Below are 144,179 nucleotides of genomic sequence, written 5' to 3' on the forward strand. Positions count from 1 at the left end.
CCCCAAATCATGCTCTCTGAGATTCCCTTAGCTTAATAAAGTTGTTACAAAATAATTTTTTAAATTTTTAAAAATTTTTATTAGCATTTTCCATGACTATAAAAAAATATCCCATGGTAATTCCCTCCCTCCACTCCCCACACTTTCCCCAAAAGAATTTTTTTAAATGCATGGAACTGACTGATTAGAGGTTGACAGCAGGAAACATCAAGTATCTCAACATTTAGAAAGCTGAGGCAGGAAGATTTTCAGGAGATCAAGGCCAGCCTAGAGTACATAGTAAGTTCAAGGCCAGCCTCTACTCCATAGTAAGACCCTGTTTCAAAAACAAAACAAAATAATAAAAAGACAGACCAAGTAATAAAATATCAACAGGATGTAGTATATTTAGATATCAAAATTGTGTTCAACATTATTTGCATGAGACATTCAGTGAAGGGAAGCCATGTTAGCAAGAGCAATCAAAGGAACATCTACAGGTTTCATTATTACAAAGATGAACACTGGTCTGGAAGTAAAACCCAAGTTTGAGTCCAATCCAAACTCGTCCCCAGTTTCCTGACTGGCCAAGTTAAATAAAAACCACAATCCCTTAACTCTGAGAAGCCTAAATGTTTTCAAATACGAATGGTCACATTTGTTCTTGCATGTTTGGGTATGGGTGTAAGGACAGGAGAAGGGGAAGATGCAGAGGCAGTAATATGGGACCCTACAGGAGTTAAGAAACGGGCACATCCAAAACACTTGGTTTTAGGCTTAAGCCCTGGCTCACTTTTAATTAATTCAACTATTTTTAAATTTTTTTTTAAGTATTTGAGAGGAGGCAGAGAGAAAGAGAGGGAGAAGAAGGACAGAGGGAGGGAGGGAGAGAGAGAGAGAGAATAGCCATGCCAGGCCCCATTGCCACTGCAAATGAACTCAAGACGCATGTGTCACCTTATGCATCTAGTTTTATGTGGGTACTGGGAAACTGAACCTAGGTCCTTAGGCTTTACAGGCAAATGCCATAACCACTGAGTCATTTCCCCAGCCCTGACTCTGCTTTTTAAGCCTCTCTTTTCTTACTCAAATATGAAAAGGAATCACTAGATCTCTTATGAGCCTGTAGTGTATTAATCTGGTCATGAATATAGAATACTTAGTGTTCAGTAAATGTCAGCTTATTTATGCACTAATGAGGCACAGAAATTGTGAATCATACTTAGCAATCTAAAATTCTGATTCCTAGAACCTGCAGAGCGCAGTGAATATGAGAAAAGCAAGCACTGTATTACACCAGTATTTTGAGAGCTTGTTTGGGGGTTCTAGCAGGGGAGCGCAGCTGCTCGTATGCCCCTGACTGAAGACCGGTCCTCCTCTATTCGGGGAAGGTCGTCCTCTTCGACCGAGCGCAGCTTCAGGAGGGATGTACGTGGAGTGGTGAGGGGGAAGGGGACACCCGCCTGGCCAGCCAGATCAGCCAAATCAACCCTGGTGATCAATGGGGTGACAGATGTCACAGCCAGATCACCCTCACTTCCTACTCCAATATTTTGAATTTGGGTAACCTGGAATCTGTTCCATTCATTTCATGAATATTTATCAAGTCCCCACTATGCACTAGGGACTGTGCCAAACAACTGGTCTATTCTTTTCTGAAATCCTCATAGCTTTATGAGGTATTTCTACTACCTTGATTTTACAGAGAAGGGAACTGAGGCACAGAGAAATTAAAAAATGAATGATACAAGAAAGTTCAAGGAACTCTAAACAGGTAGGTAGGCAGGCAGACATGGTACCAATGCCTACTTGTATACATAAAAAAAGATACTGGCTGACAGGGTGTCTGAGTCATCAGAGTTCCAGACCTGAGCTAATGATAGAAAGTGAGATAGAAGGCTGGAGAGATGGCTTAGTGGTTAAGTGCTTGCCTGTGAAGCCTACGGACCCCGGTTCAAGGCTCGGTTCCCCAGGACCCACGTTAGCCAGATGCACAAGGGGGCGCATGCATCTGGAGTTCGTTTGCAGTGGCTGGAAGCCCTGGCGCGTCCATTCTCTCTCTATCTGTCTCTCTCTCTGTCACTCTCAAATAAATAAATAAAAATGAACAAAAAACATAAAAAAAAAAGAAAGTGAGATAGAAATGAGTTAGATGTGATGGCACATGTCTGCAGTCCCAGTTACTCGGTTGACTGAAGCAAAAAGATCATGTGAGACCAGGCAGTTTGAGGTCACTCTGGGTAACATAGCAGACTCCAGTACCCAAAACAAAACAAAACCAACCCACTGCCTGCAATAAACAGCCACTTACTAAATCATCCTAGGAGAGAGATAAAAACAAGTCAGTGAAGGAAATACAGTGATATGATTCAAACCAAATATATGGTGAGCATCTCTTCACCAATTCTGCATATTCATACCCAAATGACCAAATTATAGAGAATAAAGAGATATCTAGAGTCAGGGATGGTGGTACATGATGGTGGTCCCAGCACTTGGAGGCTGATGCAGGAGGATTTCTTGAGCCAAGGAGCTCAAGACCAGCCTGAGCAACACAGTGAGAGCCTGTCTCAAAAAAAAAAAAAAAAAAAAAAAAAAAAAAAAAAGGCCTGGATATCCATGACCTCACAGTGCCCAACACTACCTACACAAGACCATCATAAGAGGAGGAAAAGATGATGACATCAAAATAAAAGAGAGGCTGATTGAGATGGGGAGGGGATATGATGGAGAGTGGAGTTTCAAAGGGGAAAGTGGGGGGAGGGAGGGCATTACCATGGGATATTATTTATAATCATGGAAGTTGTTAATAAAAATTTGAAAAAAAAAAAAAAGGTCTGATGGATCCTGCTGGTATTAGTTTGAACACTGTTGTCCTATTTAAGTAGATCAGTGGTTGGCAGCCTTGGCTCAATGTCTTAACTTGCTTCTCATAGTTTCAGTGTTGTCTAGAGTTCCTGTTTCAACTACTCTTTCATGTAAGTTAAAATATTTTCCTCATATGAATGTCCTCTATGTTTTCCCTACGACATCATAGCATGTGTTTTCTTCAGCCTTTCTTCTCGCATACATTCATTCTGCTTCAAGACTCTTCTGTGAGAAGGCACTATCTCAGGTGGGATACAAAAGTTAGGTTTCTCGTGGTCAGTGCTGTGTTCACATAGTTCTCAGGCTACATGATTACACAACCACAAAGTGATATGCCATGAAAAAGACAGAATGGAGATGGAGTCCAGAGACGAGAGAGGGGAGGCTTCACAGAACTGGTGATGTGTCAGCTAGGTCTGGAGGTTATGTCCAGTTATTTGAGGTGTATATATATAATTTTCAAAAGTTACTGATCCTAAGGACTAAAGCAGACCTTGAGAAATTGATTAAAATCAGTTATCATAATGTGCGTATTGTACAAAAGGCATGTCTGCTTATATCTGCCTGCCTGCATCCTCCTTCCTTTCTTCCTTCTTTTGCAGTATTGGGGGGTGAACCCAGGGTGTTGTGCTCTTCACGAAGTTACTTTCTTATGTGTGAAAGACGGTTTCCAGATTGCTTAGGAATTAAGAGTTCTCTTGTGCATTGTTCTACTCCGAGTGGTTTTGTTCTATCAGCTCATCTTTAACTATGCAGGAAAATCAAAAATTTTCACCTGTGCCCACTGACTGTTGAATCACCCAGGAGAATGTGAACTTTTCTCTAGTCACATGGAGATCCCAGATTCGTAGGACTTGACAGTTTCAAACCAGATTTCTTCTACTGCTTTCTGGCCCATGTCAAACATTTGCTGCAAGTGCTTCCAGCCAGTTTTCCCAGTGATCATGAGATACTCTTTGTTCTCTGGGTGTAGTTGGCAAGAGTATGCGGCCATGACAAGTGACTGACTGAAGCGACTGCACACGAGTAAAAACAAAGAGTCCCTCTCCACAGCTGTCAGTGGGATTATACTTTCAAAGCCGGCAAGGACGTGACCTCCTACTTGTATAGGGTTCTTGCTCTCAATCATCATGTACATGATGGTGATCGCCGCTTCAAACACATAGTAGCCATAGCTCATGTCACCAAAGTCTAAGATCCCAGACACTTGATAGTCCGCATCTCCGAAGGCTGACTTGCTGGGCTCTACTAAAATGTTATGGTCGTTAAGATCGCCATGGTTGATACCTGAAATCAGAACAACCATGTAAGAAGTTGTTGAATATCCCAGGTCATTTTCTTCCCATTTCTCTTTCTGTTTTTAAATTTTTATTTATTTATTTGCAAGAAGAGAGAGAGACAGAGAGAGAGAGACAGAGAGAGAAGAGAGACAGACACAGAGAGAGAATGGGCATGCCATGGCCTCCAGCCACTGCAAATGAACTCCAGACGCATGCAACCCCTTGTGCATCTGGCTTACATGGGTCCTGGGGAATCAAATCTGGATCCTTTGGCTTCGCAGGCAAATGCCTTAATCACTAAGCCATCTTCTCCAGCCCCCATTTCTCTTTCTTAAGCAAGGCCATCCAAATCATTACGTGAGTAAGCAGAGATCAAGAGCCTATTTTCAGGCTGCAGAGATGGCTCAGCGGTGAAGGTGCTTGCCTGCGAAACCTAACGACCTGGGTTCAGTTCCCCAGTGCCCACAGAAAGCCAGATGCACAAGGTGATGCATGTGTCTGGTGTTTGTACGCAGTGGCTGCAGGCTCTGGTATGCCCATTCTCTCCATCTCTCTCTTTCTCTCTCTGCTTGCAAATAAATAAAAAGAATTCTCTAGCCGGGCGTGGTGACGCACGCCTTTAATCCCAGCACTTGGGAGGCAGAGGTAGGAGGATTTCTGTGAGTTCGAGGCCACCCTGAGACTCCATAGTGAATTCCAGGTCAGCCTGAGCTAGAGTGACACCCTACCTCAAAAAAAAAAAAAAAAAGAAAAAAAAAAGAAAAAAAAGAAAAAAGAATTCTCTTTAAAAAAAAAAAAAAGCCTGTTTTTGTAAATGTTCTCTGTAAAGGACATAGACAGTCAGCTTTGGCTTGACTTTGTTTTGCTTCTCATCAGTGCAAAGCCAGAAGACAAGATTGTTTAAAAAATGTCTCTGTGTGTGTGTGTTATTTGCAAGCAGAGGGGTAGGAGAGAGAGAGAGAGAATGGGCATACCAAGGCCCCTAGCCACTGCAAACAAACTCCAGATATAGCACTTTGTGTATCTGGTTTTTTTTTTCCCAATTTTTTTTATTAACGGCTTCCAAGATTATAAAAAATATCCCACTGTAATGCCCTCCCTCCCCCTATTTTCCCCTTTGAAGCTGCATTCTCTATCATATCCCCCCCTCTCAATCAGTCTCTCTTTTATTTTGATGTCATGATATTTTCCTCCTATTATGATGATCTTGGGTAGGTAGTGTCAGGCATTGTGAGGTCATGGATATCCAGGCCATTTTGTGTCTGGGGGAGCACAATATAGGAAGTCCTACCCTTCCTTTGGCTCTTACATTCTTTCCGCCACCTCTTCCGCAATGGACCCTGAGCCTTGGAAAGTGTGATAGAAATATTGCAGTGCTGAGTGCTCCTGTTACTTCTTTCCTGCTCTGTATCTGGTTTTATGTAAGTACTGGGGAATTGAACCTGGGTGGTTAGGATTTGCAAGCAAGTACCTTAACCACTGAGAAATCTCTCCAGTCCCAGTACAAGAAATTGTGGCCACTGTAAATATCTGACCCTGGCAGCCAGAAGAGTAAAGTGAAAAGGGGAAATGCACAAAACCAGAAGTATTTAAGAAGAACAAAATAATAGTCACATGATTATAACAAGCAAATGTGTCATATGTGCCTTTATTTTCATCTATGAGCTAAAAATAAAATCTGATGACTGGGCTGGACAGATGGCTCAGTGGTTAAAGGTATTTGTTAGGAAAGCCTGACAGCCTGGGTTCTGTTCCCCAATATCCATGTAAAGCCAGATGCCCAGTGGTGCATGTGTTGGGGGTTCATCTGCAGTAGCCTTGGTGCACCCATGCTTTCACACACAAACAAATAAATAAAATATTTTTAAGCTGGGTGTGGTGGTACATGCCTTTAACCCCAGCACTCATAAGCAGAGGTAAGAGGACCACCATGAGTTTGAGGCCACCTTGAGACTACATAGTGAATTCCAGGTCAGCCTAGGATAAAGCTAGACTATACCTTGAAAAACCAATGCCCACCAAAAAAACGGAAATAAAATGGGAACTGAGAGGCTGAGGAAATGGCTCAGAGGTTAAAGGCACTTGCTCACAAAGCCTGTTGGTCTGGGATTCAATTCCTTAGTCATCCACATAAAGCTGGACAGGCCAATTGTTTGCAGCAGCAAGAAAACACACACACACACTCACACACACACAGGCTGCTCTACATAGAGAAGTTCTGCCTCAATAATTTTTCTTCCTTTATAAAACTAATTATTGGGCTGGAGAGATGGCTTAGCGGTTAAGCGCTTGCCTGTGAAGCCTAAGGACCCCGGTTCGAGGCTCGGTTCCCCAGGTCCCACGTTAGCCAGATGCACAAGGGGGCGCGCGCTTCTGGAGTTCGTTTGCAGTGGCTGGAAGCCCTGGCATGCCCATTCTCTCTCTCTATCTCTGCCTCTTTCTGTCTCTGTCTGTCGCTCTAAAATAAATAAAATAACAACCAAACATTAAAAAAAAACCAACTAATTATTACAGATAATATAATTGTATAAATATAGGCATCTTGAGAAAATTAAACCACAAACAAAGAAAAATTTACAAATAATTACCTTGCAGGTAATTACCCAGTGCCAGAGTTAGATTACTCCCCACAGTGAGCTGTTACTCAGGGAGGCCCCCAAAATAATGCAAGCCATTGCCAAAGCACTTGGTTACCCAGCAGCTCTAATTGGAAAGACCCTATAGCTGAAGACACTCCAGGCTCCAGTCCCAGGACACTGAGAAATAATGCTGGAATTGAGATGGAGGCCAGCTCCCTGCTGGCTACTTATAGTGCTAGAAAGTACTATATGAACTTCAGGAACATAAAGGTCACCAACAGTGTAAACAAGCAGTAGAATCTGCAAGCTACAATGCCAACCAGCTAGGGACAGATGTACAGACCAGTGCAATAGTGGCACATGGGATACGGGGGCAATCAACTACTCTCTGATTGGATATGAGACCCACTCAGTGGGAAGAAATTCACACCTGGTACTGAGAACCAAGTCAGAAACCAATGGCTTGGTAGGTCATAGACATTAGAGGGAAGCTTCTACTGTTCTCTGGCTAACAGGAGAGGTCATACACATCAAAACATACTGGGTAAACCTTTAGAGGGAATAATCAGAGCACAGTTAAGAGGCATCAGCAATAACCCGGATGAAATATGGTGGTGGCATGGTCAGGTGGCAGAGGGAAAGGTGGGGAAGAGTGGTTGAAAGTAGGATCTGATGTATAGCCAGCATGGGTAGAGTTTCATTGGATGTAGATGTGTGGTAGTTTGAATGTAAAATGTCTCCATGTATTTTGAATACTTGGTCCCCAACTGGTGGCAGTGTGGGAAAGTTGCTGGGCTTCTGGGAGGGTGAGCCTTATTGAAGAAGGTGTGTCACTGAGGGTGGACCATGAGACTTTTTTTTTTTGAGGTAGGGTCTCACTGTAGCTCAGGATGACCTGGAATTCACTATGTAGTCTCAGGGTGACCTCAACCTCACAACAATCCTCCTACCTCTGCCTCCCCAGTGCTGGGATTAAAGGTGTGCTGGTGACCTCGGGATGTTATTAGTTGGTCCATGGGTTGTTCGCTCAGACTACGTCCTTCCTTGTGTATGCTGTGACACCCTGGCTACCTGCCCGGCCATGTGTGCCATGGTGGAATTTCCCCTGTAAGCCAAAATAAACTGTTCCTGCCCTAAGTTGCTTCTGGTCAAGTGTTTTGTCCCAGCAGTGAGAAAGTAACTAGTACAGGGTACGAGAGAAAAAGGAAATTAAAGCTGATGACCCCTAAGTATTTTGCTAGGCCAATTAGGTAAGTGGTGGATGCCATTCTAGTTAGATGAAAACTATAAGAAAAACAAGTTTCAGGAGAAAAAAAAACTAACTCAGATCTTACACTACACCCTTACATGCGTTCACACAATAACCCAACAGAAACAAATGCATCCTGCTGACGACAGGCCTCATATTATAAATGTCTTTCAGTTCCTCACCCACTGATCGGCACTTAGGGCCAAGAGTGAGAAGGTTGCTGACTTCTAGATATGTCTGTAAGAAACTCATGGACAAGGGTGCAATAGTGGCATGTCTGTCATGGGGAAAACCAATTGTCCTTTAATTTGACTGGAGGCCTGCTCCATGGGAGGGAATACATCCCTGATACTGAAAACCTACAACAGGGGTGGTCATGAGCCCTAGGGGTGTAACATCTGCTGCTGTCTGTTAAATGTATATACTATGCTCACCAAACTGCCCAGTAAGCACTTCTCTTAATGTTCACACCCATATATTAATGCTACTCTCACATTTTCGTTAAAGAACTTTCTCTTTTCAGATCACAATGACCTTGGGATGACTCAGAAGGCATCATGGTGCTGAGAAAGGGTGATGCACGCCTTTAATCCCAGTACTCAGGAGGCAGAAGTAGGAGGGTTGCCATGAGTTTGAGGCCACCCTGAGACTACATAGTTAATTCCAGATCAACCTGTACCATAGTGAAACCCTACCTCAAAAAAAAAAAAAGAAAAAGGTGACAGAGGAGTGCTCAGCACTGCAACATCTCTATCACAACTTCCAAGGGTCAGGGTCCATTGTGGAAGAGGTGGCGGAAAGAATGTAAGAGCCAAAGGAAGGGTAGGACTCCTTACAACGTGCTCCCCACAGACACAAAATGGCCTGGATATCCATGACCTCACAGTGCCTGACACTACCTACACAAGACCATCATAATAGGAGGAAAAGATGATGACATCAAAATGAAAGAGACTGATTGAGACGGGGAGGCGATATGACGGAGAATGGAGTTTCAAAGTGGAAAGAGGGGGGAAGGAGGGAATTACCATGGGATATTGTTTGCAATCATAGCAGTTGTTAATTATAAAAAATATAAAAAGAAACTCATGGCCAAATCCACGGGAGATCTTTACTAAAGCATTCACAAAGCACCATTTATTTATTTAAAAATAAAAGGGCTGGGCGTGGTGGTGCATGCCTTTAATCCCAGCACTCGGGAGGCAGAGGGAGGAGGATCACAGTGAATTCGAGACCACCCTGCAACTACATAGTGAGTTCCAGGTCAGCCTTGATTAAAGTGAGACCCTACCTCGAAAAACCAAAAAAATAAAATAAAAATAAAAATAAAAGGGCCCAGGTTCAATTCCCCAGGACCCATGTAAGCCAGATGCACAAGACACACGCGTCTGGAATTTGTTTGAGGCAGCTGAAGGTCTTGGTATACCTGTTCTCTCCCTTTCTCTCTGCCTCTTTATCTCTCACAGACAAACAAACAAATAAAAATTTAAAAACAGGGGCTGGAGATATGGCTCAGCAGTTAAGGCACTTGTTTGCAAAGCCTAATACTGGCCTGCCTGGGTTTGATATCCCAGTACCCATGTAAAGTCAGATGTACAAAGTAGTGCATGTATTTGGAGTTTGTTTTCAATGGCAAGAGGCTTCTCTCTCTCCCTTTGAAAATAGATAAATAAAGTTATTTTTTAAAAAAACTTAAGCTAGGTATGGTGGTACATGCTTTTAATCCCACCATTTGGGATGCAGAGGTAGGAGGATCAATGTGTGTTTGAGGCCTGCCTGGAACTACATAGTGAACTCCAGGTCAGCCTGAGCTACAGCCAGATCCTTCCTTGAAAAAAACAAAACAAAACAACAACAAAAAAAAAAAACTTAAAATACATGCAAATAAATTATGGCATATTTGAGTTGAGCATGGAGCTGTATACCTTTAATCCCAGCACTCTGGAGGCAGAGGTAAAAGGATTGCTGTGGGTTTGAGGCCAGGCTAGGACTACAGAGTAAGTTCCAGGTCAGCCTGGGCTGTGAGACCCTACCCTGAAAAGCAAACAAACAAAAAAAATAAAAAAAAAATATTCTCTCTCTCTCTCTCTCTCTCTGTCTGGAATTCACTATATAGTTTCAGGCTGACCTTGAACTCACAGCAACCCTCCTACCTCTGCCTCCCTAGTTCTGGGATTAAAGGTGTGCACCACCAAAAAATATTATTCTTTGGGCTGGTGAGATGGCTTAGAAGTTAAGGTACTTGCCTGCAAAGTCTAAGGACCCATGTTTGATTCCCCAGTACCCATGTAAGTCAGATGCACAAGGTGGCGTATGTGTCTGGAGTTCGTTTGCAGTGGCTATAGGCCCTGTTGCACCCATTCTCTCTCTCTGTTTTTATTTTTCTCCCTCTCTGAAATAAATAAATAAGATACTTAAAAATACTTTATTCACTTCTTTATGAGAGAGAAAGAGACAGATAGAAAGAGAGAATGGGCACGTCAGGGCCCCTAGCCACTGCATAAGAACCCCAGATGCATGTGCCCCTTGTGCTTATATGGGCTTATATGGCTTATATGGGTCATGGGGAATTGAACCCAGATCCTTGGGCTTCACAGGCAGATGCTGTAATTGCTAAGCCATTTCCCCAGTCCCCATAAAATACTTTAAAAAATTATTCTTGGGCTGGAGAGATTGCTTAGTGGTTAAGGAACTTGCCCGTGAAGCCTAAGGACCTAGATTTGATTCCCCAGATCCCATGTAAGCTAGATGCACATGGTGGCACATGAACTTGGAGTTTGTTTGCAGTGACTAGAGGCGCTGGTATGCCCATTCTCTCTCTCTCTCTCGATCTCTCTCACTCTCTCTCTCAAATAAATAAATAGGGCTGGAGAGATGGCTTAGTGGTTAAGCACTTGCCTGTAAAGCCTAAGGACCCCAGTTCGAGGCTCAATTCCCCAGGACCCACATAAGCCAGATGCACAAGGGGGCGCATGCATCTGGAGTTCTTTTGCAGTGGCTGGAGGCCCTGGTGTGCCCATTCTCTTTATCTCTGCCTCTTTCTCTGTCTGTCGCTCTCAAATGAATAAATAAAAATAAACAAAAATTTAAAAAAATAAATAAATATATAAAAATTATTCTTGCTGGACATGGTGGCACATGTTTTTAATCCCAGCACTTGGGGAGCAGAGATAGGGGATCGCCATGAGTTCAAGGCCAGCCTGAGACTACATAGTGAATTCCAGGTCAGCCTGGGCTACAGTGAAACCCTACCTCAAAAAAAAAAATTCTTTAAAAAAGTAGTAGAGTCTCACTGGGTATGACAGCGCATGTCTCTAATCCCAGCACTCGGGAGGCAGAGGTAGGAGGATCACCGTGAGTTCCAGGCCACCCTGAGACTCCATAGTGAATTCCAGGTCAGCCTGAGCTATAGTGAGACCCTACCTCAGGAAAAAAAAAAAAAAAAAAAAGTAATAGGGTTGCTAAGAGGATGACTCAGTTGGTAAAGGCTTGCATGCAAACATGAAGATCTGAATTTGAATCCCTAGCGCTCATGTAAATGTTGAGCACCTATAATCTCAGAGCTGGGAAGGCACTGAGATAGAAGGATCCCTGGGACTCACTGGCCAGCTAGTCTAGATGGACCGGTGAGCACTGGGGTCAACGAAAGACATTGGATGTTGACCTTTGGCACACATACAAAAGTAATAGGAAGGCTGGAGAGATGGCTTAGTGGTTAAGCGCTTGCCTGTGAAACCTAAGGACCCCGGTTCGAGGCTCGATTCTCCAGGACCCATGTTAGCCAGATGCACAAGGGGGTGCACGTGTCTGGAGTTCGTTTGCAGTGGCTGGAGGCCCTGGCGCGCCCATTCTCTCTCTATCTGCCTCTTTCTCTGTCTGTCACTCTAAAATAAGTAAATAAAAACAAAAACAAACACAAAGTAACAGGAACAAATATGGTAAAGCATTGATCTGGCTAAGTTGTACCGCTGTGCTTTCTTGATGGCATGAACTTTGCAAACATACATATTGAGAAAAATACTTGCTTTGATTGGGGGGGGTACTCACATTCTCTAAAATGACTTAATTTGGTCATTATTTCTTCCTTGAACAGCTGAATGACCTGTTCAACAATTTCTCGGTTCCGATTCTGGCCCAAGGCATCCACGTATTTCTCCAGGAGAGGAATGTTTTTCAGATTCCAGATGAAGTTCTCCCGATGAAGACAACTTAATTTTGGGTGACAGAATTTCTAAATGAAAAGTTAAGACACAGGCTGGGGGATGTAAGTCCCGTTAGTAGAGTATTGCCTAGCACAGTGCCCTGGACTTGATTCCTAGTACCACGAAAAACTGGTCACATAGTACATTCACTATATTTCCAGCACTCAGGATCAGGAGATGGAGGCAGGAAGATCAGAGGTTCAAGGTTATCCTTGGCTCCCAAGGGGTTCAAGGTTAGCCTAACCCTACCAGACTGTGTCTTCCCATCCCTACCTCATAATATAAAGAAAGACATGCCTCCACAGTTCCAGCAACCACTAGACCTCCAGGAGAGATCTGTTTCCTCTACAGAGGGGCCTAAGAGATAACTGGCATTTCCATGGTCACTGACCTGCCCCATTTATGGTAAGTCACAGAATAAACTGGATGTGGTGGTACATGCCTCTGTCAGAATTCAGGAGGCCAAAGCAAGAGGATCCTAAGTTTAAAGACAGCAGTTGTCTCAAAAATAATAATAATAATAATAAATGGACAAAAGTTGTAAAGAAGGGATTCAGTGGAAGGGGAATTTCGGAGGGACAAATAGAAGGATGATGGGAAAGAATTATGACCTTGGAATATTATCTATAGTCACAGAGGTTGCCAATAAAATGTTTTTTTTTTTTTTAAATGTAAGAGTCAAAGGAAGGGTAGGACTCCTTACAACGTGCTCCCTCCAGACATAAAATGACCTGGATATCCATGACCTCACAGTGCCTGACACTACCTACACAAGACCATCATAAGAGGAGGAAAAGATCATGACATCAAAATAAAAGAGAGACTGATTGAAATGGGGAGGGGATATGATGGAGAATGGAATTTCAAAGGGGAAAAGGGAGGGAGGGAGGGTATTACCATGGGATATTTTTTATAATCATGGAAAATGTTTTTAAAAATTGATAAAAATAAAATAAAATAAGGTTAAAATAAAAAAATAAATAAAAACACATTGACTAAAAAAAACAAACAAAAAAATCTACCAAATAGTAAGTCCTATTCATGCAGGAATTTATAGGTTTTTGTTTGTTTGTTTGTTTTCGTTTTTCAAGGTAAGGTCTCCCGCTACTCCAGGCTGACCTAGAATTCACTATTGAGTCTCAAGGTGGCCTTGAACTCATGGTATCCTCTTACCTCTGCCTCCCAAGTGCTGCAATTAAAGGCATATGCCACCATGCCTGGCATGAATTTATGTTTTTTTTTATTTATTTATTTGAGAGAGAGAGAAACGTATAGGCATGCCAGGGCCTCCAGCCACTCACTGTAAATGGACTCCAGATGCACGTGCCACTTTGTGCATCTGGCCTTACGTGGTACTATAGAATCGAACCCAGGTCATTAGGATTTATAAGAAAGTGCCTTAAGAGTTGAGCCATCTTTCTACCCCTGTCTCTATTTTAAAAAGAGAATGGAGTTTCAAAGGGGAAAGTGGGAGGATGGAGGGTATTACCATAAGACTTTTTTTTTCATTTATTTTTATTTATTTGATATATATAGAGAAAGAAGCAGATAGATAGAGGGAGAGAGAGGGAAAGAATGGGCATTCCAGGGCCTTTGGCCACTGCAAACGAAATCCAGATGCATGTGCCACCTTGTGCATCTGGCTAACATGGGTCCTGGGGCATGGGACATTTTTTATAATCATGGAAGTTGTTAATAAAAATTTTTTTTTAATTGAAAAGAAAAAAATATTTTAGGGTTGGGGAAATGGCTTAGTGGTTAAGATGCCTGCCTACAAAGCCTAAGGACCCTGGTTTGATTCCCTAGGACCCACATAAGCCAGGTGCACAAGGGGGCACACACATCTGGAGTTCATTTGCAGTGGCTAGAGGCCCTGGTGAGCCCATTCTGTCTTTCTTTCTGCCTCTTCCTCTCTCTCTCTCTCTCTCTCAAATAAATAAATAAATAAATAAAATATTTTTTAAAAAAATATTTTGGGGCTGGATAGATGGCTTAGTGGTTAAGACGCTTGTCTGCAAAGCCAAAGGACCCAGGTTTGATTCCCCAGCACCACATAAAGACAGATGCACAAGGTGGCACATGTATCTGGAGTCCATTTGCAGTGGCTAGAGGCTCTTGCCCACACATTCTTTCTCTCTCTCTCTCTCTGTCTTTCTCTCTCTCAAATAAATAAATAAATGAAAATAAAGTATTTTAAAAAATCTGTGTGTGGACTTTCTGATTACTCAATTTAAACTTTCAACACCCTCTTGAACATTTCATAACCCTTTTCTGTAGAAATTCTATTCATGCGAAGTATCACTAATATCTTCTTTAAAATTTGCCTCTCCAACCGTGTCCATACCTTGGGCCCCATTGCAATGTCTGGGGCATCTGGAAAAAAGATGCTATTCCTACTCTGGATATAAGATACTTTAGGGTTAGTTCTGAAAAAATAACTTTTAAGGGCTAGAAAAATGGCTTAGTGGTTAAGGCGCTTATCTGTGAAGCCTAAGGACCCAGGCTGGATTCTCCAGGACCCACATAAAGCCAGATGCATGAGGGGCGCATGTATCGGGAGTTTGTTTGCAGTGGCTGGAGGCCCTGGTGTGCACATTCTCTCTCTGCCTCTTTCTCTCTCCCCCTCTCATAAATAAATAAATAAAAGGGTTGGAGAGATGATTTAGTGGTTTAAGGCTCTTGCCTGCAAAGCCAAAAGACCCAGGTTCCATTCCTCAGGACCCACGTAAACCAGATGCCCAAGGTGAGGCATGCATCTGGAGTTTGTTTTCAGTGACAGGATGCCCTGGCATGCCTATTCTCTCACTCACTCTCGCTCTCCCTCTTTCTCTCTCAAATAAATAAATAAATAAATAAAAATAAAGAAAAAATACCTTTAAACATGACATTGGTTCTGTAGAACAAAACCTCAACATAGAGCCAGAGGATGGGAAGGAGTACTGTGGAATACTGTCTGCTGGCCATGGCTACTGTATTCAGTACCTCACAGCAACTGTCATTACCTGCATAAGACCTCATCAACATTCCACTATGGGTGGTAGAGGAGGGCAAAAAAAGACATCAAGGTGAAAAGAAGAGCTTTAGGGGAAGAAGATAGAGAACAAGAGAAGGTGATGGGGAGAGAATTATGATAGGGAATCATTATATACATATATATATGTATATGTGTGTGCATATATATATATCAATTATAAATAAAAATTTAAAAGTAGGGCTGGAGAGATGGCTTAGTGGTTAAGGTGCTTGCCTGCAAAGCCAAAGGACCCAGGTTCAATTCCCCAGGACTCAAGTAAAGCCAGTGGCACAAAGTGGCCGTATGTCTGGAGTTCATTTTCAATGGCTAGAGACCCTGGTATATCTTTTCTCTCCCTCACTCTCCTAAATAAATAATATATATTTTAAATCTTTTTTTTTTTTTTTTTTTTGGTTTTTCGAGGTAGGGTCTCACTCTGGTCCAGGCTGACCTGGAATTAACTCTGTCGTCTCAGGGTGGCCTTGAACTCATAGCGATCCTCCTACCTCTGCCTCCCGAGTGCTGGGATTAAAGGCATGCGCCACCACGCCCGGCTTTATTTTAAATCTTAAAAAAAATAATAATAATAAGATAAGCAAAGCAGGGTGTGGTGGAGTACACCTTAAATCCCAGCACTTATAAAGTACAGGTAGGAGGATTGTTGAGTTTGAGGCTAATCTGGGCTGGAGTGAAACCCTACCTCCAAAAAAACAAAAACAAGCAAGCAAACAAAAAGCAAATAAGCCACCCCTCACAAACAAAGTAGGACCCCAAGTCTTACCTCTAGTGTTTTGTCCAACATGGCAGCCATCCTTCCAATTTCATATAAGAGCCGAGTGCTGACAGGAATCTCAGCTATAGGTCTCCCCGGAAGGTAAGTCAGCAGCCGCACCAAGTGGCTTTTGGTTTCAGATCCACTATCTAGATTGAAGAAATGAGAGCCGGGCGTGGTGGCGCACGCCTTTAATCCCAGCACTCAGGAGGCAGAGGTAGGAGGATTGCCATGAGTTCAAGGTCACCCTGAGATGACAGAGTTAATTACAGGTCAGCCTGGACCAGAGTGAGACCCTACCTCGAAAAACCAAAAAAAAAAAAAAAAAAAAAAAAAAAAGAAATGATACACACTGTTAAGTACTCTCGAAGAACAAATAGAATCAATTTTTTTTTTTTGGAATCATTATTGAAAAGAAATTTCAGGGCTGGAGAGATGGCTCAGCACTAAGGCACTTGCCTACAAAGCCTAAGGACTCAGGTTCTATTCCCCAGTACCCAAGTAAAGCCACATGCAATTTGGAGTTCATTTACAGTGGCTGGAGGCTCTGCCTTGTCCATCCTCTCTGTTTGTCTCTCCTCTTGCAAATACATATATATTTTTTGATGCAGGGTCTTGTTCTAGCCTAACTGACTTAGAATTAGCTTCAGGCTGGCCATGAACTCACAGAAATCGTCCTACCTCACCCTCCCAAAAGCTGGGATTAAAGGCAGGCGCTACTGCACATGGATAATTAAAATGGTTTTTAAAAAAAGAAATTTCAGCTGGGTGTGGTGCCCCATGCCTTTAATTCCAGCACTCAGGAGGCAGAGGTAGGAGGATCAACTGCAGTGAGTTCAAGGCTACCCTGAGACTACAGAGTGAATTCCAGGTCAGCCTGGGCTAGAGTGAGACCCTACCTCAAAAAAAAAAAAAAAAAAAAAAGAAACAAATTTCAGAGTAAGAGAAAAAGAATCCATGAACCTAAAACCTCAGTATTGTACGAGGCAAGGCTGAGTGGCCAACAGGTAGAAAGACAAACCATTTAAACACCACCAAACAGCTCCAAGTGTACTGGCCCTAGCTCTTAACAGAAATGATCCATGATGGTAAATGGATGCCTGAAACCCACATTCTTTTGTAAGTTTGCAATAAGAAAAGGAAAGCATAAAGAAATGACTGCTTTCAAGTCACAAGATACCTCACGGGCAAATCGGGGTACAGGCTATATATGCATGCCATGTGTAGTCCTCAGGAGGCATACTGGGTCTCTGCTGTTTGGAACAATGTGAATTAATTAGGAATGGATGGCACTGGGCGTGGTGGCACACGCCTTTAATCCCAGCACTCTGGAGGCAGAGGTAGGAGGATCTCTGTGAGTTCGAGGCCACCTGAGACTACATAGTGAATTCCAGGTCAGCCTGGCTAGAGCAAGACCCTACCTCGAAAAGCCAAACAATAAAAATTTTAAAAAGGAGAGAGAAAGAATGGACGAACATGTAAGAGAGAAAAGGATAGCAGAGATCTCTAATCTTAAAACATCCTAAAAAGCCTCTTCTTGCTGAAGTAGGTACATCTGAGCATATGGAATTGGAGGAGGAAGGGAACAAGATCCATAGATTAGCAGCTACAGCCTTGGGAATTCACTGGTATGCCCAAGGTCACATATGTAGTAATGACAAATCTGGGCTCTAAAATTTCTGATTTCTAGAGGTTATTTTTACATATATTAGATATGTAGTATGTGTGTATACTTATATGCACATAGGAGCATACACACATACATAAACATGTATGTGGAGGCCACATGTCATGTGCTCCACCTTACTTATTGAGGCAAGGTCGCTCGCTGAACCCAGAATTCTACACGTGAGCTAGTATAGCTAGCTAGCTTTCCCTGGGGACTCACCTGCCTCCGACCGCAGGCGCACCACCATGCCTAACATTTATGTGGGTGCTGGGGATCTAAATTCAGGTCCTCTTGCTTTCAGACAAGCACTTTCCTCATTGAGCCCTCTCCAGCCCCTATTTTACTTTTTAGTATATGTGTGGTGTGCGCATGGTTACATTCAGATGCGTGGGTGCCCTGTGCGCATGTGTGAGGCCAGAGAGGCATTATTTCCCTAAGGCCAGAGTCTCTCACTGAATCCAGAGTTCCCTCTTTTCTCAATTAGACTAGCAAACTAGTTGACCAATAAGTCCCATCAATTCTCCTGTCTCTGCCTCCCTCATTACTGGCGTTACAGGCATGCATGGCCATGCTGAGCTTTTTATGAGAGTGCTGGGACTCGAACTTAGGTCCTCACACTTACCTTCTGAACTATCTCCCCAATCCCAGTTTCATATTCTTTTTTTTAATTAATTAATTAATTTATTTATTTATTTGAGAGCGACACAGAGAGAAAGACAGATAGAGGGGAGAGAGAGAGAATGGGCGCGCCAGGGCTTCCAGCCTCTGCAAACGAACTCCAGACGCGTGCGCCCCCTTGTGCATCTGGCTAATGTGGGACCTGGGGAACCGAGCCTCGAACCGGGGTCCTTAGGCTTCATAGGCAAGCGCTTAACCGCTAAGCCATCTCTTCCAGCCCCCAGTTTCATATTCTTTCACAATACTATAGCACCAGAATAAACAGCTAGTCTAGTGAATAAAAACATTTAACTGCAGCTGGGGATGTAACTTAGTGGTAGAGCGCTTGCCTAGCATGTGCAAAGTTTTGGGGTTTGATCCCTAGTAATATACAACTTTTTCATAAAAACAAATTATGCCGGGTGTCATGGCACATGCCTTTAATCTCAGCACTTGGGAGGCAGAGATAGGAAGAAACGCTGTGAGTTCAAAGTCACCCTGAGACTATATAGTAAATTCCAGGTTAGCCTGGGCTAGAGCGAGATCCTACCTTGAAGAAAAAACAACAACAACAAAAACCAAAATATGAAGCCAGATGTGGTGGTGCACACCTTGCCTTTAATCCCAGCACTTGGGAGGCAGAGGTAGAAAGCTTGCTATGAGTTTAAGGCCACCCTGAGACTACATAGTGAATTCCAGGTCACCCTGGGATAGAGCAAGACCCTACCTTCAAAAACCAACCCCCCCACACACAAAAAAATATGTTTCCTTGATTTCCACATGTCCCATAGTTACTGTCCTTTGAAATCTTTCTAAACTTTGCACTAGCTTCCAGGTGGAGATAGTCCCAAATGCCCTTCTACTATACTGAATCTCTAGCTTCTCATAATGAATGAAAAAGTAATCGTATCTCCACTTGGAATTATGAACTTGTTCTTGACTGTGTTTCTACCTATCATCCTAAGACAGACACAGATCAAGAAAGAACCTTGTAGGAAAACATTAAAGTTTGAATTGAGTGTGTAGGCTCCCTATCACTACATTTTCTTTTTCCACAGCACTCAATGTGTAAAGGTCAGTTATCCTTCATCAAACCTGTATTAAATAATTCCATCCACTTACAGAAGAGGATGGTATAGAACAGGTAGAGGCTGGCCATTGCTACACATACGATCCTATGAGTCAATAAAGACTCTTGTCCCATATTTTTGTTTTTTGGTAAATGATAATTTTTTTTTAAATTATTTTTATTTATTTATTTGAGAGCGACAGACAGAAAGAAGCAGAGAGAGAGAGAGAGAGAGAGAGAGAGAGAGAATGGGCACGCCAGGGCCACCAGCCACTGCAAACGAACTCCATATGCGTGCGCCCCCTTGTGCATCTGGCTAACGTGGGTCCTGGGGAATCAAGCCTCGAACCGGGGTCCTTAGGCTTCACAGGCAAGCACTTAACCACTAAGCCAGCTCTCCAGCCCTGATAAAAATTTTTGAGGTAAAACAGTAGTTCTATTAACTGGAAGGCTATATCCACCATATTTTTCAGGACAAATAGTTTTTACTGTGGGGCAAATAGGTTAAAATTATACTATATGGTATTTGCATTTAGGTTCTAAAGAAAAGACTATAGAGAAATCTATGCAATATATAATTTGTCCAGATTAGTTTTCATTTGAGGAAAGGAAAAGAGTTTTGAAGTATCTCAGAGCAGTTTGCTCATTAATTGAAAGTCCTCCAGTAAAAGAACTATTGGGAAACAGTGGTGTATGGTGGTGGAAAACAAAAGCTCCCTCAGTTTTTGGAGGGAAAACTTTAAAAATACTTAAATGGCTAAGTTTATTTGGTGCAGTTCAGAATTAAACTTGTCAATTTTAACATTAATATTACATCTGAAAGAAACTTATGTGATGTTCTGGTAAAAGAAAAAAAAAAGAAAGCACCTTGGTACCACCCACTCAAATTACTCCTCCTACCAATCAACTCTACAGGAGAATATGATGTAGCCAAAATGCAGTAATGCAATGGACAAGGGACAGACAGACTGGCCATCTCTTACCAATGGACATCAGCGAGGTCATGTTGTCTCCTTTAGTGCGGCACACAAAGGCTGTTGGGAATCCAGCTTCTTTCAGAAACATCATGATATCATTCTGCATTTCAATTAGGTCCGGGTCTTTGCTAGACTCTGTGTTGCTGATCTTGAGGACGTATTCATTGGGGCTGTCTGTAGTATCCTCAGTTCTCAAAATGTGAACGTGAAAGTTCTGGTCATCGTAGCTGGGAAGTGCCCGGATCATAGAAACCTTGAACCCAAACAATGATTCTACCACAGCGGAGGCTTGGGCCTCAGTAAAAGTGGGTTTGGCAAGAGCCTGTGATTGCTGGTCACCTCCACTCGCCATTGTGTCTAGGGGAAAAAACAGCCACCACAAAGGGGGCCATATTAAAATGAGGATATTTATGCAAATGATTTTTAAAAAATTTTTATTAACATTTTCCATGATTATAAAATATATCCCATGGTAATTCCCTCCCTCCCCACCCCCACACTTTCCCATTTGAAATTCCATTCTTCATCATATTACCTCCCCATTACAATCATTGTAATTACATATATACAATATCAACCTATTAAGTATCCTCCTCCCTTCCTTTCTCTACCCTTTATGTCTCCTTTTTACCTTACTGGCCTCTGCTACTAAGTATTTTCATTCTCACGCAGAAGCCCAATCATCTGTAGCTAGGATCCACATATGAGGAAGAACATGTGGTGCTTGGCTTTCTGGGCCTGGGTTACCTCACTTAGTATAATCCTTTCCAGGTCCATCCATTTCTCTGCAAATTTCATAACTTCATTTTTCTTTACCGCTGAGAAGAACTCCATTGTATAAATGTGCCACATCTTCATTATCCACTCATCTGTTGAGGGACAACTAGGCTGGTTCCATTTCCCAGCTATTATAAGTTGAGCAGCAATAAACATGGTTGAGCACATACTTCTAAGGAAATGAGATGATTCCTTAGGATATATGCCTAGGAGTACTATAGCTGGGTCATATGGTAGATTAATCTTTAGCTGTTTTAGGAACCTCCACACTGTTTTCCACAATGGCTGGACCAGATTGCATTCCCACCAGCAGTGTAGAAGGGTTCCTTTTTTTACACATCCCCGCCAACATTTATGATCATGCAAATGATTTTTTGAGACAGATGTTTTACTATATTGATTTGAGTGAGATCAAAAATATCAATGCTAGGGCTGGAGAGATGGCTTAGCTGTTAAGCGCTTGCCTGTGAAGCCTAAGGACCCCGGTTCAAGGCTTGATTCCTCAGGACCCACGTTAGCCAGATGCACGAGGGGGCGCATGCGTCTGGAGTTCGTTTGCAGTGGCTGGAAGCCCTGGCGCTCCCATTCCCTCTCGCTTCCTCTCTCTCCCTCTCTCTTGCTCTCACTCTCAAATAAATAAATAAAGATAAAACAAAAAAAAATTTATAAAAAAAATATCAATGCTAGCCAGGAGGCATGGTGGCACACGCCTTTAATCCCAACACTTGGGAGGCAGAGGTAGGATTGTCCTGAGTTTGAGGCCACCCTGAGACTACATAGAGAATTCCAGATGAGCCTGGGCTAGAGTGAGACCCTACCTTGAAAAACAAGACAAGACAAAACAAAACAAAAAATAAGTTAATGCTCTGGCTGGGTATTATGGCACAGGCCTGTAATTTCAGCACTGGAGAAGCAAAGGTAGGAGGAATGTTGTGAGCTCTAGGACAGCCTGGTGAACATAAGATAAGAGTTCCAGGCCTGCCAGGGTTACACAGCAGGACCTTGTCAAACACACACACAAAAACAACAACAACAAAAACAACAAAAACAAATGGGCTGGAGAGATGGCTTAGCGGTTAAGGTGCTTGCATGTGATGCATGAAGACCCATGTTTGACTCTACAGATCCCATGTTAGCCAGATGCACAAAGGTGAGGCAAGCGCAAGGTCGCACATGCCCACTAGGTGGCGCAAGCATATGGAATTCGACTGTAATGGCTGAGGCCCTGGCGTGACAATTCTTTCTGTCTCTCTAAAAAAATAAAAATGATAAAGTTTAGGGCAGGAGAGATGGCGCAGTGGTTAAAGGTGCTTGCATTTAAAGCCTGAGAGTTGGGGTTTGAGTCCCCAGTCTTCACATAAAGCCAGGTGCCCGAAGTGCAACATGCATCTGGAGTATGTTTGCAGGAGCAGAAGGCCCTGACCTGACCACACTTTTTCTCTCTCTCAAATAAATAAATAATTTTTAAAAGTTAAGAAAGATAAATTAAAAAAATAATCTTTCCTAGTCAGTTTTGCCAAATTTTAAGGATTATCACACCTACCTTATCATATGTAAATCTTTTTTATTTTTTTTATTTATTTTGGATTTTCAAGGTAAGGTCTCACTCTAGTTCATGCTGACCTGGAATTCACTATGCAATGTCAGGGTGGCCTCGAACTCACGGCGGTCCTCCTACCTCTGCCTCCCAAGTGCTGGGATTAAAGGCGTGCGCCACCACGCCCGGCTTATCATATGTAATTCAAATACAAAAACCATGTGGTCTGATGTGTAAAGTACCGTGTAAGATCCTGGGGGAGATGAGGTTAGAAGGGTTCTGTAACATGTGAATAGTTTTCACGATCATAAATATTCTAAGCAAAAACAACTAAAAATAAAGAAATAGGGCTGGAGAGATGCCTTAGTGGTTGAGGCACTTGCCTTCAAAGCCAAAGGACCCAGGTTGCTTCTCCCGGACTCACGCAAGCCAGATGCACAAGGTGGCGCATGGGTCTGGAGTTCATTTTCAGAGGCTGGAGGACCTGCTACACCCATGCCCCTCCGCTTTCTCTCTCTGCCTCTTTCTTTTCCTCTGTCTCAAATAAATAATTAAAAAAATTAAATACATTTATTTAGCCAGGCGTGGTGGTGCATGCCTTTAATCCCAGCACTTAGGAGGAAGAGGGTAGTGGAGTTCAAGGCCAACGTGAGATTACATAGTAAATTCCAGGACAGCCTGGGCTAGTGTGAGACCTTACCTTGAAAAACAAAACAAAACAAAAGTTCCTAACAATTAATGACAGAGCACTAAGTAATGAACTGACAGTGGGAGCTGGAGAGATGGTTTAGAGGTTAAGCACTTGCCTGTGAAGCCTAAGGACCCCTGTTCGAGGCTCGATTCCCCAGGACCCACATTAGCCAGATGCACAAGGGGGTGCACGTGTCTGAAGTTCATTTGCAGTGGCTGGAAGCCCTGGCACACCCATCCTCTCTCTCTTTCTATCTGCCTCTTTCTCTCTCTCTCTATCACTCTCAAATAAATAAATAAAAATGAACAAAAAGAAAGAAAAAAAAAGTAATGAGCTGACAGAATGTGGAAGAACAGCGCTGATTTACTTAGTGCTGGCAATATGCAGTATGTACTAGTTAAATCCAAGCTTAGATACATTGTCAGGCTAGAGTGATGGCTCCATGGTTAAAACATTTGCCTGCGAAGCCTAACAAATTCAGGTTTTTGTCTAACTCAGATCCTGACTAGGTTTTTGTCAAAATGTAGTTTAAAATTTAGTAAGAGCTGGGCATGGTGGTGCACGCCTTAATCCCAGGAGGCAGAGGTAGGAGGATCACCCTGAGTTCGAGGCCCCTCTGAGACTACATAGTGAATTCCAGGTCAGCCTGGGCTAGAGTGAGACCCTACCTCCAAAAACCAAAAGAAAAAAGAAACTTAGTAAAGGTGGGTGTAGTGGCTCATATCTCCGCTTTTGGGAGGCAGAGATCCCATATGGTCCACATAGTGAGACCCTGTCTCAAAAGCCCCCCCATCCCCCGCCCCCCCGCCAGGACTGGAGAAATTACTTAGAGAAGCCTAAGGGCCAGGTTCAATTCCCCAGTACCTATGTAAGCCAGATACACAAGGGGGCGCATGCATCTGGAATATGCCTCCCTCTCTCTCAAATAAAGAAAAAAAAAATTTAAAAGAAGCCCCTCCAACTTTTGTGCGCACACATACTCTCTTCCTCCTTTCTTTTTAATTTTTATTTCTTTGAGAGAGAGACAGAGAATGCGTGGGCCAGGGCCTCTAGCCACTGCAAAGGAACTCTAGACACATGCTTAGCCATCTCTCTAGCCCCTCACTCTTACTCTTTTAATTTCTTTTTTTTTTCTTTTCTTTTCAAGGTAGGGTGTCACTATAGCTCAGGCTGACCTAAAATTCACTATGTTGTCTCAGGCTGGCCTTGAACTCACAGCTATCCAGCAATCCTCCTACCTCTGACTCTTGAGTGCTGGGATTAAAGGTGTGCACCACCACGCCTGGCTTCTTGCTCTTACTCTTAAGTAAACATAAAGCCTGACAGTCTCACTGAATGCAAATTTTACCTTTAAAAAAAAAAGTTTGGCTTTGTGACAGTCTAGCTAGGACAGGAGGGGTAGATCTTAGGACTTTCTCAGGGTTCCAAAATCAAACCATACATATGTCTTTTAATTGTCTAATCTTACAGGAAAAACCCAACTTTACTCCGCTGAGAAGGGGCTGAAACTCAGGAGGTGTCCTAGGACTTTTCTTTTTTTTTTTTTTTTTTGGTTTTTCGAGGTAGGGTCTCACTCTGGTCCAGGCTGACCTGGAATTAACTATGTAGTCTCAGGGTGGCCTTGAACTCATGGCGATCCTCCTACCTCTGCCTCCCGAGTGCTGGGATTAAAGGCATGCGCCACCACGCCCGGCACTAGGACTTTTCTATATGGTTCCCTGTTTGCCTTAGCCCCAAAGACTACTGATGACCCAAGTGACCACAAGGGTACAACCCTCCTCTGATAACTGCAATAGTTTTCCCTGACACCCTACCCAAAGTAATTTCTCCCACCTCTAGACTCAGCCCCCTGTGGCAATGGTAGATATCCACCAGCTGCTACAGTTGTTGAATTATAAATTTTAAAATTTACTTACAAGAGAGACAGAGATAGGGAAAGTATGGGCACACCAGGGCCTCCTGCCACTACAAATGAACCCCAGACACATATGCTACTTTGTGCATCTGCCTTTAGTGGGTACTGGAGAATCAAGCCCAGCCCATCAGACTTTACTGCAAGCGTCTTTAACAACTGAGCCATCTCTTCAGCCCTATTTTATCTATTTGAGAGAGAAAAGAGAGAAAAAATGGGAGTGTCAAGGCCTCTAGCAGCTGCAAATGAACTCCAGACACATGTACCACCTTGTGCATCTGGCTTACATGGGTCCTGGGGAATTGAACCTGGGTCCTTTGGCTTTGTAGGCAAGTGCCTTAACTGCTAAGCCATCTCTCCAGGCCCCCTATTTTTTTTTTTTAGTTGAGATTTTATGGAGCCCAGGCTGGGAACTCACTGTGTTGCCAAGGATGACCCTGAACTTCAGATCCTACTGCCTCTACCTCCTGAATGCTGGGATTAGGCAGTTTTGTTTTGTTTTTGAGGTAAGGTCTCACTCTAGCCCAGAATGACCTAGAATACACTGCTCAGGGTGGCCTCAAACTCGGAGAGACGCTCCTACCTCTGACTCCTGAGCGCTGCGCCACCACCCTTGGGGAATTGAACCTGGGTCTTTAGGCTTCACAGGCAAGTGCCCTAACCACTAAGCCATCTCTCCAGCCAGTTGTATTCTTGAGACTTACTTCTCATGTTTATTTTCTGCCCACAGCATTTGCTTTCAGAAGCAGATTAAGCTGTTCAGGTGTTCAGGTTGTGTTTCAAAACATCCTGGCACCTGAAACTTCTTCTGGGAACCAATGTATCCTGTCACATTGTTCGGGGGCTTATGGCTTTACATGAATGTTTAATCTTCCTTCTGTATACACATAAACTGGCAGAAAGGCAGCATTCAGAATGTCATATGAAAGGAAGCACTAACTCCTGGAGTAATGAAACCCTGGAGTAACTGCTCAACTCCCAGAGTACTTAAAAGCATCAAAGCAATGCTGAAGTTGATAGAAAGTACACATTCTTTTTTTTTTTTAAACATTTTATTTATTTATTTTATTTATTTCAGACAGAGAGATAGTGTGTGAGACTCGGCACACCAGGGCCTCCAGCCACTGCAAACGAGCTCCAGATGCATGCGCCACCTTGTGTACCTGGCTTATGTGGGACCTGGAGAACCGAACCTGGGTCCTTAGGCTTTGCAGGCAAATGCCTTAACTGCTAAGCCATCTCTCCAGCCCATGGGAAGTATACATTCTTAAACCGGGCGTGGTGACTCATGTCTGCAATCTCAGTACTCATGAGGCTGGGGAAGAAAGAATGCTGTGATAGGAGAGAGAGAAATCATGATAAACAACTGTGGACACTGCAAGCCTTAAATTTGGCTAGTCAGGCCAAATGAGCCAGTGGGTGCAATAGTGGCACATCTGTTATGGAGAAGCCAACTGCTCTCTAATTGGACTGGAGGCCCGCTCCACAGAGGAAAGGCATCCCTGATACCTAAAACCTATGATGGGAAGTCATGAACCCTAGGAATGTAATGCCTGTTGGTGTCTGGCTAAATGTATATACTATGGTCACCAAACTGCCTGGTGAGCCCGTCTCTTAATGTTCATACCCATGTATTAATGCTACTCTCACTTTTGGTTACAGAAGCGTCTCTTTTCAGATGATGGTGATCTTGGGATGACTCAGAAGGCATCATGGTGCTGAGAAGAAGTGACAGAGGAGTGCTCAGCACTGAAATATCTCTATCACACTTTCCAAGGCTCAGGGTCCATTGTGGAAGAGGTGGCGGAAAGAATGTAAGAGCCAAAGGAAGGGTAGGACTCCTTACAATGAACTCTTTCAGACACAAAATGGCCTGGATATCCATGACTTTGCAGTGCCTGACACTATCTACAGAGGACCATCATAATAGGAGGAAAAGATGATGACATCAAAATAAAAGAGAGACTGATTGAGAGGGGGGAGGGGATATGATGGAGAGTGGAGATGGAAAGGTAAAGTGGGGGGGAGGAATTACCATGTTTATTGTCTATAGTTATGGAAACTGTTAAAAAAATTTTTTTTAATGCTGTGAGTTGGAGGTCAGCTCAGGCTACTTTTTTTTTTTTTGGTTTTTCGAGGTAGGGTCTCACTCTAGCCCAGGCTGACCTGGAATTCACTATGGAGTCTCAGGGTGGCCTTGAACTCACGGCGATCCTCCTACCTCTGCCTCCCGAGTGCTGGGATTAAAGGCGTGCACCACCACGCCCGGCTCAGGCTACTTTTTTTGTTTGTTTGTTTTGTTTTTGAAATAGGGTCTCACTCTAGCTCAATCTGACCTGGAACTCACTCTGTAGCTCCAGGCTGGCTTTGAACTCAGTGACCCTACTACCTCTGCCTCCTGAGTGCTGGGATTAAAGAACTGTGTCACCACACCGAGTTTCCAAATGTTGAGAATATCAATGAATGAGTATGAGCACACCAGGGCCTCCAGCCAGTACAAATGAACTCCAGATGCTTGTGCCACGTTGTGTATCGGGCCTTACTTGGGTACTGGAGAAATCAAACCTTGGCGGCTAGACTTTGCAAGCAAGCACCTTAGCTGCCGATCCATCTCTCCAGCCCTAAATGTTTTTTTTTTAAGTTTTGTTTATTTATTTGAGAGAGTCAGAGAGACAGAGAGGGCGGGGGGGGGGGGGGGGGGGGGGAGAAAGGGTGTGCCAAGGCCTCCAGCCACTGCAAACAATCTCCAAACACATGCGCCACCTTGTGCATCTAGCTTATGTGGGTACTGGGGAATTGAACTTGGGTCCTTTGGCTTTGCAGGCAAATGCCTTAACGGCTAAGCCATCTCTCCAGCCCACCCCCAAATCTTTTAAGTAATGCCATATATTAACATGTTTTCTTGAGGGGCTGGGAAGATGGCTGAGCAGTTAAAGGTGCTTGCTTGCAAAGCCTTCCCACCTGGGTTCAATTCCTCAACCATCCACATAAAGCCAGACTAGCCATTCATTTGCAGCACCAGGAGACCCTGGCCTACCTTCACACAAATAAATAAACAAAAACTTAAAAAGATATACTCTCGAAAGTAAACACATACAAAAATGTACTTTAGTCGGGCGTGGTGGCGCACGCCTTTAATCCCAGCACTCGGGAGGCAGAGGTGGGAAGATCACCATGAGTTCGAGGCCACCCTGAGACTACATAGTGAATTCCAGGTCAGCCTGAGCTAGGGTGATACCCTACCTTGAAAAACAAAAAACAGTGCTTTATGAGATGTCTGCTTTAACTATCTGTGCCCTGTGTGTGGAAAGGGAGGAGGGGGAATTAAAATCCTAGAAGTTGTTGGTCTAGTTCCTGCCAACACTATTTTATTTAGCTCCTGAGAAACCCCACAGAACGTATTTTTCACCCCAGGTTTGTGCCACTCTCACAATCTCTGCTCCACATGGAGTGCAGCAGGGAGGTGTGGACTTTAGACTCAACTTCCTGCAAGGTACACCAGACAAGAAACAGGTCAGCCCTGATCCTTCGCTCACCCTCTTCCAAAGTGTCACAAAGTCCAGCGACGCAGCTCTGCCTCCAAATCTACCTGTCTTCAGCAATCCGTTCTGCCGTGACCTCCCAAGGTTGAAAACCAAAGCACTGCATTCCCAGCACCTAGCCCCGCGCCTTATTTGATATGAAATAATGAAACCAGTGTCTGCCTCCACTTCATAAACCACAGGCTGTTCACTCTTCAAGGGGAGCAGGCAAGGGTCAGGCGGGAATCTAGCAAAAACAGTCACCCCAAGCCGCTGCTGAGAGCCCCAGGGGTCTCGGTGCTGCAAGGAGACAGGGACCCAGGGGCAGGATAAGAGGAACAGGAGGGCTCCCAGGCAGGGTTCCCAGCGTTCCATCAGCTAGGTCCAGCGGAGCCTGAGCAATGGTTCCCAGCAGCACCCTCCTCTGCGAGTCTCCGCACGGACCTCGGGACGATCGGGACGGCCGGTTTCTAGGGTGTCCGCTTTCGTTCTCGGGGTTACAGAGGGGACGATGGTTTGCCCATCCCACAAGCAGATGATGTGAGAGGCAATGAGGGTTGGACACACCCCGACGCCCTGCCTGCCCTCTGGGACGTGCCCCGCCGGGGGAGCCGAGGCTTGCCCTCTGCTTTCCCCGCCTCCCCCACCTCCGCTCACCCGCCACGATCTGTCTGTCTGTGCGTCTGTCGCGGAGGCAGCGTGGCTCTCCTCAGCCCCGCAAAGCCAGTCTCGGCCACGCCTGGAGGTGGCGTCACCCCTGCTCCGAACCCCACGAGCCCCGCCTTCCCATTGGCTCCTCCCAGCCCTTCGTCCAGGAGGCGGGGCTTGGCCAGGCGAACGCGGGCTCTACCCTGCCACGCCCACAAACAGAGATGAGGCTTCTGATTGGCTTTCTCCAGCCCCGCCCCACCTTCTGATTGGTTTCTCCCAGAGCCTCTGTCAGCGCGCCCGACTGGAACGCCAGGCTCCGCCCACAAATAGAATACAGGGATGGAGCTTCTGATTGGCTGTCCGTAGCCCTGCCCCGCCCACCTTCGCTCCTTGAGGACCCAAGTCAGAACGTGGCTGTCCTTTTGACGGGCTCTCGGCTGTGTCGCCCACCGCTCAGGACGCGTTTAGTAAGCCTTGGGCCCTGGAGCCGCTCCTTCCAGTTCCGGCCCTTGGCGGCAACTTGGATCAGGATTCTGTCTGGTAGAATTTCAGTGCTGGTTTGATTTCTTCACTTTCCTTCCCTCTTGGCAAAACGCCGCTCTCACCTCGAAGGGAATAATAAGTGTTTATTCTGGAGCCAAAGAGTGACCATGGCCCAGAAACAAATTCAGTAACCACTGCAAATACCATGTTCCATTGTGCTATAGTTTTGTTTTGTTTTGTTTTGTTTTGTTTTTTTCGAGTTAGGGTTTACTCTAGCCCAGGCTGACCTGGAATTCACTATGTAGTCTCAGGTTGGTCTTGAACTCACAGCGATCGTCCTACCTTTGCCTCCCGAGAGCTGGGATTTAAGGCGTGCGCCACTACACTCTGCTCATGAAGTTTTTATAGTAACAAAAAAAAAAGTACTAAGACAAGGACTATTTTTTGTTGTTCCCTAAGTGTATGTGGTATGCATACATTCATGTGTATTCACATATATGTGGGTGCAGGTGTAGTGGAAAAGAAGCTGGAAGCTGGACTGGTGCAGCAAGTCACTGTAAGAGTTAACTGCTGAGGAGCTGAACTTATTTGTCAGTAGCTAAAGAGAGAACCAAAGAGAGAACTGCCTAGGGGGCATCCAGAGAGATGATGAGGGAAGGACAATTTAGACTAAAATAGAGCTCATGGTTAGGGTGACCCGAGCACATAATGCATATGCATGCTGATTCATAGGTATGTTTTGAAAAAAGCGTTTTGAATGATACAGACTGCACAAGGCAACTGTCACACCCTGCTTCTGTAAACCAGCTTGCTTGCTCACCCCTCCCCTCCCCTCCGCTACTAACACTATAAGATGAAAGTAAAATCTCAGCTTAACACCGAAGTTACTTTGGGGAGCGATCCCAGCTTTGGTCCCCAGGAACTAAACTCTGCTTTCATTCATGCTGGCATTGCAGTGATCTTTTCAGAAGAGTTCCACAACACATATATGTGTGTGGAACCATCAGGTTGACCTTTAAGTGTGTTCCTCAGTTGCTGTCCACATTATTCTTTGAGACAATGATAGGAGCCAGAAATTGGCTAGGCAGTTAGAGTATCAGAACCCCAAGAGTGAATGTTTTATGATAATTATTACTACTACTCCTTGACTAAAAGTAGGAAATGTCACTTAGCTTGCAGAAATATGGATGTTACACACTCTTCAGGAAAGATTTCTAGATTAAGCTTGTACCCTTCTTGGAGGACAGAAACTGATCTTTACCTAAGATTACTGGCAAAGCTGCGAAATCTGGTCTTTATCCATGGTAACCTGCCTCACCATAGCCACTCCCCATAAAAAAAAAACAACCCAGATCTGAGTCTCAAGGTAAGTCCCCTTCTCTTCGTGCTCCGAAAGCTTTAAGCTATAATAAAAGTCTTTCTGAACCTTATCTTCTGGTCTGTGGATTTCATTTCTCGAATTCATAGGACAAGGCACTCAAAATTCCTGTATCAACAAGGACTCTCTTGAACCTAAAGTCCACCTATTCAGCTAGACTAGATAGCTAGCAAGCCCTAGGGATCTTCCTGTCTCCACCTCCTTAGGCACTGGTTACCACGCCAGCATTTTACGTGGGTACTTGGGACCTCATGAATGCATGTTTAGCACTTTACCCACTAAGTGTCTTGTCCCCAGTCATCACAGTAAACTTTGGTGGGAACATCAGGTAGGATGGTTATAGTATATTTGAGGAAATCTCTGTTGTCGCTCTCAGATACCACCTGATGGTATTCTTAGCCTTTGAATTGGTGCAAAGTAGGGATCTACACATTCCAAAGGATTTACCTAACAGTCACGGAAGGTTAAGTCACACACAGAGGTGGGCAACTAATGACCAGAGCGCTAAAGAGGCTCTAGCCCTGCAACATTCCAGCTTCTTACAACCACAAGCATTCGAATCAAGCATCATTGTAGAATCTTTAACACATGTGACTTTATTTTCTGGGAACTTCATACTGGAAGCTGTATCCTGGAGGCCACCTTAGGCCCTAGGCATGCCAGGGGAATGCTGATGATCTTGGATACTGGACTATTCCAAGCCCAAATGGTGGTATGTGTTAAAGGTCTATACGTTCACTCTCTGTTTTGATGGGAAAACAGAAGTCTAGAAGACACAGAATCTTAACCTGATCTTGGTCACACTCAACTCCCAGTTTAGCCCTTAGCACAGTATTGGATTCTCTGTTCTCTTCCTAAGCCATAGAGGGCGTGTGAAAGCTTCACCAAGAGGTTTCATATGTGAGTGTGTGTGTGTGTTGTGTGTGTGTGTGTGTGTGTGTGTGTGTGTGTGGTGGGTGGGAGGCTAGAGGGTTAGCATCATAATTCAGATCTGGTGTACTGAAATGACCTTTTACACCAGAAAACAGAATTGACAATTGAGCCAGATGTCTGGGGAAAAGTGTCCAGAAACATTTATTTAATTGAGAGAGAGAGAGGAAGAGGCAGAGAAAAAGAGAGAACAGGCAAACCAGGGCCTCTAGCCAGTGCAAACCAACTTCAGACTCATGCACCCCCTTGTGTATTTGGCTTACATGGGTCCTGGAGAATCGAACTGGGGTCTTTAGGCTTTGCAAGCAAATGCTTTAACTGCTAAGCCATTTCCCCATCCCCAGAGACTTTATCCCCCCTCCCCCCGCCGAGACATTAAAAAATATTTTACTTTGTCAGGCATGGTGGTGCATGCCTTTAATCCCAGCACTCAGGAGGCAGAGGAGTAATGCTGAGTTCAAGGCCACCCTGAGACTACACAGCGAATTCCAGGTCAGCTTGAGCTAGAGTGAAACCCTACCTTGAAAAACAAAAGAAGTGTATATATGTGTATGTCATTCATATATGTGTGTGTGTGTGTGTGTGTGTGTGTGTGTGTGTATATATATATATATATGTGTATATATATATATATATATATATATATATATATATATATATGTATGTATATATATATATATATATTTAATTTGAAAGAGAGAAAGTGAGAAAGGGAATGGGCACACCAGGGCCTCCAGCCACCGCAAATGAACTCCAGACACATGTGCCACCTTGTGCATCTGTCTTATGTGGGTCCTGAGGAATCAAACCTGGGTCCTTTGGCTTTGCAGGCAAGCGCCTTAACTATCCCTCCAGCATGTCTCCCCACCTTTTTTTGTTTGGATTTTTGAGGTAGGGCTTCACTCTAGCCCATGCTGACCTGGAATTCACTATGTAGTCTCTGACTGGCCTAGAACTCATGTGATCTTCCTAACTCTGGCTCCCAAGTGCTTAGATTGCAGGTGCACACTATCACAGCCAGACAGCATGCATGCATGCATGCATGCATGCATACATACATACACACACACACACACACACACACACACACATATATTTTAAATTATGTTTAAGATACACATTCTGAATCATGCCGTCTTTTAAGAATCTTAACAAGGGCTGGAGAGATGGCTTAGCGGTTAAGCGCTTGCCTGTGAAGCCTAAGGACCCCGGTTCAAGGCTCGGTTCCCCAGGTCCCACATTAGCCAGATGCACAAGGGGGTGCACGCGTCTGGAGTTCGTTTGCAGAGGCTGGAAGCCCTGGCGTGCCCATTCTCTCTCTCCCTCTATCTGTCTTTCTCTCTGTGTCTGTCGCTCTCAAATAAATAAATAAAAAAATTTAAAAAAAAAAAGAATCTTAACACATGCTGCCAAACAAGTTTTTCTTCAACAATATCAACTTTAAAGAAAAAACAACTCTACAATCGTAAGAGAAATGGCATGTCACTAGCATTTTACTTTTCCACCTACATATAGGGCTCTATGGTGGCCATCAGAACTGTGATCAAAACTTGAATGGAAAAAAAAATGAACATGGCTGGAGAGACAGCTCAGCAGTTAAGGCATTTGCCTGCAAAGCCTAACGAGTTTGATTCCCCCAGTACCTATGGAAAACCAAATGTACAGTGGCACATGCATGTGGAGTTCCTTTGTAGCTAAGGGCCCTGGTGTGTCCATTTTTCTCTCTCTCCTATTTCTACTTGCAAATAAAAGAACAATCTGCAGGGCGACATTACAGACATGACCTTGCATTATAAAACAGTGTCCTAGGGGTTAGGAGTGTTCAGCAGTAGAGTGCAGTTATTAGCATGTGTAGGGTCCTGGGTTCAACCCCAAGTACCGAAGCAATGTTCTATAAAACACAAGTTAACTGATTTTGAATTTCCTTTATACACTGAATGTTCAGAATTTAGTGTTATAGCAGGGCGCGGTGGCACATGGCTGTAATCTCAGCCCTCGGGAGGCAGAGGTAGAAAGATTGCTGTGAGTTCAAAGCCAGCTTGAGACTACATAGTGAATTGCAGGTTAGCTTTGGCTACAGTGAGACCCTACCTTGAAACTCCCCCAACCCCGGCAAATTAGTGCCAATATCATGCACAAAACTCAGCTCCTTCTATAGTGATATTTTGTAAAGATTGTGTATCTTTGAGAAATGCATCTGTAGTCAATTTCATTGTGTGAACATAGATGTATTTATACAACTAAAATGGCTACTTTATCAGAGGGTGATAAAACCTTAAGGACAAATAATGTATGTGGTCAGTTACTGAATAAAATGTTATGTGACTGCATACCAAACAGATTTGAGTCTAATTTTTGAAAACCAAGCCAAACAACTCATGTCAATACAATAAGGATGATTTACAATTAAGAACCAAAACTGGCATCAAGTGAAAAATAAATCAACTAAATCCACCATTAAACTGTTTATTCTGGCTGGAAATTCAAACCATCAGAATGTGCCCATGTTGGTATTAGTTGGTCATACCAACTTTTCCTAGAATCCTAAGTGACTGACCATTTTTACTTTTGAATGGCAAATTTTGAAAAAAAAATTTATTTATTTTGGTTTTTCGAGGTAGGGTCTCACCCTGGTCCAGGCTGACCTAGAATTAACTATGTAGTCTCAGGGTGGCCTCGTACTCATGGCAATCCTCCTACCTCTGCCTCCTGAGTGCTGGGATTAAAGGCGTGCGCCACCACGCCCAGCCGGAAAAAAAAAACTTTTTTTTTTTGAGGTAGGGTCTTTAGCCCAGGCTGACCGGGAATTCACTCTAGTCTCAGGGAGCCCTTGAGCTCATGGCGATCCTCCTAGCTTCCAAGTGCTGGGATTAAAGGCATACGTCACCACGCCCAGCCGGAAAAAAAACTTTTTTTTTTTGAGGTAGGGTCTTTAGCCCAGGCTGACCGGGAATTCACTCTAGTCTCAGGGAGCCCTTGAGCTCATGGCGATCCTCCTAGCTTCCAAGTGCTGGGATTAAAGGCATGTACTGCCATGCCTGGCAGAATGGCAAACTTTTAATAATTTTTTTTTTCAGGGTAGGGTTTCACTCTAGCCCAGGATGACACCTGGAATTCACTATGGAGTCTCAGGGTGGCCTTGAACTCACGGTGATCCTGCTACCTCTGCCTCCTGAGTGCTGGGACTAAAGGAGTGCGCCACCTTGCCCGGCTTAATTTTGAATAAATTTCAACCATTCATTTCACTTGTTACTAACAGTAGGAAAAAAGACCTGTCTCATCTTCATGCTGGGTTGGGAAATGAACCCAGGACTAAAGTGCTCTACCACTAAGCTACAATCTCAGCCCCACACTCTTATCCTTTCAGATTAGTGGGGAGCTGACCATTCTTAGAAAACATTACTTGAGGGCGGATGGAACTGTGGTTGGGCTCCCAGCTGCAGCATTTTTTTTTTTTCTTAATTTATTTTTGAGACAGAGAGGAAGAGAGAACGGGCGCACCATGGCCTCTAGCCACTCCAAATGAATTGCATACGCATATGCCACCTTCTGCATTTGGCTTATGTGGGACCTGGAGAATCAAACCTGGGTCCTTAGGCTTTGCAGGCAAGTGTTTCAACCGCTAAGCCATCTCTCCAGCTCTACTTTTTTTTTTTTTTTTTTAATATAGGGTCTTGCTCTAGCCCAGGTTGACTCGGAATTCACTATGTAGTGTCAGGTTGACCTCAAATTCACAGTCAATCTCCTACACCTCTGCCTCCCAAATGCTGGGATTAAAGGTGTGAGTCACCATGCCTGGCTATTTTAGAGAGAGAGCAAGAGAGAAAGGGCATGCCAGGGTATCCTGACAATGCAAATAACTTCAGATGCATGCACCACTTTGTGCTTTATGTGGGTTGTGAGGAATTGAACACAGGCTTTCAGTGCTGCAAGCAAGCACTACTGAGCCATATCTCCAGCCCATGACTTGCTTCTTTGAGAACATTAATAAAGAGGGAGCAGGCGATGGGCGTGGTGGCACGTGCCTTTAATCCCAGCATTTGGGAGGCAGAGGTAGGAGGATGGCTGTGAGTTTAAGGCCACCCTGAGACTGACAATGATTTCCAGGTCAGCCTAGGCTAGAGTGAGACCCTATTTATAACTCCCCCCCCCCCCGAAAAAAAAGGGAGTAGAGAGGGGCACCAAGGTCCAGCAACACACAATGTTTATGCTAAGATAAACTGCCATGGCAGATCTGTACGGTGTGAAAGTAATACACAATGTCACCTGTGGATCCTTCTTGAGTTAGACTGTCTTTTTAACTACAAACTATCCTATAAGTACTTGTTGGAAGCACTGTCTGAATGGAATTATTATTATTATTATTATTATTATATTGGTCATTTTGTTTTTCAAGGTAGGTCTTACTCTAGCTCAAGCTGACCTGGAATTCACTATGTAGTCTCAGGGTGGCCTGAAACTCATGGCAAGCCTCCTACCTCTGCCTCCTGATTTGAGTGCTGGGATTAAAGGCATGCACCACCAAGCCAGGCTATTTATTTTTTCAAAAAATATTTCATTTGAGAGACAAAGACAGAGAGATAAAATGGGCACACCAGGGCCTCCAGCCACTGCAAATGAACACCAGATGCATGTGCCATCTTGTGCATCTGGCTTATGTCCTTAGGCTTCCTAGGCAAATGCCTTAACCACTAAGCCACCTCTCCAGCCTGGAATTGTTTGAGGCTATCCTATCCTTACTTCAAACTTCCACCTTGATCTTCATTCTCATTAGCACTAAGCTAGAAAGGAACCACAGTAAGGAAGACTGCTTTATATGTTGGTTACCATTTGGAAATCATGTCTGAACATTTAGGGGACATTTCTTAGGAGAAATTTATTCACTTATTTTTGGTTTTATGAGGTAGGGTCTCACTCTAGCCCAGGCTGATCTGGAATTCACTCTGTATTCTCAGGATGGCCAGAACTCACGGCAATCCTCCTACCTCTGCCTCCCAAGTGCTGGAATAAAAGGTGTGTTCCACCATGCCCAGCTGGGAGAAATTTATTTTCAAGACATGTTGCTCCATTTTCAATCAGTACAAAATATAACAAAAGCCAATTGTGATAATACAATTTTTTTATTAAAAATAATTTACAGCATCAGTAACATATACACAATTGTCATTAACTGAACTTTGCCTCCAATATATTTCTATACAATACATAACATTATTAAACTTAAAACTGCTATGCTGTTTTGTTGGCTTTAAATAATAGACAATGATTTGTAGTCACTTAAGTGAGATATATGTTTTATAACCACATATTACATGTAAAACTGATTTAAAAAAATCACTGTCACCTTTCCAAAGTCCATCTCCTTCCCCCTCTTTTATATTCCAAATCAAAGAAAGATAGGATCATTATCCAGTATCTTAGTATCTTCTCCTAAACCTAAAGGCAAAAAGAAAGGTGGCTTTTGATTCAACCATTGAAAAATGTCAGTTTCTCCTCATTCCATCACTCATCACTGAGGAGAGGAATGCATAACAAAACGTTGTACCACATACACCAGTAAATGAGACTCAGACTTAGCTCTCAGCTTTCAGGACAATTATCACTAACACGCCAAGCAATCCGCTAAAGGGCTTCAGCTTCCTCTCATTCCAGTGTCAGCATGGAGAGGAAATATAACTGTCATCCTGGGAACTTTTAAGGTATACAATGGCAACTCAGTGGCTGGATGGATTTTCACTCATTTCATTTCTACAACTAGCCAAACCCAAAGGTATAAATATGGCATGTAGCACAATGTTTTGTATTTTTTCTTTTAAAGTTCACAATACTGATTTCTGTTTTGTGTGCCTATCACACTTTCTTTTCCAGTATTTGTGTTTTTAAAAAAATAACATGAAATTATCCGAAAATAAGACGAGTCTGTGGTAGTGTACACCTTTAATCCCAGCTCTCAGGAGGCAGAGCTAGGAAGCCTGCCATGAGTCTGAGGCCACCCTGAGAATACAGAGTGAATTCCAGGTCATCCCAGGCTAGAGCAAAACTCTATTTCAAGGGAAAATAAAATAAAACCCAACAGATGTCATGTCCCCCCCCCCCTTTTTTTTTTTTGGTTTTTTCGAGGTAGGGTCTTACTCCAGCCCAGGCTGACCTGGAATTCACAATGTACTTTCAGGGTGGCCTCGAACCCACGGCAATCCTCCTACCTCTGCCTCCCGAGTGCTGGGATTAAAGGTGTGCGACACCATGCCCTGCTTTCATGTCACGTTTTTTGTCACCTGTGGCCAAAGACAGAATTATAAGTTGTATGCACTGGGACACAGGCCTGGTTTCCTCCCCTATTTAAAATCATGCTTTAGTCTAGTGTGTCTAAGTGAGATCAAAGAGAACCTTGCTTTTTGCTCCTGAAATAGAAGACTTGCTTATATTCCAACTAGACTAGATATGTCAATGTTTAATTCATAGTTAGCTAGCTTTATCACCTCTCAGACTGAATGTTTATTATGTCAATAGTTCTTCTATACACAGAGTATAAACTTCAAAATAATGCAGATTTTTGCCCCCTCTATACAATCTGGGATTATCATTTCCTCAAAGCACATAACTTGTATTTTATTTATTTATTTGGTTTTTCGAGGTAGGGTCTCACTCTAGCCCAGGCTGACCTGGAACTCACTATGTAGTCTCAGAGTGGCCTCGAACCCACGGTGATCCTCCTACCTCTGCCTCCCAAGTGCTGGGATTAAAGGCGTGCACCACCATGCCCGGCCATAACTTGTATTTTAACATTCATCTTCTAACTTCTCCACCTCTAGCTTTTGTTTCCATAGAAATTGAAAACATATGCACCGATTTGAAAGTAGCAAAGAAACTATTTTCAGTAATTTAAAGAAAGGAAATTGTTGTCTCCAACTGTTTTCCAACCTATCTAAATACATACTTGTATTATCTGTATGACTGGTTATGTGCAAAGTTTTCAATGCTGTTCACCCACTGGTTTGGTAGTTCTTGCAATGTTACTATCATGAAGCAAGTGATGTCGTATGCTGTGCAGTGCAGGCTCTCTCTCAATTGCAATAGCAGCTAGGTCAGATGGAGATAACATAAAAACTTTTTGCTGCTAAGCTTCATTTTCTTCTTTCTATTGATTAAAGGTGTGTGCCACCACATCCGGCTAAATTTCATTTCTTAATTTTAAAAAGTATAGGAACTTCTGAAATTAATTATTCAAAAAAGTTTTAAAGTTGCCAAAAGTAGATAAAGCATTTGATGTGGTATGTGGTACGCCTACTGAGAACCTATGAAATACAGACAGTAACAATGTAACTGTCTCATCCTTACGGTCAGCTGATTACAACCCAATAAACTATATAGAAACTAACAAAATGATGTATCCCAGGTAAAACAATAATTCACAGTGACAAGAAATCAACTTAAATGTCTAAACAATAACAAAAAATTCTTAGGGGTGAGCACCCACATAATTTCAGGTTGGTAATGAGATCAGGTTAGAGTTTGATGATTCAAGTTGTCTTCAGCATTCGTAAAAAGAGGGTGGAATGTCAGTTGGCAAGGTTAAACTGGGGCATAGGAAATTATAGTATCACATATGAACAAAATAACTTAATCCAATTAATAGAATATCATCTGGGGCATGCCAGAGGGTCACAGTGGCAAATCACTGAAAAGTTGCAGGCTGCACCATATAAAATACATACTTTCACTACTAATAATACATGGTACCACACAATGGGCTATATTCTGAAATGGCTATATTCCATTTTCAGATGTGGAAAAACTTTGGCTGGCTTGGTCAGACTGACTATGATCTGGGGCAGTTTCTACCTTTTGTAGCCTGACCAAGGATAAACCTAGCTTTCATTGCAAATGGGAAATGCTACCTGTGTCCAACTCTCAAGCTCATTAAAAAAAAAAAAAATTAAACTTATCAGAGAAAGAGGCAGATAGAGCAAGAAAGAATGGGTGTGTGCCAGGGCCTTTAACCACTGTAAATGAACTCCAGATGCACGTACCACCTTGTGCATCTGGCTTATGTGGGTTCTGGGGAATCGAACCTGGGTCATTTCTCCAGCCTTCAAGCTCATTTTTGAAAAGGAATATACTTAATTGTAATTTTCACAATTTTAGAGTCTAATTTGACTTCTTATATTTCACCCTGCTACTCTTTAACCAACAAACAGTAGTACAGTTTTATAGGTGCAAAATTAAACAATTTTAGGAAGGTTATTCATAACAATCTTTAACACAAGTTCAAATTCTGCCTTTATTTACAAAATGGTCTGATAAAATATCCCCGCCCCCATACTTACAGGTCTCTTCCACAACACACTTCACACGGTGATTTTAGCAATGTTAATAGCACCATTCGTATATTATTTAAAATCAAGAAGATTTCATTTCAGTCACTACACTGATTCGTCATCATTTACATCCATGGGTGACAACTGAGTGTACTGGAACTATCTGCAGCTCCATGGCAAAGATTCCTGGGTCTAGCACAAAAGGCTTTGTTTGCAGTTGTCAGTTATGAAAGATACCACGGTGAGCAGATACTATGAGAATTTTCGAGCCACAAAGTTTAATAATCCTCCATGTTTGTACAATGTTATCTCCACATCATTTTCAAATGAAGCAATCACGTTGAATACTTTTCCAGTATTTGTCTTTAAATAAAAAAAGTATCTCATTAATGACAAAATCTTCAAAGTATTACTTAGTGATTAAGATAACTTTTATTCATATTCAGTAACTATCACATTTTGACCAATTTTCTGGGATTTAATTTCCTAAGTTTTGACTGCCTCAAACCTGTTGGAAAACCCGACAAGAGCGAAGTAGAATAACAGATATTTCCATCCCTGACTCTAAATGACAATTATATAACTGAAAAGACTAAAGCAAGTTATTTAGATTCTGACTCATCTGTGAAAGTCACTGGTCATTATTCATGTTCATTTTATATTAAACACTCATTATATACAACATCTGCTATTATTTCTTCTTCCCTTACCTGAAACTTCACTCTTAACCCTGAATGTTCAACTTCTGCCTTCTCTTTGGAGTATTTGCCTGGGTTAAAATTTGCTAAACAGAGAAAGCTGAAAGCTGAGAAAGGAAGTTGTAACTGGAGGTATGGATCCCCTCATGCATCTTTGTTTTGGATTAAGCAACAAACTTTTTCTAGTTTTCCTCTTTGTTTTTCGAGATAGGATCTCACCTTAGCCCAGGCTGTCCTGGAATTCACTATGTAGTCTCAGGGTAGCTTTGAACTCATGGTGATCCTCCTACCTCTACCTCCCAAGTGCTGGGATTAAAGGCGTGTGCCACCACACCTGGCTATATCTAGTTTCCATAAGAGAAGATGAGCTATATTAATATGGATTAAGTACAAATGAAAGTCTTTCACTACAATTTATAAGACAATAGCAAGTAATTTACAACCACCTCATTAAGTTCAGAATGTACAATCATATATTTGAGAATTTCATAGATACCTTTATACTTAATGTAATTCCAGGGGAGAGTTCTTCAGGAAATGTTAAAGAAAAAGTTTCTCTGCCAGAAAGGCCCAAGGAATCTGCATTTTCTCCTGGAAGGAATTGAAGTGGAGCTATTCCAATTCCAATCAAATGATCTTTGTGTATTTTTTCATAACTTTCAGCCAAAACAGCTTTCACACCCTGCAACAAATGTGCATTTTATTTTCTAACATCCACTTTAAAAAGGTGATATGTAAAATTTTTTTTGAGACAGGTCTTGCTATGTAGCCCACAAGCTGGCCACAAACTCATGGCAATCTTTTTGCTAGGATTACAGGTATGCACCACCATGCTCAGCTTACAGCAAACATTGTAGAGGGAAAAACTAAGCCTGGCTTAAGAAAATTGCTTAAAAAAAAAATAATAATTTGCTGGGCATGGTGGTGCACACCTTCTTTAATCACAGCACTCAGGAGGCAGAGGTAGGAGAATTGCCGTGAGTTCGAGGCCACCCTGAGACTACGTAGTTAATTCCAGGTAAGCCTGGGCTAGAGCGAGACCCTACCTAGAAAAACAACAACAAAAAATAATTAACCTGGGCTAGAGTGAGGCCCTCGAAAATTAGTAATAATAAACTTTTTTTGAGAGACAGCAAACTGGTGCACCAGGGACTCAGTCACTACAACGGAACTCCAGTTGCTTGTGGTACCTAGTGGGCACGTTCGACTGTGCTTGCCTCACCTTTGTGCTTCTGGCTTATGTGAGATGGAGAACTGAACATGGATCCTTAGGCTTTGCAGGTGTTAAGCCATCTCTTCAGCCCTACCCGCCACCCCCTTGTTACCAATTTTAAATGCCTAAGTGAATAGTCAAGGATTACCTTTGGTTCGAGAAAATAAAAATGATTACCTTTGGTTCGAGAAAATAAAAATGAAGTGGAAATGGTGTTTGTTTGTAGCAGGAGGAGGCCAATTTTGTTTACTTCTGTGATTTCAAGTATTTACTTTTTAAAATTTTATTTTATTTTTTGAGGTAGAGTCTCCCGGTAGCCCAGGCTGACCTGGAATTCACTATGCAGTCTCAGGTTGGCCTGAAACTCAGTGATCCTCTTTATCTCTGCCTCCAGAGTGCCGGGATTACAGGGGTGAGCCACAATGCCCAGCCAAGTGTTCACATTTGAAGAAAGAGACTAAAGATGCAAACAACACAAAGAGAAGTGCCTTCAAGCAAACAGCCAGGCATATCAGCTCTTATTTGGGGATGGGGAGTGGAGAAGGTAACATTTAGCCCACTACTTGAATCCATTAATTCCTTAGAGCAAATCAGAAGAAATTACACAGTGACAGTTTAAGATAACATCTTTTCTGTCTTCCATACTGATTTCCTTATGTAGGAAGACTGATGTATACAGGGGCTGGGGGTGTAGCTCAGCTGTGCAGATGGCTTTCTTAGCATACAGGAAGTCAAGGGTGCAACCCCAGCACTACATGCCCCAGGTGTGGCAGCGTATGCCTGTAAGCCCAGTTCTCAGGAGGTAGAAGCAGGAGAATCAGAAGGTAAGCTTCTCCTTAGCTACACAGTGAGTTAAGAGGCTGGCCTGGGATACACAAGACCCTGTATCAGAAAGGGGGGTGGGAGTGTGCGCTGGGGAGGTAGATGGCCTAAGCAGTTAAAGGCACTTGATAGCAAAGCCTGCAGGCCAGGATCCAATTTCATACCATCCACATAAAAACCGGACACATTCTTTTGAAGCAGCAAGAGACAGTGGGACACACATATGCGTGCGCGCGCGCGCACACACACACACACACACACAATATTTTAAGAGTCTGATGTAGGTTTAATTGGATTTAGAGCAGTGAAATGTAATTACGAGTAGTAAAATGAAACTAGAAGTATAAAACATCATCCAAGATCAATGAAAGGAAAACTATAAATTAGATCCAAATAATCACAAAAAATTCAAATAAACCTTGACAAGAGGTTACTGACAAAAGGGAATACTTTAAATTACTTAAAGATTAAAAAGATGAATTGAACATCAATACCAGTAAATAGGGTCCTTTGGCAGCCCAGTCTCGTGAATTTCCTGAACCATATTTCTTTCCTGCTAAGATAATCAGTGGGATACCTTCTTTCTGGTACAACTCTGCAGCTTCAAATACATCTAGCTGTAGAATACAGAGACACAAAATGTTTAATACAAATGCTGATCCAGTGAGGAATTGCTTAAGCACTTATACACACACATCCTTACCGTCTGTCCTGATGGAAAATGAACTGTTTTAGGAGCTGGCTTCCCAATAAACTTATTAAAGAGCTTGATATTTGCAAATGTGCCTCGTGTCATTACAGCGTCGTTACCTCTTCGGGCTCCGTAAGAGTTGAACTCGCGAGGGGTAAGGCTACAAGAGAGTTGTGAAGGTCAATGTTCATTCCAAATGAAAAATAATCCCCGGTTACTGAATAACTTTGTTCTTTGTCATTAGCTATGTAAAATTTTAAGCTGGTACAAAAGTAGAGAAAACAGGGATGAGAAGATGGGAGGCACAGCCTGGAGAACTGCAAATTTGCAGGGTGGCCAGCTAGTCTGTTTGCAGCACTAAGAGGCCCTGACTCAAAAAAAAAAGTGGAAGACCTCAAAGTTGTCCTCTGACCTCCATCCACAATGAGTTTTGTGGAACATACACCGACACCCCACCTAATGAATAAAAATATACTCCCTACCATTAGATTATTTAACTAAGTCAGACATAATTTTGAGACAGGGACTTCTTATGCAGCTGAAGGCTGGCTTCAAACATGCAATCTTCCTGCCTTGGCCTCTCAAGAAGCCACCGCACCCAGCTTACAAGTGACTTTTTGGGAGCAAGAAATTACTGAAAAAATAAAAAATTTTTGTTGTTGTTGTTGTTTTTATTAGCCCAGGCTGACCTGGAATTCACTATAGAGTCTCAGGGTGGTCTTGAACTCATGGCAATCCTCCTACCTCTGCCTCCCGAGTGCAGGGATTAAAGGTGTGTGCCACCATGCCTGGCTTAACAACCAATTAAAAAATATATTTATTTATTTTATTTATTTGAGAAGGGGGGGAGAGAGAGAATGGGCATACCAGGCTCCAGCCACTGCAAACAAACTCCAGAAGTGTGTGCCCCCTGTGCATCTGGCTTACGTGGGTTCTGGAGAATTGACTCTGGGTCCTTTGGCTTTGCAGATAAACACCTTAACTGCCAAGCCATCCTTCCAGGCCCCCCCCCAATTTTTTTTTTCCAATGTAGGGTCTCATTCTAGTTCAGGCTGACCTGGAATTCACTATTAGTCTCAGGGTGGCCTTGACTCAGCGATCCTCCTACCTCTGCCTCCCAAGTGCTGGGATTAAAGGTGTGTGCTACCATGCCCAGCTACAATTTTTAAAAAATTACTTCATTTTTAGAGAGAGGGAGGGAGAGAGAGTGGGCACGCCAGGGCCTTTCAGCTGCATGTTTCCCCTTGTGTGCATGTGCAACATTGTGTGTACATCTGGCTAAGTGGGACCTGGAGTTCTTAGGCTTTGCAGGAAAGCACCTTAACCACTAAGCATCTCTCTAGCCCAACAACCAATTTAGAAAATTAAAAAAAAAAAAAAAATCCAGCATGTGGCTATCATCCACAATGAGCTTTTGATTAGAGAGGCCTATAAGGTTTCCTAAAAGAAAGGCAGATTTCTGTCAAGAGTACTTGATGACCCACCAAAGGTTAGTGGTAAGACCCTACTGCTGAAGCCACCTTATACAGTTGACACATAAAATGGACCGGCATGGCTGGAAGAGTCAGTCCCCAGAGTGTCAGTGTGTCTAGTACCAGAAGGTGCTACATGGGCGAATGGGGGAAAATGACCAATATCTGTCCGAACAACTCATGGTCTCACCTACTTAGCAGCAAATAACCTGTCATGATGCTCACACAAGTGCAACAGTGGCACACAGCCATGGTGGGAAACCAACTGCTCTTGATTTGGCTAACTGATCCCCTTAGTGGTAAGGGACCCATAGCGGGAGGTGGGCAACACGTCAGGACCATATCTAAACATAACCCCGCTCTCCACTATCAAGCAACCACCAATCGTGGGCTACAAGAGGGCCTACACCTACACCTAGTAAGGGCTATCTCATTTGTCTGGTGCTAACTCCCTCTCTGTTGGAGAATCTGCTTCTCTTTTTCAGATAGATGTAGATCCTAAGGAGAGATCCACCCCATCATACCTCAGAAGGGCCCCAGCTGAAACTAAGAACAATTGGTGAAACAAGCAAGGGTGCTGTTTTCTTGGTGAACCAGGTCCTAGCACAGGATGAAGGAGATCAACAAAGGGAAACATCAACTCCTCCCAAATCAGAGATCCAGAGACCCAGAGGCCCCCAACACCTCATCACTGAAACAGACCAAAAATGAACCCAACATGGCTCAGGGAAATTTTGCGGAAGAGGGGGCGGAAAGAATGTCAGAGCCACATGTTGGATCATGATATGCAGACATTTATCCTAACCATAACTGTGGGCTAACTCCAGAATGCATGACCCATATACTTCAACAAGTAGGGGTCATGGGGAGGGGGTGAGCCTAATAATGGTACCAAATTGACTATATTCGCTGAGTACAAAACCAATTAATTAAAAAAAAAAATCAAAAAAAATTATTTATTTGCAAGCAGAGAGGTTAAGAGGGAAAGAATGGGCATTCTGGGGCCACTTGCCACTGCAAATGAGGTAGGGTTTCACTCTAGCCCAAGCTGACACTGAATTTACTCAGTAGCAAACGATGAACTCTAGAAGCATGGGCCACTTTGTGCATCTGGCATTATGTGGGTACTGGGGAATAGAACCCAAGCCAACAGGCCTTGCAAGCAAGCAACTCTTAAGTGCTGAGCCATCTCTCTAACCCCTAACAACCAATTTTAAGTAATTTAAAAAATATTTATCATATATATAAATATGATATATATATATATGAGAGTGAGAAAGAGGCAGATAGGGAGAAAGAGAGATTGGGCATACCACGGCTTCTAGCCACTTCAAACAAACTCCAGATGCATGTGGCCCCTTGCGCATCTAGTTTACAGGGGTCCCGGGGAATCAAACCAGGGTCCTTAGGCTTCGCAGGCAAATGCCTTAACCACTAAGCCATTTCCCTAACCCTTAAAAATTATTATTATTTATTTTTTGTAAGCAGACAGAGTGAATGAATAAATATGAATGGGTATGGCAAGGCATCCAGCCACTGCAAACAAACTCTAGATGCATGTACCACTTTGTTTGTACATCTGGCTGTAAATGGGTATTGGGAAATCAAACCTGGGTTGTTTAGGCATTCTACCTCATTCTTTCAGACATGATTAAAACAGGTCTCTTGCTGAAGAGATGGCTTAGTGGTTAAGGCATTTACCTACAAAGCCAAAGAACCTAGGTTCGATTACCCAGGATCCACATAAGACAGATGCACAAGGTGTCTGAAGGCCCTCGTATGCCCATTCTCTCCCTCCCTCCCTCTCCCTCCCTCTGTGTCTATTTCTGTCAAATAAATAAATAAAATAAAAATATTTGGCCGGGTGTCGTGGTGCACACCTTTAATCCCAGCACTTGGGAGGCAGAGGAAGGATTGCCATGAGTTCAAGGCCACCCTAAGACTACATAATGAATTCCAGGTCAGTCTGGGCTACAGTGAAATCTTGCTAGAGCAAAACTCAACCTTGGAAAACAAAACACACAAAAAAGACATGCTCTCTTGATGAGCCTAAGCTTACCAATTAGGCCCATCTAATAATAAGCCACGAAGCTCTGGAGATCCTGAGATCCACCTGTTTCTGTTTCATGCTGTCATACCTGGCATTTTATGGTAATAAGAGGTATAAACTCACGTCCTCATGCTTGTGCAACAAGAACCTTCACCCACTGAGCTATCTCTCCAGCCTCTTAAAATGTTAATATGTTTTAAAAACGTTAATATGATTATGTGTGTGGGTGCACATGCGTATGTGTGGTGCACCTGTGTGTGGAGGCCAGAATACTGAGACAGTCACTCATTGATCTGAACTCAGCAATTAGACTAGACTGACTGGCCACTGACACTTACGGACCCTCCTATCCCTGCTTTTTGGTGCTAGGGTGTCATATGGGTACTGGTGATGAAAGTTAGGTCATCATGCTTGTATGGCAAGTACTTTATCCACTGTGCTATTTCCCCAGGAAAGTCATGCTTCTAATCAATTGTTTATAGACCACGTGGTATAGGCTATTTGTTTGAATAAGGGCCTAATTTAAAATTAGTAAAACAGGGCTGGAGAGATGGCTTAGTGATTAAGGTGCTTGCCTACAAACCCAGGTTCGATTCTCCAAAACCCATGTAAGCTAGATGTACATGGTGACGCATGCGTCTGGAGTTTGTTTGCAGTGGCTAGAGGTCCTGGCATGTTTATTCTCTCTCTTGATCTCTCTCTCAAATAAATAAAAAATAAAAAAAAGTAATACCAATTTCTATTATTATTTTTTTTTTTTTCCCCCGAGGTAGGGTCTCACTCTGGTCCAAGCTGACCTGGAATTAACTCTGTCATCTCAGGGTGGCCTTGAACTCATGGCAATCCTCCTACCTCTGCCTCCCGAGTACTGGGATTAAAGGCGTGCGCCACCACGCCCGGCAACCAATTTCTAAAGTTAATAAACAAAGAGAATCAATAGATTCTTCACAGTTGATTATAAATACACTCACAATCAGATGATACTGAAAAATCAGTTACTTACTGGATACAGGAATATGACCAGTAAAAAAGTCTAATGGCAATGAAAAAGCGGTAAAATAAGAATATCCTCAGCCGGGCATGGTGGCGCACGCCTTTAATCCCAGCACTCGGGAGGCAGAGGTAGGAGGATCGCTGAGAGTTCGAGGCCACCCTGAGACTACATAGTGAATTCCAGGTCAGCCTGAGCCAGAGTGAGACCCTACCTCGAAAAACCAAAAAAAAAAAAAAAAAGAATATCCTCAAATCACACATGCATGCACACATACATACCCTCTGTTTGTCAAATACTTAGCGGCAGCACTACTCCTGGCAATACTTCCAGCAGGTGATATGTGATCTGTCGTGACAGAGTCTCCCAAATATAGTAAGACATGAGCATTTTCAATAGGCGGGAGTACAGTTGGCTCTTTGGTCTAAAATGTAAAAAAAAATTAAAACTAAATTTCTCCAAGGCCTTTAAATCTATAACAGTATTTAAAACAACAAACTGTACTAGTACTTACAAGTTTATCAAAAAATGAAGGACATCTGATATAAGTAGACTTTAAGTCCCATGGAAACAAAACTGAGTCTGGTGCTTCTAAGGAATTCCACCGTTTATTTCCTACCTGTGAATATGGTTTTGGTAATCAGACAGAGGCTTATAAAAATATCCAAGGTAGTATCCATACGAAATATGTTGTCAATAATAAATAATAATAAACATCAAAATAAATATATAAGATAATAGATAAGGAAAAAAAAACTTAGCAACTTAGAAAACTAAGGGCATTCAATAAATCCCTAACAGTTTTGGGAAAAACAGAGACTTATCAATTTCCAGTCCATCAAGTACTGAGGAACACTTTTATTACTCTTGTTTTTGAGGTAGAGTCTCACTCTAGCCTAGGCCGATCTGGAATTCACTACACAGTCTCAGAGTGCCCTCAAACTCATGGCAACCCTCCTACCTCTGCCTCCCAAGTGCTGGGATTAAAGGCATGTGCCACCATGCCTGGCTCTACATTTTATTTATTCAATGAGAGAGAGAGAGAGGCAGGCCATGGGCAAGCAAGGGCCTTCTGGAACCGCAAAGTAACTCCAGATGCATGTACAACTTTGTTCATCTGGCTTTACATGGGTATTAGGGAGCCAAACCCAGGACATCTAGCTTTGCAAGTAAGTGCCTTTAACAGCTGAGCTATATCTCCAGCCCCTCAGGAATACTTTTAAGGGTTATTTCGATATAAACAGAACAGACTTAATAGATCTCACCTCTTATCCTAAAGAAAAAAAGAAACCCCCTCCACAAGTAAATAAATAAATATGCCAGATGCACAAAGTAGCACATGTATCTGGAGTTTATTTGTAGCAGCAAGAGGCCCTGGTATACCCATACTCACAGTCTCAGGTCTCTCTCAAACAAATCAGTAAAAATATTTTTTACAGGCTGGTGAGATGGCTCAGTGGTCTCCCTGACTCTCCTTTGCTCACTTTACTATCTCCGTTCAAAATAGTTTAAATACAGTCAGAATGATCCTTTGCAGTAAATTTACATATATATATGAGGGAGAGAGGGAGAGAATGGGTATGCCAGGTCTTTTAGCCAATGCAAATAAATCCAGATGCATGCACCACTATGTGCATCTGGCTTATGTGGGTTCTGAAGAACCAAACCTGGGTCCTTAGGCTTCACAGGCAAGCACTTTAACAGCTGAGCCATCTCTCTAGAACCCTGAACTAAATGTTAGCACTGTTCAAAACCTTGTGGGCAGTTTGAATTACGGTGCAACGTATGTGTTGACAAAGCCTTTCCTCCGCCTTGTGTGAGCTTCAGCTGAGTGTGAAATGGATGGTGGTAAGGCTGGAAAGACTCCAGAAAGGCCAAGACAAAGAAGGTTTCCACTGTAGTCCCTATGGGTCACATTCATTGGCGCCTGAAATGAATTACAACCAGCCATGGACATACAAAGGCAATAGTCACCACTCTCTCTCTCTTAAATAAATAAATAAGTAAATATTAAAAACAATAGCACCGGGCTGGAGAGATGGCTTAGCGGTTAAGCGCTTGCCTGTGAAGCCTAAGGACCCCAGTTCGAGGCTCGGTTCCCCAGGTCCCACGTTAGCCAGATGCACAAGGGGGCGCACGCGTCTGGAGTTCGTTTGCAGAGGCTGGAAGCCCTGGCGCGCCCATTCTCTCTCTCTCCCTCTACCTGTCTTTCTCTGTGTCTGTCGCTCTCAAATAAATAAATAAAAAATTAAAAAAAAAAACAAAAACAATAGCAGCAATAACAAGAAACCCTTCCCATGGTGCCTTATCACCTAACCTAGGGTTAAGAACTACTCTTCTAGTAATCTAAATTCCTTAGGTGATCTATATGTCTGTTTCCTTTGACATAATTTTTTTCTTTTTGGTTTTCTGAGGTAAGGTCTCACCCTAGCCCAGGCTGACCTGGAATTTACTATGTAGTCTCAGGGTGGCCTTGAACTCTCGGGGATCCTCCTACCTCTGCCTGTCAAGTGCTATGATTAAAGGCGCCCGGCTCATAATTTCTTTTCTTTTTCCTTTCTTTTTTTTTTGTTGAATTTATTTATTTCAGAGAGAGACAGACAGAAAATCACTTTGTGCAACTGGCTTTATGTGGGTACTGGGGAACTGAACCCTGGCTGTCAGGCTTTGCAAGCAACTGTCTTTACTATTGAGCCATCTCTCTAGCCCTAAAACTTTATTTATTTATATGAGAAAGAGAGGGAGAGCGCGTGTGAGCAAGTAAGTTTTATGTGAGTATTGAAGTAATCAAACCTGTGTCCTTTGGCTTTGCTGGCACGTGCTTTAACCACTAAGCCATCTCTCTAGCCCCATTCACTTTTTTTTTTTTTTTTCCAAGGTTGGGTCTCGATCTAGCCCAGGCTGACCTATAATCTCAGGGTGGCCTTGAACTCACGGCAGTCCACCTACTTCTGCCCCCCAAGTATTAAAGGATTAAAGGCGTGCACCACGACACCAGGCTCCATTCGCTTTTTTTTTTCCATTCATGTTTTTAATAATACATTTTTATTTATTTAGTTGCAAGCAGAGAGAAGGATAGAGAGAAAACTGCTGCGTCAGGGCCTCCTGTCACTGCAATCAAACTTTGGATGCATGTACCACTTTATGCATCTGGCTTTATATGGGTATTGGGGAACTGAACCTGGGTTGGCAGGCTTTGCAGGCAAGCACCTGAACCACTAAGCCATCTCTCCAGACCCTGTAATTTATTTTCAATGAGGAAGGGGGGGATGGGCATCCTAGGGCCGTTTGCCACTGCAAATGAATTCCAAGCATATGTGTCAGTTCACCTATTGGATTTTATGTGGGTACAGGGGAATCGAAACTTGGGCTAGAAGGCATTGCAAACAAGCATCTAACTGCTAACCCATCTCTCCAGCCCCTCTGACGTTTCTCACACCAGCCTCATTCACTGTACTCTGGTCATAGTACACTCATCATAGTTCGCTCCTTGAGGTCTTCACAGGTTGCTCCTCCTCTCTCTGGAAGCTCTGCTCTCTGTTGGACGCATAACCCACTTAGTGGTTTCCTGGAAAACGTCGCTCATATCACTTTTCCAACCAGCTTTAAAACTACAATTTGGCAGGCTGGAGAGATGGCTTAGCGGTTAAGTGCTTGCCTGTGAAGCCTAAGGACCCTGGTTCAAGGCTCGGTTCCCCAGGTCCCACGTTAGCCAGATGCACAGGGGGGCGCACGTGTCTGGAGCTCGTTTGCAGAGGCTGGAAGCCCTGGCGCGCCCATTCTCTCTCTCTCCCTCTACCTGTCTTTCTCTCTGTGTCTGTCGCTCTCAAAAAATAAAATTAAATTAAAATTAAAAAAAAAACCCACAAAACTACAATTTGGGGGCTGAATAGATGGCTTAGGGGTTAAGCGCTTGCCTGTGAAGCCTAAGGACCCTGGTTCGAGGCTTGATTCCCCAGGACCCAAGTTAGCCAGATGCGCAAGGGGGTGCATGTGTTCACATGCAGTGGTTGGAGGCCCTGGTGTGCCCATTCTCTCTCTCTCTCTGCCTCTTTCTCTCTCTGCTGTCACTCTTTAAGTAAATAAATAATAAACAAAACAAACAAACAAAAAATCCCTACAATTTGGGGCTGGGAAATGGCTTAGCTGTTAAGGCACTTGCCTGCGAAGCCTATAGACCGTGGTTCGATTCCCCAGGACCCATGTGAGCCAGATGCACAAGGGGGCACATGCATCTGGAGTTTGTTTGCAGTGGCTGGAGGCCCTGGCATGCCCATTCTCTCTTTCTCTCTCTGCCTCTCTCTCAAATAAATAAACAAACAAGATATTAAAAAATTTGAGCAGGGCATGGTGATACATCCTAGCCCTCAGGAAGCTGAGATGGGGGAGGGTGAGTTTAAAGCGAGCCTGCTTTACCATGAGACCTTCATCTCCCCTCCCCCAAAATATCTGCAGTCTGCTCCACAAAACTTGCTTCTTACCTCAGTTCTTTTACTTATAATTTTATTACTTTCTAAGATAAGTTGCAATTTCTGTACAATTATTTTCCTTTTGAACAGGGTCTTATACTACATATAACTCAGGCTAGTCTTAAAATTAAGGGTGATCCTGCAGCCTCAACTTTCTGAATGTTGCAATTACAGGATAGGGCCATCACAGCCAGCTCCTAATATTACATAAGCCGGGTGTGGTGGTGCACGCCTTTAATCCCAGCACTCAGGAGGCAAAGGCAGGAGGATTGCCATGAGTTCAAGGCCACCCTAAGAGGACAGAGTTAATTCCAGGTCAGCCTGGACCAGAGTGAGACCCTACCTCGAAAACCCAAAAAAGAAAAAGAATAATAATTATTACTTTACATTTCACTGTCTACCTTCCCAACGACAACTGTACTTTGTTCAATGATATATAATCAACACTTTCAAGAGCAACTGGCACATACTTTAAATATAAAGTTTGTACACGTGTATCTGCTTATATAGACATAAAACATGTCAAATGTTTAAGAAAGATCTTGCTTACTACTATAGACACAAAGCAAATGGCTAGAGAATTGGTAAGCAGAGATACACTTGTATGTCCAAGTTCACTGACATTCTATTCACAACAGCTGAGATATACAACCAGCTCAGATGTCCATCAACAGGTAAAGAAAATGCAGTACATGTACAGTTTATTCAACCATAAAAAAAGAATAAAATTGGGCTAGAGAGATGGCTTAGCAGTTAAGACAGTTAGCTGTGAAGCCTAAGGACCCATGTTCAACTATTTAGATCCCATGTAAACCAGATGCATGAGGTGATGCACGCACACAAGATGGTGTACATGTCTGGAGTTTGACTGCAGTGGCAGGCCCTGAAGCACCAATTCTCTGAGTCTCACACATGCTCTCTCTTATTAAAAATCAAGCTGACAATGACTGTGATGGAAAGGTAATATGATAGAGAATGGAATTTCAATGGGGAAAGTATGTGTGGGGGGAGGGAGGGAATTAACATGGGATTTTTTTATAATATGGAAAATGCTAATAAAAAATAAAAATAAAAAAAAATCCCCCCCCCCAAAAAAGAATAAATAAAACTGGCAAGTATTCCAAAGCGGAAGCAACCAAGGTCCTCTCTGATCTGAAACATCACAGCAGTTTTTTCCCTTCATGTGGTAAACCTCTCGAGCAAGCTCATTTCTTCACAAGACAGCATTCAAAATTACTCTTCAATATAGATGTTGTGGGTGACATCTAAAATCCCAAGACCTTGGAGGACGAAACAGGAGGATTTGATTTTGAGGCTGGTTTGGGCTACATACTAAGACCCTGGATCGGGGAGGGGGGGAACAGATAAATAAATATGAATAAAAATTACTCCTCAGGTTTGATGTTTATTTCAAGTACTCCCCATTCTCTAAAAGACATGAACTGATACCACGTGAGAGGTCTGTCTAGCCAGCCTGCAACTAACTGCCCCTTCCTCTGAGGCTGTAGGAGAAGGTTTAAAACAATGTCTGATGCTAGAACACAGGCTGACCTAGAGTTCACGACAGTCCTGCCTCAGCCTCCCAGGTGCCATGCCCAGCCTGATTGCTCTTTTTTTAAAAATTTTTTTGTTTATTATTTTTATTTATTTATTTGAGAGTGGCAGACAGAGAAAGAGGCAGGTAGAGAGAGAGAGAGAGAGAGAGAGAGAATGGGTGCGCCAGGGCCTCCAGCCACTGCAGACAAACTCCAGATTCGTGCGCCCCCTTATGCATCTGGCTAACGTGGGTCCTGGGGAGTTGAGCCTCGAACCGGGGTCCTTAGGCTTCACAGGCAAGTGCTTAACCACTAAGCTATAAATATAAAATGTATATAAATACACGTTAGCCAGATGCACGAGGGGGTGCACGCGTCTGGAGTTCGTTTATAGTGGCTGGAAGCCCTGGCACGCCCATTCCCTATCTGTCTTTGTCTTTGTCTCTGTCTCTCTCTCTCTGTCACTTTCAAATAAATAAATAAAAAATGAACAAAAAAAATTAAAAAAAATACAAAACAAAACAAAAAAAAAAAACAAAAACAACAAACAAGCTGGATGTGGTAGCACACGCCTTTAATCCCAGCGCTCAGTTGGCAGAGGTAGGAGATCACCATGAGTTCAAGGCCACCCTAAGACTACATAGTGAATTCCAGGTCAGCCTGGGCTAACCGAGAGACCCGACCTTGAAAATCAGTAGAGGAAGGGGTCTAGAGAGGGGGAAATAAGAGAAGATAATGTAAGTAAAAGGACAAATATCACATGGTCTTTCTCACATGTAGAATCTAGATGTAAGTGTAAGTGAAATAAGCCAATCAGAAATACAAATATTTGCTGGGCGTGCTGACGCATGCCTTTAATCCCAGGACTCAGAAGGCAGAAGTAAGAGGTTGCTCTGAGTTTGAAGCCACCCTGACACCAGTGTGAATTCCAGGTCAGCCTGGGCTGGAGTGAGACCATACCTCGAAAAAAATAAAAATAAAAATAAAGAAATACAAACATTGTATATTTTCTCTCACATGTGGAATATAAATATATTATATAGCACACACAAACACAAAGCATAACATTAAAGTAGAAATTGTGCTACTTAGGGAGGGGAATGGGGAACAGCATGAGGGGTGAGGAAAACAAGGAAAAGTGATATGGGGGTGATATGAACAAAGTACAATGATGCACACATATAGAAAGACTATTACTTTGTACATGTATATAGAAAAAGTGTTTTAAAAACTCATCCATGCAGCTGGGCGTGGTGGTGTATGCCTTTAATCCCAGTACTCGGGAGGCAAAGGTAGGAGGATTGCCATAAGTGAGACCCTACCTAGAAAAACCAAATAAATAAATAAAAACTCATCCAAAAAGGAGTGTATTCAAAATAATAATATTTAAATTCTATTCAGAAATCAAGATAAATCAATTTCATCAAACTACTTCTTAAGAAACAAACATGCTAGTGTGGGGCTCATCTCTGTAATTCCAGCACTCAGCAAGTTGAGACAGGAGGATAGGCATGAGTTCAGAGCTAGCCTGGGCTTCATAGTGAGTTCAGGATCAGGTTAAGGTAGTGTGAAATCCTGTTAAAAACAAAACAAGCTGGGCGTGGCAACACACATCTTTAATTCCAGTACTCAGGAGACAGAGGTAGGAAGATCACCTTGAGTTTGAGGCCAGCCTGAGAATACAGAGTGAATTCTAGGTCAGCCTGGGCTAGAAAGAGACCCTAACTTGAAAAACAAAAAGAAAAACAAACAACAACAACAAAAAAGAGAGACACTAATGGGGAGAGGGAGGGACTATGATGGAGTGTGGATTTCTGAAAGGGGAAGGAAGGGAGTTATCATGGTTTATTGTCTGTAAAAGTACAGAAGTTGTCAATAAAAAAAGTTAAAAAAATCTGGGCTGGAGGGATGGCCTAGCAGTTAAGACTGCCTGCGAAACCGAAGGACCCAGGTTGGATTCCCCAGTAGCCACATAAGCCAGATGAACATGGGGGCACATGCATCTAAGTTCGTTTGCAGTAGCTAGATGCCCTGGTATGCCCCTTCTCTCACACTCAAAATGGATAAATAAAGAAATAAAAGTTAAAAAATAAAAACAGGACTGGAGCGATGACATTTGCCCACAATGCCTAAGAGCCCATGTTCTAATCTCCAGGTCCCACACAGCCAGATGCACAGTGACGCAAGCACACAATGCTGCACATGCACCACAAGGGGGCGCATGCGTCTGGAATTTGCTCAGTGGCTTCAAGGTCCTGGCACACCCATTCACTCGTTCTCAAAAAGAAAAATAAAAACAAGACCTTTACCTCTATCTTCTCTTTCAGTGCTTTAAACATGGATAATATGACATGTTCTTCTTCTATCTGATGGACTTCTTCTCGAGTAGGCCAAATGTCATGCAGGTAAATTTTCTTGCCAGCAGGGTCAGTACCTGACAAATAGATTTTAACAAGGTATTCCATATATGCATGTGGTATAAATTCCCTCATAATGTTCATACTTTTTCAAAGACAAATCACAGAAAACAAGTAACTGACTCAATAACAAAGTGCTTAAGGATTAATCAGCTGGAAAGACTCATTACATGTACATTTTATAGTCACAGAAGTTATTAACAGAAGCCTGGGACTACATAGTGAATTCCAGGTCAGCCTGAGCCAGAGTGAGACCCTACCTCTAAAACAAAACAACGGGGGTGGAGGGGGGGGGAGGTGGGAAGAAAATTGCATGCGGGAAGAGTTTAAGAGTCTAAGAAAATAGTTAATGTATTTTTTTCTCTCATATGCAGAATCTAGATTTAACCATCTGTGGCAGGAAGTGTGCACAAGTATACATATAGGAAGGAAAACACACCTAAAGGCTCCGTCTGGAAATCTATATTCACTGTGCCAGCTATGGCGTAAGCCACCACTAAGGGTGGAGATGCAAGATAGTTGGCACGGACACAATCACAAAGACGACCTTCAAAATTTTTGTTTCCAGATAAAACTCCACAGGTTACCAAATCACCCTGTAAGAGGAGAAAACACAAACAACACACACTTGACTCAAGAGCTTATACACACGAGGCCAGTTATAGACAAGAGTCTTCAGTATAGTTCTGAGAGCAAGCTAAAAAAAAAAAAGCACAACATTTTAGCTACAAAATTATAAATCCATTAAATAAGTTACAACAGCTTCCTATATTACTAAGGAAATATTCAAAAACCTAGAAGTGATTCTTTGAATCTTAAAGTTACTCTTTGAAGAAGTTCAGAAGCCAAAGGTATAGTAATAAATATTTTATACAATTTACTGACATGATACAGTTAAGAAAACCTAGTTGGATGCATTGCTCCATGGCTTACCTGTTTTACTGCATTTAAAACCACTTCTGATATGGGTGCTGTATTCCCCACACATGTTGAACATCCATAACCAACTATTTCAAATCTGCATTTCAAAAAAGGAAATAATGGATAGTACATCCCATTTGTAAAGAAAATGTCAAGTCATAATGCTCATTCCCATCATTGCAGGATTACTCAAAAGAATGCTCACACACATGAATAAGTCATCAACACACTATCAGCATTCTCTGTGTACTAAATGAAAACCTTTGAAGAACCCTGATATTAAGGACCTTCCCTACTATCAAAGGTACCTATCATACCATACACAAAAATTCCTCAAATAAAACTAGCTATGAATGCGGCTGGAGAGTGGATGAGGCACTTGCCAGCAAAGCCTAAGAACCCAGATTTGATTCTCTAGGTACCACATAAACCAGATGCACATGGTAGCACATGCATCTGGAGTTTGTTTGCAGTGGCTATAGGCCCTGGCATACCCATTTGCTCCCTCCCTTTCTCTCTAATAAATAAATAAAAACATTTTTAAAAACCAGCTATGAATATTACATAACTTTAAAAACATTAATATCGTGGGGCTTCAGGTCACCAGTTAGGGTCCCAGAATGAGACTGCTGGAGTTTGATTCCTCAGCATGTAAATAGCTGGGCATGGCCAGGTAGGTCTGTAACCTCAGTCCTATAAGGGTGCTGAACATCAAGGTCAGTAAAACTGTGTGGCTAACTGTAACTTACCCAAGCTTGCTGAGATAAGGTAACACTCCACTAGAACTGAGGTAATGTGTAACCATCCCACTGCCTGGAGATAAACTTGTTCTTATATAAGGTTTAACACGTAGACCAGCTTCAACAGCCTTTTTTGCCAAAAGACCTGCACGAGTAACAAACAATGACTTACTATGCCAGTGTTCCTCTGTCCATCATATTACAGTAAAAAGCAAACAAGTTTGTTTAGCACATTTGAATCCAATTTCATTTTATCCATTTTCACTCAACACTAACTTAAAATTGTAGTAGATACAGTAGCCATTATGCAATAAATCATTAAGGTATAGTTTGACACTATGGTACCATGCACACAAACAGAAAAAAAGATGATGTTCACATATAATAGCTATTATTAATTAAACCATCTTAAATGACTCCATCATAATAAATTAAGGGCAATATAACATTTACTACACATGGTTCTATATGACTAAAGAATTTTCCAGGTGTGGTGGTGTACTCCTTTAGTCCCAGCACTTGGGAGGCAGAAGTAGGAGGATCACAGTGAGTTTGAGGCTACCCTGAAACTACATAGTAAATTCCAGGTCAGCCTGGACTAAAGTGAGACCCTACCTCAAAAAACGAAAAAAAAAAAAAAAAAAAAAAATGGGGGGGGGGAGGCTGGAGGGATGGCTTAGTAGTTAAGGCGTTTGCCTGCAAAACCAAAGGACCCTGATTCGATTACCCAGGTCCCATTTAAGCCAGATGCACAAGGAAGTGCATGCTTCTGGAGTTCGTTTGCAGTGGCTAGAGGCCCTGGTGTGCCCACTCTCTCTCTCTCTCACTCTCCCAAATAAATAAAACTTAAAAGAAATGAAAAAAAAACTTGCCATTGTGTGTACAAATGATTTCATCTACACTTTTTAAGGAAAAAATTTACTAGAGAGAGAGAGAAAGACAGAGAGACAGAAAAAGAGAATGAGAATGGGCACACCAGGGCTCTTGCAAACGAAATCTAGATGCATGTCATTTTGTGTGCCTGGCTTTACATCAGTATAGGGAATGAAACCTGGGTCATCAGGCATTACAGGCCTTTAACCACTGAGCATCTCTCCAATGCACAATTAAACTTTTTGTTACCAGACATGGTGGCCCATGTCTTTAATCCCAGCTCTTGGGAGACAGAGGTGGGAAGATCACTGTGAGTTCAAGAACATCCTGAGACTACATAGTGAATTCCAGGTCAGCCTGGACTAGAGTGAAACCCTACCTCGAAAAAGAAAAACAAAAAAGCCTTTTGTCAATAATCTTTCAAGTTCTTTAAAACTCTTAAGTGGAACTTAGTATACTAAAATGGTAGAGTTCTTGCAGGGAAAAAAAAAAGTCAAGAAATATCTGCTAATTAGCCATACTTCAAAAGTTACAGAATAAATAGACACAATTCATACTTAAAAAATATGAGTTACAGTTTTTAAAAAAGTTATCCTATGGTTGGAGATATGACTCAGTGGTTAAGGCACTTGCCTGCAAAGGTTAACGACCCGGGTTCAATTCCCTAATACCTAAATAAAACCAGATGCACAAAGTGGCACATACATCTGGAGTTTGTCTGCAGCAGCTACAGGCCCTGGCACCCCCCCCTTCTCTCTGCTTGCAAATTAATAAATAAGTTATCCTCTGTGAAATAAAAACATGGTGCATGCCTTTAATCCCAGCACTTGGGAGGCAGAGGTAGGAGGATCGCTGTAATTCGAGGTCACCCTGGGATTACACAGTGAATTTCAGGTCAGCCTGGACTGAAGCAAGACCCTACCTTGAACTCCCCCTCCCCCCAGGAAAAAAAAAGTTCTTATAAAGCAAACTCAAGCTCCTTAAGACTTTTTAAGATCTCAGAAAGTCTCTTGATAATATAAGGAAGAGGAACATGAACAAAATAGAAAAACAAACAGTAATTGTGAGAAACCATATGGTCACAAACCACAACGTACCTGCAGCAAGCATGACAGATGGGTTGCAATTATTGGTACAACTAATAACAGCAGCAATGACCACAGATCCATGAGACAGCTGATACTCACTTCCTTCATAATGAATAGCCACGGTATCATTTTGCTTTTCAGCTGCAACCTGGAAGCCTTTAAATCCAACCTATACATGTTTGCACAGAAATAATATTAGGGCCTTGTGTTGGGGAGACTAATAGAAAGCAGTAGACACTTCACATCTGATTTAACAGGCAAACATGCAATGTTTGGACTACTGGTACATTACACAGAAGGCCCATACACTCACTGGTTGTAAGTCATCTAAGTATGACTTGAGTGATGACCACAGGAATCTGGTGGTGTTCACAAGCAAAATGCACATCTCATGTATGAATACAGCTCACTATTGAGAATCCACATCTACCTCAGCTTTGTTGTTTGATTACTGGGTATAATAATTCCTGACAAATACTACAAATTCTTCCTATTCTAAAGATTTGCTCCAAAATAATCCTATGTGTATGAGAGCAGAAGAAATCAAACAAGAATGGCTAAGGGTAGAAGCTACTTTATTGCTACATGAGTTTAATATTCTCCAAGTAAAAAGAACTTCAGGGCTAGAGAGATGGCTTAGTGGTTAAGGTGCTTGCCAGCAAAGCCAAAGGACCCATGTTCGATTTCCCAGGACCCACATAACCCAGATGCACAAGGTAGCATGTGCATCTAGAGTTTGTTTGCAGTGGCTGGTAAGCCCTGGAATGACTATTCTCCCTCTCCTTCTTTCTCTTTGCAAATAAATAAATTTTAAAAAGTTTTTTTAGTTAAGAATGTTAAACAGCAAAGCTGAAGCTTGAAAAAAACACGTCAATTCCTCATTTTTTTTTTAGGCAGGGTCTCACTCTAGCTCAGGCTGACCTGGATGTAGTCTCAGGGTTGCCTCAAACTCTTGGCAATCCTCCTGCCTCTGCCTCCCGAGTGCAGTGATTAAAGGCGTGTGCCACTATGCCCAGCTAATCTCTCATCCTCAGAAAAGAGAAAGTAACAAGACTAAAGCCATGACTCAGTAAAGAACAAAAAACAAAACAAAACAAAACAAAACCCAAAGGCCAAAGGCACTTGTTACTAGTCTTTACTAGAATAATCAAGCAGTTTAGTAATTTCTTCCTAGTAGCAAGTCACAGAACTTGAGAACAATGCTGCCTAATAAAGCTTTCTGTACTGATGTGAATATTCAGTATGTGATCTGTCTGGTCCAAAAGCCAGAGCCACACTTGGCTGATCAGCATTTGAAATAAGACTGCCATGATTAAGAAATTCAATGTAAACTTTCTGAACTTTTAAGTAACTTAAATAGACAACCAAACTCTGATCCTCGCAGTGGCACTGAGAATAAGCACACCAAATGACTGATTTGTACATCAGACAAGGAAGCAAAAAAAGGGAGGGGCTGCTGGCATAGGCCACAATGTATGAAAAATTAACCGCAGACTATTTACTAGTCACGCTGTGCAAGCATGATGAACAGTTTGGACTTCTCAGGTCTCATGTACAAGCGATGTGACAGTGTGTGCCTATAATCTCAGTGTTTAGGAGGCAGAGACAAGCAGCCCACTGGAGCTACTGGCTAGCTGGTCTAGTTATGAGCTCTAGGTTGAGACCCGGTCTAACAAATAAGTCAGAGAGTGATTAAGCAAGGCATCCAATGTCAACCTCTGGCCCACATGCATGCACACATACATGCGCATACTCACATACATGTAATAGTCATTTACCTTTTCATTTAAGCAAGCCTGGAAGTCACTTTTCATATCTGCCACAGCAACTCTATCCTGAGGTCTTTTTGGACCACTGACAGATGCAACTATTGAATTTAGATTAATCTGAATCACCTAGGAAAACAGAGAGGAAGAGAAGGAATTAGAGTTTCTAAATAGAGATTCCAATTCAAATATTACATTCTTTTTAAAAATCAGTAAGGAGCCAGGCGTGGTGGCACATGCCTTTAATCTCAGCACTCGGGAGGTAGAGGAAGGAGGACTGCCATGAGTTCGAGGCCACCCTGAGACTCCATAGTGAATTCTAGGTCAGCCTGGTCTAGAGTGAGACCCTACCTTGAAAAAAAAATCAGTAAGGGGCTGGAGAGATGCATACACACATGCAAATAAACACAACTGTTTTTAAAATTTTATCTACTATTATAATTTAGTTATTTGAGACAGAGAATGGGCACCAGGGACTCCAGTCACTTGAAACTAATTCCAGATGCATGTGCTACCATGGCCATCTGGCTTATATAGGTTATGGGAAATTAAACCTGGGTCCTTAGACATTGCCGGCAAGTGCCTTAACCCCTAAAGCCATCTCTCCAGCCCCCGCCCCCATTTTTTTGTCTTTCGAGGTAGGGTCTTACTCTAGTCCAGGCGGATCTAGAATTCACTATGTAGTCTCAAGTTGGCCTTGAACTCTCAATGATCCACCTACCTCTGCCTCCTGAGTGCTGGGATTAGAAGCATGCACCATAGCACCTGGCTGGGACTTTAAAAAGTATTTTATTATTTATTCGAGAGAAAGAGAGTGCACACCAGGGCTTCCAACCAATGCAAACTCCAGATGCATGTGCCACTTTGGTTATCTGGCTTACATAAGTCCTGGGGAACTGAACCAAGGTTCCTTTGGCTTTGCAGACAAGCACCTTGACCACTAAGCCATCTCTCAAGCCCTTTTAAAAATATTTTATTTTTATTTGTTCATTCGAGAGTGAGAATGGGACACAGTGGGATTTTTTTTTACATAAACAAAATCACTCAATTTTACTCTACCAGTCATCTTCCACTTTTTAAAAAAAATTCTTTCCATTCAACTTTTTTTGGGGGCTTTTCGAGGTAGGGTCTCGCTGTAGCCCAGGCTGACCAGGAATTCACTATGCAGACTCAGGGTGGCTTTGAACTCATGGCAATCCTTCCTCTGCCTTCCGAGTGCTGGGATTAAAGGCGTGCGCCACCATGGGCGGCTCCATTCATCTTTTTAAAAAATGTGGACAAAGAACCAGATTCAAGAGGTCCAAGAGCTCAGAAAATGTTTAGAAAGGTTAAAAGACTTGCCTGAAATAAATTCAAATTTATAAACTCAACTTTTAAGTGTCTTATTTTGGCCTTCAATACTGGTCTAAACAGGCCAGGTGTGGTGGCTCACAGCTGTCTTTCCAGTACTTGGGAAACAAAAGCAGGAGGATTACAGCTAAGCAAACAGTGGATTCTAGGCCAGCACGAGTGATAGAGTATGAACTTACCTCAAACAAAACTAATAAAGACGCTAGGCATGGCCAGGCGTGGTGGCACACGCCTTTAATCCCAACACTTGGGAGGCAGAGGTAGGAGGATCACTGTGAATTCGAGGCCACCCTCAGACTAGAGAGAGACCCCACCTCAGAGATCCAAAAAAAAAAAAAAAAAAAAAAAAGCCAGGCATAGAGGTGTACACTTTTAATCCCAGCACTCAGGAGGCAGAGGTAAGTGGGACTGCCACAAGTTTGAGGCCATCCTGAGACTACATAGTAAATTCCAGGTCATCTTGGGCTAGAGTGAGACCCTGCCTCGAAAAACCAAAAAAACAAAAACAAAAGACTACTTTTTAAAAAAATGTTTTTATCTATATTTATTTGAGAGTGAGACAAGAGAGAGGAAGACAGAGGGAATGGGCACACCAGGGCTTCTAGCCACTGCAAACAAACTCCAGACACATGCGCCCCCTAGTGCATCTGGCTAACGTGGGTCCCGGGGAATCGAGCCTCAAACTGGGGTCCTTAGGCTTCACAGTCAAACGCGCTTAACCACTAAGCCATCTCTCCAGCCCCAAAAGAATACTTAAAGAGTTCATATTCTATTATTTTCTTATTTTTATTTATTTATTTGCAAGCAGAGAGAGAAAATGGGCACGCCATGGTCTCTAGCCACTGCAAACAAACTCCAGACACATACACATGCCCCTTGGGCATCTGGTTTACATGGGTCCTGGGGACTCAAACCTAGGTCATTTGGCTTCGCAGGCAAATACTTTAACCACTAAGCCATCTCTCCAGCCCGATACTCTATTTATTTTATTTTTTTTCTCAAGGTAGGGTCTCACTCTAGCTCAGACTGACCTGGAATTCACTATGTAGTCTCAGGGTGGCCTCAAAATCACAGCAATCTGATCCTCCTACCTCTGCCTCCTGAGTGCTGGGATTAAAGGCATGCACTACCATGCCTGGCGATATTCTTCTTCTTTTTTTTGTTTTTATAAGGCAGGGTATCATTCTAGTCCAGGCTGACTTGGAATTCACTATGTAGTCTCAGGGTGGCCTCGAACTCACGGCAATCCTCCAACCTCTGTCTCTTGAGTGCTGGGATTAAAGGTGTGTGCTACCATGCTCAGCTTCGATATTCTATTTTTAAAAAATATTGTGTGTGTGTGTGTTGTGTGTGGGGGAGGGAGGCAGGCAGATAGAGGTAGGAAGAGAAGGAGGGAGGGAATGGGCACATCAGGGCCTCCAGCCAGTGCAAACTCACTCCTGATACATGCACCACCTTGTACATCTGGCTTACATAGGTAGGGGAGAATTGAAACTAAATCCTTATGTTACACAGGCAAGTGCCTTACCACTAAAGCCATCTCTCTAAGCCCTAATATTCTATTTGAAACATGTTAAAAAGCAAAACAAAACAAAAAAAACCTAGTTTTAGCCAGACCTTTAATCCTAGCACTTGGGAGGCAGAGGCAGGAGGATTGCTATAAGTTTGAGGCCACCCTGAAACTACACAGTGAATCCCAGGTCAGCCTGGGCTAGAGAGAGACCCTACCTTGAAAAAACAAACAAAAAAAACCCTAGTTTTTATAAAATGTTGCAAAATTACCACAGCAATCTATGTGAAAGTCATTTAAAAAAAATTAAAATGAGCCAGGCATGGTGGTGTACACCCCCTAAATCCAAGTACTGGGGAAGCTGAGGTAGGAGGATCACTATGAGTCTGAGGCCAGCCTGGGCCATAGAATAAGTTCCAGGTCAACCTAGGCTACAGTGAGACCCTGCTTCAAAAAACAGCTGGGTTGGGCTGGGGAGATGGCTTAGCGGTTAAGCGCTTGCCTGTGAAGCCTAAGGACCCCAGTTCGAGGCTCAGTTCCCCAGGTCCCACGTTAGCCAGATGCACAAGGGGGCGCACGCGTCTGGAGTTCATTTGTAGAGGCTGGAAGCCCTGGCGCACCCATTCTCTCTCTCTCCCTCTATCTGTCTTTCTCTCTGTGTCTGTCGCTCTCAAATAAATAGATTAATTAATAAAAAAAAAAAAAAAACAGCTGGGTGTAGTGGTGTATGCCTTTGATCCAGCACTCAGTAGGTAGAGGAAGAAGGTCAGTAGTGAGTTTGAGGTCTAACTGGGCTACAGTGAGAACCTACTACAAAAAACAAAACAAAAAAATCAAAATGTGACATTTCTTAAATATTTAACATCTACCACTTATTAGGCATTGACTATATATATGACTGGAACTGTTCTATGCATTTGTATTTATTTATTTTAATTTTTATTTATTTTTTGACAGAGAAAGGGGGAAAGAGAGACAGAGAATGGGCATGCCAGGGCCTCTAGCTACTGCAAACAAACTCCAGATGCATGCACCTCCTGTGTATCTGGCTAAATGTGGGTCCTGGGCAATTGAACCTTGGCCCTTTGGCTTTGCAGGCAAATGCCTTAACCACTAAGCAATCCCTCCAGCCCTGAATTTGTATTTAATCTAAGAAGACTTTGAGGCAAATATTATCAACAGATATAATAAAACTGAGGCACAGGAGCTAAATAAACCATCCAGAGTTATACAGCTACAGAGTCCTTAGAGATAGGATTCAAATACGAGTGGTCAGGCACAATAATTCAAACATACAATTACTAGGTGGGTTATTTGCATATACCTCAGAGTATTCAGGTTTTGAAGAATTCTGATCATTTCGAAACAATTTCACAGCTTTAAGGTAGTTTTCCATTGACTCAAGTTTGCCCTTGTCAAAACCTGGAAAAAAAAAAAAACCCACCCAATTAAATCTGGTTAGGAAGTTTGAGATCCTAAAGGTACAGTTGTAAAGCTGCAGTGTATTTACTTACACCTGTCTTTCTCTCTGCTTATCTATGAGAAGCTACTGCTTGAGAAAGTCCAAATGACATAAAGAAACCACAGGGGCATACTTGAACCAATATATTGTCTGACAGCCCTACTTCAATCCACAGCTAACAGCCAGCATTTACTGGCAGCCATGTGAATAGTCTTACAAATTTCAGGCCCTAGCATGAAAGTCCTGTAGCTGAGGTCTTAGATGTGACGCAGAGACACTCTTCCTGCTCCGTCCCATCTCGACTACTGGCTGCCCGAAGCAGTAAGCCGTTGTTGCTACTTTGGGGTATTGTGCACGTGGGGTTAAGTGTTCAACCACAGCCATACCAGCCTTATTGTCTTTTTTAAAAATTTGCGTAGGGACTGGGGGACCCTCCAGGGTCTCTTGCCACTACTAGTGAACATCACATACATGCACCACATTTTGTGGGTGCTGGGGAAATTGAACCTGGGCTGCTAGGTTTTGCAAGCAAGTGCCTTTAACCACTGAGCAATCTGCCTAGCCACCCTCTATTGCTGTTTTTTAAAAATCTTTATTTTCAAGCAGACAGAGATGGGGCTCCAGCTGCTGCAAATGAACTTCAGATACATGCACCACTTTGTGCATCTGGCTCTGCATGGGTATTGGAGAATTAAACCTGGGTCCTTTGGCTTTGCAGGCAAGTGCCGTAACTTCTAAGCCATCTCTCTAGCCCTATTGCTATTTTTCATTCCACTGAATTTTAGGATACCTTAGCTCTGGTTAATATGCAAATAAAGACGCACCTATAATCATTTCTATCTTGTTCTACCAATAAAAATCCAGATATTGGGCTGGAGAGATGGCTTAGCGGTTAAGCGCTTGCCTGTGAAGCCTAAGGACCCCGGTTCAAGGCTCGGTTCCCCAGGTCCCACGTTAGCCAGATGCACAAGGGGGCGCACGCATCTGGAGTTCGTTTACAGAGGCTGGAAGCCCTGGCACGCCCATTCTCTCTCTCCCTCTATCTGTCTTTCTATCTGTGTCTGTCGCTCTCAAATAAATAAATAAATAAAAATTAAAAAAAAATCCAGATATCAAAAGTTTTGCATATTATGGGGTCATTCTTTCAAAAGCTTTTATTTATATGACCCATCATCCATTTTGCTGTTTAACTCACGCATTTGAAATAATATGCACCAAGCAGAAAAAGAGACTGTATCTTCCAAAATTATCTTTGACAGGAGATATGTAGCTTAGCAAGGATTTCTTCACAAAAGAATAAAAAGCCATACTTAAAAAGAACAGTAGCCTTATAAAACGTTAACACCACATTGTGTGTGTTTTGCTTTTTTGAGGTAGAGTCTTGCTCTAGCCCAGCCTGGAATTCACTATATAGGCTCAGGGTGGCCTCAAACTAAGTGATCCTCCTACCTCTGCCTCCCAAGTGCTGGGATTAAAGGCAGACACCACCAAGTCTGGCCATTGTGGTCCTGAAGGTACCTTATATAGTGATTCTATTTATTTAGACTACAAACAGATTTGGAACCTGCAGCTCTATGATACTTTTGTTTCCCAGTTCTTCTCTTGTGGATTTGCTATAGCCCACTTGAGAATGGATTGCCTGTCAAAACTCTCAGGCCTAACTTGCTGAGTAGGGGGAGGAATTCTTCCTTACAGGGCAAATGTGAGGTGAGGATCAGTAGCTGGAATAATTCCTTTAAACTGCTATTGGTAGATCACAGGGGGGGTCTAGTTTACTGAGGATATAATAGTCTTTAGACACATCTAATAAGATGTGAGAGCCACTGTTACAAAAGAAGATGAATTAATGATTAAATGATATGTATGACACAGTAATTTATTATAAAGGATTGTAACATAGATACATAGTAATACAACAGGCTTATTCTAATGATCTCATTTATTCTCTTACCTGTATGTTCTAAATGTCTTAATGTCACATTGTCAACAGGGAAAAAGCTGAGGATAGCACCATATTCTGGACACATGTTTGCTATTGTAGTTCGATCAACGATAGATAATTGGGAAACTCCACTTCCAAAAAATTCAACAAACTTTCCAGCCACTCCTACTTGCCTGAGGTGCTTTTAGGGATATGTAAAACACACACAATATTAGCAATGATAAGGTTAGCATGGACTTCCTTAAAAAATATAAAATCTAATTTTAAAATTAAATTATTTTATGCTTGTTTGGGAGAGAGAAAAGCAGATGGAGAAAGAATGGGCATGCCAGGGTCACGTGCCACCTTGTGCATCTGTCTTTACATTAGCATAGGGGAACTAAACCTGGGTCCTTTGGCTTTGCTGGCAAGCACCTTAACTGCTAAGCCATCTCTCCAGCCCATAAAATCTATTTATTTATTTATTTTTCGTTTTTTGAGGTAGGGTCTCACTGTACCCAGGCTGACCTGGAATTCACTCTGTAGTCTCACGGTGGCCTTGAACTCATGACAATCCTCCTACCTCTGCCTCCCGACTGCTGGGATTGAAGGCGTGCACCACTACACCTGGCTATAAAATCTAATTTTCAACCACTGCTAATAATCTTTCATTGTTTACATGAAGCAAACTCATTCTGATTTCATAGGTATTTTTATGTAATAGTCAACAGAAGAGTGGCCCAATGTCACTGTTAGGGTGAAAAAAAGGACTGAAAGCTCAAGGCTTCAAATCTTGCGTTAATGCTCGGAAATCCAGGTACACCAAGACTCCTTGGTACACTTATACACCTAGCAACCATTTTTCTTTCATGGCAGCACATAAAACGACGACTTCTGACCACTGGTGGCATGTTATAGTTCATAAAATATAAATAAACTGATGAAGCCAGGCGTGGTGGCGCACGCCTTTAATCCCAGCACTTGGGAAGCAGAGGTAGGAGGGTTGCATTGAATTCAAGGTCACCCTGAGATTACATAGTGAAGTGGCCCACATAGTGAATTGCAGATCAGTCTGGGTTAGAGCAAAACCCTACCTTGAAAAATAACAACAAAAAACCCCAAACAAACTGATGAGACTACAAAATGGAATAGTTATAAGCTAGTACAAAAATTCTTCAAATTGAGCTGGGCTTGATGACACATGCCTTTAATCCCAGCACTTGCGAGGCAGAGGTAGAAGGATCTTGGAGAGTTCAAGGCCACCCTGAGCTAGAATGAGATCCTACCTCAAAAAACAAAACAAAAAAATCTTCAAATTATAATTAATAATTTTCTAAACTTTTTGTTTTATGTTTATTTATTTATTTGAAGGTGACAGACAGAGAAAGAGGCAGAGTGAGAGAGAATGGGCACGCCAGGGCCTCCAGCCACTGCAAACGAACTCCAGACGCTTGTGCCTCATGTGCATCTGGCTAACGTGGGTCCTGGGGAATCGAGCCTCGAACCAGGGTCATTAGGTTTCATAGGCAAGCACTTAACCGCTAAGCCATCTCTCCAGCCCTGGCCCAAATAATTACAGCACCATTAGTTATAGGCAAATTCCATTTTAGCAGGATTTAGCATATGGTTTCAAACTGAATTTCTTCAAATATCATTCTTAGTAAATACCATGTAGCTAAAACAACTCTTCATTTTTGATCATTTCTAGACTGTAAAATGGCTTCTGCCTGGCATGGAAGAGTAACCAGAGTAAAACAACTCTCAATACTGAATACTGTTAAGCGCTAACACTTAAAGGTCTCCAGGATCACTCCAAACCTGTACAAATGTAAAGGAGCAAACCTTGAACCAAGGTAGCGTCTTATATTTGGATTTAATTTAATTTAATTTAATTTATTATTATTATTTTGGTTCTTCAAGGTAGGGTCTTGCTCTAACCAAGGCTGACCTGGAATTCACTATGGAGTCTTAGGCTGGCCTTGAACTTGGCTGCCCGAGTCAGAATACTTGGTCCATCACTTACCATTTGGCCCTATGACCCTTTGGTAAGTGATTAGGACTGAAGTATATTGGTTTTCTTCTCAGAATTAAAATAACTATACCAGTACCATGTGTTGGCATTTATCAAGTGAACAATGATAACCTTTGCACTTAGTAGTGCAAATCAAATAATATGTTTGTTGCTTTTACTGTGGTAACAACCATATGATGTAGCTAATAATGTAAGATTTAAGGCTAAGGGGAATGAACCAAAATCCCTCCTCTTGTGGGGCCCACCCCTCCACCTATATAAAAATGATGCCAAGTAAGTCATATAGCTGCTACGGCATTAACTTACCTTTGTAATGCCAAGAACAATATCTATGGATGTAACAAAAGGATTGGATGAACCAGTTAACTCACACCCAACCACCTCTGGTAAAGTAAGAGAAACTGGTAGACCAAGCATAACAGCTTCTGTTTCAATGCCTCCAACTCCTAGTAATAAGGATAGGGAGATTAGCAAAGAAATCATGAAGACAAATTAGCTCTGTAACATTTAAATCTTTAGGAGTTTCATAGCCTTAACATTCAGTACTTTTCAAAGAGCTGCTATATCACTGTTACTGTGGACCTTGAACCACATCTTTTTAAAACAGTGACTTCATTCGCATGATTGAAAAAAAGCTGTTATTTTTACCCTTATATTAAATTTAATAAACATTTAGTATCTGTGTTATGCATTGCACCAAGATTGAGGACAGATATAAATACAGCCCAATCTATGCCAACCTTAGTCTAATGAAGCTAATGAAAATGAAAAAAATAAATCAATAATTAAAATATTCTGTTTATTTTAAAAAAAGTTAACAGCTAGAGAGAGACAGCTCAGCAGTTATGGTGCTTGCCTGCAAAGCCTAACAACCCGAGTTTGATTCCCCAGTACCCAAATAAGTCAGACACACAATGTGGGGCATGCTTCGAGAGTCTGTCTGCAAGTTGCTAGAGGCCTGGTGTGCCCAATCTCTCTCTCTGACTCTCTATTTAGCTTTGCTTGCAAATAAAATAATTAAAAAAAAAGTTTAGTACTCTTAATGAGAAGAATTAAGGCTTTTGGAAAATAATGTTCTAATCTTGAAAAAGGAGTTAACAGCAGCCATATTTCAGCAAAATAAATGCATCATATCAAAGATGGTGTGGATGACTGGCCAAAAAGGCACCAGGACACAAAAGGCTTTAAAAAAATAACCTTGGGGGCTGGAGAGATGGCTTAGTGGTTAAGCGCTTGCCTGTGAAGCCTGAGGACCCTGGTTCGAGGTTCTATTCCCCAGGATCCACGTTAGCCAGATGCACAAGGGGGTGCATGCTTCTGGAGTTCGTTTGCAGTGGCTGGAGGCCCTGGCGCACCCATTCTCTCTCTCTCTCTGTCACTCTCAAATAAATAAATAAAAATGAACAAAAAAGAGACTGTTATTAAAAAATGACCTTGGGCTAGAGAGATGGCTCAGCAGTTAAGGCACTTGCCTGCAAAGCCTAAGGACCCAGGTTCGATTCTCCAGTACTCACATAAGGTGGCACATGCATTTGTGGTTCATCTGTAGTCTCTGGAACAGCCATCCATCCAGCCATGTATGTATGTATGTATCTCTCTCTCAAATAAATATATTTTTTAAAATGACCTTATGGAATTATATAGGCAGCAGAAGGTGCTGATGGTCTTTTAAGAGAGTAACATTCACAGGCTTCACCACCCTTATCAGTACAATAACTTCACAAATGGTGGTGCTGCCAAATGTAGCAGCACACACCTTTAATTCCAGCACCCGGGAGGCAGAGAACTGCCATGAGTTCGAGGTCAGCCTGTGCTAGAGCGAGACCCTACCTCAAAAAAAAAAAAAAACAAAAAAAAAAACGGTTCAGACAACTGGTGGTGCTGGGCTAGCAGCGTGTAAGTTTCTCATAAATCCTCTACTACCTAATCCATGAACTCATGTTTTCTCTGCTGCTGCTATGATGAAACAACAACAAGAAAAACAACAGAACCTCTAAGAGGTCTTGACTAGCAATTTGTTTTCTTATGACAGTCTTAACATTCCCTCCTAAAAAGAAGCCAAATATGGTTTATTTCATCATTTACTTACCCCATCCAAGAATCCCCAAACCATTCACCATGGTTATATGGGAGTCTGTGCCAACTACGCTGTCTGGGAAAAGGAGGTCCTTTTCTTCAACAACTACTCTTGACAAATACTCTAAGTTTACTTGATGAGCCATTCCAGTTCCAGGAGGGATGACAGCCACATTCTTAAATACCCTTGAACTCCACTGTATTGTGTTTAGAATTAAGAAACAAAAGTGTTAATAGTATATTATGTGAGTTTTACTCTAAATCAAGGTACAAATAAATACCGATACAATATGTTAGCTAATATTCAAAACGACCAATTCAAAGTTTACAATGCATACTAAAAAAGTACATGCATGCTGAACCTACACATTTATTTCTGCAGGTTACTGCAGTTAAGCAGGTGTGATGGCACATTCCTATAATTCTAGAATTTGGGAAGGATAGGCAGGACAATCAGGAGTTCAATGCTAGACTTAGCGATACAGCAAGTTCTGGGCCAGCAAGAGCTACAAAAAACTGGTTTAAAAAATATAGAAGCCAGGAGTGGTGGTGCATGCTCTGTAGGCAGAGGTAGGAGGATTACCCTGAGTTTGAGGCCACCCTGAGACTACATAGTGAATTCCAGGTCAGCATGGGCCAGAGCGAGACCCTACCTTGAAAAACCAAAACCAAACAACAACAACAACAAAAAGGTAAAATTAAATAAAATGTTCAAACAGGACTGGAGAGATGGCTCAGCGGTTAAGGTGCTTGCCTGCAAAACCTAATGACAGGGGTTTGGTTCCCAGTGCCCATGTAAAGTCAGATGTACAAAGTGGTGTATTCATTTAGAAGTGCTGGCATGCTTATTCTCTCTCTTCTATAGATCTCTGCTTTCAAATAAATAAAAATATTTTTTAAATGTTCAAACAGGTTAGGCATGGTGGCACATGATAACCATGAGTTCGAGGCCACCCTGAGACTACATAGTAAATTCCAGGTCAGCCTGGCTAGAGCAAGACCCTACCTTGAAAAATAGAAAAACCTAGCCTGGCGTGGTGGCCCACATCTTTAATCCCAGCACTCAGGAGACAGGGGAAGGAGGATTGTCGTGAGTTCTAGTTCGAGGCCACCCTGAAAGTACATTGTGAATTCCAGGTCAGCCTGGGCTAGAGTAAGATCCTACCTCAAACAAACAAAAAATAAAATAAAATAAAAATTGTTCAAACAGGGCTGGGGAGATGGCTTAGTGGTTAAGGTGTTTGCCTGCAAAGCCTAAGGACTTAGGTTTAATACCCCAGGACACATGTAAGCCAGATGTACAAGGTGGTGCATGAATCTGGATTATGTTTGCAGTGATGCATCCATTCTACCTGCCTCTTTCTCCCTGTCCAATAAATACATAATTTTTAAAAAATTGTTCAAACAGTCTAGATAAATGAACATGGCTATCCAAAGCTAGGTTGAAATATACCCACTGTTCTCACCCTTCAATATATGAGAAATCTAAGAGGATTTGGAATCTTAATGTATTGGGAGGAACAAAAGAGTTCTAAAAGCTTCTAGAAAATTTTTGATAAAGTCTAGGTATAAAAATTATAGCTATCAATATTTTATAAATATCAAAATAAAAAATCTCCTCAAATTATTTTTACCTTGAAAAACTGAAGTCTCTCTCGATTTCTGCCAAATTCTACTTCTTGATTTTTTAACACTGTTTCAGGTCTAAAAGGAAGAAAAGCTGGCATTAAAAAAAGGTATTATAAAGAAGACCTACCTTACCTTGTTTCTTGTTAAGTTTTTGTACTTATGCATATAAACAAACATTTAAATATCCTTGGTAGAATTTGCTAGATTTCTTAGAATTATTTTCTTTCCAACAAGGAAGTTCCTTCTGCTTTATGTAACATAATAGACAGGTACAAAATACTCATTATTTCAGAAGGCCATGTCTGTACCAGTGTTCAAAACCTGTACTTAAAACTCTGTTGTGAGAGACTTGGCTAAGAGACCTTAATAAAAATAAAATAGTAAGCGCCATTGCATTTCCACTGTAAGGAAACAGGACAGTAATAGATTACTCAGCAATGAGCATGCACATTCTCACCTACTTGGCTCGTGGGCCAGTGGAGGTAGATAGGGAATGATGATCACTACCAGGATCTGGACATCATTTCAAACCTGCTATTCCCCACCCAAAATAAGACTCTATATTATTCTGTAGTATACATGAATTACAAGTACAGTTTACATTATCTAAACTGAGACAGGGCTGGAGGGATGGTTTAGCAGTTAAGGCACTTGCCTGCAAAGCAAAAGGATCCACGTTCAATTCCCCAGGACCCACAAAAGCCAGATGCACAAGGTGGCACATACATCTCATCTACAGTGGCTGGAGGACCTGGTATGCCCATTCTCTCATTCTATCTGCCTCTTTCTCTCTCTCCCTCTCTCAAATAAATAAAATTATTTTTAAACTAAGAGACAAGAACAATTTACATCTAAGCAGTAAACATAGTATCATTTTTTAGGAAACTATAAAAATCTAAACATCTAATGGCTGTTTTTTAAAAAAATATTCCAAGCTGGGCATGGTGGCACACCTATTTAATCCCAGCATTTAGGAGGCAGAGGTAGGAGAATCGCTGTGAGTTTGAGGCCACCCTGAGACTGAACAGTGAGTTCTGGGTCAGCCTGGACCAGAGTGAGAACCTACCTCAAAAAGCAAAACAAAAAAAATTATTCTAGGGCTTAAGAGTTGGCTCAGTAGTTAAGGTACCTGCCTACAAATCCAGGTCAATTCCTTAGTACCCATATAAGCCAGATGGATGCTCAAGGTGGTATATCCATCTGGAGTTGTTTATACCAGCTAGAAGTCCTGGTGTGCCCATTCTCTATCTGACACCCCCCCCCAAAATAAATCAATAAGTAAATAAATAAATATTTTAAGAAATTATTCCAAACTGCTTTAAGGTGTTCACTTCAACAATCAGCTAGTAACTGCTGACTACAGTATCAATATAACTTAAATTATGCATTCCCTCTAAGGTCCAGATAATTATAGCTTTCAACTACTTGTATAAAGCAAGGATTACTTGAATAGTTAATGGCTGAGTGAGTGTCACAGCCACAGCACATGCTGCAGGATCTCAAGACCTCACAGAACACAGCTCTCCGTTAGTCACTAGCCAAGCAGTTCTCCTTTCCCCAGCACTCAGGGCTACAAAATGCCTTACAAACACTGACTAGCTTGGAACCTGACTGTAAATTAGAAAAGCTCTCTTGTTTTTTTATAACTTATTATTAATACTTCACTGACACATTAAAATCACGAGTTACTATTTTCACCCAGCTGGGAAGTGTGTTATTTTGAAATTTAGAATAAAAACTGAACAGAAGTGTTATATCAGGTTAACTTTTTAGAAATAAAAGTATTCCAATAAGCACTTCACATTCTGCAGTTAAAAAAGGCAACTTAAGATTGGTGATATGGCTCAGCAGTTAAGGCACTTGCCTGCAAGGCCTAATCACCGGAGTTTCCCTCCCCAGTGCCCACATAAAGCAGATGCGCAAGCTTGTTTGCAGCAGCTAGAGGCACTGGAGCACCCTCTCTCTCTTTCTCTCCCCACCCCCTTTCAAGTAATAAGATATAAAACCTTTTTAATAAAACAACTTAAGAAACATCTGTAAGTTGAAATCATCATCTTCCTTGTTAGTAGGTATCTCTGTACTAAAGGTGTTACTCCCTGAAGTCAATATTACCCTAATCACCAGTAAGCAGGAACATGGAATGATTGAATCAAATTGTCATAATTTCATGGCAAAAGACTCAGATTATATTTAATCCTTAGAAATGAAGACGATATGACATCAATATAATCTAGGTTTAATAAAAATATTACACCAAAGCCAGGAGTGGTGGTGCACGCCTTTAATCCCAGCACTCGGGAGGCAGAGGTAGGAGGATCACCTTGAGTTTGAGGCCACCCTGTGACTACATGGTGAATTCCAGGTCAGCCTGAGCTAGAGTGATTCCCTACCTCAAAAAAACCCAAAAAATAAATAAATAAAATATTGAAGCAAGATTTTAGAACTGCATAGGACTGATTTAACGTAGGGGTAAAGAAATTAATGTATTATTTTGTATTTATCATACATATGTGTATTTTGTTAGCTACTCTAAATCTTCAATCTGTTAATGTTTTTTAAACCAAAAATACTGTTTTCTAAATTAAAAAAAAAAAAATAGGGCCATGTGTGGTGATGCACGCCTTTAATCTCAGCACTGGGGAGGCAGAGGTAGAAGGATCACCGTGAGTTCAAGGCCACCCTGTGACTACAAGGTGAATTCCAGGTCAGCCTGGACTAGAGTGAAACCCTACCTCAAAAAAAAAAAAGAACAGAACAGAACTCTTAAAAGTAAGAGTAAAGAGGACAGCCTGGCCTATGGTAAAACCCTACCTCAAAAAAAAACCCAAAAACAAGTAAATTAAAAAAAAAGTAAGAGTAAAACTTCACATCAGGTAAGAATTTATAAGCTAGGCACAATAGTATAGTTTTAATCTGAATACCTGGAAGAATAAAGATTCCAAGTCCAGCCTGGGCTATGCACTGAAATACTACTTCCAAAAAAAGAAAAGACGTAAGCCATAGGACTCCTTTTCTTATTTTTAAAAAATTACCTGTTAGAAAACCTAATTAAATCCTAAGAACAGCACTCTTTTCTAGACATGTTTACTGTTTCTAAGGTACTAAGGAGGAAAAAATTTTATCAAAAAAAGTTCATTAGGGGCTGAAAAGATGGCTTAGTGATTAAGGCACTTGCCTGCAAAGGCAAAGGATCCAGGTTCAACTACCCAGGACCTATGTAAGCCAGATGCACAAGGTGGCATATGCATCCGGAGTTCATTTGTGGTGGCTGGATGCCCTGGATCTTCCATTCTCTTTCTCTTTACTAGCCTCTTTCCCTTTCTCTCTCTCAAATAAGTATTTTTAAAAGTTTATTTTCTTTAAAATTTATATTGTAGCACAACATAAATATATTCGTGGGGGGGGGGGGCGGTTCAAGGTAGGGTTTCACTGTAGCCCAAACTGACCTGGAATTCACTACGTAGTCTCAGGCTGGCCTCAAACTCACAATGATCCTTCCACCTCTGCCTCCCAAGTGCTGGGATTAAAGGCATGAGCTTTAAACGCCCAGCTTTAAACATACTTTTAATAGAGTTTTTAGTGCAAAATGAAAAAAAATAAGAAAAACCTCTTAAGAGTTGGGGGCAGAGCTAAATACAGATGTCACTAATGAGCATACCAGTGCTATAAACTTAATAAAATGCAAAGTTCAATGAAAAACAAGACTCCTGTCAGGCATGTTGGTACACACCTGGAATCTGAACACTGAGGAGGCTGAGGTAGGAGGATCACTGGAGATGTTCAAGGTCTACTTGGGCTACCGCAGCAAGACCTTGTCACAAAGAGTCCACTTTCTATCTATGCCAGTCACAAGAGTAAAATACAGGCTGGCTGGAGCTCAGTGGGAGAGGGAGAGGACTTACTAGTATGAGCATGCACAAGGCCAGGATTCAATCTCCAGCACTGCAAAAACCCCAGATTTTTGAAAAATGCTTTAAAAAAACACAGATAAAGTTTAATAAGAAAGTTTTCTATGATTTATATGGAACAGAATTAGAGAATGGTAGACTTGTTTTAATTAACGTTACTTCATTTAGTACTGAAATACATATAAAAATGTAAGCCAGGTGTGGCAGCTCATCCCTGAAATAACAGCACTCAGGAGGCTGAGACAGGAAGACGGCAGTATCTGAAGGCCACTTAAGCCTTCATACTGAGTTCCTGGTCAGCCTGGGCTAGAGAATGAGACCCCATCTCCAAAGCAAACAAAAAAGCAATATAGCATAAAAGTTGTCAAGACAGGAATCAATGAGAGCAAGTGATTCTTCTCAAGTGGAAAATAACCTCGGAACAGAAACAATTGCATACTCAGGCACTGGTTGCAAATGAAAAGGACACAGGATGGGTGTATTCTCAATCTGTGAAGAAAATGTTCCTGAGTTTCGGCTTATTTCTCCCGAATCACACGATCCTCGGCAGGCTGTCTGGCCTCTGCAGGGAAGCTTCTTCGGCTGCACCTTAAGTGGAGAGAGCTTTCCTGCTTTCTGTAGGTCACCGCCTCCAGGATTTGGTGCATTCTGTATTGCACTATTATCCCAAAAAGAAAACATAAAAGAAAGATATATATAAGAAAAGTAAAACTTCAAAAAATCCCCCACAAATTAACAACTCTATCTAGCTGCAAACTACTAGTTGTAAATGAACAGTGTCTACAATACACATTTAACTAAAATGTCAAATGCAAATATCCTATTATTTAAAAAAAAAAAAAAAAAAACCAGAAGTAAGAAGATGGACATGGTGGTGACTCAGTTCTTGGGAGACTGAAGCAGCAGGACTGCCCTGAACTCAAAGCTGGCCTTGGAGACCTAGACTCAAAGCCAGGCAGGGTGGTGCACACCTTTAATCCTAGTATTTGGGAGGTAGACATAGGAGGATCACCATGAATTCAAGGCTTCCCTGAGACTACATAGTGAATTCCAGGACAGATTAGACTAGAGCCAGACTCTATCTTGAAAAACCAAAATAAAAATAAATAAATAAATCTGGGTCTGGAGAGATGGCTCAGCAGTTAAGGTGCTGCCTGCAAAGCCTAAGGACCCATGTTCAACTCTCCAGATCCCATGCTAGCCAGACATACAAAGGTGAGGCAAGCGCAAGGTTGCACATAGACACTAGGTGGCGTAAGCATATGGCATTTGATTGCAGTGGCTCTGGGGCACCAATTCTATCTCTCGCTCTCTCTCTAAAATAAAATAAAGCAAAAATCTGAAACTAACATCAGTGGAAGGAAAACAGACCTCTAGTAAACTCACTATTTTCAATAACCAATTATAGACAAAGCTTTATTCTCTCTGAAAGGTAAAAAAGATCTCAAAAAAAAAAAAAAAAAAGGTAACAAAGATGGATGAGGTGAGGCACATTTGGAATCCCACTACTCTGAAGACAGAGGTTGGAGGATTATAGCAAGTTCAAGGATAGCTAGGGCTATCCTATTTCAAAAAGCTGAGTGTGGTAGTGCACACCTTTAATCCCAGCACGTGGGAGGCAGAGGTGGGAGGATCACTGTGAGTTTGAGGCCACCCCGAGACTACATAGTGAATTCCAGGTTAGCATGAACTAGAGTAAGACCCTACCTTGAAAATCAAAACAGAAAGAAAGAAAGGGAAAGAAAATAAAATTTAGCTCAGATATTTATCTAAAAAAACAAGTTAACAGGGCTATATGCTTTAAATTTAAAATGAGTATAGAATATTTTCTCCATTTTTTCCTTTAATGTATTACCTAACTGTAAGTACAGGATGCTTTACTATGGCACAAATGATCTCTACTCCCTTTCCTTTATACTAATACTTCCAAAATATCTGTTGCATGTTGTAAAGTACCATTTACTGAAGTCAATTTGTAAAGAATGGTCAACTGTGAGATCTGTGGGGCAGGCAGGATGGACTTTCTTAGGATCACCTCCAAGAGTTTTCACTGCCTCCCTCATAGCAGCAAGATCCACCATTGCTGGTATTCCACTGAAAAATAAAGAACAACCAAATTACTTATACGGTTTTATTTCAAAAACTATGCCTTTTTAGTTTTTGTTCATTCTTTCCTTCTTTTCTTTTCCGTTCTTTCTTTCATTTGAGACAGAGGGGGGGAGATAGACAGAGAGAATGGGCACGCCAGGGCCTCCAGCCACTGCAAAGGAACTCCAGATGCATGTGCCACCTTATGCCATCTGGCTTACATGGGACCTGGAAAATGGAACCTGGGTCCTTAGGCTTCATAGTCATGTGACATAACCACTAAGCCATCTCGCTGGCCTGAGTTTTTGTTCATTTTTAATAATGTACTTAAGACCCAAAGTTAGATGTACCCTGGTTTAATGAGAATATAGATTATCTGAGGATTTGAACAGAGCAGCTGTGCCAAAAATAACAGTAGAAATAATTTTTTGGAGACACAAATGAACAAGAGAATGCCTGTGGAATTCTTTTCTCTTCCTCCTTTTTCCCTAGGTCCAGGCCCTTTCCCCTCCAGTACCTTCTTGTTATCTTAAAGCTATTCACTATAGTTTTACCACTTTACATTGACCTGTCATGTATATACAGCTAACTAGGTAACAAGCATACGCCAAATGGTTTCAATGTGCTCAACATCCACATTTGTTACTAGGCCAAATATAACACAGTTCTACCTCTCAAAGAAAATAAAAGGATGATTACTGAATAGTATCATTAACATAAGAGCATACACAGGGTACAACACCGTCAGGGGCACATAAACCAGACTTGGGTGGGTGGGTGAAGTGAACATTCTGGCTAACTCCTAGTATCATTTAAATTTTAGCAACATTAGCATTTAACAATAGCTCCCAGGCAGTGAGCCACCTCCATTGCCCCCCACCTCGCCTTCTCCTGCAACCACCTTCTGCAGGCCGTTTCCGAATCCTATCGTATCACTATCCAGAACCTCCACTCTTTCAACCTTTGCTGATGCAAGTAAGGGTGATGACCTGCTTCCTGCTGGCACTAAAGATTATATCCATGTAAGAATTCAATAGAGGGGGCTGGAGAGATGGCTTAGCAGTTAAGCGCTTGCCTGTGAAGCCTAAGGACCCCGGTTTGAGGCTCAGTTCCCCAGGTCCCACGTTAGCCAGATGCACAAGGGGGTACACGCGTCTGGAGTTCGTTTGCAGAGGCTGGAAGCCCTGGCGCGCCCATTCTCTCTCTCTCCCTCTATCTGTCTTTCTCTCTATATCTGTCGCTCTCAAATAAATAAATAATTAAAAAAAAAAAAAAGAATTCAATAGAGGAACGGTAGGAGGACTCTGACTACTGTCCAAGGGATGGCTGATGATTACAATAAAAAGAAACTAGCAAAGGTATTCAAGAAGAAATTTGCCTGCAATGCTACTGTAATTGGGCATCCAGAATATGAAGAAGTAATTCAGCTACAGCGAGACCAGTGTGCCAGTTCCTAATAGAGAGTAGACTGGCTAAGGATGACCAGCTGAAGGTTCATGGGCCGTAAGTGCTTGTGGTTCTCTGAAGAATAAATGAGGATTTCCTTGTAATGAGTAGAATGTCCCTTCTGTCTCTTGTCACAAGTTTGAAAACCTCACAGCTTGTATAATACAACCATTTGGGGTCCGCTTTTAACTTGGATTAGTGTAACTTCAGGCAATAAACTGAAAAGAAAAAACATTTAATAATAAGTAATCCTTGGACACCAAGACTACACAGGGTTTTTTTTTTTAATTTTTATTTATTTATTTGAGAGCAACAGACACAGAGAGAAGGACAGATAGAAGGAGAGAGAGAGAATGGGCGCACCAGGGCTTCCAGCCTCTGCAAACGAACTCCAGACGCGTGCGCCCCCTTGTGCATCCCTTGTGCATCTGGCTAACGTGGGACCTGGGGAACCGAGCCTGGGACCTGGGGAACCGAGCCTCGAACCGGGGTCCTTAGGCTTCACAAGCAAGCGCTTAACCGCTAAGCCATCTCTCCAGCCCCTACACAGGGTTTTTTAGGCTAATTGAAGACTGTGGATTTTACTCTAAGTGTGTCAGAAGCCAAGGCGGACTGTTATGACCTAGTTAACATTTTTAACCAAATCACAGTATCTGCTCTGTGAAGAACAGACTACAAAGCTGGGCGTGGTGGCCTTTAATCCCAGCATTCAGGAGGCATAGGTAGGAGGATCACCATGAGTTCAAGGCCACACTGAGACTCAGAGTGAATTCCAGGTCTGCCTGACTAGAGCAAGACCCTACCTTGAAAAAGAAAGAAAGAATAGACTGTACAGTACAAGTGTGGGAGCAGGACACCAGGTAAGAGATGACTACACTTATGGTACAGTTAAGAGAAAATGGAGCAGGAACAGAATGACAGTAAGAGAAATGGTAAGAAATATGCTTGAACAGAAAGGTAGCACTAATAGAATTTGCTCAGTCTGGTGATTGGTATTAAAGAAAGAGAATAATGGCTATTCCTTGACTTTTTATTTTTTATTTATTTATTTTGGCTTTTCAAGGTAGGGTTTCACTCTAGCTCAAACTGACCTGGAATTCACTATGTAGTGTCAGGGTGGACTCAAACTCATGACAAACTTCCTACCTCTGCCTCCCAAGTGCTGGCATGCACCACCATGCCCGGCAACTTCTTTTTATTTTAATTAATTTGTTTATTTTAGACAGAGAGAGAGAGAATGGGTGTGTCAGGGCCTCCAGCCACTGCAAATGAACTCTAGATGTGTGTGCCCTCTTGTGCAGCTGGCTAATATGGGTCCTGGGGAATTGAACCTGGATTCTTTGGCTTTGCAGGCAAATGCCTTAACCACTAAGCCATCCCTCTAGCCCCTGGTGACTTTTTAAAATCTAAACAAATGATGGTCTGCAGTAGGTGATGTTTATTATGACAGAGAAGACTTAGAAAGAATGGGTAATGTATGGTGGGCAAACCAGAAGTCACGTTTTGGATATATGGATATATATGCAGAAATCTAGTAGCTATGCACATGACAAGTAGGTAGCTAAAGAGCAGCAGTTTTTTGGATAAATGCCATAAGAATCAGGAGCCTAATTTTCATCGAATTTTATCTCTTTAGAGAGGGGAACTTTAAAAGTCCATCATGGAATGTAAATTTTTTAAAGGGGACATTATGAAAGAAACCATCACTCACGTAAAATCTTGAAGAAGAACACGGGCAGGGAAAAAGGGCACTTCAACATTGCTTTGTTTGGTTTTCCAATCTAAAATGTTCATAACATCTTCCTTTTTCATTAAAAAGCCATCACAATTTCGTACAGCAGCTTCCAACAGGACCCGTATTGAGTAAGGCAGAACATCTGATTCAAGAGAAAATATTACTGTTAACAAGAGAGTACTCGTATCTACATATGTAAAACTTTCAACAGCAGAAACATAAGATAAAGATATACTGCTTTCTCTATTTATAAAACGTTTAAGCCTGATAAACATCCCTGTGCCCAAAGCATGAAAAAGCAGAAATGAAACTTTCCAATAAGAGCTGCAATGAAGCCAGTAGTGGTGGTTCATGCCTATAATCCAAGCACTTTGAAGGTGGAGGCAGGAGGATCAAAGAGAGTTCTAGGTCAAGCCTGGGCTATAGTGAACCCCTAGCTCAAACATACAAACAAGCAGAACAACAGGGATGGCTTAGGGGTTAAGGTGCCTGCCTGCAAAGCCTAAGGACACATTTCATCCCCCAGATCCCACGTGAACCAGACACACAAGGTCGCATCTGTGCACAAGGTGGCATACACATCTGGAATTTGAGTGCAATGGCTGGAGGCCCTGGCGCAACAATTCTCTCATAAAACAAACAAACGACCAATGGAAACAATTAGTACTCCACACTCTTCTGACCATATTTCTCTTTAGCAGAATATACAATAAGGACAAAAAGACCACAAAGAAAACAAATTACACTGTTTTTTGCCCTACTGATTTGAAACTGCTGTGTATATAATGAGAAGAAAGTAAAGTACTCATATTACTATGGTAGAAAACCAAGATTTTTAAGAGTAATGATAAAAAATTAGAATGAGTAAGTTATACATAAAAAGTTTTTAAATTTAGATTTGAGTTAGTATGAATGCATGGTTTAGTTTTCTTTTTCTAAAATATTTTCCTAAGTCAGGCGTGATGGCACACGCCTTTAATCCTGGCACTCGGGAGGCGGAGGTAGGAGGATTGCCCTGAGTTCAAGGGCACCCTGAAACTACATAGTGAATTCCAGGTCTGCCTGGTCCAGAGTGAGACCCTACCTTGAACCCCCCCCCCCACAAAAAAAATTCAAGTATTTTCCTAACTCTGTACATAGAAGATGACTATAGCAAAAAAAATAATTTTTTGGGGGGGGGGGCGTGGTGGTACATGCCTTTAATCCTATCCAGCACTTAGGAGGCCACGGTAGGATTGCTGTGAGTTTAAGCCCAGCCTAAGACTACATAGTAAACTCCAGGTAAGCTTGGGTTAGAGTGAGACCTTACATTGGAAAAACCAAAAACACAGTGGTGATTAACCCTCTAATACCTTTACCCTATGGTTTCTAAAAACTATTTCATTTTTGTATGTCACTGGGGATACAACCCAGGGCTATATTATCTGTATTAGGCAAGTATTCTACCGACTGAGCTACCTACCTCTAGGTCTTCAGAAGGATATGTACACAATGAACCTGGGACATCGTTTATAGGTTTGTTTGTTTTTTTTTTTGAGACAATGTAGTCTAAGCTGTCTTGGAACTTGATACACAGCCAAGGTTGATGAACTTGAACTTCTGTTCTTTCTGCTATTACCTCCTGAAGTGCTGAGATTACAGGGTATTTGCCACCATATCCAGTTTTATGAAGTGCTGGGAATCAAACCCAGGACTCTGTACATATACTCTACCAACTGAACTACATGATTAGCCCTAAGACCAGAGTATTCTGTGTGAAAGACCCAAGTATCAAAGAATAACAGAGATACTAGTGGGGCAATTTAAGCATCCAAGTGAATGATAACTAATTCACCAAACCTTCACATATATAAATAGGGCTTCATTGATTACCAACGCAAGTTGCTAGGGAATCAACTCAGTACTTGGAAAACTGACAAAGGAGGCAAAGAAGCCAATCATCAGTCTTGCCTTTCCCAATTTCAAGTAACCAATAGTCAGGACAAAGTTCTTTATTAGGTTTAAAATCTAGAAAGGGCAGTACAGTATACAGCACCTAATGAAGTAACAGATCTAGATAACCATCATAAGTGAGAGCTAACATTAGGCTGTGTGTGATTAGGGAGAACTAAGAGGCATCTTACAAAGATATGTGTTGCTGGGGCTGAGAGGTGGCTCCCTGGTTATGGCACTTGCCTGCAGTGACCAGAGTTCAATTCCCCAGGACCCACATAAAGCCAGATACACAAAGTGGCGCATGCATGTGGAGTTCATATGCAGTGGTTAGAGGCCCTGGTGTGCCCATATCCTCCCTCCCAACACTCCCTTTTTTCGCTCCCTTCCTCCCTCCCCTCACTATCTATATAGCTCTCTTGTAAATAAAATATTTGAAAAAAAGTTTAAAAAATGCGTTGCCCATAAACAAACTCAAATCTAATCAAACCTCTAACTTCAATTCTCAGTTAGTAAGAAATATAGATGAGAGAAGAACAGTAAAATGAAACAGCAAAGAAGCAATCTGCTAGATGAAGAGTGTGGTCCAGCGGCCGGGCAGACGGCTGTTAATAAAGTGCTTGCTTTGGAAGCATGAGCACCTGAGACTAGTTCCCATTACCCATGTAAAACGGCAGGTGTACAGCTTATAATCCTAGAGCTAGGGAGGCAGTGACAGAGGATCCCTAAGGCTCGCTGGCCAGCCAATGTAATCAAATTGGGGGAGGGGAGTAGGGGATGGCCAATGAAGAGTCCCTGTCACAAAAAGATGAATGGTATTCCTCAGGAACAGCACCCACATGGCACATATAATTTTAAAAAGTGTGGTACATTCTATAAGAAAAAATCAGCTAGTTAAAGGGGCGTGTTTGCAAAGACTGATGGTCTGGGTTTCATTCCCGAGTATTCATGTAAAAGCAGATGCAAAAGGTAGCGTATGTATCTGGAGTTTGTATGTACTGGCAAGAGACCCTAGCAAATAGTCCATATTCCTACTCCTACAAATAAAGGGGAAAAAAAGCAACTGAATTGGGTTTAGTAGTGCACACCAGCAATCCCAGCTCAGGAGGATTTTGTTAGATAGGAGGAAATGCTGTGGAAAAGAAAGTGAGAGGACTATTTTAGACTAAGAGACTTCAGAGCAGTAACACCCAAATGCTGTGGACTCTATGTGGTACTGTCTGGACAACCAAATGTAGCACCAGACTTCTGAAACAACCAAAGAAACTTACTGGCTATGTTTAGATTACATTAAAGAATTACTCAATTTATTAGACATAGTAATGGCACTATGATTTTTACATTCTTTTTATATATCTCATATGCATACTGAAGAATGTTTACAGGCTAATAAAATAGTATAGGGCTGGAGAGATGGTTTAGTGGTTAGAACCCACGCAAGCCAGATGCACATGGTGGTGCATGTGTCTGAAGTTCGTTTGCAGTGGCTAGAGGTCCTGACGTTGCCATCCCCCCCCCCATAAATAAACAAATAATTTTAAAGAAAATAGTGTAGTTGGGCATGTTGGTGCACGTTTTGAATCTCAGAACTTGGTGCTAGAACCAGAATGTCTCTATCTTTGGATTCTGAGTGCCATTTCATTTTAACTCTGTTTCCCAAGAGTGGCCCAATCACCCCTCTCCCCATTATCACTTTCCTGGGGTGAGCCAGACCACCAATTCCACTATCACTTCCTTGAAGTTGCCCAAGCCTTGAGGGAAGATGGACCACCCAGCCACCAAAGAATTCCAATGACCTCCCATCAGCCCATAAGTATGCCCTAGTCTGTAAGGAAAGGAAGGGGCTTCTGGCATGCCTGGTCAAAGCCTCTGGTTTCCTAAATAAAGCCTGTCTGCTGTTAAGCAGTCTGTTTTCTTATTTCATTTCTCACTTTTTCTAACACTTGGGAGGCAGAGGTAGGAGGATCGATATGAGTTTGAGACCACCCTGAGACTATATAGTCAATTCCAGGTTAGCCTAGGGTAGAGAAAGACCCTACCTCAAAAAACCCAAAGAGAAGAGTGGAGCAGAACAAAACAAAGAAAAGGATGGTGGTTATTATACTAGTCTCTCCTTCCTCCCCCTGCCCCCATTAACAAAATAACTATTGCTAGATTTGGTGGTGCACACGTGTAATCTCCAACACTTGAGAATCACAGAGGCAGAAGGATTACGAGTTCAAGGACTACCTTGGCCTATATAGCAAGACCCTGTCTCAGCCCCTTCTTCCCCCAAAGCATCAGATTTGTTTTTTCTATATGTTCCAGTTCTAAGGAAACAAACCATACATGGTAAATGTTTAATAAAGTTAGAACCTTTTGGGAGATTCAGATCATAAATAAATATTTGTAAATAGTGGCAGGTGCTATGAGAAATGAGTAGGATTCAGTAAGAAAAGAACTTTTAAGAAAATGTTAACAGTAAAATACTTTATCTTAAAGCCGTTTTAGGTTCATAGCAAAACTGAAAGAAGAGAATACCCCCACTACCAACATTTCCCACCACAGTTGCACAGCTGATGAATATGCATGGATACATCATAATCACCCAAGGTCCATAGTTTATGTAAGGGTTCATGCCTTAGTTTTTGTTTTGTTTTTCGAGGTAGCATTTCACTCTAGCCCAGGTTGACCTGGAATTCACTCTCTATTCTCAGGGTGGCCTCAAACGCATGGTGATCCTCCTACCTTTGCCTCCCAAGTGCTAGGATTACAGGCAAGCACCACCATACCTGGCTTTCATGGCTTAGTTTGATCTCCCTACTTTTACACTTGAAAATGTTCATGCACATAAAGATTCACAAGGTTGTATTAAAGAGGAAAAGGACATCAAAAACACAAAATGCAAAGCCTGTATTTTCTATTTACTACATCATAACCTTTGGGAAATGACTAAGTTGATGCATTTTCTCATTTGAAATAGGACTACCAAAACAAACGAACTTCCAGCTCCCCAAGATGTAAAGACTATTTTTCTTATTCTCATTTATCTAACAAATGTCAGACATTCAGTTGTCTGCTTAATGAGGAACATGTCTCCCAAACCAAAGGGAATTAGGAGGGTTATTTAATAAAATATTTGGACATACTAGGAAGGAAGATATTGTCACAGAAGTCAATACACAAGATTAACCTTTTCATCTGATTATCTTAGAAAAAAAATGCTAGAGATTTTTTATTATTATTGTTTAAAAATTGTTTGAAAATTGTTTAAAAATATCTATATAGGACTGGAGAAATGGCTTAGCAGTTAAGGCACTTGTTTGCAAAGCCAAAAGACCCAGGTTCGATTCCCCAGGACCCACATAAGCCAGACGTACAAGGTGGTGCATGTGTCTGCCCTTTTCTCTCAAATAAATAAAAACATCAAAAATAAAAAAATCGTTACAGAAAGCATTTTGTCAGATTTCCTGTTAAACCATGGCTAACACCAGGAACTACCTTTACTCCCCTCTGAAGCACACTAAGACAAGGGTTAAGATATTTGCGGTGCTGCCAAGAGACTCGGGGAAAAACTGAAAAATTACTTGATTATAATGGAAGGAATACAGGCCACCTGGGGAGCTTGGATATGAATTAGAAATAAGGACAGAGAAAAAATGAAAAAGGGCATCACGACTAGGGAGATGGCTCAGAGGTTAAAGGTGCTTGCTTGCAAAGTATGACAGCCCCAGTTCAATTCACAGTGCCCACAGAAAGCCAGCTGCACAAAGGAGTACTTGTGTCTGGACTCTGCAGTGACACTAGACCCTAGTATGCCCATCTTCCCTTCCTTCCCCCCTTGCTCTTGCAAATAAATATATTCTTTAAACATTTTATTTTTCTGTATTTATTTGAGAGAGAGAAATAGGCAGGGAGAGAGAGAGAGAAAGGGCGCACCAGGGCCTCCAGCTGCTGCAAAAGAACTCCAGATGCATATGCCCTCTTGTGCATCTAGCTTACGTGGGTCCTTTGGTTTTGCAGACAAGTGCCTTAACCACTAAGCCATTTCTCCAGACACACACACACACACACACACATATATATTTATTTATTTACTTATTTTAATTTATTTATTTGACAGAGAAAGGGAGAGAATGGGTTTGTCAGGGCCTCCAGCCACCTGTGCCCCCTTGTACATATGGCTAACGTGGTCCTGGGGAACCTGGGTCCTTTGGTTTTACAGGCAAATGCCTCAATCACTAAGCCATCCCTCCAGCCCACAAGTAAATATATTTTTTAAATTTTTTTTTTTTTTTTGGTTTTTCGAGGTAGGGTCTCACTCTAGCCCAGGCTGATCTGGAATTCACTATGGAGTCTCAGGGTGGCCTTGAACTCACAGCGATCCTCCTACCTCTGCCTCCCAAGTGCTGGGATTAAAGGCGTGCGCCACCACGCCCGGCAAATATTTTATTTTTATTTATTTATTTGAGAGAGAGAGAGAGAGAGATACAGAAATAGACAGGTAGACAGACAGAATGGGCGCGCCAGGGCTTCCAGCCACTGCAAACGAACTCCAGACATGTGCACCCCCTTGTGCATCTGGCTAACATGGGTCCTTGAGAATTGAGCCTTGAACCGGGGTCCTTACGCTCCACAGGCAAGCACTTAGCCACTAAGCCATCTCTCCAGCCCAGTAAATATTTTTTAAATATTAAAAAAAAAATTATTGAACTAGGTGTGGTGGTTCACGCCTTTAATCCCAGCACTCGAGAGGCAGACATAGTAGGAATGCCGTGAGTTCAAGGCCACCCTGAGACTACATAGTAGTGAATTCCAGGTCAGCCTGGGCTACAGCAAGACCCTACCTCGAAAACCAAAAAAATAAAAATAAAAACAGTAACAATGAGTAATAATTCCAAGAAAAAAATACCTCCTCAAACCCAATAGGTTTTGCCCTTTGTTTCTTTTTCATCCATCTGGTCAATTCTGATTCTGTATAGTTATTTCCTCCCAATTGAAACACTCCCTCCAGGACGGCAGAGAGCTCACTAAACATACACTCATTCATTAAGCCAACAAGGTTACAGGAGAATAAACAAATGCTGGGAGGGACAAGATTCTGTAGGAACTACCTGCCAGAGGGGAAGGGAGCTCCAGGAATGAAGCTTTAATGCACTGTCACCCATGCTGGAGTGCACTTTTTTTTGGGGGGGGGGGAGGTTCCACCACACAAGTAGCCCACACCTAATCCCAGCACTCAGGAGGCAGAGGTAGGAGGCCTGCTGTGAGTTCAAGGTCAGCCTGAGCTAGAGTGAGACACTACTTAAAAAAATTTTTTTTTTTTTAAGCAAGAGCAGCCTTTCATAGCCTGGTTCATGAGGCTGTAGGACACAGATGTGACTGGAATCAGTCTGAATGCCAAGGAAGCAGAGAAACTGAGTAATAACTAACTGACTATTCCTCGTTTCTTGAGACAAAGGCTGTTTAACCTAAGTCAGTGTGAAAAAGATCAGTTCTTGATGGAGTTGCTTCTATAAGCTACTGACATCTGGTTATCACTGGTTAAGGTCTCCATGAAAATCAGACACTGGAAGACAATAGTGGAAGGACAGACATTATGAGATCTGGACAAGGGAAAGGCCGTGTGTGATGCTCAGTTCACCAAGTCTGGAGGGTGCACAGGTCAATTTAATAGGGACCCTGTGACTAGCACAGGATGCTTTGTGGCTTTGTTAAGCTCTCCAACAGGACTTGGCTAAGGCAGAAGAGGCTCTAGTGAATCTGGATGCCTTGGACCCACATGTAACAGAGTCTGAAGTGCTGAGGCAATCAAAGAGAGATGAGAGCTGGGTGAAGAACAGAGCCTGTCCAGGTCTCTCAAAAGCAAATGTGCCAAGGGCTGAAGAGATGACTTAGCGGTCAAGCGCTTGCCTGTGAAGCCTGAGGACCCAGGTTCGAGGCTCCATTTCCCAGGCCCCACGTTAGCCAGATGCACAAGGGGGTGCATGAGTCTGGAGTTAATTTGCAGTGGCTGAAGACCCTGGTGTGCCTATTCTGTCTGTTGTTTTTTTTTAAAAAAAAAAAAAAAAAAAGCAAATGTGCCAAGATTTGTATGAAGCTAGAGTTCTTAGGGAGTAGGGAAGTCAAAGAGCCATATTTGGTGTTTGTGAGTCTTTGGAAGACTTTAAAGCCTAAGCAATAGTCTATGAGTGAAGGGAGACGATGAGACTGTTCAGAGAGCCAGCTGGAACAGGTGCACCAGGAACAGCCCCATACACCCTGCCAAGGCCAGGGTCAGGGACAAACAGCATAAGCTGGCCCCAGAAAGCTGAGATACACAGCAGCCGCGCGGCAGCACCCCAAGATGAGGAAGCAGGCTGCTGGTTCAGATAATGACTGGATTATGCAGATAAATAAGGTGCCTCTCATCCATATCATGTACCCAGCATTGCTCTTTTGAGGAAACTGATATATATAATGGGATTTTTTTCATGATTCACCATAACTTGTTAACTTTTTAGTGTTCCCTTCACTGCCAAATCTCAAAACCAACTGTCACACTTGCTTGGAGTGGATGGTAGTAGACCTTCAGAGATTCTGCCCATACTCTGTAAAAAGGTTTAATTTTATAATGCTCACCCTTGAATATCTTGAAGTTTTGGGAAATTATCTGGAAAAACAGTAAAAAAACAAAACAAAAAGACAATAGTGGAAGGACAGACATTATGAGAACTGGACAAGGGGAAACAAAACAAAACAAAACACAGCAGTCAAAGCATCTGAAGCTGGAGAGATGGCTTAGTGGTTAGGGCACTTGCCTGCGAAGCCTAAGGACCCAGGTCCAATTCCCCAGGACCCACTTAAGCCAGATACACAATGTGGCACATGCATCTGGAGTTTGCAGCGGCCAAAGGCCTCAGAGTGCCCATTCTCTCCTTCTCCTCATCCAAATAAATAAAATAGGGCTGGAGAGATGGCTTAGTGGTTAAGGCACTTGCCTGTGAAGCCTAAGGACTCACGTTCAATTCCCCAGTACCCACATAAGCCAGATGCACATGGTAGCGCATGTATCTGGAGTTTGTCTGCAGTGGCTAGAGGCCCTGGCATGCCCATTCTCTTTCTCTCCCTCCTTCTCCCCCTCCCCTACACCTCGCTCATAAATAAATATTTTTTTAAGATTTTTATTTATTTATTTGATTATTTGAGAGTGACAGAGAGAGAAAGAGGCAGATAGAGAGTGAGAGAGAATGGGTGCGCCAGGGCTTCCAGCCACTGCAAACGAACTCCAGACGCGAGCGCCCCCTTTAACTAAATATTTTTTAAAACACATTTGAAATCACCATGCAGAGTGGAAAAAGTCACACCCAAAAGTTATGGGGTTACTAAAAAACACTCCAGTGTAACTGCTATTGGCTGTATACCAGAACAAGATGGTAAGTCCCTGCTGCTGAAATCACTGCATTTAGGCTGCAGGACATGGAGAAATAAAATGGAGGCTGAGCTAGAAGCATCTTTCCTACTGGTTGGCTTCCAAGGTACCAGAAAACATTATGCTAGCTGCCGAAGGAGAAATCACACTGATATTCCTGTCAGCTGTGCACCTGTGCTCCACAATTAACATACCAGGAAAGATGTGTCCAACTAGTCTAACAGTGGCATGGCTGTTACATGTGCAATCACCTTGACTGGATTTAAGGCTTGTTCCACAGGAGGGGACACTATTTGGCACTATAAGCCAAGGCAAAGACCTGTGGCTGATCATGTCATAGACCTTATGAAGAGGCCTTGGCCATCTGCTTTTAACATTTGTGTTCATGCCTATATTACTGCTGCTGTTATGCTAGGTTGTGGAAGGAGACTTTTTCTCTTTTCTTATGGAAGCCAGTAATAGTTACTGTAGTATAAATTGGCCCAATGAGCAGCCATAAATAGAAGAAAATAAACGGACATTTCTAACACTTCCTACTCACTCAAGAACCAGGCAACATTTGAGAAGAGGGCACAGAAGAGAGTGGAAGGAAGGGATGGTGTGGTGTGTAGCTGTATGCTCTGAATGGAAACACTGCCTTCTCAGGGAAGATGGAGGCTCACTGAACTTCAGGGCCCTCCCTCAGTTTACATAAGCAATAAACATGCAGGGAGGGAGCAGACTCTGGCGCAGTTGCCTTAAGTTGGACAGGAAACAGCTTTTGTAAATCATTACCCATCCTCCTGTAAGAACCACAATAAACTCACTTATTCACCATGCTAGACTTGAGTGCAATCCTTTCTCTGGTCTGTTGTTAATGTCTTACCAGAAATAAGGAGATACCTGTTTCCATTTCTTCTGGGTGGGGGAAGGGAAACTTACACAATGCCTGGCTTTTCTGCTTTTCAGTTGGGTTATATCATGTCCCTGGCTCATAAACACTGATCTATTTTATTTTATATTCTTTATATTTTATTTTATTTTAGAGCCACAGACAAAAAAAGACAGAAGCAGATAGAGAGACAATGGGTGCACCAGGGCCTCCAGCCACTGCAAACAAACTCCAGATGCATGCGCCACCTTGTGCATCTGGCTTTCGTGGGTCCTGGGGAATCGAGCCTCAAACTGGGGTCCTTAGGCTTCACAGGCAAGCACTTAACCACTAAGCCATCTCTCCAGCTCCATTGTTCTTTTTAAAAAAATTAATTAATTTTATTGAAATATTTTTTGCACCTAACTTTACCCTTTCCAAGTGAATACTCAACATCATGAATCAGTTTTAAAACATTTTCACCAAATCAGCAGCCCCTTCATGTCCACTTTCTGTTACTCTTCATCCTTTCATCTTTAACCCCAGGAACTCACTTGTCTATTCTGTTTTTTCTGAATATTTTCTAAAGGACTGACATAATAACTTCACCTGTGTCTGTATGGCCTTTTTTTTTTTTTTTTCCCCGAGGTGGGGTTTCACTCTAACCCAGGCTGACCTAAAGTTCACTATGTAGTCTCAGGGTGGCCTTGAACTCACATAATCCTCCTACCTCTGCCTCCTGAGTGCTTGGATTAAAGGTGTGCACCAGCCATCATACCTGGCTTGTGTCTGGCTTTTTTCACTGGATATGCTTTAAAGGTCCATCTATATTGTCACATATATCTATAGTTAATTTTACCAAACTGCATTTTATTATATACCAAATTTTGTCTCCAGTTTACTCACCAAAGGGCATTAAGGTTATTTCTAATTTTCAGGTAGTACAAATAATGTTCCCTAAAATTACTTTGTTTGTACCTCTATGTGAATAAATGTTTTCATTTCTCTTGAGCAGATACCTAAGGAAAAAATATGCAAGATCATATAATAAAGTTATATTTAACTCATTTACTGATGCTAGGAATTGGAACTAGGGCCTTGCATGCTAGGTAAGAACTCTTACTACCAAGTCACATTCCCAGGCCTTTAAACTTAAAAAAAAAAAAATTATTTATTTATTAGCAGAGAGGGATGGAGGGAATGGCACATCATGGTCTCTTGCTACGACCTGCAAATAAACTCCAGCCACATGCACCACTTTGTACATCTGGCTTGATGTGGGGTAGTGGGTAATTGAACCTGGGCTGTCAGGCTTTGCAAGCAAGTGCCTATAACCACTGGACCATCTCTCCAGTCCCCAGTCCCTTAACTATTTTAAGAAACTGCCAGACTCAAGAGGATTGCTCCAAGTTTAAGGCCAGCCTGGTCTACATAGTATGCTCCAGGGTAGCTATAGCTACATAGTGAGACTCTGACGGCCTGGGTTTGATACCCACATAAAGCCAGACAGAATGACAAACTGGGCATGCCAGGGCCTCCAGCCACTGCAAAAGAACTCCATATGCATGCACCACTTCGTGCATCCAGTTGTATGTGAGTACTGCGGAATAGAACCTGGGCCGTTAGGCTTTGCAGACAAGAGCCTTGTGGTGGTTTGATTCAGGTGTCCCCCATAAACTTACGTGTTCCGAATGCTAGGTTCTCAGCTGATGGAGATTTGGAAATTAATGCCTCCTGGAGGGGGTGAATTGCTGGGAGCAGGCTTATGGGTGTTATAACTAGTTTCCCCATGCCAGTGTTTGGCACACTCTCCTGTTGATATTGTCCACCTTATGTTGGCCAGGGGGTGATGTCCACCCTCTGCTCATGCCATCATTTTCCCTGCCACCGTGGAGCTTCCCCTTGAGCTTATAAGCCGAAATAAATCTTTTTTTTTTTTTTCTCCACAAGCTGCTATTGGTTGGATGATTTCTACCAGCAAGGCAAACCTGACTGCAACAGTAAAATGGTACTGAGGAGTGGGGTTGCTGCTAAGCACCTGACTCTGTGGCTTTGGCCTTTTGGAGCTGATTTTCAGGAGGAATGTGGAAGGATTTGAAACCTTGGCCTAAGAGACACATTGCAGTGCTGTAAGAACAGCTTGATGGACTATTCTGTCAGAGTTGAAAAGCATGAATGCAGTAAGAACTGTAAGTAGAAGAATAGATTAATGGGGTGAAAAGGCCTAAGTGAGGTCAGGGGAAGAGATTGAGTAAAGGAAAGGTGGAGGGAGGGCTGATCAAAATCTAAGAGGAGGAGGGAATTACCATGGGATTTTTTTTTTATAATCATGGAAAATGTTAATAAAAATTAAAAAAAAAAATATAAGAGGATATGAATGAATCATATGGAAACCTGCTTTTTTGGACAACGGAACACTCAGGAGCCATAGATTGTTGCTAGAAAATTTTCAGTGCCAGGGATGGGATACTTTCCAGTGAGTTGTTGGCCACAGAGGTCCCGGATGCCCCCAAAACATTACAGGGCATTGCCAAGGCCCTTGGTTTTCCCCCCAGGAATAGATGGTAAGACCCTAGTGCTGAAGACTCTACATACTTAGGCTGCAAGGTCACTGAGAAATCCTGCTGGAGCTGAGCTGAAAAACTCCTTTATGTAGAACAGCTGATAGAAAGCTGGAAAAAGCTACAATGTATGCATTTCAATGGGAGAAAGAGAAATACTAGTGAAGATACTCAACAGTAGACACTGCAAGCCTTATATTTGCCCAGCCAGGCCAAATGAGCCAAAAGGTGAAATAGTGGCACATCTGTCATGGTGGAAACCAACTGCCTTCTAATTGGACTGGAGGCCTGCTCCATGGCAGGGAATATATCCTTGATGCTGAAAACTTAAAACAGGGGTAGTCATGAGCCCTAGGGGTGTAATGTCTGCTGCTGTCTGGCTAAATGTATATATTATGCTTATTAAACTGCCCAGGAAGCACTTCTCTTGATGTTCATACCCATATATTAATGCTACTGTCACTTTTGGTAGAGAATCTTCTCTTTTCAGATGGTAGTGACCTTGGGATGACTCAGAAGGCATCGTGGTGCTGGAAAGAAGTGACTGGAGTGCTCAGCACTGCAATATCTCTATCATATCTTCCAAGGCTCAGGGTCTATTGCGGAAGAGGTGGCAGAAAGAACGTAAGAGCCAAAGGGTAGGACTCCTTACTACGTGCTTCCCCCAGAAACAAAATGGCCTGGATATCCATGACCTAACAGTGACTGGCAATACTTACACAAGACCATCACAATAGGACAAAAAGATGATGACATCAAAATAAAAAAAGACTGATTGAGAGGGGTAGGGGATATGATGGTGAGTAGCGTTTCAAAGGGGAAAGTGGAGGGAGGGAGGGCATTACCATGGGATAATGTTTATAATCATGGAGGTTGTTATTAAAAAAAAAATTGAAAAGAAAAGAAACAAAAAGAACTATGGACTGTGAGGTTTGGCTTATGAGGGTGAGAAAGAGCTTTGCTTGTACTGGGCTAGCAATTTGTGAGACGCTTGCTGTTATGCCCCTGTCCTGAGTAGTTGTTCAGGGTTGCCCTGCGTTGAAATAAGTGGTGAGAGCAGAGGGACATGGCACAGAAAAAAAAATCTTTGGGTGAACTGCTGTCTGTTCAGCTGCAATTGAGAGATTACAACCTTTGAGACTGGACCAGCTGGACCTGCACTGGGGCAACAGGAAGAATGTAGACTCTTGGAGGGGCCTCAGTGCTCAAGGACTGTCCTGTTCTTCAAAGTCTGCTTTAGCCCCCCCCCCATTAACAAACTGGCACCCCACCTGATATTGTGGAGCGTAAGAAATGCAGGAAAGAGAGGGTCATTGAATTTGCAGCATGGTCTTATGTTTTGGAAACAGCCATGGGCAGTGTGAAGCAGGTTTGCTGGATGCCTGCATGGAGACCCCATGGGGTCATAAAGATGAACCGTGGATTGCAGTGGAGATGCTGGGACCATGAGATGGCTGATAAGGAAAGTTGCCGGCACCGATGAAGTTTTCCAGGACTGAGAGTAGCCTAGCTGGAGGGGCAGAATTGGAACTCCAGAGACTTGTTATTGGTTAGCAGTAGAGATTTGTCACTGGCTAGAGTTGTTGTACTTGTAGCTACAGAGTTTGGTGTTTGCCCTGTTTAAATCATGTATTGCTTGATTATTTCTTTACTATGTCCAATGTCATCTTTTGCAGTGTGTTTATTCTGTGCCACTATGGGTCTTGGGGGTATTTTTGGTATTATGGCTCAGTTAAACGACCTTGGATTATGAGGATGTTTGAACATCATAGGGATTGATTAAAAACTATGGGGACGCCGGGTGTGGTGGTGCACACCTTTAATCCCAACACTTGGGAGGCAGAGGTAGGAAGATCGCCATGAGTTTGAGGCCACCCTGAGACTACATAGTGAATTCCAGGTCAGCCTGGGCCAGAGTGAGACACTACCTCAAAATAAATAAAACAAACAAACAAAAAACTATGGGGATTTTTAAAGTTGGATGAATGCACTGCGTTTTACATCATGTATAGTTATCATTTTATGTGGGCCAGGGGCGGAATGTGGTGATTTGATTCAGGTGTCCCCCATAAACTTAAATGCTAGGTTCCCAGCTGATGGAAATTTGTTGGACAAGGGTTTTTAGCCAGCGTCCCCATGCCACTTTGTGGCACACTCTCCTGTTCCTACTGTCCACCTGATGTTGGCCAGGGGGTGATGTCCACCCTCTGCTCATGCCATCATTTCCCCTTGCCATCGTGGAGCTTCCCCTCGAGCCTGCAAGCCAAAGTAAATCTCTTTTTCCCACAAGCTGCTCTTGGTCAGGTGATGTCTACCAGCAATGCAAACCCTACTGCAACAAGCCTTAACCACTGATCCATCTCTCCAGCCCACAGCCCACATGTGTTTTGTGGGTCAGCTTTCTATAACCAGTCACTGTGTATAGTTATTACCTTGCTCTCATTAACATCACATGGTAGAAAGCAGAGCTTGGGAAAGTCAGCATAGATGTAACCACTAAAGGTACTGCTTTGTTATGGGTAGGGAATAAACTGTACCTGTCTCTGGCCCAGGAAGTTGTATGCCTTCTGCCAACATCTATCAAACTATTAGGCTCACTTGTTACCTTGCTAGGAATGTAAAATGTTAGATCCCTTACAGTTCCTAACACTTTCTGGCAGCCCTGATTTGTTGTCCTCACTGGTCTTGACTTCTTTACCAGACCTTAAGTGTAAGAATTCTGTCTGGCGTCTCACTAGAGAAGCCTCCCCTAGTGGCTTTAGCTGCTCCTATGTCTAGACTGTGCAGTTATAGGTATGCTTAAGAGCCTGCACTCCACCAATAACCCTAAAATATTTGTCTGTAACACAAGTCTGTCTTCTGAGCTCTAAAACCATATGCATCGCTGCCTTCTGAAGATGTACTGACATGTTCTCAAGTTCACTAATACCTAAGCTGAACGCAACTGATTTCCACTCTGTTCTTGCCCCATCACCATCTCTTCTTCTGCTTCCCAGCTCCGTTAGTAACACCATCCATGTCGACACTTAACGCAATGCAGGGCATGTAAGTGAGCCTCATGGTGTAGGCCTATAATCCCAGCTATTAGGGAGGCAGAGGCAAGAGAACAGCAAGTTCAAAGCCTGTGTGGGCAACTTAGTGCGACCCTGTCTCAAAAGGAACGTGAAAGTAAGGGCTTGGGGATATAGGACAATGGTAGAGTACTCCCAAGAATGCTCATAGTCCTGGATTCAATCCCCAGTACCAAGGAGAAAAAAATTACCTTTAGGCTGGATAGAAGGCTTAGTGGTTAAGTGCTTGCCTATGAAGCCAAAGTGCACCGGTTCGAGGCATGCTTCCCCAGATCCCACGTAAGCCAGATGCACAAGGGGACACATGCATCTGGAGTTCGTTTGCAGTGCCTGGCGGCCATGGCACACCCATTCTCTATCTATCTGCCTTTCTTTATGTCTGTTGCTCTTAAATAAATACATAAAAATAAACAAGCAATAAAAGTATCTTTAACACATCCTTAGGTCTACTGCTCTCGTCAGTAGCATCACTGTGCAAACTCCCATTACAAACCCTCTCACCCAGGTTGTCCTAGCCGCCTTTCCTCCCTCATGCTGGTCTCAAAACCACAGGTTTTCACAGCATGGTCCTAGGATTCCTGGGGTCCTTTCAAAGAATCTGAGGTCAACAGAGACATTGTTTTTTCCTCCCTCCCTCCATTTCTTTTTCTTCCTTGCTTTTTCTCTCATTCCCTCTCCTCTTTTCATTTCAATTATTTTGACCTTTGCACTGTTTAAAAGCAGCCTGACTTACTGACGCATGCCTGTGATCCCAGTGATCAGAAGACTGAAGTAGGAAGATTTCTATGAATTCAAAGCTGCCAGGACTAGAGTAAGATCCTATCTCAAAACAACATGGGGCAACGTGGCCTGAGCCGTAGATACAGACTAAGTTACAGGTGATCCTGGACTAGAGTGAGACCCTGTCCTTAAAAGCCCCTCCTCACAAACAAAAGAAAAACACCAACCAAAACCCAAACAAAAATAACAGTGAGTGAAATTGCTGATGCTTTAGAATATTCAGGGCAACGGCACCAAGTTATATTAATTAGTGTTTGTGCTGTTTATCACACACAATACCAGTTTCACCTGAGGGCCAGAGAGAGATGGCTTGGCAGTTAAGGCACTTGCCTACAAGGCCTAAGATCCCAGGTTCGATTCCCTAGTACCCACATAAAACCAGATATGGTGCATGCATCTGAGTTCGTTTATACTAGCTAGAAGCAACTGCCATGCCCATTTCTCTCACTCTCACTTTTCTCCCCTCTAGGTAGGCTCTTACTCTGATCCAGGCTGACCTGGAATTCACTATGTAGTCTCAGGATGGCCTCAAACTCATGGCAATTCTCCTACCTCTACTTCCAGAGTGCAGGGATTAAAAGCATTTTCTTAAATGAGCGAGAGTGCACGTGCACACATACAAGATAGAACTGGCATGCCAGGGCCTCTAGCCACTACAATCGAACTCCAGACATGTGTACCACTTTGTGTGTATGCATGACCTTGTGTATCTGGCTTACATGGGTTCTGGGAAGTCAAACCTGGGTTCTCAGGCTTCGCAGATAAGCACCTTAACTGCCCATCTTTCCAGCCCCTCCACTTTTTCTCTATCTGCCACTTCCTCTCTCTACTTGCAAATAAATAAAATGTTTTTGTTTGGGCTGAAGAGATGGCTTAGCGGTTAAGCGCTTGCCTGTGAAGTCTAAGGACCCCGGTTCGAGGCTCGGTTCCCCAGGTCCCACGTTAGCCAAATGCACAGGGGGCGCACGCGTCTGGAGTTCGTTTGCAGTGGCTGGAAGCCCTGGTGCGCCCATTCTCTCTCTCTCTATCTGCCTCTTTCTCTCTCTGTCACTCTCAAATAAATAAAAATGAACCAAAAAAAATTGTTTAAAAAAATGTTTTTTGTTTTCATTTATTTACTTTTTGTTTTTTCTTTTGAGGCAGGGTCTCACTCTAGCCCAGGCTTACCCTGAATTTACAATGTGGTCCCAGGGTGGCCTCAAACTCACAGTAATCCTCCTACTTCTGCTAAGTGCTGGCATTAAAGGTGTGCATCACCACACTGGCCTGATTTTATTTATTTTTTAAAAAAAAACTCAGGCTGGGCTGGAGAGATGGCTTAGCGGTTAAGCGCTTGCCTGTGAAGCCTAAGGATCCCGGTTCAAGGCTCAACTCCCCAGGACTCACCTTAGCCAAAGGCACAAGGGGGCGCACGCATCTGGAGTTCATTTTGCAGTGGCTGGAGGCCCTAGTATGCCCATTCTCTATCTCTACCTGCCTCTTTCTCTCTGTGTCTGTCGCTCTCAAATAAATAAATAAAAATAAACCAAAAAAATTAAAAAAATAAGCCCAAGAAATATAATCTCATTTACTGAGTTAGTGCAAAATTATATACTCTTGCCATTTGCTACTGATAACATATAAACTGGCACTATTTACTTACATATCAAACATGGTGCCTACCCAAACTGCTATCATGAAATGGGCAGCCCTCAATGTCCTGTTGTCTTCTTGACTACAAGTGAAATAGAACTCATGGCAGGTCAATGACCAGCACCCCGGTGAGGAAAGATGTACATTGAGACAAATGGATGGCCCTCTCTCAGGAATTTTTTATTACTGTTTTTAGGTAGGGTTCCACTCTGTAGCCCAGGCTGAACTCCAACTCAAGGCAAGTCTCCTGCCTCAGTTTCCGAGAGCCAAGATTACAGGTATGTGCCAACATGCCTGGTTCATCTCACACCTTTAATCCCAATACTCATGAGAAAGCCAAGGTAAAAGGAGGAACACCACAAATTTAAGGCCAGCCTGGGTTACAGAGTAAACTCCAGGTCAGCCTGGGGTAGTCAAACAAAACACCCTGCCTAAACAAACAAAAAATACTAAGCTAGAGACCAAGATTTTTAAAATATATTTTTAATTTATTTATTATTAGAGTGAGCAGGAGAGAGAATGGACACACCAGGGCCTCTAGCCACTACAAACTCCAGACGCATGTGCATTCGCTTACATGGGTTCAGGGAAGTGAAACCTGGGTCCTTAGACTTCATAGGAAAGCACCTTAACTGCCAGGGCATCTCCCCAGCCCAATGGACAAAGGTTTTTATTTGTGATTTGGGACCATGTAAAGGTGAGCGAGCACAGAAGGCTTCTTTGCTATCAAGTGGAAGGAGCAGAGGGGGCAGAAATTTCAAGTCAGAGAGAAAATAACGAGCTACGTCAACTCTAGTTCATTGTTTATTTCCTTGAGACAGCCACGTTTCACTAGCCTGGGAATTGTGTTCAATCATAATAAATCTTACTTTACTTGAGCTAATGGGTATCTCTTTCTTACAACCAAAGGACATAACGAAAGTAAGAAGTTGGCAATGAAAAAGCAAAGGTGAAACCAAGTGACGTTTAATCCTAATGTCTCAAGTTCCTGAGTGCATGAGTGTACCTGGGAGCTGCAGAATCCGTCAGGTAATCTTCAGATGCTCACGTGTGTACTGTGTAGACATTACAAGATTGTTTCATTGCTTACCCAACCCATGAGCCTTCTCAGAGCACAAAGATATTCATCCTTTCCAGAAAGATAACTGGACCCAGCAATAGACAGCTAACAAATTAGTTAAAATAGTTAAAAGTAGCTGGGTATGGTGGCCCATGCCTTTAATTGCAGCACTTGGGAGGCAGAAGTAGGAGGATCGCCACAGACTATATAGTGAATTCCAGGACAGCCTAGACTAGAACAAGACCCTATCCTGAAAAACAAACAAACAAAAATGTAGTCAAAGTCTATGATGTGTCCAAATCTCGAGCATAAATTTGGGAAGCAAAAAAATAAAATGGCAGTAAAAACACAGAGACTTGTATTATATCCTGTTTAACGGTGCTGGAGTGAAGCTCAGTGGCAAAGTGTTAGCCTCACAAGCATAATGAGCTGAGTTCAATCCCCAGGGCCCATGTAAAATGCCAAGCAGGGGGGTGCAACTCAAATCCCAGCACTGAGGTAGCAGACAGGCAGATCCTTGGAGCTCACCAGTCAGCTAGTCTCGCCCAACTGTTGAGCTTCAGGCCAATGGAAAGGAGGTGCATAGCTTTCTTGAAGACGGTGGCCAAGGTCAGTCTCAGGCTTACACACACACACACACACACACACACACACACACACACACACAGAGAGAGGGGGGGGGGGGACAACATTATGCTCGTCTACCACCAATTCTCAACCAGTTCTCCCTTTTCTTTCCTTACAGTAAATGTTGAAAAGCGGGCTGGAGAGATGGCTTAGCAGTTAAGGCACTTGCCTGCAAAGCTTAAGCACTCAGGTTCGATTCCCCAGTACCCACGTAGGCCAGATACACAAATTGGAGCATGTTTCTGGAGTTTGTCTGCTGTGGCTAGAGGCCCTCACGCACACATTTTATTTCTCCCTTTCTCTGCTTGCTAATAAATAAGTAAGTAAATAAATAATGGTTTTTTAAAAAAGTTGAAAAGCTGGGCCAGGTGTGGCGGTGCACACCTGCAATCCCAGCACTCGGGTGGCAGAGGCAGGAGGATCATGTGAGTTCAAGGCCACCTGAGACTACATAGTGAATTCCAAGCCTGGGCTAGAGAGAGTAAGACCTTACCTTGAAAAACCAAAATAAATAAACAAACTTGAGAAGCTACAACACCAGGATGCTGATCCTTCAGAACTAGGAACAATTACGGCTCATCAACTCTGAGAATATGCAGGTTATATGTAGATGCCCATGACAACTTACTTTCTGTAAGAGATAATTTAACTTTTATTTTTTCAGTTTTTCGAGGTAGGGTCTTCCTCTAGCCCAGGTTGCCCTGGAATTTGCTATGTCGTCTCAGGGTGGCCTCAAGCTCACAGCCATCCTCCTACCTCTGCTACCCAAGTGATGGGATTAAAGATGTGCGCCACCATGCCTGGCTCATCATTCCTTTTCAATACATTTTACACTTGCTTATGATTCCCTATGTCTGGAAATTATAGGTCATCTTCAAGTCAGTACATTTCCATAAATCACCCATGTATTTGTTCTAAAGGACAAAAATACTACCCTTACAAATCCTCTTTTTCTTTGTTGTTTACAAGGCAAGGTCCCATTCTAGTGCAGGCTGACCTCGAACTCAGAGATCCTCCTACCTCAGCCTCCTGATGCTGGGACTAAAGGCATGCACCATCACTCTTAGCTTCAAATGATCTTTTATTAACCTATCAGCTGTGGATAAAAGTAGTTTGAGGGACTGGAGATGTAGTTCAGAGGATAGAGTTCTACAAGGTCCTGGGTTTGATCCTCAGCACCACATGAAGTAGGTGTGGTGGTATGTGCCTGGAAGATGGAGGCAGGAAGACCAAAAGTTCAAGGCCAGCCTGGGATACAAAGTATGTTCCAGGCCAGCTTAGGCTACATGAAACTATTAAAAAAAAAAAAAAAAAAAAAAAGGACAAGAAAAACCTTTTCTAGAATCTAGAATTAAAAAAAGGGGGGGGGAATTAAAAGATTTATTTTGGTAAACAAATTATTTTTCTGAAATGAACACATTCTCAGTGATAATTTATCTTTAGGGAGAAGATAAATGTGAATGAAAGATAAGTTACTAAGTAAACAACTCATGACTATACGAATACGAATTATGAATATAAATCATGGCATCTAAATACATATAACAAAGGATACTACCATCATTTTAGTGATCTACTTATTTTGAAAAAGCAATCTAAGACAGGGATCTTCTAAAATTTGACAAAATAGCTAAATGTTTTCACAATGCACTCACACAAAAATACTTCCAATTTCATAAAAGTTCACAACCCCTCCCCAGCAATCCTCTTCATTATGTAACTACAAGAGGGAGGAGGGACAAAAAGCGGGGGTGGGGAGGGAGTTACCTCCAAAATTGTGAAAGGTTTGGCATTTAATTTCTCATATAGTTTTCACAGAAAAATTTACCAATGATCACTCTTCCAAATAGGTCTTTCATCCAGTGGCCTGGCTGGGAGTTTTCAGTATAGTCAAAAGGTGGGTGTCATGGAACATGCCTGTAACCGGCACTTAGGAGGGTAAAGCAGGACTGATAGTTCAAGATCAACCTAGGCTACTACTGAAGGAGACCTTGCCTCAAAAGGAAAAAGAAAAAAGTAAGCCTAAACCAAAATAAATCGTCAGTCAGGACTTCCATCCATCCATTGTCCTAGAGGTTAGCCAAGTTCATTCTGAGACCACAATGAAAGGTTTGACTCTGACTGACAGTGTGCAAATGTCTACCAAAGTGTTAGCAAACCATGCCTAGCACTGGAGTACAACCAAGTCAGTGGACTCAGATGATGTTTCCTTTTCAGTGACTGACATAAGAGTAACCCTAGCACTGGGGAGGCCAAGGTAGGAGGATTGCCAGGAAGCCAGCCTGAGACTACATATACATAGTGAACTGCAGGCTAGCCTGAGCTAGCGTGAGATCCTACCTCAAAGGGGAGAAAAAAATTAAGATATAGGAGCTGGGCTGGGTGGCACATGCCTTTAATCGCAGGTAGGAGGATCACTGTGACTTCAAGGCCACCCTGAGACTATACAGTGAATTCCAGGTCAGCCTGGGTTACAGTGAGACCATACCTTGAAGAAAAAAAAAAAGATACAGATATACATCTTCCTCAAACAAAAGTCCCAAGAAGAGTACAGTGTTGTAAATAAAAGAGATTGCAGGCATACCTATTTCATCATGACAGAAATAAACTTAAGTCTTCAGCTCAACCTGACCAACGCATTATAGTAGAAACTGATTATACACAAGAAAATGTAAATCTGCCTTACCATACTTGGTGCCTCCAAGTTTAGGGACATTGAAGAACTTCTTTTGTGAATTGTCACTTAATGTTTCAATAAGGTACTCAAAGGTGTATCCTGGGGGAAAACAAAACTTTCATTTAATATCTACCAATCATCTTATTTAACAAAGAGAAAATACCTGGAAGTCTGTCCAAGAGAACTTTGTGCAAAGGTGGAAATGCTCCTATTGGTACTGTCCAATATAGGAGCTATTAGCAGATGGGTCTACTGAGCACTGGAAATGTGCTCAGTACATTGAGATGATGAATGTTTGACTTTAAAATCAAACACAGGAGCTGGAGAGATGGCTCAGCACTAAAGGCACTTGCCTGCAAAGCCTAACAACGCAAGTTTGATTCCCCAGAACCTGCGTAAAGCCAGATGCATAAAGTGATGCATGCACACGGGGTTCATTTGCAGTGACTGGAGGCTCTGGCAGGCCCATTCTGTTTCTCTTCTGCTTACAAATAAGTAAAAATATTTTTCAAAAAAATAAAATATGGGGTTGGAGAGATGGCTCAGCAATTAAGGCACTTGCCTGCAATGCCTAAAGACCAGGGTTCAATTCCCCAGTGCCCACATAAAGCCAGATGCACACAGTGATGCACAAATATGGAGTTCATTTGCCATGGCTGAAAGCCCTGGTGTGCCTATTCTCTCTTCTCTCTCTGCTTGCAAATAACTATTTTGTTTTAAATCAAATATGGCTAGCCAGGAGTGTTGAATCATGCCTTTAATCTTAGCACTTGGGAGACTGGGGATCTTTGTGAGTTTGAAGTCAGCCTGTGCTAAGATGAGACACTGTCTCAAAAAAATGAAAAAAAGTTACATGTGGCTGTATATTGTGTTGGGTAGTATAGTTCTAAACTAAGTAAGATAACTCACTATTTTGTTTGAGGAAGGGTGTCACATTGTAACACAGGTCGGTTTCCTGCCTTAGCTTCCACAGCGCTGTATTACAAAGCATGCCCATTATGACTTAATTCATTCAATCTTAACAAGGGCTGGAGGGATGGCTTAGCAGTTAAGGCGCTTGCCCGCAAAGCCAAAGGACCCCGGTTCCATTCCCCATGACCCACATAAGCCAGATGCACATGGGGCGCATGCATGTGGAGTTCATTTGCAGTGGCTGGAGGCCCTGGTATACCTATTTTCTCTCTCTCTCTGTCAAATAAATAAATTTTTTTTGAGATGTGGTAAAAGACAAGAGAATGATTTAAATGATGTGCAGGCAAGCTTCAGAAAGACAAGTGCTAAAAGGCAGAATTTGAGAAAACTGTTATGCTAGGAAGGCTTAAAAAACCTCAAAAAAGCACTTTTTGGGGGGGGGGTATTTTCAAGGGAGGGTCTCACTCTAGCTCAGGCTGACCTAGAATTCACTATGTAGTCTCAGGGTGTCCTCGAACTCACAAGGATCCTCCTACCTCTGCCTCCCAAGTACCACCACACCCAGCAAAATGCACGTCTCAACGTAGCATTCAACAAGACAAAAGTCTGAACAAAACCACAACTTTTCAGGTCTTTAAAATTGAAGTTAAAGCCAGGGCAGAGTGTGGCATGCCTTAGATCCCAGCACTTGGGAGGCAGAGATAGGAGGTTCACTGTGAGTTCAAGGCCAGTCTAGGGACAAGAGTTCCAGGTCAGCCTAGGCTGGAGTGAGACCCTACCTCGGGGGAAAAAAAACAAAAACAAAACACAACCAGTAAAAAATAAAAGTAAAGATAAAACCAAAAACCAATCTAGGCAATAATATGTTCTCCCTGAGAGACACGACCTTCTAGTTTTGTGCCAATTTAAGCTGAACCAGTATAAACACAGCCAAAGACCCACGGGTCTCGTTTGAATTATTCCCTGCTCCGGGGAGGGCAGGCAGGTGGTGGTGAGTCAACCTTGAGACTGAAAAGATCTATTGTGTGGACTCCTGCAGCGGGTGGGCAGGACCCTCAACATTGTTCCAGTCCACTCTCGGGACGGATAGTCATTTTTCTCTTTTTGTAGAGGGAGGTGGACAAGGGAGGAGACTCAACAGTGCAATAAACCGGGGAAACGGGCTGACTAACGTTCAGCTGCCCTGACCTCCCCCTCGGAGGGACTCCAGGCTGGTGGCGTGAAACCCAAACAAGGGGTCACCGGCCCCCGCCTCCACCGCTCACAAACGGGGGGGGTGGGGGAGGGCTCGGATAGAGGAAGACGGTGGGCCTCTCTCTCTCTGTCCCTGTCCCTAGGGTTAACTCACGGAAGACCCGCCGCAGGGCATTAAGCAGCGGCCACCCCGGTGTCACGTAGGTACCGGTCACGGCCAGAGGCTGAGGTCCCGCTGGGAGGTGAGGCGCGGGGCCCGGAGGCTTCAGGCTTCCGGAGCGGAGCGCGGCCCAGCAAGGCCGGCGGGAGGGAGAACGACCCCGAGCCCCGAGCGCCCCGCCAAGGCGCCCAGGCTCACGGCGCGCAGCGGCCAAGCGTCTTCCAGCGGCCCGCGCGACACTGACCTGCACTTGGGGAGTCCATCGCCGGAGACCATATTATCCCTGCGGGGAGGGGGCCGGCGGGGGGAGGAGGGGGAGGCCAGGCCGGGAGGAGGAGGAGGGGTGAGGAAGGCAAGCGGACTGGCAAGGGAAAAAGGAAGGAGGCAGTCTCGCGCAAAATACCGCGAGAGCCGCAGAGCTCGGCGTATGTGTCTGTGTGTGTGTGTGTGTGTGTGTGTGTGTGTGTGTGTGTGTGTGTGTGTGTGTGTGTTTTGTGTGTGTGTGTGTGTGTGTGTGTGTGGTGGGGGGGAGGCCTGGGGACTGCGCTCGCGGGATTTGCCGCCGAACTCCCGCGAGAGCTTCAGACAGGGAAACAAAGAAAGAGAGGGGGCGGAGCTAGCCAGTGCGGGCGAGTCTTGTGCGCAGTCGCCGCCGGTCTCTCCAGAGGGGGCGGAGCTCTGCGTGCCTGGCGTGCTTTGCCCCGTAACCAGGCCGCGCTCCGCGTCCGCTATGTAGCTGTAAGCTAAAACCGTTGTGCGGGCGATGTGTAGCCTCGTCACCTGGAGACTAGTGAAATATGTCGTGATTGATTCACATATTGAAATTAGTTTTGCCACGGTGTGATTTTCTGAATCGGTCAATAATTCTGAAGTTCCAAACAAACTAAAATTCGCCCTTCCCACTTTTTACAGAGTAGTTGCTTTCCGGGACAATTCAGCGTATATTAAAAACCATAAATGAATCCCAGCGCTCGGGAGGCAGAGGCAGGAGAATCACCATGCGTTCAAGGCCACCCTGAGACTACATAGTGAATTCCAGGTCAGCCTGGGCTAGAGAGAGACACTACCCCCCAAAAACAAAAACAACAACAAAACAAACAAACAAAAAATGGAGGCGGGCGTCGTAGCCCAAGCCTTTAGTCCCAGCACGCGGGAGGCAGAGGTAGGAAGATCACCGTGAGTTCGAGGCCATCCTGAAACTAGGTAGTGAATTCCAGGGCAGCCTGGGATAGAGTGAGACCCTACTGTGAAAAACAAAACACAACAACAGGGACTGGAGGGATGGCTTAGTGGTTAAGGCGTTTGCCTGCAAAGCCAAAGGATTCAGGTTCGATTCTCGAGGACCCAAGTAAACCAGATGCACAAGGTGGCACATGCGTCTGGAGTTGGTTTGCAGTGGCTGGAGGCCCTGGTGTGCCCATTCTCTGTCTCACTCTCAAACAAATAGATAAAAATGTATTTTTTTAAATATTTTTTTGTTGTTGTTCATTTTTTTATTTATTTGAGAGTGACAGACACAGGGAGAAAGACACATAGAGGGAGAGAGAGAGAATAGGCGCGCCAGGGCTTCCAGCCTCTGCAAACGAACTCCAGATGCGTGCGCCCCCTTGTGCATCTGGCTAACGTGGGACCTGGGGAACTGAGCCTCGAACCGGGGTCCTTAGGCTTCACAGGCAAGCGCTTAACCGCTAAGCCATCTCTCCAGCCCAAAAATGTATTTTAAAAGAAAAACAACAACAACAAAAAATCATAAGTGGCTGGGTGTGGTGGCACACACCTTTAATCCCAGCATTTTGAAGGCAGAGGTAGGAGGATCGCTGTGAGTTTGAGGCCACCCTGAGACAACATAGTGAATTCCAGGTTAGCCTGGGCTAGAGTGAGACCCTACCTCCAAAAACCAAAACAACCATAAATGAATTACTTTTTATTTTTATTTGTAATTGGGGGTTGAGTTTTAATCAAATTTATTCTTGAGTGTTTTAATGTTTTATTTTCATTTATTTATTTATGAGAGAGAGAATGGGTGCTCTAAGGCCTCTGGTCATTGAAAATGAACTCGACTCATGCCCACCATGTGCATCTGGCTAAGGTGGGTACTGGAGAATCAAACCTGGGTCCTTAGCTGTTGCAGGCAAGTGCCTTAACTGCTTAGCCATCTCTCCAGCACTGTTTTGTTTATACACTATCATGATTTGAATATGAAATGTCCCCCTCACACGCTCATGTGTTTTGGGTAGTTGGTGGTGATGTGTGCGGAGAGTGTGAACTTCTCTGAACATGGGCACTAGCCGGCAGAATAGAGCCATGGGGCCCGGGTGATGAATTAAGAGTTCAGCAGCAGGGCTGCCTGAGGTCTCCACTTCCTGATGTGTGGAGATGTGGACTAGCCCTTTGTGGCAACCATGCCTTCGTCCTGTGATGGACTAGACCTCCAAGCCATGAGCCAGAATGAATTCTTCCTCCTTAAGTTGTTTCTGTCAGTATTTGTCACAATGATGAGAAAAGCAACATGCATGTTTGTGTGTTTTTAGCTACCTGAATATCTAACAGATGTTGATGGGGGATTAGTTCTAATTGTTTGTTGTATATGTCCTTTAGCATACAGACAATCTAATCTAACATTCATTAAATGCCAAAAATAGCCTCATTATTTTCCTCAATCCTGCTTCCATTGAGAAACACTAACTTGAGCTGGGCGTAGTGACACTCGCCTTTAGGATCACTGTGAGTTCCAGGCCAGCCTAGGACTGCAGTGAGTTCTAAGTCAGTCTGGGCTACAGTGACATCCTACCTCTAAAATTAAATAAATAAATAAATAAATAAAAATAGAGAAGGAAGCCGGGCGTGATGGTGCATGCCTTTAATCCCAGCACTTGGGAGACAGAGGTAGGAGGATCGCAGTGAGCTGAGGCCACCCTGAGACTACATAGTGAATTCCAGGTCAGCCTGGACCAGAGTGAGGCACTACCTTGAAAAAACAAACAAACAAAAAAACAGTAACAGCGGGGCATGGTGGCACATGCCTTTAATCCCAGCACTCGGGAGGCTGAGGTAGGAGGATGGCTGTGAGTTCGAGGCCGACCTGAGACTCCATAGTGAATTCCAGGTCAGCCTGGGCTAGAGTGAGATCCTACCTCAAGAAAAAAAAAATAAAAAAATAAAACAAAAAAAAAAAAGAGAGAGAGACACTAACATTGATTACAATGTGTCTCCTGGCTGGACTCATTGTGGGGGGTTGTTGTTTTAGAGTTTTTCTTTGGGGGGGGGTCTTTGTCTATTTTGTGTGTGTGTGTGTGTTTTGTTTGTTTTGTTTTACTAGGTAGGGTCTCACTCTAGCTCAGGCTGTCCCGGAATTCACTATGTAGTCTCAGGGTGGCCTCGAACTCATGGTGATCCTCCTACCTGTGCCTCCCAAGTGCTGGGATTAAAGGTGTGTGCCACCATGCCCAGCTTGTCTATTGGGTTTTTATGAGCCAGGGTCTCACTCTGCAGTCCTGACCTCAAACTCACTATGAAGCCCAGGCTGGCCTTAAATTTACCTTAATCCTCCTGCCTCAGCCTTCGGAGTGCTGGGATTACAGTGTGTACCATCATACCCTCCTTGTTTTCTATTTATTTTCGTTGCTAGGGATTGAGTCTAGGGCCTTGTGCATGCCAGGCAAACACTCTACCACTAATTCACAGCCCTAGCCACCCTTTCTTGTTTTTCGAGGTAGGGTCTCACTCTAGTCCAGGCTGACCTGGAATTCACTATCTAGTCTCAGGGTGGCCTCATAGCGATCCTCCTACCTCTGCCTTCCAAGTGCTAGGGTTAAAGGCGTGTGCTACCACACTGGCTAAATTTTTTTTTTTTTTTAATAATCAGAGAAAGAGAGAGAACTGGCACAGCAGGGCTTCTAGCCACTGTAATGACACTCCAGACACATGTGCCACATTGTGTATATGTGCGGCCTTACACGCTTGCATCACATTGTGCCTCTGGTTTACATGGGACCTGGAGAGTCAAACATGAATCCTTACTCAGTTTTCACAAGCAAGCACCTTAACTGCTAAGCTATCTCTCCAACCGTGCCAACCCTTTTTTATTTTTTTGGTTTTTCAAGGTAAGGTATCACTCTAGTTCGGGCTGACCTGGAATTCACTATGTAATCTCAGGGTGGTCTCAAACTCACTGCTATCCTCCTCCTTCTGCCTCCCAAGTGCTGGGATTAAAGCTATGTGCCACTATGCCTGGCTGCCTAGCCGTCCCCCCACAACCCGCTTTTTTTGAGACAGAGTCTCACTGATATGTCTACACTGGCTTTGAATTTGTCATCTTCCTGCTTCAGCCTCCTTGGTAGCTGAGATTACAGACCTGTGGCGCAGGGCCAGACTCATCATTGCTCTTTCTTTTTCTTTTTTCTGTATGTGTGTGGTATGCATACATATATGAACATTCATTTGTATATGAGTGCATGTGTATCTTCAGGTACACACACCTGTGTGGAGGCCAGAGTGGGCATATCAGATGTTTTCGTTAATCACTCTCCACTTGTTGGAATAAAGCACCTGACCAAAAGCAGCTAATGGGAGGAAAGTTTTTTTTTTAAAAAATAAATATTTTATTTATTTATTTATTTGAGAGAGAGTGGACAAAAAGAGTCATAGAAAGAGAATGGAATGGGTGTGCCAGGGCCTCTAGCCACTGCAAACAAACTCCAGATGCTTGCACCAGCTTGTGCATTTGGCTTTACATGGGCACTGGGGAATCGAACGTGGGTCCTTAGACTTTGCAGGCAAGTGCCTCAACAGCTGAGACATCTCCTCAGCCTGAAAGCTCTTTATTTTTAATCTTAACTTTCAGTCTCGAGGGGAAGCTTCATGATGGCAAAGGAAAGCGTGGCATGAGCAGAGTCCTGAGCATCACCTCTGTGGTGGTTTGATTCCCGTGTCCCCCATAAACTTTGGTGTTGTGAATGCTAGGTTCCCAGCTGATGGAGATTTGGGAATTAATGCCTCCTGGAGGCAGAGTGTTGTTAGGGGCGGGCTTATGGATGTTACAGCCAGTTTTCCCTTGCCAGTGCTTGGCACACTCCCCAGTTGCTATTGTCCACCCAATGTTGGTGAGGAGGGAGGTGATGTCCACCCTCTGCTCATGCCATCGTTTCCCCCTGCCATAGTGGAGCTTCCGCGCCAGCCTGTAAGCCAAAATAAACTCTCCTTTCCCCAAGTTGCTCTTGGGCGTGTGATTTCTGCCAGCAATGCGAACTTGACTGCAACAACCTCCTTGCCACACCAGGTGGAGAACAGCAAGAGGAGAGTAAACCGAGCTCTGGCAGGGGAGGGCAGGCTGGAATACCCCTAAGCCCACCCCAAAAACAACACACTTCCTCCAGCAAGACTCCGAATTGCTGCCAGCTGGGGAACAATCATTCAGAACACATGAGCTTATGGGGGAACATCTGATTCAAACCACCACTCCACTTCTTTTTTTTTTTGGTTTTTCAAGGAAGGGTCTCACTCTTGCTCAGGCTGACCTGGGATTCACTATGTAGTCTCAGGGTAGCCTCGAACTCTCAGCGATCCTCCTACCTCTGCCTCCCGAATACTGGGATTAAAGGCGTGTGCCACCCTCCCCCTGGCTGTTTTTGTTTTTTTGAAGTAGGGTCTCACTCTAGCCCAGGCTGACCTGGAATTCACTATGGAGTCTCAGGGTGGCCTCGAACTCATGGCAATCCTCCTACCTTTGCCTCCCGAGTGCTGGGATTAAAGGCGCAAGCCACCACGCCCAGCTGTCCACTTCATTTCTGAGATGGGTTCTGACTGAATTTTGAGCTCACCAGATCACCTAGAGCTTCAGGAATGAACCCGTTTCCCCTTCCCTAGCACTGAGATCATGGGTGTGCTCCATTGCTCCTGGTTTCTGTGTGGAACCTGAACTCAGGTCCTCATGCTTATCCAACCAGCTCTTTTTACTGAATGAGCCATCTCTCCAACTCATTTTCCTATCAGTTTTATTAGCTGGGTGTAGTGTTGGATGCCTGTAATCCCAGCACTTGGGAAGTGGGGTCAGGATCCTCAGTGCATGCTAACTAGCTAGGTTATCTCAATCAGTGTGCTCTGGGTTCACGTGAGAGACCCTGCCTCAGTAAATAAAGTGGAGAGCGGTTGAGGAAGACATTTGATGTCAACCTCTGGCCTCCACATACATGAGCAAACATGTTCATGTTGCATCTGCACACATGTGTGCCCACATGAAGACACATATGGGCATGGAAATCAATGAATACATATAAAAGAAGGTTTATTCTTCTTCCTTTTTCTTTCTGGTTTTTTTGAGGCAGGGTCTCACTCTAGCTCAGGCTAACCTGGAACTCACTATGTAGTCTCAGGGTGGCCTTGAACTCATGGTGATCCTCTTCTGCCTCTCGGGTGCTGGGATTAAAGGCATGAACCACCACACCTGGCTCTTTTTTTTTTTTTTTTTTTCATTATTTGTTTGCTTTGTTTTTCCAGGTAGGGTCTCCCTCTAGCTGTCCTGGAATTCACTTGGTAGTCTCAGGGTGGTCTTGAACTCATGGTAATCCTACTGTCTCTGCCTCCCAAGTGCTGGGATTAAAGGTGTGCACCACCATGCCTGGCCTCTTTTTTAGAAATTTTATTTATTTACTTATTTTTACATGTGCGTATATGTTCCAGGTCTCTTGCCCCTGCAAACAGATGCCCACCCGGCTGCACGTGGGTGGCTGGTGAGCTGAGCCTCAGCCAGTAGACTTTGCAAGAAAGCACCTTTAACCCCTGAACCATCTCTCCAGGCGCCCTTATTCCTCTTTCCCAGAGAAAAGACAGAATTAGCATCAGTAAATGAACAAGGAACTTAAATTTCAAAAGTACTATTATGAGTTGAAATATATTCCTTCTTCATATGTTGAGGTTTTAACCCCTGTGTACATGGAAATCAGGTCATTGCAGGAATAATCAGTTAAGACAAAATCATACTGGAGTAAGACTGGTCCTAATCCAATGACCAGTGTCCTTATAAGAAGAGAAAGAGGGCTGGAGAGATGGCTTAGTGGTTAAGGCACTTGCCTGCAAAGCCTAAGGACCTAGGTTCGATTCCCCAGAACCCATAAAAGCCAGCTGCACAAAGTGGTGCATGCATTTGGAGTTGCCTGCAGTGGCTAGAGACCCTCGCACACCCATTCTATCTGCCTCTTTATCCCTCCCTCTCTCTCCAATAAATAAATAATTAAAAAAATAGAAATCAAAGGCTGGAGAGATGGCTTAGCAGTTAAGCGCTTGCCTGTGAAGTCTAAGGACCCTGGTTTGAGGCTCGATTCCCCAGGACCCACGTTAGCCAGATGCACAAGGGGGCGCATGCGTCAGGAGTTTGTTTGCAGTGGCTGGAGGCCCTGGTGCACCCATTCTCTCTCTCTCTGTCTGTCGCTCTCAAATAAATAAAAATTAAAAAATATTTTAAAAAAAGAGAAAGAGCTGGACGTGGTGACACCCACTTGCAATGCCAGCACTCAGAAGTGAAAGCAAAGGCAGGAACATTGAGTTTGAACTCAAGGCCAGCCTAGCCTTCACAGCAAGACCCTGTCTCATAAAAGTGGGGAGGAGGAAGAAGCAGGCGCAGGGGCAGAACTCAGTCCCACGAAGAAACAGACGCTGTCACAGGAAGACCACCTTAGACATGGCAGAAGACATGAGGTGATTAATCTCCAAGCAAGGACGGGCCTGGAATAGATCGATGGTTTGAGTCAGGTGTTCCCCATTAACTTGGGTGTTCTGGACGCTAGGTTCCCCAGCTGATGGCAATTTGAAATTAAAGTCTTCTGGAGGCAGTGCATTGTTGGGGGTGGGCTTATCGGTGTTGTAGCCAGTGTCCCCTTGCCAGTGTTTGGCACACTCTCCTGTTCCTATTGTCCACCTTATGTTGGCCAATGTTGTCACCCTCTGCTCATGCCATCATTTTCCCCTGCCATCATGGAGCTTCCCACTCAAGCGTGAAAGCCAAAATAAACCTCTTTTGTCCCCCCATAAGCTGCTCTTGGTTGGGTGATTTCTTCCAGCAATGTGAACCCGACTGCAACAAGATCCCTCCCGCAGCCCTCACGGGAAGCGGCCCTGTCAACATTTTGGTCTTGGACGTTCAGCCTCTAAAACTGTGAAACAATGAGCTTCTGTTTATGCCACCCAGTTGTGGTGTGGCAGTCCCAGGAAACTAATGCCAATACCTTCTTGGTAGATCCAGGGAACAAGAGATATAATCAGGAGACCTGGGATTTGTTCCTAGCTCTGCCTTGACCTTGGCTGTGTGACCATAGCCAAATGAATTTAGTCTATTAGGCCTCAACTGTGATATGAATCAGTAGAAATAGAAGTCAAATTTCTAGGTTTAGAAATGATTTTATAGAGCTGGAGAGATGGCTTAGCAGTTAAACGCTTGCCTATGAAGCCTAAGAACCCAGGTTCTGATCATGCTTCACCTAGCATTAGGTTGAACCATATTAAATTGATAACCTTTGAGGCTGGAGGGATGGCTCAGCAGTAAAGGCACTTGCTTGCAAAGCCTAATGACTTAGGTTTGAGTCCCTAGTACCCATGAAGGGCCAGATGTACATAGTGGCACTTGCATCTGGAGTTCATTTGCAGCAGCTAGAGGTCCTGGTTGCCCATTATCTATGTTTCTCTCTGCTTGCAAATAAATAAATAAATAGTATTTTAAAAAAATTGACCCTTAAAAAGCTGGGCATGGTGGGAGGGAGGGTATCACCATGGGGTATTTTTTGTAATCATGGAAGTTGTTAATAAACAAATTAAATTTTTTTTTAAAGAATAATGAAAAAAAAAGTCCAAGAATAATGTTCTACCTTGGTAATAAAGATGCTCCTCATTTTACAAAAAAAAAAAAAAAAAAAAAAAAAAGCCAGGCATGGTGGCACATGCCTTTAATCCCAGCACTTGGGAGGCAGAGATATGAGGATAGCCTTGAGCTCAAGGCCATCCTGAGATTACATAGTGAATTCCAGGTCAGCCTGAGCTAAAGCAAGACCCTACCTCAGAAAACAAAACAAAACAAACAACAACAACAAAAAAAAACCCAAAATTTTATGACCCTTGACTATTGCGGCCTAAAAATGATGATTTTATAAGATTCAGGTTACTAGTCATTTCCTTACAAGTCCCCTGCTCCATGCTTATCTCCTTCACCCCTCCCCCTTTATAAGCCCACCTGCTTGTCAAATCTGAAAGACAGATTTGATTTTGTTTGCTTAAAACCCTTCCCATTCAGTGTCTCAGGTCCTCTTTGGCTTAGCTTTATCTATTCTCCAGCCCTTCCTTTCCTTCCTTTCTTCCTGGCCGGGTCTCAGGTAACCAGGCTGTTCTCCAACTTGTCCTGTAGCCAGGGGATGACCTTGAACTGCTGTGTTTTTTGTTTTTTGTTTTTTGTTTTCTTTTACTCTGAGGGAGGGCTTCACTGTAGCCCAGGTGATCTTCCTACCTCTGCCTCCCGAATGCTGGGACTAAAGGTGTGTGCCACTATGCCCAGCTGTTTTTTAAGTATTTTATTGATACTGGGGTGGGGGAGGGAGAGAATGGGTGTGCCAGGGCCTTTAGACATTGCAAATAAACTCCAGATGCATGTGCCACCTTGTTCATCTGGCTGTATGTGGGCGATGGAACCTGGGTCCTTAGGCTTTGCGGTGTCTTAACCACTGAGCAATTTCTTCGGCCCTTCTGTGTTTTTTTTTTTTTTTAAATATAAACTATTGTTTTGGGCTGGAGAAATGGCTTAGCAGTTCAGCATTTGCCTGTGAAGCCTAAGGACCCCGGTTCAAGGCTCGATTCCCCAGGACCCACAGATGCACAAGAGGGCTCTGGAGTTCGCTTGCAGTGGCTGGAGGCCCTGGCACACCCATTCTCTCTCTCTCTCTCTCTCTCTCTCTCTCTCTGTGTGTGTGTGTGTCACTCTCAAATAAATAAATAAAAATAAAATAAAAAAAATATTGTTTTGAGTTTTTGAGGTAGTGTCTCACTTGTAGCCCAGGCTGACCTGGTACTCACTCTGTAGAACCAGACTGGCCTCAAACTCACAGTGATCCTCCTACCTCTTGGGATTAAAGGCATGCACCACCATGCCTGGCTAAAAAATATGTATTTTTTTATTTATTTGCAAGCAGTGGGCATTTCAGGGTCTCTTGTCACTGATGCATGCACCACTTTGTGCATTTGGTTTTATGAAAGTACTGGGGAATCAAACCGGCGCCTGCAGCCTTTGCAAACAAGTGTCTTTAACCATGGAGCTATTTCCCCAGGCCTGACCTTGAATTTCTGATTCTGTTACCACCATATCCCTAGAACTGGGATGGATTACAAGTGTATGGCACCACACCCAGTTTTTTTTTTCCCCCCCTAGGGATCAAACTCAGGGCTTTGTGTATGCTAGATGAACATTTTACCAACTGACCTACATCCCCAGCCCTTTTGTTTTTAAGACAGCATCTCATGTAAGTCAAGCTGCCCTTGAATGCTTTGCCACTATGGAGCTGAGGATGACTTGAATTTCTCATCCTCCTACCTCCACGTCCCAAATTATAGGCATGTGCTACCATGCCCAGCTTCTCCGGTCTTATTCTTCAGTCTTATACATTTCCTTCCTTCCTTCCTTTCTTTCTTTTTATTTTTGTTCCTTCCTTTCTTTTTTTCCTCTTCCTTCTCTTCCTCCTCCTGCTCATTTCTCTCTTTCTCCCCTTTTCCCCTTCCCTTCTCTTCTTCCCTTCTTCTTCTTTCTCCTCCTCCTCCTTCTTCTCCCTCTCTCTGTCTCTCATTGGCAAGGGTTTATGTAGCCCCAGCTGCTCTCAAACTCATAGCAATCCTCCTACTTCAGCCTCCTGAATGTTGGGATGACAAGCATCTAGCTACTAGCCCCATTTTTTTTAAAAGGTATTTTATTATTCATTTATTTATTTATTTGACAGAGAAAGAGGGAGATAGGGAGAGAGAATGAGAATGGGCACACTAGAGCCTCTGGCCACTGCACATGAATTCCAGATGCATGCGTCCCCTTGTGCATCTGGCGTACGTGGGTCCTGGGGAATCGAACCTGGGTCCTTTGGCTTTGCAGGCAAACACCTTAACTGCTAAGTTTCCCTTCAGCCCCCTAGCCTCATTCTTACCTAGTAGTATCCTGACTAGAGTTTTAAGGCCAGGCTCTGGCTCCAGGAATCCCAAAGGACTAGGCTTTTTTTTTTTTTTTTTTTTTTTGTGAGGTAGGGTCTCACTCTAGACCAGGCTGACTTGAAATTCACTATGTAGTTTCAGGGTAGCCTCAAACTCATGGTGATCCTCCTCCCTCGGCTTCCCAAGTGCTGGGATTAAAGGCGTGCGCCACCACGCCTAGCCGAAGGTCTAGGTTTGACCACTCATCCCAATGTACTAGTTAGAGACACGTAAACTGACATTCCCAGAAAAAGAAGCCACAGCTATGTTAGGACTCTACGAGGCTGATTGATTAGAGTTTCCAAATTGTGGAAAGCTGGAATGTTGTAGCTCAGAGCCAAATTTTCTGGGCTATTTTTTTAATTTTTATTTATTGATTATTTTTTTTCTCAAGGTAGAGTCTTGCTCTAGTGAAGGCTGACCTGGAATTCACTATGTAGTCTCAGCATGGCCTCTGTCTTCCAGGTGCTGGGATTAAAGGCATGCACCACTACACCCATCTTTCTATTTTTTTTGGGGGGGGTCTATTTTTTTTAATAAAAGGTTTTATCGGGCTGGAGAGATGGCTTAGCGGTTAAACGCTTGCCTGTGAAGCTTAAGGACCCCGGTTCGAGGCTCGATTCCCCAGGACGCACGTTAGCCAGATGCACAAGAGGGCACATGCGCCTGGAGTTCATTTGCAGTGGCTGGAAGCCCTGGCGCGCCTATTCTCTCTCTCTCTTTGCCTCCTTCTCTCTGTCGCTCTCAAATAAATAATAAAAATAAATGAACAAAAAAATTTTTAAAAAAGATTTTATTTGCGAGAGAGAGGGAGGAAGGGAGAGAATGCAAACGAACTCCAGACGTCAGCCTAGGCAAGAGGGAGACCCTGCCTCAGGAAGAAAGAGAGAGAGAGAGAAGAAAAGCAGAGAAAGGAGAGCTAATCACTGTGGCCATATGGGGAGGAAAGATAAGAGACTCAATCACTCTAAGTCTATGTTGAGGGCACTGATAGGAGCTTTAGGTTTCAATGGAGAAAGGATCAGGGCAGGAGGCAAGAGGTATGCATACTGAACCAGCCCTGGCCAAGGTGAGGTCTCATTAACTATGATCTCAGTTCTGGGTCTGTATATATTCTCAAGTTGTTTTTTCTTGCCATCATTCTTCTTCTTTTTTAAAATTTTATTTATTTGCAAGGAGAGAGAGAGAAAGAAACAGAATAAGAGGCCAGGGCCTAGTGCAACTGCAAATGAATTTCAGACACATGCATGGCTTTGTGCAATTGGCCTTATGTGGGTACTGGGGAATCGAACTCAGGCTTTGTGAGCAAGTGCCCTTAACCACTGACCCATCATTTCTAGCCCCAATTGCCATTATTCTTTTTTTGTAATATTTAGTTTATTTCTATTTATTTATTAGAAAGAGAGAGAGAGAATGGATACTCCAGGACCTCCAGCCACTGCAAACAAATTCCAAAAGCATACACCCCCATGTGCATCTGGCTTAAGTGGGTTCTGGGGAATTGAACCTGGTTCCTTAGGCTTCGCAGGCAAGCACCTTGACTGCTAAGCCATCTCTCCAGTCCCGACACCACTCTTAGAGAGAGCAATCTGGTTCCCATAAGATGATTATTCCTATTCCAGGGTGGAGCCCTCACATCCTAAGATCATTACCCTCATTTAGAGGGTGGTCTGTTCTAGGCCTATCCCTTGCTTGGGTGGTAGTTTGGGGTCCTTATCATAGAGATCGTTATCAGTCTTTTTCCTGGAATCCAAGGTGACTGCAGGTGTTGGACAGTGACTGGAGACCTTTGTTTACTTCTGGGAATTCTGGAACAGCGTTGAGAAAGCAAGATGCCTCTAGGGGACAGATACAAAAGGAAGGCAGAGGACAGGCTATTCCTCCCTTCCCCCTGCCTCCCCATTTGAAGCAGGCACTCAGAAGCTGCTCTTGCTAAAAAGCATCGACTGACTCCTCCCTTGGGCCTAAAAAGTAACTAAAAGCAGGATGAAAGCCTGCATTTTGTGACTCTCCCCCCACCACCACCTTGTTTTTTTCTTTTTCTGAAGGCATAGAGGTAAATCATTGTCCTAAATCTGCAGTCACTGTGGATTCCAAGAAAGGCAAAACACCCCCATCCACCATGGGAGTAATTAGCCAGGGTCTCCAGCTGCATGGATGCTGGACCCTGGAGCAGAAAATCATCTCTTGAAAACCATCTTATCCTCTCAATCAATAAGGACTTCTTGGGTCCACTTTGCAGCATCAGTGAGGGGTGGGCCCATACCCACCATGCTTAATTATGCAAGTCAGGTTTCATGCCCCATTCTTCCTCTATTTAAAACTAAAGCTCACAGGATGATTCAGAAGACATCATGATGCTGGAAAGAAGTGACAGGAGCGCTCAGCACTGTAATATCTCTACCACACCTTCCAAGGCTCAGGGTCCATTGCGGAAGAGTTGGTGGAAAGAATGTAAGAGCCAAAGGAAGGGTAGGACTCCTTACAATGTGCTCCCCCAGATACAAAATGGCCTGGATATCCATGACCTCACAGTGCCTGACACTACCTACACAAGACCATCATAACAGGAGGAAAAGATGATGACATCAAAATAAAAGAGAGACTGTTTAGAGGAGAAGGGGATGTGATGGACAGTGGAGTTTCAAAGGGGAAAGTGGGGGGGAGGGAGGGAATTACTATGGGGTATTTTTTACAATCATGGAAGTTGTCAATTAAAAAAATATGTATTTATAATTATGACAGCAGTTAAGAACATACAGCCCAAAGCTGAGTGTGGGGGCGCACGCCTTTAATCCCAGCACTCGGGAGGCAGAGGGAGGAGGAAAGTGGGGGGAGGGAAGGTATTACCATAGGGTAGTTTTTATAATCATGGAAGTTGTTAATAAAAATTTAGAAACAAAAATTTGAAAAAAGGGCTGGAGAGATGGCTTAGTGGTTAAGGCGCTTGCCTGCAAAGCCTAAGAGCCCATGTTTGATCTCTCTCCAGGTTCCACGTAAGCCAGATGCACAAAGGTGAGGCAAGTGTCTGGAGCTTGAGTGCAGTGGCTAAGGCCCTGGTGCACCAATTCTCTCTGTCTCTCTGTCTCTCACTCTTGCTCTCTCTCTAAAAAACCCCAAACAACAACAACAAAAATTAAAATAAAATAAAACAAAACCAGTATGCGATAGGCTGAGGTAGGATCGCTGTGAGTTTGAGGCCACCCTGAGACTCCATAATGAATTCCAGATCAGCCTGGGCTAGAGTGAGACCCTACCTAAAAAAAAAAAAAAAAAGAAAGAAAAAAAAGAAAAGAAAAGAAAAGAAAAATATAGACTTGGGCTGGAGAAATGGCAGGTTCAATTCCTTAGTACCCATGTATGCCCGGAGTTTGTTTGCAGAGGCTGGAGGCCCTGATGTGATCATTCTCTCTCTCCCTCCCTCCCTCTTTCTCTCTCTCTCAAATAAAAAATTAAATAAAAATAAAAAAATACAGACTCTAGGAGAGTTATTGGTAATATTGTATTCTAAATAAGATGAATCTCCTGGCATAGCTGTTTAATGTAATGTTTGGATCTGACTAGCACTTTCCACACCTTTCCAGAGGACTGAGGTCTGCAAGAGGTATGAAGGTAATATCTAATTCTTAGAGGTTTAATGACAGCCTGGGTGATCTGGGAAATAAAGGAAGGACCATTATTGATTTGAAGAGCTCTCAGGAAGCCAGTTTTAATGATTGGCGTTGGGTATTATGGTGGTAGTCAGGGAGTTAAAGCCTATAATGGAGGAATTTATTGATAGGGGTTGAAATCCCACCTGGGGCTTCAGGAGGGAGGATTTTTTTTTTTTTTTTTTTTGTTCTTTGAGGCAGGGTCTCACTCTAGTCCAGGGTGACCTGAAATTCACTATGTAGTGTCTGGGTGGCCTCGAACTCGTGGTGATCCTCCTACCACTGCCTCCTGAGTGCTAGGGTTAAAGGCGTGAGCCTCCTACCTCTGCCTCCATGCCCAGCAAGATGAAGGAAATTTGCCTATTTTTAGGAAAAGCATGAGAGTCCTCGGATCTGATTGGAGCTGGGGTGTCTGTGGTTGCCCTGCCTAACATGTCAGTGGTCCATTCTTAGGAGCTAATGAATAGAACAGTAAAGACTGAACCATTGTTCCTTCAGGAGAGGTGACTGTGGTCATGACTGTGGGATTTTGTAGGAGGTTAAAGATGATTCAGACTCTTATTTATTAGTCTCTCTTTTATTTTGATGTCATGATCTTTTCCTCCTATTATGATGGTCTTGTGTAGGTAGTGTCAGGTACTGTGAGGTCATGGATATCCAGGCCATTTTGTGTCTGGAGGGAGCACGTTGTAAGGAGTCCTACCCTTCCTTTGGCTCTTACATTCTTTCCGCTACCTCTTCCGCAATAGACCCTGAGCCTTGGAAGGTGTGATGGAGATATTGCAGTACTGAGCACTCCTGTCACTTCTTTCCAGCACCCCGATACCTTCTGATCATACTCTTATCTATTATTATTATTATTTTTTTTTATTTTGGTTTTTCAAGGTAGGGTCTTGCTCTAGTCCAGGCTGACCTGACATTCACTCTGTAGTCTCAGGATGACCTTGAACTCACAGCAATCCTCCTCCTACTGCCTCCCAAGTGCTGGGATTAAAGGCATGAGCCACAAAAATAAATAAATAAATAAAATGAAAGTAAATAAATAAATAATAAAATAAAGTGAAGGCATGAGCCACTATGCCTGGCCAGGCTTCTCCCCCCCACCCCCGCCCCCGGTTTTTTGAGATAGGGTCTCACTCTAGCCCAGGCTGACTTGGAATTCACTATGTAGTCTCAGGGTGGCCTTGAACTCACAGTGACCCTCCTACTTCTGCCTCCTGAGTGCTGGGATTAAAGGGGTGTGTCACCACGCCTTGTTTCCAGGCTCTTATTTTTGGCAATAGGTCTTTTCCCAATAAAGGAAGAGGACACTCAAGCATTGCTAGAAAAGTATGGGTTAAAGAGTATTTTAGAAATTTTTATTTATTTGCAAGCAGAAAGAGATAGAGATAAAGTGAATGGGGGCACCAGGGCCTCTAGCCTCTGCAAGCTCCAGATGCTGCACCACTGTGCATCTGGTTTTACGTGGGTGCTGGGGAATCAAACGTGGGTTATTTGGCTTTGCAGGCAAGTGCCTTAACTGCTGAATACAGCCCCAAGAATAAGTTAATTTTTGTTTATTTTAATTTATTTATTTGAGAGTGACAGACAGAGAGAGAAAGAGGCAGATAGAGAGAGGGAGAATGGGCATGCCAGGGCCTCCAGCTGCTGCGAACAAACTCCAGACGTGTGCGCCCCCTTGTGCATCTGGCTAACGTGGGTCCTGGGGAATGGAGCCTTGAACTGGTGTCCTTAGGCTTCACAGGCAAGCACTTAACTGCTATGCCATCTCTCCAGCCCTGTTTTATAAAGAGTAAATTGCTGGTGCTGGGCGTGGTGGCACATGCCTTTAATCCCAGCACTGGGGAGGCAGAGGTAGGAGGATTGCCAAGAGTTTGAGGCCACCCTGAGACTACATAGTGAATTCCAGCTACAGAAAGACCCTACCTTGAAAAACCAATGCCCCCCACAAAAAAAACAATAAATTACTTGATTTGGTGGCACATACCTGTAATCCCAGCACTTGGGAGGTACAGGTAGGAGAATCCCTGGAAGTTAGAAGCCAGCCTGGACTATACAGCATGTTCCAGGCAAGCCAGAGTGACATAGTAAGAGCCTGTCTCAAAAAAAAAAAAAAAAAAGTTACTTCATAGATAGCATAAATGTGGAATGAAATCTTTGGTCACAGGAGTTTTATTTATGAACACAACCTATCTAGAGTCGAAGGTCATTTGTCCAGAATATAAGATATGAATAGAGGGGCTGGGGAAATGGCTCAGTGGTTAAAGGTACTTTCTTGCAAAGCCTGATGGTCCAGGTTCAATTGTCCAGCCACTTGTATAATGCTGGACAGGCACTTGTTTGCAGCAGCAAGGGACCCTAGTGTACACACACACACAACGGGTGCAAATAAATGAATAAATAATGCTTTATTTTTATTCATTTATTTGAGAGGGAGAGAGAAAGCGGTAGACAGAGAGAGAATGGGCATTCCAGGGCCTCTAGCCACTGCAAACAAACTCCAGGTACGGGCTGGAGAGATGGCTTAGCGGTTAAGCGCTTGCCTGTGAGGCCTAAGGACCCCGGTTCAAGGCTCGGTTCCCCAGGTCCCACGTTAGCCAGATGCACAAGGGGGCGCACGCGTCTGGAGTTCGTTTGCAGAGGCTGGAAGCCCTGGCGCGCCCATTCTCTCTCTCTCCCTCTATCTGTCTCTTTCTCTCTGTGTCTGTCGCTCTCAAATAAATAAATAAAAATTAAAAAAAAAAAAACAAAAAACTCCAAGTGCATGCATCTACCGCTTTCTCTCTAGCTCAGGCTGCTGAGATCAAAGGTGTGAGCCACTGCGCCCGGCTCTTGTAGTCCTATTTCTGACTTGAGAATTTACCCATCCTGTTAATGGTGATGGTTGACCCAAAGGTCAACTGGTGCTGGATTATTCCTCAATCCAGGAACAGCATTTGTGGTGACAAGAAGTCTTAGGAGGAGGCCTGATATTCTGGCGGCAATTTCTCTTCCAGTGACCTGTCTGCCACCAGACATAGCATTTGCCAGTTCATTTCCTCTGGGAGAGGAGCCAGTGGGAGCTTTTAAGTCACCCCACAAGGTTACAAGAAGTTCTGCGTGTCTTTGGTTTTCTCTCCCTCGTGGCTTTTGCCTCCCTTTGTCCCCACTGTCCATCTAGATCCTAGCTGTAGAAAGCAGAATTTATTCCACTTAGCAGGTCTTCGACAGCAGTCTTGGGTCCCAATGACAAGTTTTGTAATTTTCTTCTTCTATTTTTATAATGGGTGCACCAGGGCCTCTAGCCACTACAAACAAACTCAAGACACATGTATGGGCACTGGGGAATTGAACTTGGGTCCTTAGGCTTCGCAAGCAAGTGCCTTAACCGCTAAGACATTTCTCCAGCATGTAATTTTCTTCTTATATTAGGAACAGATTGAGTAAGAAATCTGTTCAGGAGAAGGATTTTGCCTCCAAAGGAGGAGGGATCAATTAGAGTGGAGTTTTGCATGGCCTACTCAAAAAATGCAGTAGGGTTTTAGTTTAGGCCAGTGGTGAACAGTTGCCAGTTTGGCACAACTTAAGGTGTTACTTTAATGCTCCTTAGTCCCTCAGGCAAATAAAAATGAAATGTGGGGTTAGAGGGGTGGTTAAGGTACTTGCCTGCAAAGCCAAAGGACCCAGGTTCAATTTCCCAGGACCCACGTAAGCCAGATGCACAAAGTGACACGTGTATTTGGAGTTCATCTGCAGCTGCTGAAGGCCCTGGCACACCCATCTTTTTTCTCTCTCTTTTCCCTCAAGTAAATAAAATAAATACAAAATTAAAACAGCAACAAAAAAATGAAATGTGGACATTTTCACATATTGACCTCAGTATTACAATCCCATCTCTGGGAAGCCACCAGGATTGCTTCAAGACTTATGGCTATTTGGGAATCTGTCATGTGTAATTGCTATGCATATTGTCTAGCTCCCTTGAGTCATTCTAGTTCTCTCGGAATCAGGCAAGATCTGTTCCATAAGAACATTGATAATTTTGGGAGAGACACTGAAATTCTGTATATATTTCTTGTAATTGTCTAAGAAATTGCCTAGATCATGCTTGATTTGTTTAATGTCCTGTGTAGAGAAAGGCTTTAACGAGTTCAGATTTCCCAACGAGTTCTTCGAAAGGACACATCAGAGCGGGTGGAGTCACAGCGTTATTAATGAAGCCTAGATCCAGGGGCACTGGCCTTGTGTATCCAGTAGGTGGCGATGTTAGTGAAGTTTTTAAGTCATCCCAGTCGAGCTGGCAGATTCCCCAACTCAGCTGAGTGGGCTCCAGCATATTTATGCAAGTCGTTATTACTCTACGGAGCTTATATTCTCAGCATAAATCCGGGTCGTCTCTTACAGCGAATGTGTATGTAAGGTCAACCTTTCAGGCCTAGTTAACTTCTTCCTTTGTAACCTTCGGGGTCGAAACCTGTGCCAGTTATGGAGCTATCCAGGGGGTAAATCAATAGAACTCAAAGGGAGTCACAAATCTGGAAGAAAGAAAGGCTACAAGGACTCACGGAGAAGGCATCCTTCTACCTGAACCTTCTCAGAAACACCAGGCCCACGCACGCCTTTGATCCCAGTACTGGGGAGGCAGAGGTAGGAGGATCACCGTGAGTTCGAGGCCACCCTGAGACTACATAGTGAATTCCAGGTCAGCCTGGGCTACATTGAAACCCTATGTCCAAAAAACAAAACAAAACAAAACAAAAACCCAAAAAAACTTTTATGTATTTATTTGAGAAAGAGAGAATGAATATGATTGTTCCAAGACCCCATGCCACTACAAATGAACTCCAGGTGCATGCGCCACTCTGTGCGCTTTAGGTGGGTCTTGGGGAATCAAACCCAGGACATGAGGCTTTGCAAGCAAGAGCCTTTAACTGCTGAGTCCCTTCTCCTTCCCTTCCCTTTCCTCCTTCCCTTTCCTTTTCACCCAGGCTGGCCTCAGAATTGCAATTCTCAGGCTGGAGAGGTGGTTTAGCCGATAAGGTGCTTGCCTGCGAAGCTAAGGACCCAGGTTCCATTTCCCAGGACCCATGTAAGCCAGATGCACAAGGTGGCATGTGCATCTAGAGTTCATTTGTAGTGGCTGGAGGCCCTGGTGTGCTTATTTTCTCTCTCTTTCTTTCTCTTCCTCTCTAGCAAATAAATAAATAAATAAACATTAAAACAAGGAACAATAAATACTTTGAAATGCAAGAGCCCGAAGAGACTCTGATGCTGGGTGTGGTGGCACTAGCCTATGGATTCCAACACTGGGGAGTCCTGGGCAGGAGGATGGCCATGAGTTTGAAGCTAGCCAGGACTGCGTGTCTATAAGACCATGTCTAAAAGAAAAGGAGGAGGAAGTGCAGGAAGAGAGATGACGAGAAACACCTAGTTGAATGCTTTGTATACGGGCCTGGGTCTTGCTGAAAACTCCCTCAGGAAGTGACCAAGGACAACGAGGACAGAGCAGGAAGTGGACACCACAGGCCTGACTCCCAGTCCTACATTTTGCTTAGGAATTCAGGCGAGCTGGGTTTTACACAAGCCGAAGCGTCTTAGAAATACCCTGTGTGCTCCGTGATCTGGCGTGGCGGCCCCTGCACGCCCTTCTGACAGTGCGTGGTTTGCACCTAGAACATACCAGGTAAGTTCAGGAGTCACAGCCTGGGCTGCTGGGAGGCGTAGTGACTTCTGGGGGGCAGCATCACCAAGCGCCTGTCCCTTTGTAATATACAAATGGATCAGGATGAGCCAGTGTGGGCTGCTCAGGCCCCAGGAGGAGGCAGAACAGGCCAGAGCCATGGGAAAGGCTGCAGCTGAGCCAGAGAAGGGCACAGAGACCTATCCATCAAAGACAGGCATTACCTTAGGGTAAAAGGATGGAAAAAAGTACAGTAAACAAATGAAACCAGCAAACAATCAGGTGTTACTCTAATATCTGAAAAAGTAGATTTCAAACCAACACTCGTGAGAAGAGACAAAGAATGCCACTTTACGCTGATTAAGGGACCAATTGTCAAAATACATTACAATTCTAAATATTAATATACTAAACACAGGCATACCAGATTCCATGAAACAAATATTACAAACATAAATAAAAAGCCTCATATTGGCCCCAAAACAGTAATAGTGGGTGACTTTAATATCCTACTCTCGCCAATAGACAGGTTATTTAGACCAAGAAAAAAAAAAGCAGAGAAACATTGGAGTTAAATGACATCATAGATTGAATGTAATTAACAGACATCTATGGAACATTCCACCCAAGCACCATAAATACATGTTCTCAACACTACATGGATGTTCTCTAAAATACATCATATATTAAGACATAAAGCAAGTCCCAACAAGTAAAGTTGAAATAACTTTCTGTATTCTATCTGACCACAATAAAATAAAGCTAGAGATCAACAGTGAGAAAAACTACAGAAAACACACAAACTCATAGAGACTAAAGAGCATACTATTGAATGATGAATGGGTCATTGAGAAATCAATAAGGAAGTAAAAAAAAAAATCCTAGATTTGAATGAAAATGAAAATACCACATACCAATATATATGAGATCCGATCCAATGAAGGTCATCCTAAGAAGAAAGGGCTCTAAATGCCTAAGTGATAAGATCAGACTCTATTTTCAAAAGAATCTGAAGGGCTGGAGAGATGGCTTAGCAGTTAAGGTGCTTGCCTGCAAAGCCAAAGGACCCAGGTTCAATTCCCTATGCCTACATAAAGTCAGATCCACAAAGTGATGCAGGTATCTGGAGTTTGTTTGCAGTGGCTAGATGTCCTGGCATGGCCATTCTCTCCCTCTCTCTCTCCCCTTGCAGATAAATAAATAAAATTATGTATATATATGTATATATGTGTATATACATATATATATGTATATATACACATACACACACACACACACATAAGTATGGATACACCAGAGCTTCCAGCTGTCGCATAGGAACTCCGAATGCATGCGCCACCTTGTGTGTCTGGTTTATGTGGGTCCTGGGCAATTGAACCTGAGTCCTTTGGCTTTGCAGGTAAGCGCCTTAACTGCTAAGCCATCTCTCCAGCCCTCTATTTTTTTTTTAAATTCAATCTCGCTCAAGTTCTCAGCACAAGAGCAGAATGAAATCATATTCATTGCCAGCATATAACAAGAATGGTCTCTAGCCCATCTGAACCCGCATGAGCTCAGCCTCCAATGTCTGCATTTTTCTTGGCATTCTGGTCTTCCAAACACCACCACAATGGCCCCTTGAGCTCTGTTTACAGGATTCTAGGGGAGTTCTTGCTCAAGGTTCCACATTCCTCCTGCAAACCAGTTTCAAAGGCCTATGAACCACAGGGTTAGGTTTATCACAGCAATGACTCCCTCCTCAGGACCAAATATTAATTAAATCATTTAATATGAGCAGTAACTAATACAAAAGTATTCGTTATATCCATCACTGGAGTAACAAGTACCTGACAAAAGCAACTTAAAGAAGGAAGGGCTTATTTCAGTTCACAGTTCAAGGGATGTAGTCCAACATGGCGGGGAAGGTATGGAGGCAGGAGCATGAGGCAGCTGGCCATATTTAGTCTACAGCCAAGGTGAAGAGAGAAACAAATGCTGCCTGCTGGTGCTCAGCTCACTTCTTCCTTTTTCTTAAAAACAATTTTTTTGATACTTTTATTTACTTGAGAGCGACAGACAGAGAGACAAAGAGGCAGATAGAGAGAGAGAATGGGCACGCCAGGGCCTCCAGCCACTGCAAACGAACTCCAGTCACGTGCGCCCCCTTGTGCATCTGGCTAACGTGGGTCCTGGGGAATTGAGCCTCGAACCGGGATCCTTAGGCTTCACAGGCAAGCAATTAACCACTAAGCCACCTCTCCAGCCCCCCCTTTTTTTCAAGGTAGGGTCTCACTCTGGCCCAGGCTGACCTGGAATTCACTATGTATTCTCAGGGTGGCCTCGAACTCATGGTGATCCTCCTACCTCTGCCTCCTGAGTGCTGGGATTAAAGGTGTGCGCCATCACACCCAGCTTCACTTCTTTCTTTCCGTATATGTATATATAATTTATTTATTTGAGAGAGGAGGGCAGGTGGAGAGAGAGAATGGGCATACTAGGGCCTCCAGCCACTGTAAACGAACTCCAGATGCTTGAACCACCTTTCTACCTCACTTATGTGGGTACTGGAGAATAGAACCTGGGTCTTTGGCTTGGCAGGCAAATGCCTAAATTGCTAAGCCATCTCTCCAGCCCTCACTTCTTCCTTTCTATGTTATGCAAGATCCCAGCCCGTAGGATGGCATTACCCACATTTGGGGAAGGTCTTCCACTTCAATTCATTTAATCCAGAAAATTCCCTATAGACTCAAGATACTTGTTTCCATGGTGATTCTAAATCCCATCAAATTGACAACTAAGATTAGCCTTCACACCAGCCCTCCTCCTATAGACTGGATAGGGTATGTATTCTAAATGAGCTATCCAAACTCAAAACACTGTAGGAACTCTTCTTCCACAAGGATGGTCAGTTCTGGGGCTGTCCCCAAGGGCTCATACTGCAGAGTGAGCCCCTGATTTGGAGACTGTTCATCGTCAAAGCCAGTGAGTTTTCCAGCCTCCGTAGGTCTTTCTGCTATAATGGGCAAGATGTATCATCACGGCGCTATTCTCCTATAATCTCATCAGTCTGAGGAGGCTGAGGCAAGAGGATCGCTGGAGTGCAGCAGTTTGAAGCCAGCCTGGATACCATACCATAGTGAGACTGCACCTAAAAAAACAAAAAAATAGAATAGAGGGAAAGGCTGGGCGTGGTGGCGCACGCCTTTAATCCCAGCACTCAGGAGGCAGAGGTAGGAGGATCACCATGAGTTTGAGGCCATCCTGAGAGTACATAGTGAGTTCCAGGTCAGCCTGGGCTAGTGTGAAACCCTCCCTCGAAAACAAACAAACAAACAAAATTCCTGGGGCTAGAGAGATGGCTCTGCAATTAAGGCATTTGCCTACAAAGCCTAACAACCCGGGTTTGATTCCCCAGTACCCACATAAAGCCAGATGCACAAAGTGGCACATGCATCTAGAGTTTATTTGCAGCAGCTAGAGGCCTGGGCACACCCATGCTCTCCCTCTCCCTCTTCCCCTCTCTCTCTCTCTAATTGCAAATAAAATTAAAAAAATTTTTTTTTAAAGAATCCTGGGCTGGAGATATGGCTTAGCAGTTAAAGGGTTTGCCTGCAAAGCAAAAGGACCTTGGTTCCATTCCCCAGGACCCATGTGAGCTAGATGAACAAGGTGATGCATGTGTCTGGAGTTCATTTGCAGTGATGGGAGGCCCTGGCACACCCATTCATTTTCTCTCTGTCTCTCTCTCTCAAATAAATAAATAAAATAGCAAAAAAAAAAAAAAAAAAAAAAAAAAGAATCCTGAATGTAGCCCCCTGGCTCCGTCTCACTCAGTCTACAGATCCAGTCCTCCCCAGAGCCTTAAAGACCCTGCTTCATCTGCTTTTCCTCATCTTCATCTCCTCCTTGCTCTGTGCAGTCCCACGTACACCAAGCACAGTCTCTTCCCTGGACCTTTGCATGCACAGATAGATCACTTGGCCTGGAACATTCCTATCAGGTACCCACCTCGAAGGGTTGTCTCCTTCACTTTCTCTGGGCCTCTGCTCCATCTGGCCTTGCTCAGCAATGCCATCCCAGAACACAGAGCATATGTGGCAAACCCAGGCACGCCTCCCGAACACTGCTGTGCCTCCTCCTGCCCACAGCACTTCCCATGACCGGATCGCTCTCCATTTGACTCACTCGCCTCTCTCCAGCTACACTGTGGGCCCCAGGAGGGGAAATGGCTTCCCTGTGTCCTCAGTGCTGTATCCCCAGTGTCTAGAATTGGTAGTGTTCCGTAATGCCAGCACTCAGAAGACTCCAGTAGAAGGATCTGGACTACAGATTGAGTTCCAGGTCTAGCCTGGGCTAGAGTAAGACCCTGCCTCAAAACAACCAACCAACCAAACAAACAAAGTTGGAAGCCTGACCCCTGAAGCTCCTCAAATTCCCATGCAGAGAGCCCACATCTCATCCCTGGCCAGAAAATGCCATATAACCTTCTGCTTTATCTCCTTTACACCCCAGAATCTCCTTGTGGTTGTTAAAGCAGAAAGCGTTGCCTCTGAAAAATGTGAAGATTTGGCGCTTCTTCCCTTTTCAAGGGAGCTTCCTCAGCACAGCTGGGTCTGGACTGGCACTCCCTCTGTATGCACTGCCCAGCCAGAACACCACCTTCATTTTTATAAAGTATTTTTATTTATTTGAGAAAGAGACAGAGAGAGACAGACAGACAGACAGAAAGAGTAGGTATAGGTGCATCAGGACCTCTTGCCATTGCAAATAAACTCCAGATGCACATGCCCTTTTGTGCATCTAGCTTTGCATGGGTACTGGAGACAGTGAATTCACATTCCAAGGATCTGTCTCGCCTGATCTTTTTCTCATTAGCATTTTTATAGGGAACAGAGCATAGGCAATAAATCAATTCAAGGTTTAGTCATATCCTTCTGGCCCGGCAGATTGTGTGTGCAATCCCACCTTTCCTCATTATAGTCTCTCTACATAGCAGGAAAAGGGTTGCAAAATCCAAGGCCACCGAATCCTATTTTCCTCCTCAGCATCAGAGCAGAGAAGACATGAGCCGTGTGTCCACGCTGAGTGTTGAGCTGCTCACGGCGTATCATTGGGTCCTTACCGTGTGGACCACCTTGCAGGATGAAGCTGAGCCAGTGAGACCACACCTATGAGGACTGCTTAATTAGGCATACCTCTTGTCCCATAGAATGGATTCTGGGGTACTTCCTGGAACCCCAAGGCCCGAGTTCGTATCTGCAAACTAACCAAAGAACTCGCAAATCCAAACTCAAAAAAAGGATTTTTGAAATGCCACATTTTATTCAGGTATCACAAAGATATGGGGAAGGGAAAAAACTGAGGGCTAAGGAAGGGAAGGTGAAGTGGGGAGAAGGGAGATGGGCCACATGGAGGCCAGGAGCCCCGTGAACAAACATGGATCATAGATTAAAAAAGCAACAACGCATAAAGCTGGGTGTGGTGTCACATGCCTTTAATGCCAGCGCTCGAGGCAGAGGTAGGAGGACTGCTGTGAGTTTGAGACCACCCTAAACTACATAGTGAATTCCAGGACAGTCTGGGCTAGAGAGAGACCCTACCTTGAAAAACCAAAAAAAAAAAAAAAAAGGGGGATTTAAAAAAAAAATGTGACTTTCCAAAAAGATTAAAAATGAAGGGGCTAGACAGATGGCTTAGCAGCTAAGGCACTTCTCTGTGAAGCCTAAGGACCCAGGTTCAATTCATTAGTACCAACATAAGCAATATGCATAAGGTGGCACATTTGTTTGGAGTTTGTTTGCAGTGGTTAGAGGCCCTAAGTGGTCTATACATTCTCTGTCTCTATCTGACTTTTCTCTCTCTTAAATAAATAAATAAATAAAATAAAAGTGAAAAAAAAAATAGGCTGTAGAGATGACTTAGCAGTTAAGGACCCAGGTTCAATTCCCCAGAATTCATGTAAGCCAGATGCAGAAGGGGGAGCATGTGTCTGGAGTTCATTTGCAGTGGCTGGAGGCCCTGGTGTGCCCATTCTGTGTCTCTTTCTCTCTCCAATGAATAAATAAATAAATAAATAAAAATAAAATACTTTAATAAAAAGTGCAAACAGTAATAAAAAATACAAAGGGTCCCTTCCCATCCCCACAGCCAGGGTGGGAGAGAGAAATCTTACCAGCAGAGACCCACGAGTGTTGCTGTAACAGTTCCAGAGAGTGTGGATCTCTCCGTGGCTCAGAGAATATGGACTTTAGAATTCACTCCCAGAGCACCTGGACAAATGGACACCAGGTATCCCAGGCAATTGGTCTGGGTGTGGAGGAGGAATCCACCCACATCTGGGCAGGATGCACATTTAAGAGAGATCTGATCGGGTGAGACAGGCACATGCTGAATCCCACAACTGAAGCAGGTGAGGTGAGCTGAGATATGCCAGCCGGGATAGGCGCGGGCAAGTGTGACATAAGATTTCTGTCCTGAAGGCCATCCTGCCTAACCAGATCTGCCTATTCTGGAACGCCCACATTTCCCCCCTCTCATGAGAAGACACCCTAACTGCTGGTAGAGAAAAGAGGATAATGCTGTCAGATTTTGAACTACTTCCTGCTAAATGGGGCACTAAAATATGACAGTTTCTCTCAGAGAGGACATCTATTCTAAAGGCCCAAGAGAGAAACCAAGGCAGAAACTTGTCATCCAGAGGCCACAGTGCTCGTATCATTTTGGCCTGGTACAAAAACGTTAAATAGTAGTAACATAAGTGTTGGAGCTTTTCTCAGAAACTGAAATGTCTAGCATTGTGAGGTAGGGGAGTAGGTAACCCCATCACAAGCGGCAAGTGTTCCACTCTCAGTGGGTATTCAAGTAGGGCCATATAGGTGGAGTTGGATTGCTGTATACCTATCTAGTATGAGCTGTCTGTAAGAGAGCAGAGATGATGTTAAAACAGTGGTTGAGCATATAAGGGCCAAAGATTAACAAAATAACTACGAAGATTATAATGGGTGTGATCTTTTTCCTCCATGAAAAATGTCAAGGTGCCGGGCGTGGTGGCGCACGCCTTTAATCCCAGCACTTGGGAGGCAGAGGTAGGAGGATCGCCGTGAGTTTGTGGCCACCCTGAGACTACAGAGTGAGATCCAGGTTAGCCTGGGCTGGAGTGAGATTCTACTTCAGAAAACCAAAAAAAAAAAAAAAAAAAAGTCAAGGTATTTGATCAGATTACAAACTCCTTACACAGCATCAAGCTTGCCTAAAGTGTATATCAGGGTAGAAACAGCTAGTATGATAGAAAAACCATTGAGTAAATGGTTTCTCTCAACAGCATCCATCTCTCTCACAGATATTAACAAAAGGTAGGATTCTTGGGTTGGAGAGATGGTTTAGTGGTTAAGGCATTTGCCTGTAAAGCCAAAGGATCCAGGTTCAATTCCCTAGGACCCATGTAAGCCAGATGTACAAGGGACACATGCATCTGGAGTCGGTTTTCAGTGTCTACAGGCTCTGGTGCACCCATTATCTCTCTGTCTTTCTCTTCTCTCTCTCTCTCTTTGTTGCAAATAAATGAATAAAAAGGAAGAAAATAAAATAAAAAGGTAGGATTCTGCTGGATGTGATTGGTCACACCTCTAATCCCCATGTTTAAGGTAATTAAAACCAGAGGTTACCTTAAAAACAATAACAACGACCCTTTAATCCTAAACATTCATAGACCAGGGGGGCACCCATATGCCAGGTTCCCACAGAGGTGAGAAGGGAAAGGGGTCCCAGGATCTCCCCACCAGAAGGACATTTAAGCTATCAAGATGGGAGTAAGGGTGGAAATCTTCACAATTGGGCTTAGAATGCAATGGACACCCCTCAGATGCCATGATGTGAGGTCCACACAGGGGCTGGGGAAAAGGCCTGGAGGAACTCGAGCTTGGGAGCTGCCCTTATAGGATGAGCACCAATATCCTATCTTGCACTTTTTTTAGCTCCAAAAGGTACACAGACCATGTTATGTGTCCCCTTTTGATTGAGGAGAGAACTGGGAAATTTGGGTTAGGGCTCCTGTAGGAAGGAGACACAAAGCCCTAATTTCTTCTCCCAAATGGGGGGAGGGATGCCCTCCTCCAACTACAAGATACAAGGCAGGATGGGGTATAACTTGTCTCTAAACTCTTTTATTTGGCTTCCTCCATTTCATTTCAGATGGGATGATTATCTTTCAAGACTGACAAGCCCAGAGAAAATGAAAAAGAATAAAGCGGTGGCAGAAAGAACAGGAAGGGAGATAGAAAAAGAAAGAAAAGGGAAATAAACATCACCAAGAGATTATAGTGGTAATGCATGTCACTCAGGGAAGGACCCCTTCATTAGAACATTTAATTGAATAAAATCGAAAATATGTCTACTTGATACTAAGGTTTTAACTAGTAGAGAAACCACGCCCAACAGTTCACAACGTCAGATTGTTCATAGTTTAAGGATTAAGGCTCTCAATAATGTAAATTAGGTTCCTCTGGTTGTTAAGGTTTTGACTATTAGAGAAACTGAGTCTTGTGGTTAGGTTAATTCATAACATAGGTATCTTTCCTTGGTTCTATACTTCCCTAAATAAATATAATTTAGTAATTATCCTTCTCAGTCTTATTTTTTTAATTCTCTTATTAAAATTAGACATGAACCTAGGGTTTAGGGTTCAAGGACTCTTCTGAAGCCCTAGAGCCTCATTTCCACCCAGACATAATTCTTCCTCTATTTGAATTTAAAGATTATGTCAGTATCCTGATATGAACTTGGGGTCACTGGGCCACCTCTCTTTCTTTTCTTCTTATTACATGCCACCATTGTGACCACCCTCTTATTTCTGTCTCTCTCTTTTAAATTTTAAAGCATTTTATTTTTTCCTATTTATTCATTTGAGGGAGAGAAAGAGGCAGATACAGAGAGAGAGAGAGACACGGAGAGCGAATGGGCGCACCAGGGCCTCCAGCCACTGCAAATGAACTCCAGCTGCATGTGCCATCTTGTGCATCTGGCTTATATGGATACTGGGGAACTGAACCTGGGTCCTTTGGCTTTGCAGGCAAGTGCCTTAACCACTAAGCCATTGCTACATCTCCCTTATTTATCTAACAATGTAGTCACATTGAATAAATCTCCTTTCTCAGCATTTATTATTTCAACTTTCTTTAATTGCTGTGTTAGGAACTGGTGGTTAAGTGTGCTTAACCTGTCGGGGCTCTTGGAACTCTGGCTTCTGTCCTGAAAGCTCTGGCAACACCATCATTAGAAGTCTGTTTCTATTACTGTTAGCTGGGGTACATTCAGAGGTTCACAAACCAATATACAGGTCCTGTCTGCTGACGGGACACTCACTGCCTCCAAAACGTACCTATTGCAATGGGCACCAAGCTGTGTAAAGATTTGCTTTTACTCCGAGGTGAAACCTGAGTTCATCTGGTGCTAACCTGTCCCGGATTTACTTTCTGGGGGCCATTCTGAATGAGTTTGACACGTGTTTCCATTTAAATCTACTTCGGAGATCAGAGAATGGTGGTTGAAACATTCCCAAAGTCCTGTTTTCAAATGAAAAACCCTTGAAAGACAGCCAAGCACCCAAGTACAGGTGAGCAGGCCAGGGATTAAAAGAGATGCCCGCACCAACTGTTCACTGTCTCTCCCAATGACAGAATATATCCAGTGGCTTGGCAAGAAAAAAAAAAAAAAGCCACTCTATAACTCCCAGGTCACTAAGAGGCTGGGAAAACCAATTAATTCGAAATGTATTACATACAGAGTGCTAAATTGGTCACCAGAGGGAGTCTAGACATAATAGGCTCTTTGGCGAGAACTATCATTACAATGGTTTGTATCTGGAGAGCTGTTCTCTTCTTTCACGTAAGAGCGCCCAGCACACCGCCACCGGCCAGTGTCATTACGGTACTTTTAAAGTAGGGCATCTAGAGGTCAACGGGAATTTTTTTTTTTTTTTCTTCACATCATGGTAATTAAAACCTTCTGCGGCTGTTATTTACAAGCTCATGAGCTCCTTAAAAGCTTTGTCAGCGGTTTCAAAAGGCCAAATTCACTTACTGTTTTGCCACTCCCATTAAGGAGGGGAGTTAAAATGAACCAAATAAGATAGCTTTGTCCTCACTTTGACTATGTACGAAGGTCAAAGAATTTGGTTAAAAATGAACTGACTCCCAGAGGCAGGATGCATTTGTTAACATACTTCTTGGTTTTCTACTTTGAATAAGTATTATGAACTATACAGAGATGGAGGACTTGACCCCAAGAAACTGCAGTCCAGTTGGAACAGCTGTGGCTGGGGGTAGAGGGGGATCAAGCCTTTTCTGGCTGGGGTGATATGGAAGTGATTCACAAGGGGATGGCAGAGGGTAGAAATAAACCAAAACAGGGGGTTGGGGAGATGGCTCAGTAAGTGCTGCCAAGTGTGAGGTTCTGACGCCGCACAGTTCAATCCCCCAGCATACCCAGGTAAGAAGTTGGGTGCGGCCACACTTGTCTCTAAGCCTGGCCTTTGGGAAGCAGAGATGGGGAGATTCTCCAGGACTCGCTGAAAACAGCAGCTCCGGAGACTGCGTGTCAGGGAGACAGGCAGATGACCACAAGAGCGGGACGTCCAGTGTTCTCCTCTGGCACCCGCATGCATAAACGTGGGGTGCTCACATCTGCACACCCACATCACATTACATGCCACACATACTTTACACACATGCAGAAAGCATGACCAAACAAGGAAAATAAACCCAGCAAGCAGCAGGGGTCCTTTTCCCTCCCCTGGGGTATCCTACGGAGCTGGTCAGGCAGGGCCGGATATCCAGCACCCTATCCTGTGGCCCTCCTCTTGCTCTGTTCCCAGTCTGAACCCAGAGGCTGGCACAGCCCTCACTCCTATCTTTCTATATCTTTCTGTGAGTCTATAATTCTTCCTTTTATTATTTTTACTTATTTATTAGAGAGAGGGAGGGAGACATCGAGAGAATGGGTGCGCCAGGGCCTCTGGCAAACAAACTCCAGACGGCATGCACCACCTTGGGCATCTGGGTTACGTGGGTACTGGGAAATCAAACCTGGGTCCTTAAGCTTTGTAGGCAAGCGTCTTAGCTGCTACGCCATCTCTCCAGCCCCCAAATGCATTGGTCTTTGGTGACACTATTGCAGATCATTGTCTGCATTGCTACTTCCTACAAGGTATGGGTTGGGGACGTTCCACAGTCATGAGAAGGAAGGTGCCGCACCAGAGGGCAATGCTGAGCCTGACCACCGTTGAGAGCTAAATGGGGTGAGGCTGGGAGTCAGGTAGGGATGTGGGAGACATTCAGAAGTCAAGAATCAACTTAACCCAGTGTACCAGGCATCTAGAACCGGGGAAGGAGGGAGGAAAGGAAAGGAAGGAAAGGAAGGCATAATAAATTAGTAATCTGTCACCTGGTCCCCTGATGTCTCAAGTTTGCTCTTACTTGTTACTGCGGTATGATGTGGGGAGAGGTACTGGCTCCAAATAAAAGGGGCTATGGGGGAGAGGAAAAGAGACAACTACAGGCTGTGTGTGGTGGGGCACGCCTTTAATTCCAGCACTTAGGAGGCAGAAGTAGAGGGTTGCTGTGAGTTCAAGGCAAGCCTGGGACTACAGAGTGAGGGTTCTTAAGCCGGGCGTGGTGGCGCACACCTTTAATCCCAGCACTCGGGAGGCAGAGGTGGGAGGATCGCCGTGAGTTCGAGGCCACCCTGAGACTCCATAGTGAATCCCAGGTCAGTCTGAGCTAGAGTGAGACCCTACCTCGAAAAACAAACAAACAAACAAACAAACAAACAAACAAACAAACAAACAAACAGAGTGAGGGTTCTGGTGCATGATCATGTCCCAAAGGCCCTGCTGTGTGAAACAGTATCTAGTGGGCTGGTGATTTGGATAGCTCCAAAGAATTTACTTAGCAACCCATGATGTATCCATACAAAACATCTTGTTAATAATAAGAATAAACATAAAAAAGAAATTACTAAGGACATGAAAAGACATGAGATTGATTATATATTTTATTTTATTTTTACAAGGTAGGGTCTTGCTGTAGCCCAGGTTGATCTGGAATTCACTCTGTAGTCTCAGGGTGGCTTCAAACTCATGGCGATCCTCCTACCTCTGCCTCCCAACTACTGGGATTAATGGTTTGCGCCACCATGCCTGTCGAGATAATTTATTGAAGCACACTGCATAGAGGCAGTGGGTAAATGCCCTGAGGGGGTCATGTGGCCAAGATGGAGTGGAAGTTCTTTTTATAAAAGTTAAGGTGTTATGGGCTGGAGAGATTGCTTAGCGGTTAAGGTACTTGCCTGCCAAAGCCTAAGGACCCAGGTTCAATTCCCTAGTACCCAAGTAAGCCAGATGCACAAGGTGGCATATGCATCTGGAGTTCGTTTGCAGTGGTTGGAGGCCCTTGTGTGCTCATTCTCATTCCCTCTGTCTGTCTCTTTTCTATCTATCTCAGCTTTCAAATAAATAAATAAATAATTTCTAAAAAGTTAAGGAGTTATTTACCTATTTTTATCTTCTTTGTGTAGGGTCCAAATCTGAATAGTCAGGCATCTTATTGTTTTGTTAAGTCCTACCAAAAAAAAAAAAAAAAAAAAAAGCTCAAAGCAGTGCTAGGGAGATGGTTCAGTGGTCAAAGACATTCGTTTGCAAAGCCAGACAGCCTGGGTTCTATTCCCCAGAACCCATATAAAATCAGGTGCACAAAGTATGCATGCACCTGGAATTCATTTTCAGTGGTAAGAAACCCTGGTGCATCCATTCTTTCTCTCACATGCTCTCTCTTTGCAAATAAATAAATAAAAATACTAAAAAAGAGCTAAAAGTAGGGCTGGAGAGATGGCTTAGCGGTTAAGTGCTTGCCTGTGAAGCCTAAGGACCCCGGTTCGAGGCTCGGTTCCCCAGGTCCCACGTTAGCCAGATGCACAAGGGGGCGCACGCGTCTGGAGTTCGTTTGCAGAGGCTGGAAGCCCTGGCGCGCCCATTCTCTCTCTCCCTCTATCTGTCTTTCTGTGTCTGTCGCTCTCAAATAAATAAATAAATAAATTTAAAAAAAAAGAGCTAAAAGTAAAGGAAATAAGTCAGTACTATCCTTATATCACAACTAGATTAGAACACAACTAAATTAAATAAACTGTAGACCAATTTCCCTGAATAGTGATGCAAAAAAGTTCAATAAAATACTTGCACACCAAACTGAAGAACACATTAAGGAGATCATACACTGTGATCAAACTGGTTTCCTCCCAATGTTTCAAAGTTGGTTTAACGTATGCAAATCAAAAAATGTAATACAACACATAGATAGATTTAAAGACAGAAATCACATGATCATCTCAATAGACACAGGAAAGGCCTTTGACAAAGTTCAATATCTCTTCCTGATAAAAGCTCTGAACAAACTAGAACTAGAAGGAACATATTTCAACATAATAGAGGCTATCGATAATAAAAACATATAGTCAACATGATACTAAATGAGGAATAACAAATAGTTTCCTCTAAAATCAAGGACAAAGCAAGGGTGGCCAAATGTTTTTCTTCCTTCCTTCCTTCCATCTTTCCTTCCTTTCTATCTTTTTTTATTTCCTAAGGTAGGGTCTTGCTTTGCCCAAGCTGACCTGGAATTCACTATGTAGTCTCAGGGTGGCCTCGAACTCACAGGATCCTCATACTTCTGCCTCCCGAGTGCTGGGATTAAAGGTGTGTGCCAGCACGCCAGGCTCTCTTCATTCTTATTCAATACAGTACTCTAAGTCTTAGCTAGAACAGTAACAAGAGAAATAAGAGGAATACAAGGAAAGAAAACCATCTGGTTTTTGCAGATGCTCCCATAGTTGAACGATTTTAAGAACTCCATCAGACAACTTTTAGATCTAGGCAGAATATTAAATCAACAACATAAAAATTAGTGGTTTTAGCCAGGCATTACATAGCGAATTCCAGGGCAGCCTGGGCTAGTGTGAGACCCTACCGAAACACACACACACACACACACACACACACACACACACACAGTGATTTTTCTATATGCCACCAATAAACTTGACAAGAAAAGGAATATCCCATTAATAATAGTTAACCAATGAGGTCAAAGACTTCTACAATCAATAAAAAGCTTTAAGAAAATGAAAGATGCCAGACATGGTGGCACACACCTTTAATCACAGCACTCAGGAGGCAGAGATAGGAGGATCACCATGAGTTCAAGACCACCCTGAGACTACATAGTGAATTCCAGGTCAGTTGGGGCTAGAGTGAGACTTTACCTCAGGAAAAAAAAAAAAGAAAGAAAGAAAGAAAGAAAAAATAAGGAAAAAAATTGGATTGGAAATGCAAAGCCTTTTCACACTCATGGACTGGCAGAATTAATATTGTCAAAATGGATATATTATCAAAAGCATCAGATTCAATGCAATCCCTGTCAAAATGCCAATGGCATTTGATGCAGTTTCAAGTTGCTGCACAAAGAACCCAACCAGTGGGGTGTGGTGGCACATGCCTTTAATCCCAGTACTTGGGAGGCAGAGGTAGGAGGATAGCCAAGAGTTTGAGGCCACCTGATATTACATAGTAAATTCTAGGTCAGCTATGCTAGAGTAAGACCCTACCTCAAAAAACTAAAATAAACAAATAAATAAGTAAATAAAATAATGGGTGCAATAGTGGTACATCTGTCATGGTGGAAACCAACTGCCCTCTAAATGGACTAGAGGCCCGCTCCATGGGAGGGAATACATCCCTGATACTGAAAACTTAAAACAGGGGTAGTCATGAGCCCTAGGGGTGTAATGTCTGCTGCTGTCTGGCTAAATGTATTTATTATTCTTATCAAACTGCCCAGTAAGCACTTCTCTTAATGTTCATACACTTATACTAATGCTACTCTCACTTTTGGTAGAGAATCTTCTCTTTTCAGATGGCAGTGACCTTGGAATGACTCAGAAGGCATCATGGTGCTGGAAAGAAGTGACAGGAGTGCTCAGCACTGCAATCTCTCTATCACACCTTCCAAGACTCAGGGTCTATTGCGAAAGAGGTGGCAGAAAGAATGTAAGAGCCAAAGGAAGGGTAAGACTCCTTACAACATGCTCCCCCAGACTCAAAATGGCCTGGATGTCCATGACCCCACAGTGCCTGACACTACCTACACAAGACCATCATGATAGGAGGAAAAGATGATGACATCAAAATAAAAGAGAGACTGATTGAGAGGGGGAGGGGATGTGATAGAGAATGGAGTTTCAAAGGGGAAAGTGGGCGGGGGGAGGAAGGCATTTCCATGGGATATTTTTTATAATCATGGAAGTTGTTAATAAAAAAATTTGAAAAGAAAAGAAAACAAAAAAGTAAATAAGTAAATAATAATAATAACAATAAAAAG

General features: G+C 43.1%; 2 protein-coding genes across 5 annotated transcripts; both read right to left on the bottom strand.

Annotated features, from left to right (window-relative positions):
- Positions 1-2,805: 2,805 nt before the first annotated feature.
- Hykk (hydroxylysine kinase) lies at positions 2,806-29,509 on the bottom strand. 3 transcript variants are annotated; one of them, XM_045160669.1, is made up of 5 exons: positions 29,410-29,509; positions 20,321-20,671; positions 15,952-16,091; positions 12,003-12,186; positions 2,806-4,134 (listed from the first exon to the last, which is right to left on the bottom strand). In XM_045160669.1, exons 2-5 carry the CDS (start codon positions 20,664-20,666, stop codon positions 3,674-3,676), a joined length of 1,131 nt encoding a protein of 376 aa, XP_045016604.1. In that variant the 5' UTR covers positions 20,667-20,671; positions 29,410-29,509; the 3' UTR covers positions 2,806-3,673. The 3 variants fall into 3 exon arrangements, with proteins under 3 accessions (XP_045016604.1, XP_045016603.1, XP_045016605.1); XM_045160668.1 differs by lacking the exon at positions 29,410-29,509 and adding an exon at positions 28,768-28,985; XM_045160670.1 differs by lacking the exon at positions 29,410-29,509 and adding an exon at positions 21,062-21,095.
- A 10,952-nt stretch (positions 29,510-40,461) lies between these two features.
- Ireb2 (iron responsive element binding protein 2) lies at positions 40,462-108,753 on the bottom strand. 2 transcript variants are annotated; one of them, XM_045160334.1, is made up of 22 exons: positions 108,506-108,753; positions 106,005-106,094; positions 83,392-83,557; positions 80,103-80,240; positions 78,562-78,804; positions 74,244-74,313; positions 72,623-72,806; positions 70,840-70,979; positions 68,532-68,703; positions 66,443-66,540; positions 62,271-62,387; positions 60,502-60,661; positions 58,541-58,676; positions 57,804-57,888; positions 57,310-57,466; positions 56,763-56,887; positions 48,964-49,068; positions 48,731-48,873; positions 43,949-44,096; positions 43,740-43,862; positions 41,707-41,892; positions 40,462-40,875 (listed from the first exon to the last, which is right to left on the bottom strand). In XM_045160334.1, exons 1-22 carry the CDS (start codon positions 108,522-108,524, stop codon positions 40,765-40,767), a joined length of 2,916 nt encoding a protein of 971 aa, XP_045016269.1. In that variant the 5' UTR covers positions 108,525-108,753; the 3' UTR covers positions 40,462-40,764. The 2 variants fall into 2 exon arrangements, with proteins under 2 accessions (XP_045016269.1, XP_045016270.1); XM_045160335.1 differs by having other exon boundaries at positions 78,586-78,804; positions 108,506-108,752.
- Positions 108,754-144,179: the final 35,426 nt, after the last annotated feature.

Source organism: Jaculus jaculus, chromosome 10 (assembly GCF_020740685.1).
Source record: "Jaculus jaculus isolate mJacJac1 chromosome 10, mJacJac1.mat.Y.cur, whole genome shotgun sequence".
Classification (NCBI taxonomy): Eukaryota; Metazoa; Chordata; class Mammalia; order Rodentia; family Dipodidae; genus Jaculus; species Jaculus jaculus.

Excerpts from the sequence above, each read along its gene's own strand:
- Hykk (XM_045160669.1), bottom strand. The coding sequence starts at position 20,666 with ATGGCGAGTGGAGGTGACCAGCAATCACAGGCTCTTGCCAAACCCACT. Across the intron at positions 12,187-15,951 it reads TGTTGGACAAAACACTAGAG|AAATTCTGTCACCCAAAATT; the intron begins GTAAGACTTGGG and ends CTTTTCATTTAG. Across the intron at positions 4,135-12,002 it reads ATTAAGTCATTTTAGAGAAT|GTATCAACCATGGCGATCTT; the intron begins GTGAGTACCCCC and ends TTCTGATTTCAG.
- Ireb2 (XM_045160334.1), bottom strand. Across the intron at positions 68,704-70,839 it reads TTGTTCTTGGCATTACAAAG|CACCTCAGGCAAGTAGGAGT; the intron begins GTAAGTTAATGC and ends TATCCCTAAAAG. Across the intron at positions 44,097-48,730 it reads AAGTATTTGACAAACAGAGG|CCTTACCCCTCGCGAGTTCA; the intron begins GTATGTATGTGT and ends ACTCTCTTGTAG.